This window comes from Jatropha curcas, chromosome 9 (genome assembly GCF_041381405.1).
Source record: "Jatropha curcas cultivar XTBG-Jc1 chromosome 9, XTBG_Jcur_1.0, whole genome shotgun sequence".
NCBI lineage: Eukaryota > Viridiplantae > Streptophyta > Magnoliopsida > Malpighiales > Euphorbiaceae > Jatropha > Jatropha curcas.
The window spans coordinates 2191338-2323819 of NC_143159.1; the positions used below are offsets into that span (position 1 = coordinate 2191338).

General features: G+C 34.6%; 23 protein-coding genes, 2 long non-coding RNA genes, 1 other non-coding gene and 2 pseudogenes across 50 annotated transcripts in view; 15 read left to right on the plus strand and 13 right to left on the minus strand.

The window, feature by feature from the left end:
- LOC105633739 (Pentatricopeptide repeat (PPR) superfamily protein) overlaps window positions 1-5701 on the minus strand; it is a 6282-nt gene extending 581 nt beyond the window's left edge. Inside the window, exons 1-3 of one of the 2 annotated variants that reach the window (XM_020679185.3) lie at window positions 2542-5701; window positions 2320-2463; window positions 1033-1294 (exon numbers count right to left, since the gene is read on the minus strand). In XM_020679185.3, coding sequence (XP_020534844.1) covers window positions 2627-5479 — 2853 coding nt within the window. In that variant the 5' untranslated portion in view covers window positions 5480-5701 and the 3' untranslated portion in view covers window positions 1033-1294; window positions 2320-2463; window positions 2542-2626. Of the gene's footprint in view, window positions 1-637; window positions 1295-2319; window positions 2464-2541 lie in introns of those variants that run through there. The other variant, XM_012216380.4, reaches the window with a different exon arrangement.
- A 1777-nt stretch (window positions 5702-7478) lies between these two features.
- LOC105633738 (putative calcium-binding protein CML41) lies at window positions 7479-8317 on the plus strand. The gene has a single exon (XM_012216379.4). It carries the CDS (start codon window positions 7585-7587, stop codon window positions 8137-8139), a length of 555 nt encoding a protein of 184 aa, XP_012071769.1. The 5' UTR covers window positions 7479-7584; the 3' UTR covers window positions 8140-8317.
- Window positions 8318-9345: 1028 nt separating this feature from the next.
- LOC105633737 (protein LYK5) lies at window positions 9346-11488 on the plus strand. Its single transcript, XM_012216377.4, has one exon. It carries the CDS (start codon window positions 9436-9438, stop codon window positions 11362-11364), a length of 1929 nt encoding a protein of 642 aa, XP_012071767.1. The 5' UTR covers window positions 9346-9435; the 3' UTR covers window positions 11365-11488.
- A 636-nt stretch (window positions 11489-12124) lies between these two features.
- On the minus strand, window positions 12125-18916 carry LOC105633736 (protein DA1). 2 transcript variants are annotated; one of them, XM_089726149.1, is made up of 12 exons: window positions 18421-18916; window positions 17590-17721; window positions 17199-17289; window positions 15800-15977; window positions 15537-15657; window positions 15320-15403; window positions 14618-14737; window positions 14289-14501; window positions 13647-13709; window positions 13417-13535; window positions 12876-12934; window positions 12125-12667 (listed from the first exon to the last, which is right to left on the minus strand). In XM_089726149.1, exons 2-12 carry the CDS (start codon window positions 17701-17703, stop codon window positions 12360-12362), a joined length of 1470 nt encoding a protein of 489 aa, XP_089582275.1. In that variant the 5' UTR covers window positions 17704-17721; window positions 18421-18916; the 3' UTR covers window positions 12125-12359. The 2 variants fall into 2 exon arrangements, with proteins under 2 accessions (XP_089582275.1, XP_012071765.1); XM_012216375.4 differs by having other exon boundaries at window positions 15794-15977; window positions 18421-18915.
- A 1627-nt stretch (window positions 18917-20543) lies between these two features.
- On the minus strand, window positions 20544-23200 carry 5PTASE11 (inositol polyphosphate 5-phosphatase 11). Of its 3 annotated transcripts, none has more exons than XM_020679194.3 (8): window positions 23038-23200; window positions 22799-22934; window positions 22566-22696; window positions 21830-21906; window positions 21594-21719; window positions 21317-21504; window positions 21093-21230; window positions 20544-20951 (listed from the first exon to the last, which is right to left on the minus strand). In XM_020679194.3, exons 1-8 carry the CDS (start codon window positions 23073-23075, stop codon window positions 20763-20765), a joined length of 1023 nt encoding a protein of 340 aa, XP_020534853.1. In that variant the 5' UTR covers window positions 23076-23200; the 3' UTR covers window positions 20544-20762. The 3 variants fall into 3 exon arrangements, 2 of the variants coding, with proteins under 2 accessions (XP_020534853.1, XP_012072004.1); XM_012216614.4 differs by having other exon boundaries at window positions 22799-22937; XR_016322628.1 differs by having other exon boundaries at window positions 20816-20951; window positions 21342-21504; window positions 22799-22937.
- Window positions 23201-24325: 1125 nt separating this feature from the next.
- TRNAE-UUC (transfer RNA glutamic acid (anticodon UUC)) lies at window positions 24326-24400 on the plus strand. Its single transcript has one exon. It is a non-coding gene; the product is annotated as a tRNA-Glu (tRNA).
- On the plus strand, window positions 24385-28880 carry LOC105633734 (F-box/FBD/LRR-repeat protein At1g13570). 5 transcript variants are annotated; one of them, XR_016322647.1, is made up of 6 exons: window positions 24395-24548; window positions 24867-25052; window positions 26393-27235; window positions 27514-27669; window positions 27830-28175; window positions 28657-28880. XR_016322647.1 is itself a non-coding variant. In XM_020679188.3 (5 exons), exons 2-5 carry the CDS (start codon window positions 25050-25052, stop codon window positions 27827-27829), a joined length of 1047 nt encoding a protein of 348 aa, XP_020534847.1. In that variant the 5' UTR covers window positions 24385-24548; window positions 24867-25049; the 3' UTR covers window positions 27830-27972. The 5 variants fall into 5 exon arrangements, 4 of the variants coding, with proteins under 4 accessions (XP_020534847.1, XP_089582327.1, XP_012071763.1 ...); XM_020679188.3 differs by lacking the exon at window positions 28657-28880 and having other exon boundaries at window positions 24385-24548; window positions 27785-27972; XM_089726201.1 differs by lacking the exon at window positions 27830-28175 and having other exon boundaries at window positions 24386-24548.
- Window positions 28881-29989: 1109 nt separating this feature from the next.
- On the plus strand, window positions 29990-33143 carry LOC105633733 (MATE efflux family protein). The gene is made up of 9 exons (XM_012216372.3): window positions 29990-30479; window positions 30569-30764; window positions 31200-31545; window positions 31632-31718; window positions 31833-31889; window positions 31985-32223; window positions 32315-32433; window positions 32521-32607; window positions 32694-33143. Exons 1-9 carry the CDS (start codon window positions 30198-30200, stop codon window positions 32748-32750), a joined length of 1470 nt encoding a protein of 489 aa, XP_012071762.1. The 5' UTR covers window positions 29990-30197; the 3' UTR covers window positions 32751-33143.
- A 974-nt stretch (window positions 33144-34117) lies between these two features.
- Window positions 34118-36521, plus strand: RPS9 (ribosomal protein S9). Its single transcript, XM_012216371.3, has 2 exons — window positions 34118-34564; window positions 36078-36521. The coding sequence occupies exons 1-2, from the start codon at window positions 34232-34234 to the stop codon at window positions 36363-36365; spliced, it is 621 nt and encodes a 206-aa protein (XP_012071761.1). The 5' UTR covers window positions 34118-34231; the 3' UTR covers window positions 36366-36521.
- A 557-nt stretch (window positions 36522-37078) lies between these two features.
- Window positions 37079-41269, plus strand: LOC105633731 (putative E3 ubiquitin-protein ligase ARI2). The gene is made up of 7 exons (XM_012216370.4): window positions 37079-37667; window positions 37960-37992; window positions 38068-38347; window positions 38769-39249; window positions 39780-40340; window positions 40704-40848; window positions 40933-41269. Exons 1-6 carry the CDS (start codon window positions 37527-37529, stop codon window positions 40798-40800), a joined length of 1593 nt encoding a protein of 530 aa, XP_012071760.1. The 5' UTR covers window positions 37079-37526; the 3' UTR covers window positions 40801-40848; window positions 40933-41269.
- A 1079-nt stretch (window positions 41270-42348) lies between these two features.
- Window positions 42349-45771, plus strand: LOC105633730 (DNA-directed RNA polymerase subunit beta (DUF616)). Of its 2 annotated transcripts, none has more exons than XM_089726433.1 (6): window positions 42349-42833; window positions 43294-43511; window positions 43677-43853; window positions 43928-44083; window positions 44667-44949; window positions 45304-45771. In XM_089726433.1, exons 1-6 carry the CDS (start codon window positions 42482-42484, stop codon window positions 45534-45536), a joined length of 1419 nt encoding a protein of 472 aa, XP_089582559.1. In that variant the 5' UTR covers window positions 42349-42481; the 3' UTR covers window positions 45537-45771. The 2 variants fall into 2 exon arrangements, with proteins under 2 accessions (XP_089582559.1, XP_089582558.1); XM_089726432.1 differs by having other exon boundaries at window positions 44667-44942; window positions 45304-45443.
- Window positions 45772-46795: 1024 nt separating this feature from the next.
- LOC105633729 (uncharacterized) lies at window positions 46796-53463 on the plus strand. 13 transcript variants are annotated; one of them, XR_016322412.1, is made up of 6 exons: window positions 46796-49800; window positions 49891-49981; window positions 50205-50354; window positions 50445-50590; window positions 51031-51121; window positions 51242-53463. It is a non-coding gene; the product is annotated as an uncharacterized LOC105633729 (long non-coding RNA). The 13 variants fall into 13 exon arrangements; XR_016322413.1 differs by having other exon boundaries at window positions 46799-46934; window positions 47291-47345; window positions 47476-50354; XR_016322414.1 differs by having other exon boundaries at window positions 46916-46934.
- Window positions 53464-60842: 7379 nt separating this feature from the next.
- On the plus strand, window positions 60843-62873 carry LOC105633727 (Disease resistance-responsive (dirigent-like protein) family protein). The gene has a single exon (XM_012216367.4). The coding sequence runs from the start codon at window positions 61907-61909 to the stop codon at window positions 62456-62458; it is 552 nt and encodes a 183-aa protein (XP_012071757.1). The 5' UTR covers window positions 60843-61906; the 3' UTR covers window positions 62459-62873.
- Window positions 62874-63043: 170 nt separating this feature from the next.
- On the plus strand, window positions 63044-75717 carry LOC105633726 (exocyst complex component SEC3A). Its single transcript, XM_012216366.4, has 25 exons — window positions 63044-63365; window positions 64267-64337; window positions 64937-65017; window positions 65169-65236; window positions 68282-68384; window positions 68501-68646; window positions 68942-69059; window positions 69330-69434; window positions 69929-70030; window positions 70124-70261; window positions 70897-71025; window positions 71108-71188; window positions 71287-71361; window positions 71577-71750; window positions 71838-72015; window positions 72095-72159; window positions 72382-72552; window positions 72638-72717; window positions 72997-73078; window positions 73207-73304; window positions 73417-73525; window positions 73639-73707; window positions 74441-74506; window positions 74583-74672; window positions 75401-75717. Exons 1-25 carry the CDS (start codon window positions 63191-63193, stop codon window positions 75509-75511), a joined length of 2685 nt encoding a protein of 894 aa, XP_012071756.1. The 5' UTR covers window positions 63044-63190; the 3' UTR covers window positions 75512-75717.
- A 1056-nt stretch (window positions 75718-76773) lies between these two features.
- Window positions 76774-78836, plus strand: LOC105633725 (putative E3 ubiquitin-protein ligase ARI7). Its single transcript, XM_020679164.3, has 2 exons — window positions 76774-76923; window positions 77015-78836. The coding sequence occupies exon 2, from the start codon at window positions 77017-77019 to the stop codon at window positions 78634-78636; it is 1620 nt and encodes a 539-aa protein (XP_020534823.1). The 5' UTR covers window positions 76774-76923; window positions 77015-77016; the 3' UTR covers window positions 78637-78836.
- A 206-nt stretch (window positions 78837-79042) lies between these two features.
- LOC105633724 (uncharacterized) lies at window positions 79043-81183 on the minus strand. The gene is made up of 5 exons (XM_012216364.4): window positions 80657-81183; window positions 80408-80485; window positions 79919-80024; window positions 79721-79824; window positions 79043-79643 (listed from the first exon to the last, which is right to left on the minus strand). Exons 1-5 carry the CDS (start codon window positions 81005-81007, stop codon window positions 79431-79433), a joined length of 852 nt encoding a protein of 283 aa, XP_012071754.1. The 5' UTR covers window positions 81008-81183; the 3' UTR covers window positions 79043-79430.
- Window positions 81184-82201: 1018 nt separating this feature from the next.
- LOC105633723 (tRNA-processing ribonuclease BN) lies at window positions 82202-84805 on the minus strand. The gene is made up of 5 exons (XM_012216363.4): window positions 84593-84805; window positions 84438-84468; window positions 83791-84171; window positions 82704-83044; window positions 82202-82621 (listed from the first exon to the last, which is right to left on the minus strand). Exons 1-5 carry the CDS (start codon window positions 84671-84673, stop codon window positions 82403-82405), a joined length of 1053 nt encoding a protein of 350 aa, XP_012071753.1. The 5' UTR covers window positions 84674-84805; the 3' UTR covers window positions 82202-82402.
- A 4124-nt stretch (window positions 84806-88929) lies between these two features.
- Window positions 88930-91576, plus strand: LOC149493429 (uncharacterized). The gene is made up of 2 exons (XR_016322449.1): window positions 88930-89506; window positions 91215-91576. It is a non-coding gene; the product is annotated as an uncharacterized LOC149493429 (long non-coding RNA).
- A 1303-nt stretch (window positions 91577-92879) lies between these two features.
- Window positions 92880-94906, plus strand: AOS (allene oxide synthase). Its single transcript, XM_012216362.4, has one exon. The coding sequence runs from the start codon at window positions 93070-93072 to the stop codon at window positions 94648-94650; it is 1581 nt and encodes a 526-aa protein (XP_012071752.1). The 5' UTR covers window positions 92880-93069; the 3' UTR covers window positions 94651-94906.
- Window positions 94907-96027: 1121 nt separating this feature from the next.
- LOC105633913 (wall-associated receptor kinase-like 14) lies at window positions 96028-99757 on the minus strand. The gene is made up of 3 exons (XM_012216613.4): window positions 98707-99757; window positions 97498-97569; window positions 96028-97390 (listed from the first exon to the last, which is right to left on the minus strand). The coding sequence occupies exons 1-3, from the start codon at window positions 99413-99415 to the stop codon at window positions 96126-96128; spliced, it is 2046 nt and encodes a 681-aa protein (XP_012072003.1). The 5' UTR covers window positions 99416-99757; the 3' UTR covers window positions 96028-96125.
- A 6402-nt stretch (window positions 99758-106159) lies between these two features.
- LOC105633721 (protein JINGUBANG) lies at window positions 106160-108045 on the plus strand. Of its 2 annotated transcripts, none has more exons than XM_012216359.4 (2): window positions 106160-107713; window positions 107801-108045. In XM_012216359.4, exon 1 carries the CDS (start codon window positions 106276-106278, stop codon window positions 107668-107670), a length of 1395 nt encoding a protein of 464 aa, XP_012071749.1. In that variant the 5' UTR covers window positions 106160-106275; the 3' UTR covers window positions 107671-107713; window positions 107801-108045. The 2 variants fall into 2 exon arrangements, with proteins under 2 accessions (XP_012071749.1, XP_012071750.1); XM_012216360.4 differs by having other exon boundaries at window positions 107806-108045.
- Window positions 108046-108555: 510 nt separating this feature from the next.
- LOC105633720 (inactive protein kinase SELMODRAFT_444075) lies at window positions 108556-113312 on the minus strand. Of its 2 annotated transcripts, none has more exons than XM_012216358.4 (8): window positions 112928-113312; window positions 112703-112836; window positions 111805-111899; window positions 110338-111380; window positions 110033-110193; window positions 109611-109687; window positions 109083-109407; window positions 108556-108966 (listed from the first exon to the last, which is right to left on the minus strand). In XM_012216358.4, exons 1-8 carry the CDS (start codon window positions 113112-113114, stop codon window positions 108823-108825), a joined length of 2166 nt encoding a protein of 721 aa, XP_012071748.1. In that variant the 5' UTR covers window positions 113115-113312; the 3' UTR covers window positions 108556-108822. The 2 variants fall into 2 exon arrangements, with proteins under 2 accessions (XP_012071748.1, XP_020534864.1); XM_020679205.3 differs by lacking the exon at window positions 112928-113312 and adding an exon at window positions 112120-112346 and having other exon boundaries at window positions 112703-112837.
- A 1811-nt stretch (window positions 113313-115123) lies between these two features.
- Window positions 115124-116984, minus strand: LOC105633912 (strychnine-10-hydroxylase). Its single transcript, XM_012216611.2, has 2 exons — window positions 116028-116984; window positions 115124-115863 (listed from the first exon to the last, which is right to left on the minus strand). The coding sequence occupies exons 1-2, from the start codon at window positions 116982-116984 to the stop codon at window positions 115240-115242; spliced, it is 1581 nt and encodes a 526-aa protein (XP_012072001.1). The 3' UTR covers window positions 115124-115239.
- Window positions 116985-117580: 596 nt separating this feature from the next.
- LOC105633911 (strychnine-10-hydroxylase pseudogene) lies at window positions 117581-119237 on the minus strand (annotated as a pseudogene).
- Window positions 119238-119757: 520 nt separating this feature from the next.
- Window positions 119758-121524, minus strand: LOC149493430 (strychnine-10-hydroxylase-like). Its single transcript, XM_089726119.1, has 2 exons — window positions 120557-121524; window positions 119758-120417 (listed from the first exon to the last, which is right to left on the minus strand). The coding sequence occupies exons 1-2, from the start codon at window positions 121522-121524 to the stop codon at window positions 119796-119798; spliced, it is 1590 nt and encodes a 529-aa protein (XP_089582245.1). The 3' UTR covers window positions 119758-119795.
- A 1951-nt stretch (window positions 121525-123475) lies between these two features.
- On the minus strand, window positions 123476-126045 carry LOC105633719 (strychnine-10-hydroxylase-like; annotated as a pseudogene). The gene is made up of 2 exons (XR_016322397.1): window positions 124797-126045; window positions 123476-124218 (listed from the first exon to the last, which is right to left on the minus strand). The product of XR_016322397.1 is annotated as a strychnine-10-hydroxylase-like (transcript).
- A 3202-nt stretch (window positions 126046-129247) lies between these two features.
- LOC149493431 (cytochrome P450 CYP82D47-like) lies at window positions 129248-131425 on the minus strand. The gene is made up of 2 exons (XM_089725641.1): window positions 130391-131425; window positions 129248-129947 (listed from the first exon to the last, which is right to left on the minus strand). Exons 1-2 carry the CDS (start codon window positions 131360-131362, stop codon window positions 129327-129329), a joined length of 1593 nt encoding a protein of 530 aa, XP_089581767.1. The 5' UTR covers window positions 131363-131425; the 3' UTR covers window positions 129248-129326.
- Window positions 131426-132274: 849 nt separating this feature from the next.
- Window positions 132275-132482, minus strand: part of LOC119369997 (demethylepipodophyllotoxin synthase-like) — a 3747-nt gene continuing 3539 nt past the window's right edge. The window contains exon 2 of the mRNA XM_089725634.1: window positions 132275-132482. This exon is cut by the window's right edge and continues 577 nt beyond it. Within this exon, the coding sequence (XP_089581760.1) occupies window positions 132439-132482 (44 nt within the window). The 3' untranslated portion in view covers window positions 132275-132438.

The following is a 132482-nucleotide window of genomic DNA, read 5'->3' on the forward strand; positions in this document are numbered from 1 at the left end:
CTGAAATTGACAGCATATAATCTAATTTTCTATTGAAAGTCTGCTTATAATAATTTCTCTATTATGATTTATGTCTTAAAAAACTGGCTGCTTATGTCAATTAGAAAAGTAAACTATTTGGTACACCATCAACGCCCACAAAATAACTAAACTATATCCATCTACAGCGTAATGGAAGGTAATCATGACCGAGTCTTGCTGACAATTATGATTCCATACAGATGGCAAGAGTTGTAACTTAAAACTGTAACTTAAAGAACTGACTTACAGATAACTAAATGGATAAAGCTTCATTTCCTGTGTATTCTTTTTTTCACTTGATTTTTGGGTCCCTGTATATCTCATAATTCAAGTTTATCAAGTGATTAACTACTTTATTCTGGAATGAACATAACCATACAGAAGGTTTTGCTTAGTAAAAACAAAATCCAAATGCTCATGGGAGCTATTAAACATCAGGTATCGTGCTCAGATGAGTGATGAGTAAGCTGTTTAAGCTTATGTCACCCAAATTTATTATCTAGTAGGGCTTTCAGGTGCAGAATTTGTTATAGTCCATTGCTAATTCATATTTCACAAAAGTGGCATTCTTTCATTGAATAAGTGTTTATTCAAGTTATGAACTTGCTAAGGGAAATTTCAATACCAGAAAGAAATTTTTATTTGCACAATAAAGTATTTACTGGTGTTCTAATGTACCTAGAGCCTCAAGGCCACAATCAAATTTGTTCAACTAAACTAAAGTCTGTACATAGCCAATAAGTTACAAAAGGTAGACAGCTGATGTATACATGGGCCATAGAACTAGAACAAATACTTGTGTGGAGACTTCAAATGGAAAAGGGACCAAATAGATAAAAAAAAAAAAAAAAAAAAAAACTCCCAGCCACAAGTGTGATACAAAATAGGAAGTCGGTGGAAGTAGCAATTCAACAGAACATTCTGATGCATATTTCTTTGCCTCAAACCATAATTTCCATTTAATTTTTCATACAAAAAATCATTTTGAATATTGGACTTCTAGGAAGTTACCTGGTTAGCATGCTTGCTGAGACCCATCATCATCTCGCCAAGACTACAATTTGTCATAGCTGTCATCCTAGTAGCAGGCATTTTCTGGGCAGTCATGCAGATGACAGTGGATCAACATTTGATGTGCTGTGGTGCAAGTCCACTCCCCACTCTCCAGGTATGGGTCTTCGGAAGCAGTGGAAGTCCCAAATTTCCCCAATGTCGATCAACCAGTACATGTTCACGTGATGTAAGCGGGTTTCTTATTTTGTCAATCAAGACCCTGCAATGAGAGTTGGAGGAAATTAGGGCAATCCTCTGTAGATGACAAATTAAAGCATGGAATAAAGTTTACATGCATGAATTGGTGGTGTTGTGACCAGTGGCTGAAGGAAAGAGCTCTATCCACCCCACACCCCACACCCCAAGAGACCTGGAAAAGAAGAACATAAACTACCAATAATACTTTGCCCATCCTAAGTTCAATTTCTGGCTCTGCCACATGTTGTGACCAACATGCGGCATACATCAGTGACATGGCTTACTGCTACTCACAGCACAGACCCCGAACATTTAAACTCACAACTTAAAAAGACAAAAACCAGTGTTTCTTGTTCTTTTTGACAATTTTGGAGGGGCAAAATTCCTCTTCTTAAGACTGGCTTAGGGAGAAGGGATTTTCAGCTATAGAAACAAAAAGGCTACTTACTATGCGATAGGAGCTTGCGCGTGGGCCCAAGCTCTATAGGAAAAAAAATAGCATAGGCATCGCTGCGGCTTTCAACTCATCACAATGCAATTTTGGTATAGACTGATTCCAAAATTCCTACTAACATGCAGAAATGGACTTTAAAAGACAAAATTGAACTTCTTTCATATCCCAATTATCATTTTAAAGAAGGTATCAATAACCAGTAGGGTTTTGTAAGAGAAATTTTGTCTCCAGCCTATTGCACTGAATTGCCTGTTGGGCGTGTTCTTTTGGTATTTCTTCGAGAAATAATGTGACCATGGATTGGCTTCATCATGCTTGATACATTGCCATGTATAATATGCATACTTTTAACCAGGGAAAAAGGACAATATTTTGATTCATTCTATATGTAAATTTGAAGGTTAAACATGTATAATATGCATACTTTTAACCAGGGAAAAAGGACAATATTTTGATTCGTTCTATATGTAAATTTGAAGGTTAAACTAGTAGCACCTTCACTTAACAGCAAATACCCTTAATGCCAAAAAACAAGGAAAACTATATTTCTTATGGGCAATTATGCAACTAAGAGAAAGGAAATGAATTCTTACACAATAATTACAGTCTGCAATTTGACCTCAAGGGTTCAGTCTCTCAGTTCCAAATATATGCTCCAGTGCAATTACACCAGTACATTGAGAAATGATGAGAACACCATGAAACTAAAAGCCAAGATGAAACTGACCAATCGCATCCTGCACCATGGAGATAAAATTCACCAGCATAATTATGCAGACAAAAGACAACATGTATGGAAATATCATATATATTACCTGGGATTCTCAAGGGGCTGTAATAAAAGATAATTTTGACCAAACAGAGCAACCTTCAGCAAATTCTCACATTGCTGAACATTCATCAACACGCTCCTTCAGACATAATACATGCATCCAGCATTTCTCTAGAAATTGAGAACAATGATAACTCCATTTGTTTAGGAGAAATCACACCAGAAGATGGAAAGGTCACATCCATCATATTATGCAGCCTAGTCATCTTCTTTATGTTTCCACCTTTAATATAACCATCAACTAACTTGAAAATTGTCGCCAGATTTTGATCTGCAAACATCTCTGTCATCTCATCTAAAAGTGTAATAGATTTTTCCATATCTCCTTGTTTACAAAAACAATTAATCAAAGTAGAATAGGTAATAATAGAAGGAGAGATTCCTTCTTTTATCATCTTACTTTTCAAATCCAAGGCTTCTCTGGTGTTACCATTTTTACAGTATCCATCAATCAATGTATTGTATGTAATAACATTTGGAGTTAGTCCCTTCAAGTGAAGTTTATTGAACAGCCTATGTGCTCGATCCAGATTTCCCAATTTGCATAGACCGTTTATTAGAGCATTATATGTAATTATGTTTGGAGCAAGGCCCCTCTCCATCATCTCATTCCGCAAATTGAAAGCTTCATTCACATTACCTGCAGCTGAACAGCCATGAATCAGCGTGCAGTATGTAAAATTATCTGGACTAAAACCTCTTAGCAACAAACTTGAGAAAAATCTCCTTGCATCATCAATCTTCCCAGACTTGCAAAGCCCCGCAATAGCTATATTGTACACAACACTGTTGGGCAGAGAAAAACTTTTAGCACTTTCATCAAGAGTGTCTGCAATTTTCTGACTCTCAAGATGTCTGCCATCAACCTTGTGAAAGCTGTCAAAACATTCATTATCAAGAAAAACATCGAAACCCACCATCTTCTGCAACAACATATTTGCTTCATCTATCCTACCAAGTCGATAAAGGCTACTGACAATTTTGCTGCAAATAATTATATTGGGAACAAATCCCTCTTCAATCATATCAAAATATGCACTAAAAGCTTTATCCAGTCTCCCTTCATCACACCAGCCAGCAATAAGGGTTCCGTAAGTGATGATGTTAGGAGATAATCCCTTCGTGCACATCTCGGATAGAAGATCTGTCATCTTAATTGTTTTCTTTGACTTAAAAAGTCCACCAATAAGAGAATTATACAATTCAATAGAAGGAGAAATTGCTTCTTTTTCCATCTTCTCTTTAACTTTAAAAGCTTCTTCAACATCTCCAAGTTTACAATACCCATCACTCATTGTTCTATATGTTACTCCGTCAGGTTTACAGCCCAGTTCCTTCATCCTGTTAAAGGTCTCCTCTGCTGCAACCATTTTCTCCATCTTACAGAACCCATTAATCATTATATTGAAAGCATATGTACTTCTCCCAAAACCCCTAGCTAAAATATCATTCCACAGAGCCAAAGCCCTTGAAAAATCTCCCATCTTGAAGAGCCCATCAAGTAAAGTACAATAACTGACCTCATCAAGAGCCACACCTCTCTTTAAAATTAAATGCCAAAGGTGCACAGCATCCTCAAAGGCACCCACATGACATAAGCCCTTAAGAAGAGTATTATAAGTTACAACAGTAGGTTCAATTCCATCCTGAAGCATGATATTGTAAACATTGAAGGCCTTATTGGTAACACCTTCTCTACAGTATCCATCCACGATAGTACTATAACTATAAGAATCTGGCTTTAAGTCCCATTTCCCCATATCTGTTAATAACCTTTCTGCCTCGCAAACTTGACCATTTTTACAATACCCATTCATCAATGAGTTGCAAATAAATAAATTCATCTTCAATCCTGTGTTCAACATCTCATCTCGATACCTAATAGCATCAGTCATTTTTCCTACTTGACAGTAACCGTTAATCAATATGCCATAAGTATATTCATCCACTACCACGTTCTTCTCTTTCTCCATTTTACGGAGCACCTTCTCTGCTTCCTCTAACTTGAACAGTCTACAATAACCTTTAATCAACAGCGTAAACGTAACCTTTGTTCTCAAAATCCCTCGCTTATCCATCAATCTCAGGACCTCTTTGGCTCTGTCCATATCTCCGACGCTAACACACCCATTAATCAAGCTATTATAAGTCACCACATTCATTTCAAAACCCAAATTTTCCATTTCCTTAACAAACTCCACAGCTCTGTCTACCCTTCCCTCCTTACAATACGCGTTAACCATAATTGCACTAGTAAAAACATCAGGTACGATTCCTAGCCTATTCATTTGTTCATAAACAAGCACTGCAGTGTAACTTTGACCTCTTCGAACCAAACTACTCAGCAAACTATTGCAAGATCGCAAGCTGGGCACTCGACCGTACTTTCCCATATTATCAAACACATGGAGCGCACTCTTTGTCATTCCCTTCTCAGCATATACTTTTAATACCATATCAAAAACCAAAGGCGAAAATGAAAACTCCTTGTAAACCCTAACAAGCTCATCCCAAACGAGAAATGAAGAGTAGTTATTCTTACAAAGACTAACCAATTCGTTTAAATAGGTTCTGGTCTCATCATACAGTCGAGCCCGAGACAAAATGTGAACAAGCTTACAGTACGACTTAATGTTGGGTCGAAAATTGGGTTGCTGCGACGCCAATTTGAAGAAATTCAAGCAGGCATTAGGATTTAGTTTGAGTTTAAGAAAAACAGAATCAAGAAGATCATCGGAGAAAACGAAATTAAGGTCGCTGAGGGCATGATAGCGACCAAGGATGAGAAGGCGGGAGATCCGGTCGATGAGTTCGGGGCGGGTCAGCTTTGATTCGTGGCGGGGTTTCCAGTGCAGCGATTTTTGTGGACCGAGGCGCGAGAGGAGGATAGGAGAACAGGGGAATAGAGAGTACCTGAGCATTGGAAGAGATTTCAAGAGATACCATCATAGCATCGGAACTCCAGACAGCTACTCTCGGATCAGAGATTGCAGACTTTAAGGAGTTGTAGGCTTGGATTGGAGCTTGTTAATGACAATGTCCACTCCTAAGAGCATCAGCACGAACGTAGCTGCAGAAACTGATATATAAAAAACGACTTCACGCGAAATGTCGTTTTGAAATGAACTGGAAAGACCAGCGGAGTCGTTTTTTTTCCTCGTACGCTGCTTTTGAACGTGGGCAAACGGCAAAGTTGAGATTGGAAAAGACCATGAAATGTGCAAAAGCATAAAACCCACGTCCATGGACGCCCAAGGCCCAGCATTTCAAACACTTTACTCGCTTTCAAAGTTCAGAATATTGCCCAACAGAGAAGTTTTTTTTGGCCAGCAATTCAAAACACATGAGCCTACTGTTTGAAGAGCAATTTTTTTTTTTCTTTTTGTTAAAGAGAAAACACTCATCGTTAAGGGTGACCATATTACGGTTTCAGGAACTGGAACCGTCGATTCGAACCGATCCCGAACCGTAGCCGGAACCGGTGGGAACCGAAACCGGAACTAGAGATTTCCGGTTCGGTTCAGGTTCCAGATTTGTGGAACCGCAAACCGGCGGTTCCACAAAACCGATCGGAATCGGATTGGAACCGCCGATTCTCCGGTCGGTTAGAACCGCCGGTTCGAACCGGCAGTTCTAGCCGTTAGAAACTGTCAGTTTTTTTTGTTTTTTTTCAAATTTTGTTGTAAAATCTCTAAACCCCAAGAGGATACGTAGGCAACTTAATTTTTTTTAAAAAAAAAAAATTAAGTTGAAGCCCCTTTTTTTTAAATTATGTTCAAACTTTTTAAACAAAAAATAAATTCAGTTGAAGAATTTTTTTTAAAAAAATAATTAAGTTAAAGTCTTTAAAAAAATAAATTTAATTGAACCATTTTTTAATTTTTTAGGTGTATTTTTTTTACAAATAACTTTTACAAATTTATTAAATTTTGAAAACCGGTCTTCAAAATTTAAAATTTAAAATTATGCGATTTGTTAGAAAACCGATCGGAATCGTCGATTTTGACACCGTATCGGAATCGGAACCGAAACCGGAAATTTTCGGTTCGGTTCCGGTTCCAATTTTTTTAAACCGAAACTGTCGGTTCCGGCACTGTGGCCACCCCTACTCATTGTGTTAACTCAAGGAATAAAAATCCAACGGATATCGGAAAATTTGATTCCAAATGGGTAAAATGATAGGCAGCTTGTAATAGAGTATGAGCTCCTACATTTCAATTCCTTCTAACCCACCTGATAGAAATATTCTGTCTCTCTAAAATAAAAGTTTTATAATCCATAACAATAAGGGTTTCAAGAGTACACCTAATTAAAGTTAATAATAATATCAAGTATCACTGTATCAATAAACCCATAGTTTGGTTAGAAGAAGCATATGAATAAAATAAGTCAAAGTACCAATGAACAATATTTCTAAATGAAGTTTATTTTAACTTTGAGGTTGAAAAACTAAAATAGCTATCGTTAAAAGTAATATACTCAAATACCATTTCAGAGCCGACTCTAAAAATATACTATGTGAAAACTAATAATTAATTAATTAATTAATGAAAGAAGTCAAATTATACACGTTTCTGTTGATACAATTTGTCATTTATTGTCCCAGTTCTCCATTAAATTAAGGGTATATTAGCTGCCTTACATTTACATATACTATAGATAAGGTGTCCTTTTCTCGTAAAACTGGACCCAATTCTTGGATTTAATAGTCTTGTGAGCATTATTGCACGTAGGAGGCATCATCAAAAACAAAAACTAGAAATTCGTTCTAAAGAAGCAAAAGTAAAGAAATGCACTCTGTACAGAAAAAATCAATGTCTTCAATTTAGAGGAAACCGTACCCATGAAGCTACCAAGAAACTTGTCAAACGGTCTCTATTTGTCTATTACCCCACTCGGGCAACTTCGTTGCACCTCTCTTTTTTGCCTTTAATCTCAAGCTGTCACTCAACTTTTCCTCTGCATGTAGCATATATATGTAGCTATCCGGCATTTTTCATTCTTGTACAAAAACAAACTCAATTTCATGGCAACTGCCATTGTATCCAAATCCTCTAAATGGCTACCCAGAACCCCAAGTTTTAAGCTAATAACAAGTTCTCTCCCTCGCATTATCTCATCAAAGTCCAAAACTTCTTCTAAATCCAGACCCTCTAAACAAGATGAGGAGCTTCAAATCGTTTTTCGCTACTTCGATAAAGATGGAGATGGAAAAATTTCAAGCGAAGAACTTGGCGCTTATTTCACCTCCATTGGTGAGCCTATGTCAAATGCTAATGTTCAAAGGGTGATTAAAGATTTCGACACCGACGGCGATGACTTACTGGAGTTTGGCGATTTTTATCGACTGGTGGAAGGAGACAAAATTACCGATCGCGATGATGATCTTAGAATAGCTTTTGAGGTGTTTGAGGGAGATAATAAAGGTGGTGGATGTATCACTCCGAGAGGGTTGCAACAGGCGTTTAACCGTTTAGGAGATTCAAAGTCTCTTGAAGAATGTGCTGCTATGATTAGAGTATTTGACCTTGATGGCAATGGAGTTCTTGATTTTCATGAATTCTACAAAATGATGACCTGATTACTTACTTTTGCTTTTTGTTTTTGGTTTCTTGTCTGTGTATATATTTTCTCCTAGAGTTGTTGCAGTTTTATTATGCCTTGTAAACATATCCTGTGTGTACCTAGTAATTAGCCGTTATTTCTTGTCTTTTTATGTATGGCTATTCCTGTATATATTTGTTCCTTTCTCGTGTAAACTTTTACACTGAAAACCTTTTTTTTTTTTTTTTTTTTTTTTTTGTTTTATTACGTTTTATATTATCTGTTAAAAATCATACCTTCTATTAGATTATAATAAGAAATCACAAAAAATTAAAGATTAATTTATCTTATTTGACAACGAACAAATTTTTTTACTTGCAAGACTAATTTATTCTCCCAATATCATTGAGAATATTTGCATTGTTTGAAATTTAATTGATGAAATTCTAATATTTATTTCTAAAAAAATTAAATAATTTGCGCACACAAAACAGGAGCAATTGCAGGTTAATGGCTTAAAAACACAAAATAAATCGGACCAAAAAAAAAACAGAGAGAAATCCAATAGGATATTCGTCGAGATTCTTCGTGGCCCTTCGAGCTGTCGATCGATGATAAGTAAGCCAAAAGACTGTTTATAACCAAACGACGTCGGTTTTGCTAACAAATAGATTTTCACTGCAACGTTTGACTAATTCTCACCAGGAAGGAACATTACGACCAATTCTGCCTTGTGCTGAAACTTCGTTCAATCAGACAGACAACTATGGGCCCAGATTTTGGACTAGGTGCACTGGTTTTTCGACCCTCAAATGGGTTGCGATAATTTTGTCTACATCAAATATTCAATCCGCATCTTTTTCAATAGATGGGGTATATTCAGGTGCTACAAAGTATAATATGGTCAATTCGACAATATAGTCTAGTATGCAATAAAGCATCAGACCTGCGGTTCTACGTAGCCAACTTCAAACAAAACATAAATCACGGGCCAGCAAAAATATGGATTTGATTAATCATAAAAGAATCTTCTCTTGTCACCATAATTATAGTATTATATTAACACTATAACTGGGTCAAATCAAGATTACTATTTTTTTTTTTTTTTTAATCTTCATAATTAATTAATGCAGCTAGCGATTGCCGCTTGGACAGGAATTTCGCGGAAGGACCTGATTTTTCGGGACAATAAGTCAATGTAACAGTTTAATATTTGCAGGTTTTTATAATCCTTAAACGCGTTTAGTTTGCTAACACCATTTTCATTATCATTTCAAATCCTAATCTTCTTATCTACCCATCATTCCATTTTTGTTTAACAAATCCATCCACCATGCATCAATTCTTGCTTTGCTTTCTCATGCTCTGCTTATTCACTTCTTTCACTTCTGCTCAACAAAACTACTCAGAAAATTCTGCACTAGACTGCAGTAGCAGTGATGAGACAGGACCATCTCCTGCATTTCTCTACACTTGCAATGGCCAATACAGATCTTGTGAGGCCTTTCTTATATTCAAAACTCAACCTTCTTATAACTCGGTTCCTGCCATCTCATCACTTGCATCTGCGAACCAGGAAGAATTAGCAAGAATCAATAATGTCACAAGACTATCGAAGTTCCCTACCAACCAAGAGGTAATAGTTCCTGTATATTGTTCTTGTTTAGACCAATACTATCAGGCCAACACTACAATTCATGTCTCAAGTGATTATCGGACTTATCATGTCATAGCAAACCAAGTTTATGAGGGATTGTCTACCTGTGCTTCTCTTAAAAAAGCAAATACATATGGTGAATTTGATTTGGGGCTTGGTCTGGAACTGCAAGTCCCGCTCCGATGTGCTTGTCCTACTGGAAGGCAAATTAAGAGTGGTATAAATTATTTACTTACTTATCCTATTAGCTCTGGTGATTACATTGCCATCATTGCAAAAAGATTCAATGTAAGTGCAACGGCTATAATAGATGCAAATGGTTTGGAAGAAAGTTCAATCCTTTATGAAGGCACAACAATTCTAATACCTCTAGCCACTAAACCTACAAGTTCTCAGACCCTAATTCATAAAGACCCGCCTGATATTTCACCTACTTTGGCTGCTACTCCTGGAAATAGAAAATCCAAGAGAAAAATTTATGAATGGATCGGGATTGCAGCAGCTTGTTCTTTCCTATTCCTCAGTATACTTTTAGCCATTCTCATATATATTTATAAAAAGAGAGCAAATAAATCTAGTGAGATCAGGCGTGAAATAAAACAGGTATTGCCAGAAGATCTTCGTGTTGAGATTGCAAGTGTTGAGCAAGTTCTGAAGGTTTTTGGACTTAAGGAAGTAAAGAAAGCAACTGAAAATTTCAGTTCGAAGAACAGAATAAAAGGTTCTGTGTACTGGGGGCAGTTTGGTGGAGAGATTTTAGCTGTTAAGAAGATGAGTGGAGATGTGTCTAAAGAAGTGAAGATTTTGAAGAGGATAAACCACTTCAATTTGATTAAGCTTCAAGGTGTTTGTGAAAATCTAGGTTGTTTCTATCTTGTTTTTGAATATATGAAAAATGGTTCATTACAAGAGTGGCTCTCAGATAAAAGATTTCAAGATATTGGAAGCTGGAGTAAGAGGATTCAGATTGCTTTAGATGTTGCTAATGGTCTTTACTATCTTCATAGCTTTACAGAACCTGCCTGTGTGCACAAGGACATCAACAGCAGCAACATTTTACTAGACAGCAATTTAAGGGCCAAGATTGCGAATTTCAGTCTTGCTAGAGCTGCAGCAAGGGGAACAACAGATGCTGCCTTAACAAAACATGTTGTGGGAACTAGAGGTTACATGGCGCCTGAGTACGTTCAGGCAGGGCAGATTACTCCCAAGATTGATGTCTATGCTTTTGGCATTGTGCTTCTGGAACTCGTAACGGGAAAAGATGCAGTTTTTATACAGGATGGAAGGGAAAATTTGCTTTCAACAGCAATAATTTCTATCATGGAGAAGGAAAATGCAGAAGCTGAGCTGGCTTCATTCATTGATCCTAGTTTCAGTGTAAGTCATGAAATAAAACTGGCTCTACACCTGGCTAGAGTAAGCTTAGCCTGCTTGACAAATGACCCAGCAAGGAGACCAGGCATGAGGGAAGTAGCATCGACTCTGTTGAAAATTCAGGTTGAATTTGAGAAATCAGAACCACTGAAAGTTGACTCTATTAATGTAGCAGTCCCAAAATGGCTTTCGTCAGTGGGTGATTGTAGAGCTGATATTTCAAAGTAGTCAGTATTTGTAAATATTTCAAAAACCAAAACTCAGACTTTCGATGCTCTTGTCAGTGGATATTCACCAATTATTAACAATTCTTCCTCTTATCTCACAGAAAAAGTCATAAAGGAGGGCTTAAAATCTTGTCAAGAAATCTCTCCATCTCAAAAATATATATATATAGCCAGAACATCCAATTAGGTCACTCTGGTCAGACCAATTATTATGATGAAAACACTTCAGATAAGTAGCCAAAAAAAAAAAGTGATCATAAAACAGAACCAATTAATAGCACCAAGTACATTTCATAAATTAACAAGAAGCTTAACAACCTACAAGACAAACAAAATAATGAATCATTGCTCGTGATTTTCACATTTTCTCAGCATTTTTTCAGCAGCAACGGTTAAGAAAATCCTTAATGTTTTTTTTTTCCCAAAAAAAGTCTCTCATAAACAAGCGGTGCACCATCAAAAAACAGTAATAAGCGCTTCTTTGGTTGCGTTAAAAACAGGACGAGAAAATAAAAGCTGACCTCAAGAGTTTGCTCTCCCGGTTCTGGGGTTAGGTTTTCCTCACAGTCAAGACAAAGAACTAGTGAGCCTGAGACGAGAGCTTCTGTTTTGTCGCGGCTGAAACGCTTGTCGTTTCGATTAACGAACCTAATTCCATGCCCACAGATACACAAAACGCTCGGTTTGTTCTTAGTTTTCAAGAATTCGGGATGGCTCAGTTGGCAGGGTTTGTTAATCTATATTAGAATGAGGACAGAAACTGAAATAAAAGAATGAATAATATCTTTCATTATACAATAAAATTTACAAAAAAATAGCTATTGAATGGCATCATAGCCACGAGACCAGAAACAAATTAGAACTGCAAACTATTCTCTAAAAGTCAACTCCTATGTGCAGTGTGCTTTGGTCTTGATATCATATTAGAAAAGACCAAAGCTTTTTTAACCGTGTAAATGAAGAAAAGTCGTGGTAAACAATTCAAGACTCGGGAATTCAATATGGAAATCCCCCCGTCATTCGAATATGATCAAGTGTCCTTTGAAGGCCATATTTTTGCACTGCTCGGTGACCGATTCTGAATCCATCTCCATATATTGGAGAAGTGTCCGATTCAATCTGATGCTTGAAAAATTCCCCGAGCTTCCTCTCAAACGGAGATCTTGTGCCCTGTCTTGAAGCTTGGTAAGAAGAGGATGATGCAGCACTGCTGCTTGAACCAGGCGTGAGTTGTGTTTCTAACCACATGTGTGCAAGCACCTGACAGATACCCTCTTCAACATCTTGACTGAGATGTTGGAAACCTTGCAGAAAAAAATAATATATCAGCACCTCCAGCGAAGGAGACTCCAGAGGCACAGTCAAAAATACATTCCAGGAACAAAATTATTTGGTTTTATCTCCCATTTGTGTTTCTCAGATTGCCCTTGATTTAAGGAGGCACTGCTCGATATTATGACTTGAATGGTAAGAAAATAAACTGATCTTATGAATCACAGAATAAAAATGCACCTTTAAGTCGCATCCATGCGTGCATCATCTCGTGAGCCAGGATTGACCCAGTAAGCAACCTGCATGAAAAGAGATTTCCAGCCATGCATCAAACATATAGCCAGCGATATATCCAATATTATACAGTAAACATCCAAATCTGCCACCAAATATGCAAGAAAGAGAATCTTTCTCAACCTTCCTCACACACCACACAAGAAGATATTTTCTATGCTTCCTCAATTCTATAGTTAATATTCAGGGGATACAACAATATGCCCTGGAAGTCATTACATAATACTTGGTAGTAAAAGTTGTCATTCTTCTATTCCCAAAAAGTTGTATGTTTGGGCCAGTTTAAGAATAAGAGCTCCAATAATATTCAGTATGAACTACTTTCATTTCATCTTCATTTGCTTTTCCTTCTTGCAGGTTTTTCTTACAAGCAATAAATTACTTACAGTTCAAAAGAACAACTACTATATGTTTTTATTTCAATGATCTTTTTTCTTGACTACACCCTCTAGTAAAAGTATGAAAGCAAAGAGAACTAAAGACTTACCTTGGGAGGCCAAACAAAATGAGAATTGCAGTCACCTCACAACGGCGTGTCAATTTGTAAGGCTCTGTTACCATGCCTGTGGCTCGGTTTCCTGCCCCAAACCTAGGCCGTCTTAGTACCTGGTAATTTAAAACCATGGTAATATAAATTTCTGGCCAAAAAGCAATATCTGAGCAAGATTCAACCAGTCCAGCACAAAATGTAAAATGAAGCAATCAAAAGTCTCTTACCCTGCTGACTGTTTGTTCCTCAGAAAGGCAAAGTCCTCTTGTTTCTGGCATGTGATAATGGCCCTGTCCGATAAAGAATTTTTAAAACCTAATAACAAGAGGTTTTTAAAAGCAAACCAAGAGCTGTTGCTTTCAAATAAACCATTTTACTCAAAAGTATGGACAGAGAGATCCCATTTTCTCCACATGTTCAATAATGCTGAACATGATAACTCTCTGCCGATTTAGACAGCCAATTGCATTTTCATTTCCTTTTTTCTAAAAAAAAAAAAAGAGATATCATATTACTGCCAACAGGGTTCACGCTGCAGAAATTCCTGTAGTGCAGTGGATGTCCACCAACCTCATTGCAGCAAATGTTTTTATGAGTTTTGTCATGATATCATCAAATATTGTTTGATTTGTAGAATATATGTAAAAGGTAGATATCTGAAGAAAGTCATGATTTGGAGCAAAAAATCATAATTCACTCAAAATTCTGTAATTTTTCCTAGTTAACTAAGAATGGTAGGCATTCAAGTGCTCAAACAGGTAGTTGATGCAAATGGCCACAGGTTTTTGGTCAATATCTAATAACCCACTTATGAACAAGGAAATCTTTTCTCTAACCATATAAGATGTTCTCAACAGATATTGACTTACATTCTTTTCCCCCTCTCTGGCTTCATTTAGTGCTTGTCTCTCAACCAAGAGCAAAGGGACAAACTGCTCTACTCTCATATTCAGACTTTCAAAAAATTCTTGTATATCAAGATAAAGGGGCTGGCATTGATTGGTTTCCATGACTGCAGAGTCCAGACACTCTAGGCAGAGCTTCCGACCATCATTAAGCGCAACATATCCTGTGTCTCGTGGCTGCATGCGTTGAGAAGATATATTACAACTTTTTGTTAGGAAACCAGATTACCAAGATTTTCCCGGGAAGCTTTCAAGAGAATGTCCATGTTTGCAAAAGCAATCATTTAACTAACCTCCATTCGTTCACAGCTGCAGCACCGAGGAGTACTATCCTGTTCATGAGATGGGCAGTATTTCTGGATCCAAAAGGGATGCGCCCTATATTCAATGAGACCAGCAGGGTTTGTTGGTATCTGTCAAAGGATATATAATCAAAAGAAGCAAACAACTGAACATGAGTGATATAGTTGAACTTAGAATAAAGGGAAAATAACAAGTCTTTATTTCCAATTCAGAAACATGTCATTTCATAGCAAAGTTTAATAATGACGTCAAAGATGGCCCCTCCAATCTATAATCTCTCTCTCTCCCCCTCTCCTTCTGGAGCAAGTTTGGTAGCACAATCTGGAGTACCATGTACAAAGTTCAACACATGAAATAACATTTAAAAGCTCAAGGAATCAACCATTCCCATAAGCTCTGTTTGGGTCCGAAAGGAAGGGGAAAATGCAATAATGACCGATTATGCATGGATAAGGTATACTTCAGGAAGATTACATAAGCTGGCAGTTGGCATTTACCAGCGAGTAGTTATAAATTTTTGGATGTCAATTCTATTAAAGTTTTACTATTTGAATCAAAATATAACTTCTGTACATTATTTTATATGGTTGCTAATTTAAAAGACCATTCTTTTTGAAACTTAAGCAAAAAAAGACAAATGATATAAGATTAGAATCAACAAAAGATTTTCTGTTTGCAGGAGAGACACTTACAAAGTACTTGCAAACATCACATTTTGGATGGTACCGCTCCTTGTAGCAAGATTTATGATAACGGTAATTCCCAGACATAGAGAACTACAGGACAAGATAGATATAAAGTTAGACACTCCACTCGACTGAAACAATGATTCTAGTAAAACAGCACATTGGAAAGAATCAACCATAAACCAAGTTATATTGACAGCATAATTAGGAGTACAGTTTGCACCTCATAGTCAGAAATGGGTTGGTTGCAGGCATGGCACCGGAAACATTCTGGATGCCAAAATGCATTGAGGCAGTTTAGAAATCTTCCATGACCAATTTCAGTGTTGCAACCAGCACAAATCCTAGCCAAATAAATTTGATAGTTTCAAAAAACCAAATTAACAAGCATTCATCAATAACATTGACAAACAAATTAAAAATAGCGTAGGACAACAACAAATGGAGGAAAAAAAAAATCAGCAAATACAACTGAGATACCTATACCCCATTGGAAAGTGGACTGGGATGGGTTGATATACATTTCCTTGATATGCATTGCCATTCCCATGATATGAAATGCCATTTCCATTTCCATATCCATGTCGCGGAGGAGATTCAACATTCAAGCTCTCTTGTATAGCTCTAGCAAGCAGTTCATCTTCTTCCAGTTGAGTCTCATTATCTATCCAGTAATTGAGAAGCTTAATAGTTGTAATTCCAATTGTAGCACATTATTGTGAGATACATATATTTGCAAAATAATAAATAATTTAATATAAAGGCACAGAAAAGACAACAATTTTACAACAAATAATTAGGTAAAATCATTCAAAAGACCTGGAAAGAAATAGATCAATTGCTTGGCATATTGAAGAACCAATGTAACTTATTGCATAAAAGGAAGTTAGGAAATGAAAACCAAACAAAATGCATAATGATAACATGAGTATCACTACTATTTTTTTTCTAAAATTTCGGGCATGAATATTTATTTGTGCCTCTTTTGAATGTCTATTGCTTTCGCGTTATGTTCCAATTGTGCACACAATTGCAAAACTAAGCTTGCAATAATCCGCCTATATTGTTTAAAAGAGGAAAAAAAAAAGTTAAGACATAATAATCATTTATATCAATAAAAGACTGATGTTAATAAATGTACTAAAGCTCTAGCATTTTTATCACAAACCCCATAGCAATACAGCTGCTGCGCATATTTACTACTGAAGAGACACTATAAAAGTATTAATTTGTAATTCCACATTTTAAGACATATATTAAGGAAATGCTATAGCCAATGGATCTTAATTTGAAAAGGAGCTAATCACCGAAGCAATGCCATGTGCAACATTAAGTCAATCATTATCTGAACAATTGCATAAAAAAGCCAGATGCGCATTATATTATGCACATTTCCATAAGGAATGTTTGCCAACTATTGTATTTTCAATAAAGAAAAAGTACCACGCAAGGTCAACCTAGTACCAAATGGATACAAATCATCACTGCATCAGCATTATCATTACCAAACCACATACTATTTCTTTGATACTGACAAAAATAATCTAGAATGTGAAGTAAAGATTTGAAAAATAACATAGTAGCATACCAAAGATGCAGTCTTTTAAGCACAACGCCAAGCAGCAAAACCCACTGGCTAGTATGAATGATAGTATCTCCTAACCAGTGCAGTTACCAATAAGATTCCCCCCCCCCCCCCCCCCCCCCCATATCAGTAATTATATTTTGTTTTTCTGAGAGTCACAAGAAAAACTATAATGTCAAATAAAGGTTTTGGAAACACGTGTGCACAAACTGATGCAATGTTTCAAGAAAAATGCAATATATATATACCTAGACTCCTAGAGCATACATAAGAACATCATTCAACAGCCACATGACTTACCAACCACACATTTTGTATTTTGATTTTCATCTAAAAGGGACTCTGCAATAGCACGATTGAAATCTTCATTCTCTTGCTCTGACCAGGCAACCTACATTCGAAATCCAAACCAAGCAAAAAAAAAAAAAAAGTTTCAAGAGTAAATTAGGAGTCATTTAACTGAGAAAGATGCTCTTAATACGGGTGTCACAGTTAAACTTTTTCAATAGCAAGGGAAGCATTATTTGATGCATCTCCTAAACTTTGTCAGCTGATTTCTAAAATGTTTGAGATTTAACAAACTGCACAAATGACATAACTCAGAGCATGATCCAAGAACCTTACAATCTAACCAAAAACACAAAAGAAAATATAAAAGGTCTAATGGCAAAGAAGTGGCATTGGTGCATACCCCGGAAGTAGAAGATGTATAATAATTTGGATCCTCTCCATAATTCCCATGATAATGGCCTTCCGAAATATTATGGCCAGAGCCTTTAAAAATTTTGCTAAGCCATTTGCTCATGGTTGATGAAGTTCTTGCCTGAAAATAAGCCATTCATATAATTATGCCAGGCAAAGTGATACAGGGAGCTGTAGTATTTCTTTTTCATGTTATATGCGAGAGTGATTAATAATTCATGAGGAGGAGGAAAGAATGTGTTCTTATGAGAAAATAAATAAAAGCATAAATTCCTAAGCAGCTTCCAATTCAAAATGATAGTTTGGAAACTCAATGCACATTGTAGATGATAGAATTAAGGAGAAAGTCATGCAATTTGCTAAAAAGAAAAAAGAAAAGAACGGAGCTGGACACGGAAGCAATCCGCAAATAAACGATTAGGCATCTAATTGGGCCTGCAATCCAGTTATTGTTTTATATGTTATAAGCAAAACTTCAATTTTCCAATGCTAGGATAGCTAAGTCTACAACTCTATTGCATGTCTCTAACAACCGTTGGAACACACGAATATATGCTGTAGCAAGCAAAACCAAGCATTGTTGAGCCCAGAATGTTTCAGCCACAAACTGTGTCTGCTGAACTGAATATCAGAACTTATAACTAGCTCTAGTCAAAAAAAAAAAAAAAAAAAAAAAAAAGCTCTAGTCAATATAACAAAATGAAAGATTCTCCCAGCTGAACGCGGCGATCAAAGTTACGACATATCACATTCTGATTTCAGATTTCAGAGAGAGAGAAAAATAAAAGGAAAGAAACGAATAGCGGGAGGAGTAACTCACCTATAACAAATCAAGAGCAAATCAAGAACAAGCTGCAGAATTGATGGAAGCAGCGAAGACCCAGCTCAGATTAGATCCCTATCAGCTCAAAAAGCAACAGAATTTACAATTTTTTTTTGCCACCACCATTAATCTTTTTCACAATCTTTGGTTTGTAAATGAACAACCTTTGCTATTCAATCCAACACAGAATCAGAAAAATGGTCCCGTCCAAAAACGAATGAGATTAGAGATGGACGCGTAAGAGAGACAGTAACAAGAAACGCAAGACAAATACGCTAAGAATGTAGGTAGGAGTGCTTGAATTGTACGCAAAATTCAAAGTCAAATTTGGACAAATAAATGTAAAAAGATTAAAATTAACAAATTAATGATATAAACCAAAAAGGGTTTGACAAAGGATCATCAAAACCCAATTTGGTTGGGCAGGCATGTGGGGTCCCCTGTAACACTTCTAGGAGAAGAACCCAAAGAAGGTTCTCTCGGCGAGCGAGGATTATAAATTTTTCTCCCTCCCTTTTTAATTTGTTAAAGTAATGTAGTAGTTGGCTTTCGATTGATTAAGTTGAGGCGCGTCGCACGCACGGGGGTCTTAAAGCCTCAATTAAAGGTACAAAAAAACATAGGAAAAAGGTTTTATTTTTAAGAATTTAGCATAAGAAAAAGTGAGACAGTGATGAAATGTCAAAGGAAAATATTAGAATGGGACAATTATAGATTCCATCCCATTGTTAGCCCTAAATTATTGGGAATTAACAACTTTTAAGCGTGTGATAATATTTTTTTTTTTTTTGGATCAAAGCATGATAAAGTCTAATCTTTTAGTATATATACCGTTTATATTTAATACATGATTATTATTTAATTAGTAATTTAATGATAAGATTTTCATCCCTCAAATATATGTATTTTTCATAAAGTTTAATGTTTAAATTCATATCTATTTTTTTCTCTGTATCCTAAATTAAAGAAAAATATTTAAATTATATATGTAAATACCCACGAGTCGAATTATGAGCCTGATATGGTGAATATTGCTTGGAAATGGCAACAAGTATGGTATCTACCAAAATTGTATTGTTATTATTATTTTTTTGTTTAGTATTTAATTGTAAAGTTCGTATCAATAATTTTATTATTTGTATTCATTTTGAATTTCTTTAAAATCTAGATCTTATTATTTGTATTGTTTCAAACACAGCATGCTCGAAGTTACTTAATTTGGTTATGTTTAATTATTAATCTACTAAAAACATTTTATAATTTAAAAAAATAATTTATATTATTGTAAAATTAGTAATAAAAACATAAATATTCATATTCTATTTTATTAAAACATTTTGAATTCTAATTAGTGACACTATATATTTTTTTATTTTATATTTAATTAATTACTTATGTTAACAGATTTAATTAGTATGAAATTTATTAAATTCACACCTACTTGCATTTAAAAAAAAAAACCCATATCAATTTCGAATTTATTTATAAATGCTCAAATTTTATATAATTGAGTACAATACAATATTCAGTATTCTTCAATGAAATTATAAATTAAAAAGAAGCGAGAATGAGGTTCAAATCCAGAAAGGATCTTTATTTTAACTATTAGGTTGAGACTTTATTGATTTGTATGCACACAAGTAGAAATAAAACAAAACAATACAATATCACTTTTTTTCCTTGTATTAAAATGTCAAATTGGCACTATATATATATATATATATATGCTTTTTCAAATTAAATTAAATATTTTCAATACTATTTTTTGTGATCATAATGCATTAAAAATTAAAATGATTCCAAATTAGTTAATTACTGAAAATTATAAATAAAGTCAGGAAAAAATACAGATAAAAAAAAAATCTTTTTCCTGTTTTTTGAGTAAACGGAAACTGTAATACAGTTATCGGATTTTGATTCAGAAAACGATTTAGCAGTTGGTAACACGCTTATAGTTTGACCAAAACTTGAGATTGATAAAATAAACTTAAATTAGATTTATAAGAACACGTGTGAAAAGTTTGACAAAAATGTCAAACTTGCAGATATGCCAAAATTAGATTGTACAATCGGACAACTCCTAAATAGTTTTCAACGTATATAATATAATTAGACGAAACTCAAGTTGAAAGGAATTTAATGAAGCTTTTTCTAACAGGAAATGATTTTTAAAAACACTGCCTCATATTTACATTAAAATGTAATATTCACCTCAGATCATAAATTTCCAATCATCTATTTTTTCTTTTTTACATAACCTGGAATATATATATAAGGGAAAATTTTGATTGCCAAAATAATATAGTTCCTTTCTTCTTCTTCTTCTTCTTTTTTCCCCCTCAAATTACTGGGTTTCCATGAACGGATGCTTCTTGTTCTCTAACTTTTAAGCAGAGGTGAGCTTTTACTGGTTTGTGATCTGAGCTATGAATACTGTCAACTGATTCGTAGCAATGTAAGCTTGCATCAATTTTGTCCACATCTTCTATCTTGAACAATATCCGATCTGTCCATGATGGGACTCGCACCTGTATATGCAAAATTATATATCTATAATATATATAACTATAGGAAAATAAATTTAGGTCTCATGGTATTCCTGTTCCATATAATAAATATAGCTGTATCAGGGAGACAAAGCTACAAGAATGAATGATGTCTGTAATTACCTTGTGACTTGTATCGTAATCGCTGCTTCCAAGATTGTACTTGTACGTTGGTTTAAATGTTAATATCCCCTCGTAAAATCCATTGAAGATTTGTCCTCTTTCTGCTTCTTGTAACAGCTGATCTTTGCTGGTGAGTGGCTGTAATTAACATGATCATTGTTACAGAGGAAAAATAAACTCTAATAGTAATAGAGAAATGCATTTTATTTGTTAGTTAAACTCACTGTGAGAAGGTCTTTCTGAATTAACCTTCTTACTGGATATGTATCGATCCCTTGAATTCTATAGTTGAGATCTCCCATCCATATGGTGATTTGTGCAGGTCTTGCATAAGGGTTCCAGTCTTTGGAGAAAAGGTTGTGTGTTATGAGTCTGAACTGCGAATTTCGCTCCTCCACGTTGCGAGCATGAGCTGCATGCATACAAATGATTAATTAATTACTCTTTAGATAATCATTTTTAAGGGAAAAAATGAGAATTATGAGTTAAAATATGATTTACCAGAAAGATGACAGGAGATGAACACCATTCTAATTCCTTTATAGTTGATGTAAATTGCTACAGCCCCTTTGGTTCTCCTAATTAATCCTCCAAGCCCTCCAACCGAATGCTTATCCACTTTCAATTCTATAAACCAGAATTTCATTTTTCAGTATAAATTACATTTTCACTAAAAAAAAATTAATGTAAGAAATCATATGTAAGGTGTAGATTATGTTTTACATATATATACTCGCCTTTGACTAATAAATCTGAGCTCACTGCTGTGAATACAAACAGCTGAAGAGATTGCATTATGGCTTTTCCTTGCAGTCTTCATCTCCAAATAAAAATATAAGACAACAAAATAATTAAGTTAACAGTGGTTTTATCAACATAACACGTAATTCATATCAATAATGGATTATTTATATTATTGATGGTCAAATATTGCTATTTTTACCTTTAGAAAATATTTTTCCAAAAATTATTTTTTATGGTTTGGTTACAATATAAAAAATTAGTTAAACAAAATATTAAATATTTTGTTGACTAATTTCTTAAGCACTCAAATAATAGAAAATCCAACTAGTTATTTTCTAGAAATAAATGGAAAATATTAATTAAAATCTAAAAAGAAAGTTTGACTCATAGAGCCTTATGTATTAAAAGTCTAATATTACCTTTTTTTTTTTTTTTTCAAAACATTCTTATTTAACAAGCGGATAAGATATATTTTCAAAATTTGAAATGATTTATCATATATATACAAAAATTTAAACATGTCCAGATATATACTAAAATAATTAAAAATAGTTTTTATTTTTATTTTTATTTTTATTTTTTTTTATGTAGGTAAGTGTTATCCATTTTGTAAGGCTTCTTTTGGTTAGTCTTCAGAGGTTAACTTTTGCTATATATAATTGTAGAACAAGAATTAATTAATTGATTAAGAACTCTTCAGACGAAGGGGAAAGATAGCTAATTCCTTACCTATGGGTATCCAGAAGAACTGCTTGCAACAGTCGTGCAATATTCTTTCGAGGTACCTCTTGCAAACCTACAACAAGTAGATCAAATTTCCGGTTGCTACCAATCAGCTCCACCAAATCTTTATAAGACACCTATTTGAAACATATAAAAAATTACCACCTACTTACTGTAAGATTAATATATAATAATCAAAATTAACGAAAACAAGGGAATATATGCAAGGTTTTCTCTACCTTCCCGTTCATGTTCCAGGTCACTAAGCAAATGCAGATATCAGAATTTCTGGAGAAATCGCAGAGACTATTCACTTTCACGCTCTTTATTCCTTCATGAGTACGGAACTCCATTTGCTCTCTCAGGAATTGAGATCTTCTAAAGAAAAATGTAAAACTTAAACAAAATCCAAATTCCATTCTCTCTTTAATTCATTAATTTCCTTATAGCAATACATAAGTAAACGATATGTACGTACCTTTTAGCTGCAGGAAGAGTTGCATTGCAATTTCCCATTATTTAATTGCTAAATCAAGCACAGGATCAGGCCATGCAGTGTTTTGATAGAAAGGTAGAGAGAGAAAGACAGATTGCTCGTTTGACCTGGCGACGTTGAGATTTTATATTGAAACGGAGATATTGAGCTTTTGGCGGTGAAGAAGTTATGGGAAAAAAAAAAAAAAAATCAAAGTCAAAAGAATACGAGTATTTACAAACTTTTCCTTCCTTACTCTTCAAAATGATTTGTATCTAAATTGATAACCAAATTTCCAATTGGTAGGTGGGGCATTATTGACAATACAAACAAGTTAAATCCAACTTGAAAAGGACCACATTTTTCCACCTCATCGTAACCAATTATACAATTATAAACGACAAACGACACCCACCCATGATATCGTATTACTTGCAAGTTGAAGCTGTATCACTAAAATTAATTTCAGGCATCAAAAATGTCAAACGAGTTCTGAAACTTAGCAAAGTGGTTTCAAATTAAACATTAACCTGGAGAGATCTGTTATTTAGTTCCTGGTATGCATGAAATGTGTGCTATGTGTAATCCGATTGTGGTTTTTCCTTCATAAATGATTTTTGGATCAAATTGGTAAAAAGAACACAGAAAAATCAAAACGTCTACGTGTTTTCTTCCCCCCAGTCCCAATATCGGAAGTACCATATTGTCAGCAAGATGTACAAGGTTTTTGTTGTCCAATTTTAATACTTGCATCGGATGAATGAATGTTTGTGTGTCTATATATATATATGAAACACATGCGAGAGTTATGATTGCTATCCAACCATGATAGACAAGAGTGTGATAATCTAGCAAGAAGTCTCCGCTCTTGAATTTAACTGCGATGAATGAATGTTGAACTTAGTATGAAGGTTATATAATATATATTTATTTTTTCTATTAATTAGTTTCAATTCACAAAAACATTTTTAGTATTTTTAAATCAAAATTTATTAATTTTATTGAGCTTTTTTTAGAGTATGCTTTACATTAAAGTTCAATTAATATTTAGAAAACAATATTTTAGACGCCCTAAAAATAAGGTTGAGGTGATGTTTAATTGTTTTAAAATTTTTTTTTAAGATATTACTTTATGACTAGTCGTAAAACCCATCACAATTCACTAGCCATTCGTACAAGAAATCTAGTAAGAGAAACGCTAGAACAATATAAACTCTCATGCCGTGTTTTGTTACGCTACAGTATTCAATAAATTATAATATAAAAGAATTTTGACAAAGTTTACCACCAATCCATTGTCGTCTAGTCCGGTTTAGGATACCTGGCTTTCACCCAGGCGACCCGGGTTCAAATCCCGGCAATGGAATTAAATTTTTTGTTTCCTCCCATTTTCTCTCCCGGGCCAGAATTGAATGACATACGCGGTCTGTACCATCCCATGCTCTCAGTTTTTTGCTCTTTTCTGCTTCGGTTGATTATTGCGTTTCGTCACTTCTTCGATTCTTCCTCTTCAGGTAAAATGTGAAACGAAAAACCCCTTTGAAACAGTTTTGTTAGATCTGATAGCTCCGTTGTCCGTACGCAATCTGATTACGTTTCTTTTTACCCTAAACAAACCAGTTGAATTTGTCTCTTCTTTAGTGATGTCGGCGCCCGTTTTTTAAGTTTGAATTCTCTCTTCCAACACTGTAATACAATTCTCAAAAACTGCTCCCCCATTTTTTGCCTTGTGAATTTTTCGTTAATGTTTGATTATTTATTTTATTTTATTTGCCATTTGTTTGGTATTCTGGATAGCCATTGCAACAGTTAATTAATTGTTATGTTGATAGGATTATTAATTTCTTAGAAGTTACTTCAAGCTGCTTACTCATAATTCCCGGAATTTGGACGTTAAGATTACAATACGTAGCAATAATCTTGCTTTGCTTGGTGAATTAGATTTTGAGCCATACTATTAACTCAAGCAAGAAGCTCGTGATGGTTTGGCAATCTCTGTGGGAAAATCGAATAAGATGGTGAGTTACACTTTTTCTTGTTTTTTATTTTTCCCCTTTTGTTTGGCTTACTCATGCTGATGCTTTTTTCAAGAATGTGGCGTACTTGTTTCTTAGCATGCTGATGCTTTTTGGTGATCGTAGTTGTATTTCTAACTCTTTTTGTGCAATAACATTAATCTGTTTAATTCAATGGATATTTGTTTTATATGCATTAAGCAATGACATAAAACTGTAGGCATAATGGAAATGGTTCACTAATTTGTGTGTCGAAGGTGGGGAGGTTCTTCTTGTACCTTGCAGAATAATAGTCCATTAGTTAACTTGGCTGAACCTCCATTCAGCTTTATCTGCTTTTAGATTATCCCCCAGTTTTGCAATGTCTATCAAAAGTTGGGATATATTTATGCAATAGATGATTTTTCAGAGTCTTTTTTTTGCACTTCATTACTGGATACCTGTTCTGCTGGAGCTTGTCCATATTGCTTGCATGCTCATTCTTCTCAGAAATTGTACTTTCACAACTCTAGCTTTGTTAAGATTACTGTTTGAATTGCAATTTCAACTGTAATATAACATGTTTTTGTGTTGCCAAGTTTTGCATCCTTTGATTTTGAATTCTATTTGAAGCGGTCAAAGAAAACAAATTAATGATAGGATTGCATAAACCATGTGATATTCACGGCAGTAGATATTAATTTTTCTCAATATGCATTCAGTCACTAGTATCTTTATTGAGGACTTGGTGGGATTGTACATACAGTTATTGATTATTGTGTGCATGTGTTCGTGAATGTGATGATCCTCCTGCCGATACGACATTTGGTAACTTCAAATATATTTCATGTTGCATGGGGATGCTGCCTTTATGTTTGAATATCTGACCATAACAGATTGAGCTAGTGCCACTGGATGACTAGATCAGCATTTCCTAATCTACTTATCTACCACTATCCATGGCACTTATTTATGTATTGTATTGTATATGTTGGTTCGAATAATATATGCCTCTGTAACTATTCCAGCATCCAAAGCGATATGCCTGATAGCTTTCTGAGAAACTCTAGTTCTGTATTTATTTTCTCTTTGCTCCTAAGATTGATGAAGGGACTAAGAATTGGAGAGAATCTTTTGATTGCTTATCAGAATATTGTCTTGGTGAAGTGTGAATCATGAATGATAATCTTTTACCCATTCTAATATACACTTCTCTCGTGATTCACTAAATGGCATTTCTTTCCTTTACTGTTAATGTTTATTGGTTTCACGTTTTTCTTGGCAATTATACAGGCAACAAATAACCTTGTTCTCCATAATCTGTGTATATGATAACCGAGTTTTTTCCACCTTGAATATGTCAGAAGCACAGAGAACCACCCAAATTTCCTTGCTTAGAGACGGAGATAGACAGAATCAGCAGCTTACCCGGGCATGTTTTGGACCAAATTTTATCTCAGTTGTCAATTAGAGATGCAGTGAGAACTAGTGCTTTATCTAGGAAGTGGAGGTATAAATGGGCTAAAATTCCACATCTTGTGTTTGATAATCAGTGTGTCCCAAATCCCTCTCAAGATCAAGCTCTCATCAAGAATAAACTTGTCAACATTGTTGACCATGTCCTCTTACTTCATAATGGTCCAATACACAAGTTCAAACTCTCTCACCGAGATCTTCTCGGTGTCAGTGACATTGATCGATGGATTCTTCATTTATCAAGAAGTTCTCTCAAAGAATTCATACTTGAAATATGGAAGGGCCAACGCTACAAAGTGCCATCTTCTTTATTCTCTTTTGAACATCTGATTCATTTGGAGCTGTTTAATTGTTTGCTAAAACCTCCTTTAACATTCAAAGGCTTCCGGAATTTGAAGAGCCTTGACCTTCAGCACATTACTCTGACCCAGCACGTGTTTGAAAATCTAATTCTTAGCTGCCCTCTGCTTGAGAGGTTGACGTTGATGAACTTTGATGGTTTCACTCACCTTAACATCAATGCTCCAAATCTTCAATTTTTCGATGTTGGAGGCGTTTATGATGACGTTAGTTTTGAAAATACTAGTCATTTAACTCTAGTTTCTATTGGCTTGTATGTGAATGTCAAAAATGACCGAAATGTGGTTCATGGGAATTCCAGTAAGCTGCTCAGGTTCTTTGCTAACCTGCCTCACATCCAAAGGCTTGAGGTTCAGAGTTACTTTCTGAAGGTAATGGTTATTCTAACATCATTCATGGAAAATTTCCCTGGAAGTATTAATAGTTTATGAGGATATATGTAGGAGTAGAAATACATAAAACAGCACATCTTTGGATATGCAGTTGGTTCTCACTACCTTGTTGCAGAAATGGCACTTTTTAGATCTCATTTTTCAGTATTTATATCATTGCCTTTATTTACGTCCACTGCAGCGATTCATGTTTTAGTGGACTTCTGCACGCCACCTGGTATTTATTTGAGATTTATGGTGTCTTTTATTTGCTCCAGTATTTGTCTATTGGCAACGTGCCAGGCAGATTGCCAAAACCATGCATTGATCTGAATTACCTTTCTATACGCATAAATTTCAATGATATAGAGGAGAATTCAGCTGCCTTGTGCCTTTTAAGAAGTTCCCCTAATTTGCAGGAGCTGGAGATGCTGGTAAGATTCTTTTATGTACTTGCGTGAAATGTTAGCTGGATCTATAGTTTGATAGTAGCCTTTTATTTTTCCCCTCCAATTTATTGCCTGCATTAATATCTTAGCTGTGAACTAGATATGGAGGAATTTGGAACTTTCTAATGTATCAGAGCTCATGTAGGCTCGCCCGGAGGAACAGACTTCTATGGTTCCAATAGCTAACTTTTGGGAAGATGACCATTGGAACAGCTTATTTGGCCAATTACGACTTGTGAGAATTGTTGGCATTTCTGGTGTCCGATCTGAACTTGATTTCATTAACTTTATGCTTTCCAACTCTCCTGTTCTTGAGAGAATGACTGTTAAACCGGCTTCCAGTGATGGGGGATGGGAGTTGTTAAAAGAGTTGCTGCGTTTCCGGCGAGCCTCTGTCCGAGCAGAAATCATTTATCTTGATCCATAACTACGGTTATATAATTTGGCAGCCATTGACATAATGCATTACATGTAAAAAGAAATGTGAATTTGTGAGTATACATAACGCATTATGTCACTAAGGTCAGTTTGCTATTTTCTATTTGAGTATAAATGGCCTTGGCCTTGTATAACAAACAAGCCTCAGCAGTATTAACCGAATTTCATTTTGCTTAGATGAATAATTATCAATTAAGTTTGTTTCTTTTCACTTCTTTCTAGAGCCTGAGAAATTTTCACGGGTTATTTGGCTTCTCTCACTTCCATCTCTTTCCCTTCACCTTTCAAGTTTCAATGTTTCTTGTCACAATAGGCAATATTTATGCCATGTCCATGCAAATTTTCTTTTTTTAAATATGATGGCTCTATGTTTGTCTGTACGTCATATATTGTGGTTTATAATTAGTTTGACAGTCGGTTACAATAGCACAATGAAAAATGTTGGGTACAAATCTAGATTCATGCGAACCTTTTCTTTTATTTAAACAAAAGGTATGAATAAGACCAAGCAGGTAACTATTGCTTATGTTGCAGAAAAGGAGATGGTAGCCGCAAAATCAGAAAAAGGATAGTTGGAGCGGAGCTGATTTTAACATCGGGCAGGCCATTAATAATTGAAGATTAAAAAGAACATTAAGGGAAGTTTGGTCCAGTTGATAGAAATTTCATCAATTGCTCTATTAATTACTATCTGATCTTATATTTATGTTATACTTGAATTCTATCGGGTTTTATAAAACTAATTATTTTTAGAACTATTTATTCTTCAAATTAATATTTTTATGTGAATATCTTACTAATTTACAATTATTTAATAATAATAATAATAATAATCAAATATTGTTATAAAAAAGTTAATGAAATTTATACAATACATTGAATCAAAAATAATATATTCAATTTTAAAAAAATAAAAAGATATGATATGCGATAATAATATATTTATTAACCACTACTAAAATTTTATCAAGACAATCTCTATCTCTATTCGAGCCATAAATCAAATGCGTGTAAATATAATTTTTGACGTTAATTCACCTACCATTCGTGTTAAATCCTAGCTGAAATTTTGACGGATATGTTTGGAAATTTGCTCACGCAGCTTAATTTGTATGGACTATGCTGTTCTCTTTCAGCAAAACCATCCTGGTATACGTATACCTATAACCTTAAAAACCTTAAAATATACACTGAAAGGGACTGTCACGAGTCACGAGTCACGACGCCGGTATACCTATAACCCCTTCGGGGCTAAGTGCAATTCCAGTAGAGAAAGTAGATCATCCCATTTTTTTTTTTTTTTCTCAAAGAAAGTAAATTCCTTGGATACGGGAAAGAAAGTTGCATTTTTCTAATTAAGTATAATAAATTTATTATATTATTTAAATTCACTTAAATTTATAATATGAATATTACTGTAATTTTCTAGTTTGAGAGTAATTTATTTCCTAAGAAATTGATTTACATACGAATACAAATTATAATTCTGAGAAATATAATTTCTAGAAAATCAGCATTTTGGACCAATGGAGGCTAAGATGGAGTTAAAAACCAAAAAAAGGTAAAAGTAAAAAAGTAAGTATTTGTTTTACATTTTTTAGAGGAAAAAGTCGGCCAAATAAAAATTTTTGAATTTTCATTGATCACATTAAATCGCTGCATTCTTTTTAAAAATCATTTAAAAATTGATATTATTATTAACTAGATAAAATTGAATATATGGAAGACAAGAGTAAAATTGATACTAGTCGTAATGAGTACAAGAGATGAGAGGGTCGTGACTTCTAGCTCGGAAACTGACAAGTTACTTTAGAACCAGAATTTCAAACTTATCTATATGATAGGTGAACCGAATAATTTATGTATTAACAACAAACCTTCATTCATTTGTCATCAACGTCGTCCACAAATAACTGTAACAACCTTTCAAGAAAGTTTGCTGCTGATTTAGTCTTGGCTCTATTTACCTACCCGGTAATCCAAGAACGACAGATCATTAATCATTTAACTTAAAGCCTCCCTCAGTCTCTACCACTTGAATACTTGATTCAGGGAACCAAATCTTTTTGTAGTAAATGTCTAATATCTATAGCACAGAAGCCGTGGCCATGGAAACTCCACTTCTTGATAACCATAACAATGGCGATCAAGAACACAAGCCTGTAAGCACTATTAAAGAGTTTGGAGAAGAGTCAAAAAGGCTATGGAAGCTCGCTGGCCCTGCTATTTTCACTGCTATATGTCAATATTCGCTTGGCGCACTTACTCAAACTTTTGCAGGCCTTGTCGGTGAGGTTGAACTAGCCGCCGTCTCCGTTGAGAATTCCGTTATTGCTGGTCTTGCCTTTGGGGTTATGGTCAGTCTTCTTCTTCTTTTCTTTTTCTAATTACTCTTTTGTTTAAAAATTAAAATTAAGTAAACTAATTTCTGTGTTGAATGGTGCAGTTGGGAATGGGAAGTGCATTGGAGACACTGTGTGGGCAAGCATATGGTGCGGGCAAGCTGAGAATGTTGGGTATATACATGCAGAGATCATGGGTCATTTTGTTGACTACTGCATGCTTATTGGTTCCTGTTTATGTTTGGTCTCCTCCTATTCTAGAGCTCATTGGAGAGACTACAGAAATCTCTAATGCTGCAGGTCACTATTCTTTCCTTTCTTCTTCTTCATCTTCTTCTTCTTCTTTTTTGTTTTTACGACATAATTTTTCTTTTACTCTTGTTGACTAGTTGAACCTTTGGCTTATCTATTGAAAGAAAAAAAAACAAAAAAAGAAGACCCTCATTGGTCAAAATCAAAACCTTATCTCAAAGTATGAGTGGTAATTGAATTATCTAAGAGCTACAAGATTGCAAATTTAAATCTTAATCAAAACCTGATTAGAGAAAACAACAAGATTAGAACTAAACAGCAATAGTATTTATTTATTCTATTTCTTAAGAGATTTTTTTTTTTTTTTTTTTAATATTGAAGAACTGAAATTAATCTTAAAGGTCACATCCAAGCCTACTTTATGTTTACTTATACAGAATCAGAATGCTTAGTGCTTACTCCTGAATGGGGCATTTGTCACAGGGAAATTTGCTTTGTGGATGCTTCCACAACTGTTCGCTTATGCAATGAACTTTCCAATTCAAAAATTCTTGCAATCACAGAGGAAAGTGTTTGTAATGGCATGGGTATCAGCTGTAGTACTTGTTTTGCACGCAATTTTCAGCTGGTTACTGATTCTGAAGCTTGGATGGGGCTTAACTGGAGCAGCTATTACTCTCAACACTTCATGGTGGCTCATAGTTATAGGGCAATTATTATACATTTTCATTACCAAATCAGATGGCGCTTGGAGTGGATTCTCATGGCTTGCATTTTCTGACTTGTGGGGTTTTGTCAAGCTTTCTTTGGCATCTGCTATTATGTTATGGTAAAATATAAAATTTCTTTTTTCCTCTTCAAATTTTCTTTTTTCCACTGATACTGATGATCTTATTGTACAAAATTGAATTGCAGCTTGGAGTTTTGGTATTTGATGATACTAGTGGTTGTAACGGGTCGTTTGCCTAATCCTCTCATACCAGTTGATGCCATTTCTATCTGGTAATTGCCTTCTTTTCTCTATTCTCGATAATGAATTGCTTTATAAATTGGCTGTATGTTCATAAAGATGATTACTTTAATCAAATTTTTGTTTCTACATATATATATTTGCAGTATGAACATACAAGGATGGGATGCAATGATTGCACTTGGATTCAATGCTGCTATAAGGTGATGTGTCTTCATACTAGAATTTTGTTCTGCACATTATTAGCTAGCAACTGGATACATATTATGAAAAGCTCATTCTTGTTTTTATCTTACAGTGTGAGAGTATCAAATGAACTTGGAGCTGGAAATTCTCGGCTGGCGAAATTCTCTGTGATAGTAGTTTCTGTGACATCCATATCAATAGGAGTTGTTTGTATGGCTGTGGTTTATGCAACAAGAGATTATTTCCCTTACCTCTTCACTACAAGTGATGCTGTTGCTAAAGAAACTACTAAACTTGCTGTCTTACTAGGAGTTACCGTACTTCTAAACAGCCTTCAGCCTGTCTTATCAGGTAAGCATCAAAAACCTGATCAGAAATTTCATAAATGACCATGTAAAATGTTAATTTTTTCTTTTCTCCCTATTTGTTAAATTTCCTTAAGGCGTTGCTGTTGGAGCTGGATGGCAAGCACTTGTCGCATACATCAATATTGCTTGTTACTACATTGTTGGATTGCCGGCGGGCATCGTCTTGGGTTTCACATTTTCTTTTGGCGTTGTGGTAAACTATATATGTGCTCTGCAACTTCAATTATAATTTCTTCAACAAAAGGATATGCAGATTCATTTCTGATTTTCTGGGTTGCAGGGTATTTGGTCAGGGATGATTGGAGGAATTTGTTTGCAGACAATAATCTTGATTGTAGTCACTTCAATAACTAACTGGAAAAGAGAAGTCAGTTCATCTACTCTTTCTGCATTTCTCATTCCTTCTAAAATTTTCTTGTTTATTCTTCCTTCTAAAATTTCTTGTTTATGCAGGCTGAAGAAGCAGAGAGCCGTGTGAAGAAATGGGGAGGATCAGCTGGAGAGCATTGATCTGAACAGAAAGTTACAAAATTTCAGAAGATTAAGGATGGTGATTGTTGCTCTTGCGGAGAAGGTGGGAGGCTAACAAATCATGTGTTAACTCGTTCAAGTTAGCAGAAATGAATTCTTAGATTGTAGCTATAAATTTTTCTTTCTACACTGTTTGCACCAATCAAGAATCTTGATGTAGTGAGATGGCTCTAATTAAGTGTATCGCCTCAGCTGAAGTAACATCTGCAGCTTTGTAATTCAGAAATTGTGATACATCAATTTTGTTGTTTGCAATAACGGATTTATGTTTCTTTTTATTTATTAGATTGTATCCTTTTGTTAAGTAGAACCAATAGGTGTTAAACCCCTTCTAATTTCATATCTGAAATGGTGTTTATTTTTTATTTTCAATAGGTGTCGTTTTGACTTTTCATTTTAGCATTGCCGTTTTTGTTTTCTCTAAACGCTATGGATCTTTTTCATTTATGACTTTTGTATGGTTGTTAATTTCATTTTTCTCCTCAACAAGAATTTTTTTTTTTTTCTCATTTGCTAAAATTTTCAACATTTTTTTTGATTAATTGTCAGTTATTATTTTATTTTTAAAATGTCATTTGCTCGCAGAGATCAAAAGCAATAAATGAATTCTTGAAATTGAATTAATCTCAGTCTCTTGAATAGAAAATAATGATAATAATACAATCAAATCAAGAGCAATTTTATAACTTTTTAAGTACAATAAAAAACAATTTTTATTGGAGAAATTGTATTTTATTTCTTCAAATTGATAAAAATTAAATAAACTATTTAATTCAAATTAGGTTAAGAGCATGATAAAATTTTATATTTTGCTCTTTTTTTTAAGTCAAAGCTATCATAAATGTTTTATAACTTTTCTCTTTATTATTCAAAACTAATTGTTCATGGATCACACACTTTATTAGTTTTAATTACTTTCTTTTTTTATCGATCATTATATAATTTTATTGTATTTTTTCACTAATATTTTTAAATATTTCAAAAATTTTACTTTTGAATTTAATTATTGTATATTAGAATTATTAAAAATATTTTTCATATAATTACTGGGCAAAAAATTAATTGCCATTAAATGAAAATATTGAATAATATTATAAACATTTATTTTAATAGGAATAATCAAAACCAAATGAAATTCCATGTTATAATTTTATTAAAATCTAAAATTTTATAAAATTAATTGATATCAAATGAATTCAAATACATATTTGCAATGTTCGTAGAAATAAATTTCAACTTTCTCTCCTATGACATTGTAATTATATCTTTTTTCTTCTCAAACGTGGTCGTTTCCTTCCATAATACGACACCGATTCGACACAGGCATTGTAATCAACCTGCCAAACGTTATCCCCTTAGACCGGTTCCTCACCCGCTCAAAATCCTCCTTCTACATCAGTTTCTGTCACTGAACTCTATACTCTTTCGCAAAGGAAGAGTTCAAAGAAAATCAAATTAAAATGTCAATCTCAATCTCCTCCCTCACCTCATCCTTGTCTTCGCTTTCATTCTCATCACAAATTTCGCAAAAACCAAACAGTTTCTCATTTCCACAATCGAAATCCCTTTCCCTCTCCCTCTATTCGAGACCTGTTCGTCTTCGTGTATTGGCCACCGTTGCCTCTCCCGTCGAATCCGAAACTCAAGACTTGAAGAAATTAGTTAAATCAAGGCTCCCCGGTGGATTCGCCGCCCAAACTATCATCGGCACGGGCCGCCGTAAATGCGCCATTGCTAGAGTGGTTCTTCAAGAAGGCACAGGCAAAGTTATCATCAACTACCGTGACGCGAAGGTCTGCTCTGCTCTCTCTATCGCTGCCTGCTTTAAGTTGTTTAATTTGTTTGATTTGCTATAGGGATGTCGGAACGACTACAGTGTTTAATTTGTTTGGATTACTTGATCCATATTTCATCTGTCTATTTCCCTGGACATTGCAAATCCTAACCATAGATTTGTGGATTATGGTTAGGAAGCACACTTTTTTAGTACAGAAACATATATCTTTTCCTGCTTCTGTAGTGCTTTGGAATAATGAACTCAAAGGCATTTCTTTGGTATTCTTTTATGAGAAGAAATCAAGAAGACATTGCTAGACGATAGTTTTAACTCTACAATTTTATGACTTTGTATAGGTGTTTTTCTACGGGAAATTATAGTTTTAACTCTATAATTTGATGACTTTGGGTAGGTAATTTCTGTCCATAGCTACAATCTGCGTTAGGATGGTTTTAGTCCTTTTCAATGTCGTATATTTATGATCTGTTGTGATCACAGGTTTGTTAATTACATGCTGTTTTGAAATCTTCTAAGCATGTACCATCAATTTTCTTTCAATTAGGAGAGCTCTTTAGTCATCCATACATCAGAACATGTTGTAGTACTTTTCCCTTCTTTACCATTTTGTATTTGTATATATACAGCATAATATTCCTCATGCTGTTCAAAATTAGTGCTCTGCTGATAACAAGGTCAACTGTTCAAGCTTAGAGGAAACAGGTTCCAATATTTTATTGTGTTATGGGATTCATATCCTGGTGGGCTTAAGTTCAGAAATTTTGCATGGATTTTTATGTTACAGTATATTGTGTGTTTTCAAACATGCTTGGATAAAGAGGGGAGGAAATGGTTAATCTTTCTGATTCTGATAGATTCACTTTGTAGTTACCAAATATTTATCTGCCTTGGCTGTCTGGTGTCTATTTTTCTTTCGTACATTATATGATTTATGTTGGCCTATTTGTTTAACAATTATACTCTACACTATGCCCTGGTAGAAAATTGTGGACTATTTAAATATGATGTTCCTAACCTGATACACTTTCTAGGCATCATAATTTATGAATGTTGAATCGTTGATTGTTGTTAATGTATAATTTTTTTCAAATGATTGCTTGTTTCCTTAATGACTTGTGCATTTGTCAAATTTTATTTATAGATTTTTAGAAACATCTGTGTGGAAAATTTGCATGTTCTATAAGTATATTTGTTGTCCTTACAGCTCTCCTGGTGCACGGAATAGTTACCTTATCTCTTGATTAAGTTTGCTTTGGGTTTATATTCCCAACTTCCTTTGCGCACTTGAATGACCGGTCCCTTTTATGCTCTTACATATAGTACCATAGACAATAAACCTTCTCCAGCTGATATAGACGAGGAGAAATCTATGGCTCAACTCTGACTGGCACCTGTTGTGGCATGACCATAAATGATGCCTCATTTGGGTTCCTATGAATATACCTAAGAAGCTCTTTCTGTGTCCTAATGTTTATATATTCCGAGTAATTGGGTTTTTGGATACTGTGCAGGAATATCTTCAAGGGAATCCTTTATGGCTTCAATATGTTAAAGTCCCATTGGTAACTTTGGGGTATGAGAATAGCTATGATGTATTTGTCAAAGCTCATGGTGGTGGCCTCTCAGGTCAGGCACAGGCAATCTCCCTTGGCATTGCCCGTGCATTGCTGAAGGTGAGTGAGAGCCACAGATCCCCTTTGAGAAAGGAAGGGCTTCTCACCAGGGACTCGAGAATTGTTGAGAGGAAGAAGGTTGGTCTGAAGAAAGCTCGCAAGGCACCCCAGTTTTCTAAACGTTGAGTTGCAATTCACGGTTATATGTCTATTATAGGCTTTTGTTTATATACATTCTTTTTCGTTGTGCATGTAAGCAAATCATGTTACTGTTTTTGGGTTCAGAAATTTTGTACTTTGAACGCTAGTGGAATGTTGAAAAACTTTTGCTATTTGATTTTATTGGCACCAATTCTTCGCCTGGAAGGCAAAGACTAATCACGTTGTTTGGGGGTCCAGACCGATGGTTAACAGGTTTGATTTAAGACGAGGTATATTCTACGCCAGTGAAGAGGATAAACAGTAATGATTTTCAGCCATTAGATATGGTTTACAACCGAACCTAAAACGACGTCTAACTTTCAACCTTATTTTGAGGTTACGTTGAAGGACAAAGCTCAACCAGTGTACTAGTGGTTCAATGGCTCTCTAGAGTTCAGACTGTAATCACTGTCAGAGTTTCAATTTCCCAATAAAAATGAAACATCTTATAGAGGTTTAATGATCCACCAAGACTTTTTAGACCCTTGTACGACTTTGTCTTGGACTCTAAACTAACTGACGAAAGCAAAAAGTGCGAAGTTCTGGATAATTTATGTATTTAATTTTTAACAGTAAGTAATAAAATATTTTGAGAATTGAAATTTAAAGGCGTGTACGCAAATATGTCAATTGGTAGCTTTTGACCTCCAACGCTTTAAACCCACGTAGCTTTTGGTATACAAGTCACGCTATTTCGTAGTATATGAATATAGCAACTAAACCAAACAAATTACAAAAGCAAAGTCGACTAGTTTGATTATGGCAGCCAACCGGCAAAATTTCCTCAAATATAAATTGATTAAAATACATTACAAAAACATAGGTCAGTCGCAGTAACAGCCCAGCAGCGTTACAAATAACGGAACCACCAAACCATGAGGAGCTCGAAACTTAGAAGAAATCTTTCGCCGTCAAATTTTTGATCAAGAAGAAAGGGTTCTGTTCCGTTAACGGGAAAGTCGTTTTTCTACTGTAGATAATACATCAACAAAGAAGCTAAAACCAAACCCAATTCAATCTACCATTGACGTGATCATCACCAAAACAGGGTTTTTCTTTCGTTTTTATTCAATCTTTACCCAGAAAATTGATCTCTGTTTCTTCTTTCCTTAATTAAATGCATGTATAGTCCAAAAAAAAGGCTAAATGGGGGATTATGTGAGTAGCGACGATGATTATTATCAAGATTACCAGGAGTATTATAATGATGATGAAGAAGATTCTGTAGATGAGTTTCCAGTCGACAGTGACGTAGTGGCAGCCAACACGAGCAGTCCCTCTTCTAAGGTAAGGATTTTGGTTTCAGAATCTTTTTGCGGTAACTTTTGTTTCAGGATTTTGGTGTCTTTCCCTCTAATAATTTATTAGTCAAAGAATTGCACATGTGAATACATGTATACGACAAATTGGGCAGGTTGATTTTTGAGGATTGATTAACTTCAACTGTTCAATTCCCAGAATTTTCACAATGTAATAAGTGTAGCACAGGATTTTCATGTTGTAATTGGATTTTTCTTTTATGATCATTATTCCTGGTTTTCAGTTTCAGATAACGCTTCTTCAATTTGTTTCTTTGCAGGTGATCACTAAAGAATCTCTCTTGGCTGCACAGGTGACATGCCTACCATTACTAGTTGTTAGTTTAATAGTAATGGTATTGTTTACAGTAATATGTTTAATTTTGCAGAGGGAGGACATTCGCAAAGTAATGGACTTGCTGTCACTGCAGGAGCATCAGGCTCGGAGTTTGCTCATCCATCATCGTTGGGACATTGATAGGTTGCTTCAGTCTCTAATAGAGATTGGGAAAGATAAATTGTATGCTGAAGCTGGAGTGACAATCATGGATCACGATGGCCTAATCATCTCCCAGTCACCATCTGTAGTCCAGTGCACTATTTGCTTTGATGATGTATGTGCTACTGAGGTGACTGCCATGGACTGTGGTCACTTCTTCTGCAACAGCTGTAAGTACACTGCTAGAATTGGTCTGCTTAACAAGTTAACAAAATAAAGCTTCAAGTCCTTACTGTTTGATGGTAGGCAGAACAGTAAATTGCACTCTAAGATCATTTCAATGGATTACATTTTGAGTTTTCTTACCAAATCTGTACAAATATTTGTAAACAAAATAGCAAATGTTGATAAAAAAATTATTAATGGGATTCATAATGAAGTATAATCACTGAACAATTACCTTTCCTGGCGCAAGATAAAGATGTAGGAGACTTTTGTTATCATCTTCGCTCAGTTTTCAGTATAGATTTTTCCAAGTCCTGAACTATCGTATAGCTTTGTTTCTCATGTTTTATATGTGCAGATGTTTTCTATGTTTTATATTAGCTTTCTGATGCCTGAAAAAATATGATTTTTTCACATGCTCTTTAGGTTGGATTCAGCATTTTATTGTGAAGATAAATGATGGCCAGAGTAGACGCATTAGGTGCATGGCGCCCAAGTGCAATGCGGTGTGTGATGATGCAAAAATTAGATATTTACTTAGCGTGGAATATTCTAGCCTTGCAGAAAAATTTGATCGATTTCTTTTTGAATCCTATATTGAGGATAATAAAAGAGTTAAATGGTGCCCTAGTGTTCCACATTGTGGAAATGCTATAAGAGTTGAGGATGATGAACCTTGTGAGGTTGAATGTGCATGTGGTAAACAATTTTGTTTTAGTTGCTTGTCTGAAGCACATTCACCTTGTTCATGCATAATGTGGGAACTCTGGTCCAAGAAATGCCGGGATGAATCGGAGACAGTTAATTGGATTACAGTCCATACAAAACCTTGCCCAAAATGTCACAAGCTAGTTGAAAAGAATGGAGGATGCAACCTAGTATGCTGTGTTTGTGGACAAGCATTTTGGTGAGAATTTTTGTCTCCTGCCTCCTTTCTCCTTTCTCCTTTCTATTGCTTCTTCTTTTTCTTCTTTTATTATTGGTAGGATTATTATGGGATGTGGGAGGTGCATTAATTATTTTTGCTGAAATGCATTGAGCTTCCATCCTCTTGCCTTAATCTCAATGGATTCTACCCAAGAGGCAAGGCTGAGAATGTGATTTAATGGGTAGACTGCGGCGGTTGGTTTGACCTGCTAATGTTATTTCCACCAATTTCACATTGTGGAATTATCTGATGAGAACCTGGAGAATGACTTTATTTTGAACCTATTTTATTGCTTTATGAAACCATTGAGAGAAATGGCTAATATAGATAACTTATATTATGAAACGGTTGACTAGGTACGTTCTTGTGCTGGCAATAGAGGTAACTTTTATTAGGCCTCTGTCCTTTGGCTACTTTTAGTTGGGGATAGAATCATGCTCTTCTAGTCCTTACTAGTTCTTTAGGTCATTTAATGATATGTTTTTTAATTACTTGTCCTCTTTGTGCAGTTGGCTATGTGGTGGTGCCACTGGTAGGGAGCATACTTGGACAAGTATAGTTAATCACAGTTGTGGACGATACAAAGAAGACCAGGTGAAGAAAACTGCATGTGCAAAAAGAGATCTGGAGCGTTATATTCACTACCATAACAGATATAAGGCACATTTAGATTCCTTGAAGCTTGAATCTGAACTTAAGGAAAACTTAAGGAGAAAGATACTGGCACTAGAAGAGTTGGAATCCAGATCTAAAGCTTCCAGTTTAGATTTTAGTTGGTTAATGAATGGACTATACATACTCTTTGGATCAAGGCGGATTCTTTCAGTTACCTATCCATTTGCATATTATGTGTTTGGCAATGACTTGCTCAAAGATGAGATGACAGGTGAGGAAAAGGAAATGAGAAAAAACTTGTTTGAGAACCAACAGCAGCTGTTTGAGAGAAATGTTGAGAAGCTCTCCTTGTTTCTACAAGAGCAATTTGACCAGTATAATGAGGATGAAATTTTGGATTTAAGAATGAGGATCATTGCGGTTTCAGTATCCACTGATAATCTCTGCCGAAATTTGTAAGTTCTTTATAAAATTTTGAATGGTATCATATCCAGAACAACTTTAGCCGGTTTGAGCAGAATTTGCACTAGATGCAATTCAAACCCATTATAATTAATGCACAATAACAACTAAGTCTTTAATCACAAACTAGCTAGGATCGGTTATATGAATCCTTTATTATTATAATATAATTGTGAAATGAGGTAACTCTTGGTTCTATTGTGCAATTTGTGTTGAGTGAAATGGGAGGAGCGACCCAGTAAATAGAATTCCAAAACAAACTGCCTTGACACAATTGTATTAAGAATCTTGTAATTCTTTCTTCATTTATGCCTAGTGGTCCACATCTCTTATGTGAACCTATTGATCTTATGCAGATATGACTGTATCGAGAATGATCTGTTGGGTTCCCTAAAATGGACAGTTCATAAGATAGCTCCTTACAAGTCAAGAGGTGTTTTCAGAAGCTCTTAACTTTGGGCACAAGCGCTGTGCTGATATGGCATAACAGTGGCATAAATGGTATGCATTCAAAAATCCTTTCTTTTGTTCCACCACTTAAATTTAGTTTCATCAAATTTTTTTTTTTCCTGTAATTTGGAACAGTATCTTCCTTCTAAGAAGATTATCGACACCGGCTTAAAACTGCTGACACATGTAAATATACAATGATTACGGAGCTCCATCGAGCTTCTAGGAGTTCGATTTGTGGTGGGTTTTCGGTGCTCGGAAGATATGCTAGGAGAACTCTTAGAGATAGCTGCATTATTTTTGGTGTGATGAATGATTAATATAGCGATTATCAACGGCTTTTTTAGGGGCACAACTTGATTCTGGCTTTTCATTTACCGTTGCCATAAGCATTTACTTCGCTATTATCCTGTCCCCATCTCATTTTTTTTTTTTAAATAAAGAAAATAGCGGGTATTATTTATTTGTTTTATTTATTATTTCTATTTCTAAGAAGTCTATACGAGTGATTCATACCAATATGGATGATTTATGTAGGATTTATTAGAAATTTGTGGGTATTCTGAGCTATTTACCTAGATCGGATCTATATAAATTTTCTCAGGAAAACTCACTTAGGCAAGAATTTTCCATATTCAATAATTAATAGCATTTAGTTGGATTAAATTAAATTAAATCAAATCAAATCATTTCTAACTGAATGTATTAAAGATTTTTAAATAAAAGCTGAACTGAATTAAACTATATATAGAATAAAATCAAATTAAATTGATTTAATTTAGTTTGGTTTTAGTTGTTAAAATTGGATTAGATGAATTGAATTATGCATAAAATCAAATTAAATTGATTCAATTTAATTTGTTTTTAACTATTAAAATGGATTAAAAAGCTGATTTTGAACTTATTTTTTGAATTTAATAAAAAGTGAATCAAACAGAAACAGAGAATCTATTTTGTCTATTAAAAATTGAAGGTGAACCGATAATTGTAAGTTTTTGTTTGCATTTCTTTTTCTCTATTGCACAATTAGTCTATTCTCAGATTTGAACCATTCTCTTTCAAAGGATGATTGGTGAAATTTTAAGGGTGATTATTTTTTATGTTGTGGTTTAGATTGATGAAATTTGAGTAATAGAATTTAAATATTTAATGAATTATTATATTTTTTTTGTTTGATTAAGAAAAAAATATATTAAAATCGATTCAACTTATTGAATTAATAAGTATCATAACACAGGTAGAATATCTCAATTTTACCGTTATATATTAAAGAAAAATTTTAACTTTTTCTCGAAAATTAAAAAATTTTTAATTTTAAAATATGAATATGGATGATGAAATAAAATGTGCTCTTAATCAATAAGATGAAATTAATTAGATTATCACTAATTAGGGTTGTTTTTCTCCAAAATTGTAAAATTATTATTTAAAAGTTTAACTGTTGAAATAAAATTATTTAATTATTTAAAAGTGAGCATTGTCATCCAAAAACTTAAAAAAAAAAAAAAAAGAAAAGAAAAGAATTGGAATTAACAAAAAGAAAAACCAGAAAACATAAAATAGGTAACCAACACTAACGAATTCTTTACTATTGACTGTTGCAAATCCGCAGAGTGCTACCTTCAAAACCCTAATTCCCCAAAATTCCAATTTCGAGATTCATACTGCAATCAAGTGTTTCTCAATGTCGTCTTCCACGTTCAACAACAGTATTTCGATTACCGTGTCGGACGAGGAATCTGATGAACTCGGTCGGATGCGTGTCCGAGTCCGTAGAAAGCGTAAGAAACACCAGGGGCATCGAATCAAGAACGACTTGGGTCAGCGTGTACTCAGGATTCTCTTGAAATATTGGATGGTTTTGATTTTCCTTCCTGCAGCTGGGTTACTGGTGTTCGAAGCCTCGAGAATTGGCAAAAAACCGAGTTTGTATTCGAATTCGGTACACCATGGAACGACGATTCCTGATCTGAAAATCAACCAGGGGACCGGTGAATCTAAGATCAAAGAGAATTTGGATCGGCTTGATCCACCACGTAAGTAATTATTCTAAAATTATTGTCTAATATATACTTTATTTTCTAAGATATGTTTGCATCTACTTTACTGCTATTCCTCCACAATCATTGGAATTGATTGGTTATATTTGTTTTTGTTTATTATTTTTCGTAATGACTGTTTATGAAGTGATTTCTCTAATTTGTATTTGGCTAGGTTCTCGAGTCATTAGATGTTTAGTTAAGTTCAGTTAAGTTCGTTGAGCTTTTGATGTTTGGTTAGCATGGCAACTCTTCTTGATGTCAAGACGATGATGGCGATGATTCTTACATCTTTGTTTGAGTTTGAAGTTTGAGAAGTGCTAACTATTAAAGATTACTGGGAGAGTCAGGAATTCAATTTAAGCGTAGATTATGATGTCTTTTGGTAATCTGCGATGTAGCAGATATGAAAATGAAAAACCTTTAATATGTGACGCACATTTGTGGATGGTATCAGGTTGCTTGAAGCTACTACCTCATGAAGAACTTCAACATCTAGATATTCCCATTCATGATGAATTCAGTAGTCCTGTTAAAAATGTGACATACATATCAGAGAAAGATCCACAACATGGAGGGGGGAATAGTACCCTTTCTCGCCTGCGTGCAGAGGGTACAAGATTTAATTTATTTACTGGAGACCAAACATTTGACCAGAGAGAGAGGAGTTTTAAGGTTATAAGCTGCATCTTCACATCATTTAGCTGATTTAGGATGAATTAGAGAATTATATTGTTTAATATTAGTATGCAACAAAGGGATGCGACAAATTCTCTGACATTAAACTTTTTATTAATCCTTTGGTTCTTGCTTATATTTTGTGGAAACTGTGGCTTTCAGGTGAATCAAACAGCTGAAATACATTGTGGTTTTTACAGTGAAAATGGAGGGTTTAAGATTTCTGACAAGGACAAAAATTACATGCAAACCTGCATGGTTGTGGTGTCTACTTGTGCCTTTGGTGGCGGGGATGACCTTTACCAACCCATTGGAATGTCAGAAACATCACTTCAAAAGGTTAGCTTTGGGGTTGCTGAAATCTTCATTGCTTAGACGTTAGCACTACATGTACTTTTGCTCCATTCTTGCAGGTTTGCTATGTTGCATTTTGGGATGAAATCACTCTAGCAGCTCAAGAATCAAGGGGGCGGAGAATCAATGAGGACCATTTCATTGGGAAATGGCGGATTGTGGTTGTGAGGGATCTTCCATTTACAGACCAAAGGTTAAATGGTAAAATCCCAAAGGTATTAATTAATACACTAAAGTTATTTTGTATAAACACGTATCACAATGTGTAATGCTTGTGCTTGAATTGTTGCACATAATTCCGCCCTTTCTTCTTCTAACTGTTTGTTACATTTGATTTCCTCTATGGTTTATTTATGGTTGTCACATGTCTATTGGCGTCTCACACAGTTTTGACTTACTGCATATGAATCTGGTCCTGTGAATCTACAAAACCAATGAAGTCAATATAATGTTTAATCAACTTAAAGTTGGGAGTAATGAGAGAAATAATCAGCTGGCCATCTTGTAATCATGTGCCTCAATTTACCTAAAATCATCTTGTGTTCTTTTCTAATCATTTGATATTTGGGAACTTTCAGGTATGATTTCTTTCATGGAATTTTGTAGTTGTTTATGGTTACTGGCTGCAGTGTTAGGAAGATTGTCTTTTCATATTTGTTAATTTTGAGAGCCCTTTAATCAATTCTGCTTGCAATGTTCTGAGATGGTATACTTAGAAGCCCAGTAAATTTCTGTCTTTTGGTGTTTTGCTGAACGAATGGTTTTTTGAGGCTTCATGTACATTTCTGCTGCTTTCAGATGTTGGCGCATCGTCTCTTTTCTTATGCCAAGTACTCCATTTGGGTAGATTCAAAATCCCAATTTAGAAGAGATCCTTTAGGTGTTCTGGAAGCCCTTCTTTGGCGTTCAAATTATGTATTAGCAATTTCTCAACATGGAGCTCGCAGCAGTGTGTATGAGGAGGCTACGGCCGTTGTGAAGAAACACAAAGCCACCCCAGAAGAAGTTGAGGTGCAGCTGACTCAATACAGACAGGATGGCTTGCCTGAAGATAAGAGATTTAATGGAAAGAAAGTTAAGTGTCTCTTCCTTTGATATTATCATGAGCAATGTTGGCGTTGATAACAAAATCTCCTATAATGATCTAAGTCCAAAGTAACCCTCGAACAAACACTGAACACATTCTTTATTATTTAATTTAAATCTCATGCAGCAGCTATAATTCAGTAATTGACTGAAAATTTGCTCTAATGGGAGAGACTTGATTATTAGAAAGACATGGGACGCTGACTGAAAAGTGCAAATCTCGACAAGAAATGCATGATTTACATTATAAAACCACATTTGCTTTGACAGTTTGCTAGTATCTTCTCGTAATATTCTTTTTGATGTTTTATTGTTGATGCTGTTACCAACAAATTAATAATTTCTGCAGCTTTAAATGAAGCTTCAGTCATTGTGAGGGAGCATACACCGTTAACTAATCTGTTTATGTGCCTATGGTTTAACGAAGTGGTTCGCTTCACTTCTCGGGATCAATTGAGTTTCCCTTATGTACTCTGGCGGTTGAAATTGCTGAAGGACATCAATGTTTTCCCTGTCTGCATCCGAAAAGATCTAGTTAACAGTATGGGCCACATAGGCAAGGCTAAGCCATTGACTAGTTGACGCTGTGGTGCTGCATTCACTGTTCCACATTCTTGATTGCTCAAATTGTGGCTAGCAGACAGGCTGTGTTGTTGGATGAATTATATACAGAATGGGAAATTTTCCCTTATTGCTGTGGTCATCATGTAAATGACTAGAGAGGAGATTTTTGTATGTTCATAATCCAGTTAGAAATTTGAATTTTGAAATCTTGTTACATTTTCGTGGCCAAAGTATTATGTTATGTTCTGGAAAATTACTAGCTAATTTTTCTTATTTTTTGATATATATATATATTGAAATAAAACGTCACATCAATTACGAATACAAAGAAAATAAACATTCTGGGGTAGAATCTCATTCAACACGATAAGAGACTAGCATGTTGATAGGGTGCTCTTGCTAGAGTGTGAGCATCGAACGCGGAAATGGACTATTTTTTATATATACAGTGATCTTGTTTATATGTGTTAATCTAAACCAACATAATTCAATAAGCTGCATAGCTTAATATCCGCCGCAAGTAACCTAGCACAAAAAAACTATAAATTCTACTTCACAAAACATCCAATTCATAACAATTCAAAACCCTAAACTAAAATCATTACATAAAACTTTATTCTTTGAATTATTTTTCCCTTTCTTTGGATGCCATTGCAGGGTTTAAATTAGAGCATCTCCAATATAAATATAAATTTATTGATATGTTAAAAGACTCAAAAAAAACATTGTTCACCGTGCTTTCTATTTTTAGAAGGTCTTTTAAAAATATTAATATTTATTACTCTTTAATAATTGATTACATATTAAATTATAGAACTATAAAAGAGAGAATGGAATAAACTTTAAAACAGAGAATTTTTTAAAATTCATTATTTATAAATAGAAATTCAATCACCTTATCACTTTTAAATCTTATTTCACATGAAACATAGCATCACAGACACTCTTATCCCCACGTTAAAGAAAACCACGAGCATCTCGATTTTAGATGGGTCAAGGAGAAACTTGCGGCTTTTTGGGTTTAACATCGAGATAGACCAATACCATTGGGCCACAGAGCCACAACGGTAACGAGCTACAAGATAATTTTTTCCCACCAACCGACAATGTGATAAACACGTGTCCTATCATTATCTGTCGCCAACCTGGCATCCATTATTATTTTTAGCTTCCAATGCGTACATGTCAAGCTAAAGCAACGCTCCACCGCCTCTGAATATAGAAAACAGATCCGCAAGGAACCGACTTTATGATACGAATAAATCATAGCCATCCACGTTAGCAATCACAATTTAATCTTAGCCTTCTATCTCGTGCATATCTTTCTATAAATAAGACGTCTACGAAACCGGTTTCGATCGTCTTGGCTTTGGGAATGGATCCAGGCGATGGGTAATTTTGTTCCTCTTCTCGTGTGTAGGCTTCCATGATACGAACTTCTTCGTTGTTTTTCTTTCGTCTCTGCTTTTGTGATTTGCGATCTGTGTTATTATGTGAAATTGGTTCCTTTATTTGATCAAAGCTTTCATATCATCTCACATGTGATATGATGTCGGTGCGTGTATGATTGGTTTTTGGATTTCAGTTTTGGAATTTTCACGGATTGAATTAGCTTGGGCCTTTTTGATGCGAAAGGCAACAGTTGGTTTGACTGATATTTTTCATACCTGATTTTTGTTGAAGATTTGCTGCCTGAGGATTTGTCTGTATTTTGATTTTATTGGATCGTCAAATTCATGGTAGAATTCTTGCCGTTGTTGTTGTGGTGTTAGGATTTGAAGAAGAAGAACTGAAGCATGGCGTTGTTGATGCGAAAGGCAACAATTGGTTTGACTGATATTTTTCATACCTGATTTTTGTTGAAGATTTTTCTGCCTGAGGCTTTGTCTTTATTTTTATTTTATTGGATCGTCAATTTCACGGTAGAATTCTTGCCGTTGTTGTTTTGTGGTGTTAGGATTTGAAGAACTACTGAAGCTTGGCTTTTGAAGTCTTTAAGTTATGAGATCAGGGTCCCTAATTTGGTCTTCTGTGATCAGTTGGGAAGTATACTTACAATATTGAGCTTTTTGCCAATTGCTTGAGTGGTGCCTATGACGATAGATTGATGAGTTTCCATCATAATTAATAATTTGGGTTTTGCTTACATTTGTCTGTCTTTCAAGTGATCGTGAAGGACTTTTCTGGAAGTGCCTTAAGTTATTTGATAATATTTTTCTACCGAAACATGGAGTTTGAGCCCTGGATTTTCTGTTTTCCAGGTTCCTAAAAGATTGACAGACTTTCCACATGGACCAAGATTGATCCATATTTTTCTTTGATAAGCAATACTCTGCTCCTAAATCACCGAGTTTTGCTGGATATTAATTCCCGCAAGTGTAAAGTGTTGACTGTTAACCGTGTTTTTGTCGCCAGGGTTAGTTGGAGCGTCGAAACGTTGATTTGGATATTAGCCTTAGTGGTAGAAGGGAGTTTTCTATGTCCTTGTATTAAGTTTGCGTTTTTGCGGTTGATCTTCTGTTACGTGTTGCTCTTTTCATATTCCTAAACTGGCTTTTTTTTTTTTTTTTTTTGTGCTGCTACACTGCCTGCAGATTGGTATATATTTGGATTGTTTGGTTGGTCCATCTTCTGGATGCGGCTTTGGGATCTCAAGTTCAATTTCCATTCTTGTTCTGGAATTATTCTTTATAGTTTATCAATACTTTCTTCAAATTAGACTGAAATGAAAGTTCGCTTTCTTGTTTCCTCAGGGCTTGTTTCTGTCTTCTGTTGGAGATGGATAGTAAGCTTGAATAAGGGATTTTCTTAGTGGTAGAAAGGAGTTTTCTATGTCCTTGCATTATGTTGGCGTTTTTGCGGTTGAGCTTCTGTTGCGTGTTTCTCTTTTCATATTCCTGAACTGGCTTTTCATTTGCTGTTTCACTGCCTGCAGATTTGTTTACAGTGGATTGTTTGGTTGGCCTAACATCAGAAAGCGGCTATGGGATTTCAATCTTTTCGTGTTCAATTTCTGTTTCTTGTTCTTGAATTATTCGTTGATACTTAAAAATACTTCCTTCGCAAGTTGGACTGAAATGGAAGTTTGTTTTCTTGTTTATTCAGGGCTTGTTTCTGTCTTCTGTTGGAGATGGATTGTAAGCTTGAATAAGGGGGTTTTTTGGGATGTTCAATGAGTAACATTTATTTATGTTATTATACATCTTTAGTGTAGCGGTAGATTCTGAGTCTAGCTGTGTGGTTTTTTTCAGGATTCTATGTATTGTCTGAAGAAGTTGATATATAGATCTATCAGTAAGGCAAACGGTGAACAGGGAGTCTTCTTCCCCCCTTAATTAGAGCGATTATGGTTTCTAGGGAATGATAGTAGAATCTGAAATGGATTTACTGATGTCTTCCCAGGGATCCACCGACTAAAGATGTGACTGATCTAAGAGTCTTGTGAGAGGATATCGTTTAATTTATATAGAAACGCTTATTTACTCTTTTGTTTTCCATTCGTTTCCGAACTCTATTCTGAAATGTAAGCCTTGTTGGATGATGTTTTTCCAGGATCATTTGTGAATGGAGAAATTTATGGTCTCTGCATGGATCAAGAGCAGGAAGTGTTTTATTTTATATTATGATTCCACTTTTGATTATGGATAAAATGATTTAGTACTCTTGAAAAATGGAGTCTCATTGTGTGGTTTGTTACTTGCAGATGAGTTGATTATATTTTTCTCAGTTTTGTGTCTCTAAGTGAACTTTTTGGTTTCTTCATTATTGTTACTTAGCGCGGTTCTTGTTCCCAACATCCATGGTTAATCTTTCAACTTTGTGGGAGTTGAAATCAATTGTGGAGATTTGGTTATGCTCCTTTTGCAACTTTTGGGATATAAGCTCTCGACTGATGGAGATTTCTTGAAACTTATATCCATAATCTTTCCTTTTCATGTCCTTCCTGCATGTTTATGATCTCTGAGCATAGATGGTGTGATTTTTACAGGATTCATTGGTCGCGGAGAAGTGTGTCCCGGTGAAGTGTAGGAATGATTTACGCTCTCTCTTTCTATGTTCGAATATTTTAAAATTCCTGAGTCACTAGCACTTGAGTCTGAATTTGTATGTTTGCAGGTCTCTTGGGTCTCACTTGTATTTGAAGTATGTGTATTAACATCAATGAGGGAGTGTATTTCTTTTTGCTGCCCTGAATTCTTTTTATTTCCTCTATTGGACAGTTATCTGAGTTCTTATTGTCTCCTTCATCAGGTCTATGACTATTGTTTTTGTTATGGAGGGAGTATGATCTTATTGTCTTTTCATTCTGCTCTTGAACTTTTCAGACAGATCTTATAAGAAGCTGAATTGCAACTATATTATGTGCTTTCAGGATTTTCTGAGAAATATGTGGTGGGCTGTCATGGGTCAGAAGTGATTTTCTTTTGTATGGAGCTAGGGGTTCAGTGCTACTGGTTTCTTTGGTGGTTATCTACTTTTTGTTACCCTTTCATTTCTGTCGGTGTTTTCTGATCATCAATTTGGTTACTAATTGTAGTGTTTACATAATAATTTGATCATTTGGAAGATTCACATGGACAAATATGAATAATGTTTAAACAGTTTCTTCTTGGACCTGATTCTGGTGGTTCTTTATGCGTGGGTAGCTTGAGATGTTAAATCGATGTAATTTTTAATTGGCTTCAGGATACGAGATTCAGCTGTGTATCTATTTTTCATGGTTCTTTCAACTCTTTTTGGTTGACATCGGTATGAATTAAACTAAATCTGGAGGGTTCTATCTTGTCTTAAGGTTTTGTTTCTGTCTTCTGTTGGAGATGTGGTCTGAGTTTGAACGTAAGGGGGTTTTTTTTGTATCTCAATCAACTTGCAGTTTTTATTTTTTTAATAATGGTAAATCCTGAGTTTGGCAGTGTTGATTTCCAGGATCCAATTATCTTTTTGGGGCATGTGAAGAGAATAATGTTACGATTAAGTCATCATCAAAGAGTCATCAGGGCAGTTCTTTTTCAGCCATGTTCAATACATTGTGCTTCTCCAGCTTTTGGAAAGTGTTACTACATTCTGAGCTGGTATATCATCTGTGATTTGTGAAAATTTTACTCGAGGCTTGCTTTCTTCTGAGGGGTTGTTTTTCTTCTGTTGAGAATGTGAAGTAAAAGCTAACGGGCCATTCTTTTTCAAGTAATGGTAAAAAGTTTATGATTTTAATTGATGGCATCTAGAAGTATAACTTCTGTTTAGTGAAATCCATGAGGCGTCTGATTTAATAGTTATGAAGACCAATGCCAATGTTCCTTTTGCTATCTTGGTTGCTCATTTTAGATGGCTGAGTTAGGTATAGAAAAACTTCAGCTTTTTGTTCTGGATTCGAGCTGGTGACATTGTGGGTTGGGACTTCAGTTTCAGGAGGGAGTAATGTGCAATAACTTTCACATTATTTTTGTCCCAATCTTTTTTTTTTTTTTTTTGGGGTGTTGATTATATTTCTCCAATATTTCATTTTTGTCAGTCTCTCTTCCTGAGGTTTGACTGTTGTGCTGGACATACGAGTTGGATAATGAATGGACAAATGGTTATAATTCCTAGTCTTGCGAAAGAGAGTGAGTTGGTTCTTTGAACATGCTTTTCCATTTCATTTTAATGTTCTTCCCCTTTGGTTCTGTTCTGTTGTTGATAGTTTTTCTTGAATTGACACTCATGGTAATTTGATATCTCTGCAGCTACTTGCATTTGTTCCATTTCAATGTTTGGTGTCTGCAGCTATTGTTGTCTAGTTTTTGGCCTATTTCTGATTCCTGGTCTGTTCACTGGATCTTCCTCATGTGTTATGCTTAGTTCGAGATGGTGATGGCAAGGTTGTGTGCAGTTCACATTTGATATGGAATAAGGCAGTTGGTTGTATGCAAGTGGTTCCCTCTTACCATGAGAGGGCCTTAGTGGGTCTGGTGGGGGTGTAAATGGTCAGGAACATGTTGTGTTGTGGGAAAAGGACCAGGCAGGCTGGCATGTTGACATTCTCGCCCTTTGTTTTATGAGGAATTGTATTTTGAGTGTTCAGCGAAACTTGGCTTGATGCATGTCTTTCTTTGTTTCATTTGTGAGACTGGTTCCATTGAAGGGGCTCGGTATGAATTTGTCAGTGTTCTGGTTATCTATGGTTTCTGCTGTTTCGAGCAAGAGCTTGAAAGTGTTTTAAACATTATCGTAATTATGATCTGCCACATGGCATTCTTTGGTGTACCACTCAATCTCGTTAGAGGTTTGTATTCTGTTTTTTACAGTGGGTCCTCTGTTTAATTTATTGGTGGTCTTGTTTGGGTGGAATTCTTCTGAATTGTCTGTATTTTGAGTGTTCAGCGAAACTTGGCTTGATGCATGTCTTTCTTTGTTTCATTTGTGAGACTGGTTCCATTGAAGGGGCTCGGTATGAATTTGTCAGTGTTCTGGTTATCTATGGTTTCTGCTGTTTCGAGCAAGAGCTTGAAAGTGTTTTAAACATTATCGTAATTATGATCTGCCACATGGCATTCTTTGGTGTACCACTCAATCTCGTTAGAGGTTTGTATTCTGTTTTTTACAGTGGGTCCTCTGTTTAATTTATTGGTGGTCTTGTTTGGGTGGAATTCTTCTGAATTGTATGTTAGCTGTTTGTTATTAGATACAACTTAATGAGTAAATTATTAAGTATTAGTTGTTTACTACATGGCTGTTATAGTTAGTAAATTATTAATGAGTAAATTATTAAGTATTAGATGTTTATTAGATGGTTGTTAAATAGTTATTTATAATTACTAGATTATTAATGAGTAATTTATTAACCTTATTTATAAATGTAAATTAAAATTTTTAAGTTATTTTTTAGAGTAAAATAAATTATTTGTGAATGTTATTTTTCTGGAGTAAATTATGTATAAATGTAAGTTAAATGTTTATAAGTAATTATTTATTTATAATTGCTAAATTATTAATGAGTAAATTATTAACCTTATTTATAAATATAAATTAATGTTTATATATGTAAGTTATTATATGTTTATTAACTGCAGTCTGACTTTCATTGTCACAATTAGTGAAATATTTATTTTATAAGTATTAATATTTTATTAATATGAATTATTTGTCACTGAAACTGTCTTCCGAGTATTTATTTTAGTAACAAATCAATTTTACTGGTTGTAAAAGCTAGTCTAATCTGTTGTCGTTGACCATCACTACTGATTATATCTGAATTAACAAAAGCCGTTGTGTTAGCTATCTACTGATTTGAAAATTTTTTGATTTCCGTTGCTAATTATAGTTGTCAGACATCTGATGAAATTATATGGTAAAAGTTCAAGGGTCCCTGCTTTGTGTTTCTTATATGCGATTTCTGCTGTTGACTGTAGTGGGGTTTTCTGCTTATATGGTCTTGAGTGTTTGAGTTTTTGTCTTGTTTTGCGTGTCATTTTGTTTGTATGCATGTAACTCCGCCTGTGTGGCTTAAGAGCACAGCCGGTCCCAAGCCCGGATTGAAAGGAGGAGGGCTGCAATTTTATATTGATGCTTTTCTCTGCATCAAGTTTACTTTTCAGTTGATGCCTATCTCTGATACTTACGGATGTATTAATTCTATGGAGCTTGTAGCTGGATGGTGGTTAGCCTTTCTTGTCAGGTGCACTGGGGACTGGTCTTTGTCTTCTGTATTGAGACGACAGGGTTAAGTGGTTGTGTATCATTAGGGTTCTACTGTATTTTCCGTATCAAAATCTGGTTAAATTTGTTGCTATCTATTTGGAGGACACACTGTTTGATGTGAATGAAGGTGGGAAGTGATCTCTGTAATGCAAAGAGTCGAGCGAGAAAGTTGTCACAACTGCCCACTTCTTTCTTGAATAATTTTTTTATATTTTATCTACAATTTTAGTAACTTATTTTAATATTAAATTCGCAATTTTAACGTGCACTTTTTATCAAAATTACTTTTTTAAATATGATTTTAAATTAATTTATATGTTAGATGGTAGTAACAATTATAATAATTAAGATAATTGATATTATGCCCTAATCATTTTTTTCTCATTAAGTTCAGGGATATTTTGCCTAATCATATACTAACAACGATTGGGAGGAAATTAATCTATGCGGTGTGAGAATCCATTTGAATTGAAAATCTTGGATTGGATTGAATAAACACGAATCACGATATTAAAAAATTACACCAACTAATTGCACTGAAATACTATGGTCTAATCACGACAGGACAATACTTACATTGTTACCGTTCTAAAGGAATTGATCTTGTGGAAAAATCAAATCGAATTGATCCATCAGAGCATTTATTTGATTTTGTTTTTCGATATGATGACGAATTTTTCTTTGCAAGAAACACGTTTTTTGGTTTTATTGGATATTGTCACAAAATTTAAAGATTTAATTAAATTTTAACAAAATTTAGACGCTTTCCTTTCTCAAATATCTATAAAGTACATGAAAACTATGTTTGTAATAATTTTTAGAGTTGCAAGTATAAAATGATTCATAAATTGAATAAGTTATGCATCATTTTAAGTTAAATAACTTATTAACATAATTAAGTAAAGATTGGAGTGTTTATATTGGATGATGTGCTTTAGTTTTGCTATATCGGTCATCTTACATTCGATATATCTTATTGATATTATGTTTATTTTATGTATTTTTATTATCTCATTTGAATTGGGGAGTCGTGTACAAAAATTTTTCTTTCAATTTGAAAATAGATTCCATGAATTTTTAAGATGTTACTCAAACATAATAATTAATTTTTTATTTTAAAAATAAATTAAAAATTAAAATCTCTTATCTTAAATGAATTAAGTTGAAATTAATGTAAAGATAGTAGGATTAAAGAAAATGTAAATAAAGAGAAAACCATGAACATCTCAATTTCAGATGGGCCCAAGAGAGGCGTGGGCTTTTTGGGAATATGTGAACATAACAACTGAATAAACCATTAAGGCCCACAGAGCCATTACGGTAACGTTCAACCAATTGGCTGCGGCAACGTTATAAACGCGTGGTCAATATTTATCTAGAGATAACCAATCTGGCATTTGATTAGTTTTACTTTTTAGTTTTCGTTTTTCAAGCCTCATCCAAAAACGCGTACTTATCAAGCTACCGTTTCTGACTGAATGTAGAAACCGCGTACATAAGACACCGACTTTATTGTACAAATAAAGCATAGCCGTCCACGTTAGCAATCACAATTTAATCTCAGCCTTCGATCCCCTGCCCACCTTTGTATATATGGGACCTCTACTGCACCAATTGATTTGTCTCGGTTCTGAGTTTTGGGATTGGTGAACCGAGCCGATCGGTAGTGTCGTTCCTCTTCTTGTGTTTAGGCTTCATCATACGAATTTCTTAGTTGTTCGGTCTTATCTCTGCCTTTGCGATCTGCGATCTGTATTAGAATGTCATATTTTGTTATCTTTGTTTCGTTTCTTTGATCTAGTTTTCATATCATCTTATATGCGTCATGATATCGGCTTCTGTATGATTTGGTTTATGGATTTCAGTTTTGAAATTTGGTGATTGAATTGGCTCGGGCGTTGTTGATGCGAAGGCAACAGTTGGTTTGACTGATCCTTTTGATACTAGCTTTTTGTTGAAGATTTGTCTGCCTGAGGCTTTGTTTCTTTTTTGATTTATTGGATCGTCAATTTGATGGTAGAATACCTGCTATGGTTGTTTTTTGGTGTTAGGTTTTGAATAAGCGGAAACGAAGCAGGTTTTTGAAGTCCAAGTTACGGAATCAGGGTCACTTTTTTGGTCTTCTGTAATTGGTTGGGAGGTATACTGAACTTTTTGTGTTTTTTTGGGTTTTCTATGACGATGCTCCGTCCTCTTTTATGAGGTGAAGATTGATGCGTTTTCCATCATGATCAGTAATTTGAATTTTTCTTCTTCATTCCAGATAATGAAATAGTATGGGTTTTGAGTATCTTTCAAGTGATTCTGATTATAAAAAACTTTGTTTCATTGCCTCATATTATTTGGTAAATTATTGATACTGAGAAACTTAAAGAGTGTGAGCTGAAGTGTCTGTTTTCCAGGATCTCATGCATCGGTGTTTCAGGGTTTGTACATGCACCAAGATGGATATATTTTTTTTTTTTTTGCTGTGTAGAAAGGATGATATGGTCTCGTATTGGTCTTAGTAGTAAAAGGAAGAGTATTTTACATCCTTGTATCAAGTTGCATTTTTGTGGTTGATTTTCTGTTATGTGCTTTTTTCATGTTCTTTAACTGGCTTTTTGTTTCTTGCTTAACGTCCTGCAGATTCGTTCATAAAGGAATTATCTGGTTGGTCTAGCATCTGGAAGTGGCTCTCAATCCTTTCTTTTTCAATCTTTATTGTTGTGCTTAATCAATTATTAATAGCTGTATCAATAGTCTTTTTGTAAATTGAACTGAAAAATGGAAGTTTGCTTTCTTATTTCTTCAGGGGTTGGCTTATGTCTTATGTTGGAGATATGTAGTAAGCTTGAATAAGGGGTGCTCTTGGATTTTAGTTAGCAATATTTATTTTTCTCCCCAATTTTTTAGAATAGTGGTAGAGCCTGATTATATTTGTGTGATTTTCCAGGATTCTATCTGTTGTCCAAAAAAAAGTAGATATATATATCTATCCGTAGCGCAAACACTGAACAGGGAGTTCTGTTTATCCCTTATTAGAATTTATTTAAACCTTACTTCAGAACAAAATGGAGTTGATGCTGTTTTTCCAGGATCGTCTGTGCATTGAGAAATTCATGGTCTCCGCATGGAACAAGATCAATTTGGGGAATCTTTCATTCAATTGGTTAATGTTCTTTTTTTGATGATGTGATACATTAGCGGTTGTTATTTGGAGACGAATTGAGTGATGCTATGTATTCTTCTCAGCTGTGTGTCAAGGAGGAAACCTTCTGTGCGGTGATTCTTGAGTTATTTATTTATTTATTTTTGTTTGTTCATTATTACACTAGCAACAGATCTTTCCAGTATCCATAAATTGTAGGGAATGGTTTCGTCTAAACTATCTTTGGAACCTTGTGAATAGGAATCAAAAGTGGAGATTTAGATGTTTGTTCTGCAACTCTTGTGGGGCTATGCTCTAGCTGTTTATAGAGTAGTTTTCTTGGACATTTGCCAGTAATTGATGTTTTGTATGCTTCCAGTTATTTGCCTGCTCTGAGCATGGGTGGTGTGATTTTTCCAGGTTTCAACCAGTGCAGGAGAAATATAGGGAATGAATTTATTTAGTAACGCTCTCAGTGGTTTTATCTCATGCTGTGGGGACGAGCTGGCAGAGGGATAAGGAAGCTACCTACCCCTTTTGGTGTTCCTATGATACAATTTTTCAACATTCTAAGTTGATGGTTCAAGAATTTTAAATTGAGTTTTTGCAGGGATTTATACCATTTTTGTTTTGAAGAATGTGTTTTCACGTCACTCAGAATTTGAATCGTCCTTTTCAATGCATGCCTTGCTCTGATGTACAGTGGAATTGTACTGCGTCCCCAGAGGCCTAAGAGACTGGTATTTTTTATGGAGGAGTACTTTTTGCTCTTAAATTTTTAGTTAATGGGAATAATCTGCTGAATTTCAACTGTACTCTGTTACATGCTCTACTGGTTTTCTGGGGGTCATTTTGTTTTTGTTATCCCTTTAAGTACAGATCTATATCTAATATGGTGAAGTCTCGTCAAGGAGATCATCGAGTGCTAAATATAACATTGAGGCTTTACATGGACCAATACTAAAGTGTGGTTTTTGCGTGGGAAGCTTAGGATATTAGTTAATTGATGTGTGTTAACTTTGGGACCTTTGGATCGGCTTTTGGGTTGAGAAGGGAGTTCCTTTTGCATTCTTTCTTGTCAAGTTGTATTTTGTGGGTCTTGATCTGAATCGTGTTCTCTTTTTCATGTTTTTTTTTTTTTAAATTTTTTTTGTAGAGATTCCCTTTTGAATTGAACTAAAGCTAGAGGCTTGCTTTCTTGTTTTCTCCGGGTGGTTACTGTTTTCTGTTGAAGATGTGAAGATGTTTTCTTGCGGTTCTGGGACCTGTATCCGGCTTTTGGGTTGAGAAAGGAGTTCCCTTTGTATTTGTTCTTGTCAAGTTGGTATTTTGTGGGTGTTGATCTGAAGTGTGTTTTTCCTTTTCATGATTTTTTTTTTCATTCTCTTTGTTTTGTGGGTCAGTTTTGCACTTGTTGAAGATGTGGACTGAGCTTAAACAGAAGGGGTTTTGCACCTTATCAATAATGTAATTAATGTTTTTCATTTTCTAGATAATGGTGAATCCTGAGCATGGTAGTGTACTTTTCCAGGATTCATTTTCTCTTGGGGTCGTGTGGAGAATAATGTCAGCAAAGAGTTGAACAGGGAGTTTGTTTCCAGTCCTGTTATTACATTATTGTTTTTCAGTTTCTAGATAATGGTGAATCCTGAGCATGGTAGTGTACTTTTCCAGGATTCATTTTCTCTTGGGGTCGTGTGGAGAATAATGTCAGCAAAGAGTTGAACAGGGAGTTTGTTTCCAGTCCTGTTATTTATAACATATTATTCTCTAGCTTTTGGGAGGTGGCAGTACATTCTGAACTGGTATGGTTTAATGTATTTTAAGGGTTAGATGGACCAAAGACTGTCCAATTGGTGTTGCCTTTGCCATACCTCTCTCAGAGCTTTATATCTTAACAACTTCTTTCGTTCTTTCTTTTTTTGTTTTATTCAATTTATAATTTTATATTCATGTCCCATCAAATTTTACTTGAGGCTTGCTTTCTTGTTTTCTCAGGGTGGTTACTTTCTTCTGTTGAAGATGTGAAATAATCTTAAACAAGGGGTTATCTTTGATCTTGATCAATAATATAATTTAAAACTTTTATACTTAATGGGTATTGATAAATTTCCCAAGCATGGTGATATTTTCTAGGATGCAATTTTCTTTTTTTCTGGAGACGTATCAGGAATGGTTCGTTTCTGCGAGATATGGCATCAGGGAGTTCTTTTCAATTCATGTTGCAAAACTCTCGAATCACTAGAAGTTAAAACGTGTAGAGCTCTGAGCTGGTTTTATGTGTTTCTAGGGGTTCAGCAGCGCAAAAATTGATTTCAAGTTTTATTTGCCTTTATGCTATACCTTTCTCATGATCAGGGAGTTCTTTTCAATTCATATTCCAAAAATTTATGATTCACTAGTATTTGGAAGTACAGAGTTAGAACCTGAGCTGGTTTGCTGTATTTACAGGGGCTTGTTTCCGTCTTTTGTTAAAGATGTGTGCTGAGCTTGAACAAGAGGGGTTTGTTTGATCAGGGAGGTTAAGTTGTGTTAAGTTACTATTCTTTATCTTTTGGGAAGTGATAATACATTATGAGCTTGTTAGTTTGATGTGTTTCCAGGCGTCGAATGGACCAATGGTTGTTTAATGGGAGTTGCTTTTGCTTTATGCCCCTCAGATTTGTGCTGATCCTTTCTTTTTTCTGTTTTTTGTGATTTTCTACTAGTTTTAGTTTGCAATTTTACAACCTGCCCTGTTTCTTCAGGGTGGTAACTTTCGTCGTCTGTTGAAGGTGTCAGCAAAGTGTGACCAGGGAGGTCTATACTTCTTTTCAAGTCATGTTGCAAGAAGTTTATGATTCACTAACATTTAACACGTAAAACTAGAGCCTGAGCTGGTTTGATGTATTTCCAGGGGTTCTGCGAGGAGAAGATTGAGTTCTGGGGTTATTTGCCTTGTCATAAATTTTTCAATATTTTATTGATCTGTTACTATGTCCATCTCTCTCTTTTTTCCTTCTCACCTTGGTGTGGCTATAATTTCAATCGATATGTGGATTCTATTATTGTCGTCCCAAGCTTTTTGTTTTTGCAGTGATCAACACTCCCTCAATCTTGCAGAACTCAATGTGAGTTAGTTTTAAGCTTTGATCACTTCACTTGACTTTTCCATTTCATTTTCTGCGTTCTCCTGTGGTTTTCCTTGCTGAATATGATAAAAACTGTTTTATCTTTTTTTTTTTCAAGAAGATTATACTGTTTTATCTTATTCAATATCTGCAGCTATCTGCAATTCTGTTCTGTCTATTCAAGTTAATGCAGCTATCAGTAATATGCGTTGTTTTGTTATTTGGTATCTCCCGCTAGTGTTGGCTAGAAATTGGACAGCATTTGAGTTACTGGCTTATGCACTTGGATTTTCCAATGTTGTGTAATGGTCGAATCAGCATGAGGAAAGACAATTACATTTTGGAGAGTCAGATTGTTAGAGACGACTGTTAACTTGTTTCTTTCAAAAGGAGCTGTGCTGATTTTGCTGATATGGTGTCAAAATAGAATGGTGTCTGTTTTTCTTCTTTTGTTGTCTGGTTGGTTCCGTTAAAATTTGGTCAGTGTTTTACTTAGGTATAGAAAATTCACTTTGGTGGCTTGTTGATCAATATGAGCTTGGAAGGTTTCCTTCTAGGAATATTGTTTTGTTTCCTTAAAAGAATGATGTATGGCAAGCAAACGTAATCCATTGGTGTGATGAGGCTGAGTCGAGTTATCTTCTTTTGTTTTAATGCTGTGGATCAAAATCGAGTTCATGATTGGTGTTGATTTCTTCCATTGATCTGTTAATGAGGTTGGCAATCTGAGGTTTGTCTAGGGCTTTATCGGGCTTGGGTGCGTGGAAGTGGCTTTTTTTTTTCCTGCTTAAATTCCTTGTTTTGGATATTATGTTATCTAATATGGATTTATTATCAGTACAAATCATTATTTTTATTGAAATGAATTGTATAATTAACATTTATTATTATTAAGGCTTAATTAGTATACTTGTGAATATTGAGATATTCTAACACAAAAGTATTCAGTATCATTGCGAATTATTTGTTATTAAACTAAATATTTCATAATAATAATATTAACTCACTAACAAATTACTAAAATATATATATATATAAATAAATAAATATACACTGCAATTGATTTGAATATTTATTAATTTTTGTACATTAGCTTTAAACATTTTATTAATTATTTTAATTTAATAATTATCTTCTACTAATTTTAAATTTAAATTATTGTTGATATGTAATAAATTTCTGTCATTTCTAATTATTATTGTTTTTATTTTGAAGATTTTCGGTTATAGTTATGTATTCATTGGTTATTTTTTAAATATGTATTATTTTATGCCATTTCTGCTTTGGGTTGTGGTTGAATTGCAAAGACAATATTTGGATTGTTTGCTCACGCCCTTGCAAGTCATGTTTGTCCTGTTTTATCAGTGCTTACGTGCGAGGTTAGATTTTTCCTGTTTTATCAGTGTGTTTTTGTTTGTGTGCATGTAACTCCGCCTGTGTGGAATCACATAGCCGGTCCCAAGCCCGGACAAAGGAGGAGGGTTGCAATTGGAAGTGCACTTATTATTGTTGTTGGGTTTAGTGGTGCTTCTTTATATTTGTGGGTTTACTGTGGGTGTTGGATATTTTCCTGTCGTAGAAGGCGCAGGACATTCCAGCTTGGCAGAAGAAGTTTTGTCAAGCTGTCTGTTCTTTTAAATTTACTGTTGTTTTTCTGATGGTAATGAAGCGTGTAAAAGGTATGCTTTTTTAGTCTTGGCCTTGATATTTGGTCAAAGGAAGGAAGCTAAAACTGCGGGGCAAGTTGAAAGAAAGTCGGACGCAGCGGTGGAGGGCACAGAATGTAACTGTTGAAATTGTGGTGTTTGTATTTGAAGTTCGGTTAATTATTTGGTTTAGTTATTGTATTTTTTGGTTAATTTTGCTACTGTATTTGTTTTTAAAGGTTGATAATGTTATCGTTTCAGAGAAGAAAAGATGATGTTATTGTATTATGTGTTTTCCTAATCTGGTTAATTTTAACTACTGTTCCGAGTTTGTTTGGCATTCCTTTAAACAATGCCATGCCAGGGGGAAAAAAAAAGAAGAAGAAAAAAAAGTCAAATGGTGCTAGATTTTGGTAGTAGGTTGCCAAATGCTGAATTTTTTTGGTTTATATCAAACGATCATGCAATGGATTTGGAAAGAACTCTTGAAATTATACATCGTCAATTTTACTGACAATGAATTTTATTGTTGATATGGGTTTAATGTTCAGTCTCTTCCTCAAAAACATATATAAAGACAAAGTAAAAAGGAAAAACTATACGTGTATAAAGCCAACTGTACTGGGTTTATCCAACACGATATGCAAATTCAATTCGAGTGAATGCCATTGGCTATTCATTATGACATTGATGGAGTTGGTAAAATCCTATTCTTAACTGCATGCTGGTTTAGGAACGGCTAATGTATTAGGTGGCTTAAACCAAATACGAAATAATACTCTTTAAGAACCAAAATCCGAAGACAAACATAACATAATTCCGTACATGATGCGGTGCAGGATCGTATTCTGTGTTGCAGTTTTCTTAGCGATTCTGTTAGTAATTCTCCTATCCTTCTTATCTCCATCTCCAATACCTCATAAAAGTTCATCCAGGTCTTGGTTTGCTTTGTCACTTTACATTCAACAACCTCAAATTCCGAGCTCTAATGTTCATCCAGCCGCGCAATCCAATCCTGGGGCGTTTATTTTCCATCGGATCCTTACAGAAGGACCTGAGAACACTTCACGGACCATTGGAAAGGCTCAGGGCTTCATAATTCCTATTCAACATTTTGCAGATTCCGCATTTAATATTATTCATCTTACCTTCGATACACCTCGTTACTCTGGTACGCTGAGCGCGCAGGCCAAACATATTGCACATAAAGATAGAGAAGAACTTGAAGTGGTTGGAGGAACTGGTTACTTCGCTTTTGCTCGCGGGCTTGCTGTTTTTACACAGACTGATGGATTGTTAACCTCTGATGTAGATGCTGCTTATCAAATAAAGCTTCAGCTTAGATTTCCTGATCGTTCTCAAACAATTCCGGTATAAAGCAGCGCTTTTAATTGTTTGATTTCATTGTTGGAAATAATTTTAAATTGTCAACTGAGATTTTCCACTCCAGTTATGTTGCATGGTTGGATGATAGAAATATAGAGTTTGATTGCTTGAATTTTCATGTACCATTCGTCTCATAAAATAAAGATGAGAATTTGCATATAAACAAACAAAAACAAAAGGACAATAGGTAAAGATTTTGTACAACTTAGTATTAAAATGTACGTAGAACCTGACAATATACTTAAAAAAAAAAAAAAAAAAAAAGAAGTTAACTCGAGACTCAGCCCTTGGATATATCTTTACAACATCAAGGGTCAGTGATCCATGTGGAAATATCCATCAGATTATCAGATACGTCAGAGTCAAGTTCTTTCCCTTCGACTTATTCCAAGGGGCCCATACCAGCCCAGGAAGCTATAGACCAAGTAATAAAAAGGATCCCCTTGAACAGACGGTGTTAGGCCGAAAACCCGACCCGAAATACATTTTTAGGGACACATAACGAAATCATCCAAATAAGAAAATTGATAAATGAATTATGAATTAAAACTAAACTAACACACCCCGTGCCATGTTTGAACTGAAATTAAGATAACAAATAAACACTACAAAATTAGACACGCTTGCTGATCTCTCCCTCCTTCCCCTTTTTCTTTCTCTGTCTCTCCCAATCTTTCGATCTCTCACCCCTGAGCGAGCTAAGCGAGTGAAAGGAAACGAGAAATGGCGAAATCAAGTGCCGACGATGAGGAGCTCAGGAGGGCCTGCGAGGCAGCAATCGAAGGCACCAAGCAGAAGATCGTGATGTCGATCCGTGTTGCCAAGAGCCGAGGGATCTGGGGAAAATCCGGCAAATTGGGTCGCCAAATGGCCAAGCCTAGGGTTCTTGCTATCTCTAGTACGCCAATTTATTTTTCCCGTTTTTGCTCTTCTTTCGCATTCCTGCTTGCACAGAATTAATTTTCCTGATTTCTTTCTCCTTGAATTGTGGTTTTGTTGTTGTATCAATCGAATATAGAGCTCATACATTGGGTCACTTCTATATACTCTTAGAAATGTAGCTGGGACTCGGTGTTGATATCGACTAAATTCATAATCTGAACTTTAATTAAATGGATGGTATGTATGTCTGGTAATGGTCCCTTCAGTCAAATTTTGTATTGTGCCAATTTCTAAATGCCTGATTTTGACAGAGTACACCTTGACCTTGTTAATGAGCTTGCTTCATTGCGTTTTAGTGTTTTCACTGTTTGCTTGGATACCTAAATGGTTAAATTTACAAGAAAAACAATGTCATTCAGAAACCTGAACGAGCTGCAATATGTCATGTTATCTTCGTATTCTTGGATTCAAAAGATGACCTTCGATTTTATGATGCAATTTCTTGGTTCCAATATTATTTGGCTTAGCTGCAAAAACAATTCCTTGTGGTAATTGTTATTTTGTGGAGCAAAAGTGTTTATTGATATGCTAGTTCTAGCACTCCTATTGTTGGGCTTTAGGGAAGTTTTTAGCACTCCACATGGAGAATTTGACGTGCTTTGTTATAAATTTCATTTTTGAAGTTGAATTTCTGAGGGCCTATTTGTTCGTTGGTCTGTTGTACCTTATCATTGCTTGGAATTTCCTGTCTGACTGCCTTTTACGGAAAACTATGAGCCTAGAATTAGACTAAGATATTGAATAGATCAGATGCTGTATTATTGATAATTCTCTTCTTTGATCAACAAAATCACAAAAATATTTTGACATCATATTGCATTATTTGGCTGTGTCAGTGACAGTATTTGGTTTTGCAGCAAAAGCCAAGGCTACACGAACTAAAGCATTTCTCCGAGTCTTAAAGTATTCCACTGGAGGAGTCCTTGAGGTAAATTTCATTTGGCCAAAGAATTTGCAAGTAGAAAAAAAAAAGGTTCCACTGAAGAAGTAGCCACTACATATTCTCAGACACCTCGCCTTGCCCTTAAAAGCTAGCTATCTTGTGTAGGCCTTAATCACAAATTTAGGGCCTCTGGCACAAATTGAGACACATAGGTCTTGTCGGAGGCAAAGTTTTAGCCTTAGGTTTTTCCTTCTTCCCTAAGGTATTTGATTTCGGATCTTCATCATGCTAATGCCCACAGTGGGATGTATACTTTTAGTTTAGCTCAAGTGGTAAAGAGTGGATGATCCTGATAAAAAAAAATGTATTTAAATGTAATTTTACAATTAAATTGTGAAGTGGAAATAAGTTTGTTTATGGCCTATGTTGCAAACTGATAAAATGTTTCCCTCGTTGCCTGTTAAGCTTGCTCAATTACATTTTTCATTTGAAGGATTTATCTTTTTTTTTTTTTGGGAGAGAAATACAAAGTCTCCAAATTGAGCCACAGATCTAAGGGCAGAAACTCATTTTTCCGTGATGGGTAATGATATATCTTTGTTTTCCTAAAGGTATTGTTTTAAGATCTTTTATGTATCTTGCAGCCTGCAAAGTTATACAAGCTGAAGCATCTTTCTAAGGTGGAGGTTGTAGCTAATGATCCTAGTGGCTGTACATTTACCCTGGTAATGCCTTTTTACTGTTTCCTTGAAAAAGCTTTATGATGCATGTGGTTGAGTAAATAAACAATTTAATAAATAAGGAAAAAAATCTGCTTGAAAATTCTTAAATGTCCTGCTCTATTCCTTGATCAGCCGCTTCTTACTGAACTTACAGGGTTTTGATAACCTTCGAAGCCAGACCGTCACTCCGCCTCAGTGGACTATGCGCAACGTTGATGATAGGTAAGCATTTTTGGCAATTTTCCACTTTTCAATATTGGGTAAAGAATGGTTTGTCACACCTTACCCTACTGTAAGACATGGCATGTCGCCCGTAATATAATTAATAAGCACTTAATTCTTATAAATGCTTACTAAGTATACTACAAGGGACTTAATCCTTTTAATTCCTTCATTTTTATATCTTGTAGCAAAATAATTTAGTTATTAAATATATATAACTTCTTTTGGTAGATATTAATCTCAATATAATTTCTTAAACATATTATAAAAAAAAACATAAAATAAAATGGTTCCATAACCCATAAGTCCATGGATGATTTAATTACATATTGGAGTCCTGTTCAAATCTTAGATACATAATAGAAATTAATTACTTTAATAGACTATAAATTTTCAAATTCATACAATCATAATTTACATGAATCTGCTCAAATATACATAAATGATCTGTTAATGTTTAATACATCATACATATTCCAAAAGAAGTCAAATATACAATAGCTACATCAGTAGCATACTATCTACATCAAATAAAAATGATCCTCTCTTGGTTCTTTTTCCTTTCCTTTACTTGCGATAGTACAAAAGCAACTATCGCTAAGCATATGGCTTAGTGGTGTACTAATAAAAATAATAAGGAATGACAATTCATAAATCCACCATGGTAAAGAAAATAAGAAACAAAATAAATCAATACCATTTAAATCATCAATTCATAATATAGTCTTTACAGCTTTTATAGAGTCAATTCTGAGGGCCATCAGTGTCTAATGTGCACATCTAGACCTGCTATCTACAACCTCAATCTGTGATATGATTTCAACAGAAGAGGGAGCAATCTACAACCTCAACATGGAGGGAGAATTTCATATCAATCATATATCATCTAGTGATGATATCCATGTTCAATCGATCGTAATATCAACTTCAACAAATGAAATGATATTCGGGGTAATAACCGTATCTATATCAGCTGTAAGACTTTTAAACCATTCCATTTATGTACTAATATCAAAATCACAATGGACAACATTTCATTTCACAACCACTGCTAAAAACATTCAATCACGGCCACCCCTCATACTACAGATATCAATTGGCCAATGTCCTCCTCTTTCACAGTATAAGAATCATAAAATTCATTTACAAATATCATTCGGTCGTATGCTTTCAAAATAATCTTTTTCCTCTTTAAAAACTTATGAATATAATTATAATTCATAAAGCAAATCCATTGAAAATATTTTGCAAAATCAATTTCATTTTGTTTAAATAAAAGTAGGAAAGGAATAATATACACTAACCTGAACTAGATGGCTCCCCTAGCCCTTTTCCTCTAGTAATCACCCTCTCCTCAACTCCCTTTCTCTCAGCAGCTGTAGCATGATATTAATACTCACATTAAGATCATACTACACAATGTACACACATGCACTTCTATAAGAATGTAAATTAAGCATTAGAATGTAGTCTCATGCTTTTTCTTTCATTTTCACTATACTTGTCCAAGTGTTATATGATCTGAGTTTAAGCATGAAACACTTCATATCCAACACTTAACCACATCCTAGACACAAAATACTAACAATGAAAACAATAGAAGTGAATAGCATGCTAAATTCGTTCAAGGTTTATGAAATGCAGAATTTCAGCATTTGAGTAGCTGGCATTGCGTTGACTATATCTTGAATTCCCCATATTCAATTGCCCTGAAATTTTGACAGCATGTTCCAAACATCTTAGGGTACTGTTATGGAAAATTTCATAATTTTTAAAGCTCATTTGCATTTTTAAATGACATAATTATAGAATCTGAAGTTCAGTTTTTCTCATGCTGAGCATCCTGCAGTGATTTACTTATAACTCCATTTCCTTTTATCCAATGGCCTTTAAATTTTAACACGACCTACCCAACATCTCAGCGTATCTCCATATCAAATTTCATAAATTTTGGAGTTCATTTGCTTAGTCAAATAGGTCAATTACAGAAGCTGAATGTCAGGCAGCATAACTGTAACATGTCCAACAATGATAAGTTTATTTAAGTATTCTCAACTCACTTCCAGCACAAATTCATGCAATCCAACTCTTCTATTACTGAAATAACATCATAATATAAGATATAGCAGAGTCCATAGTTCATAGAATATCAAAACCAAACTCAAAATTATCCATCTTGGTGACTTATGCAACTTAGACTTTGAATTCATGCATAACTACTTTCAATCATCTTAAATCACCTTAAATCACTTCTCATCACTTCATCTTCACCAAATCAGATTACACAAACAAGCACCTCACTTCAAAGTTCATGGAATTCAAAAAGTAATCCATAGAAATGAAGGAGGAAGTGAAAATAACTAACCTTTTCTTAAGAATTACTTGAAAATTCTTTGATTTTCACCTTCTTTTTGCTTGGTTTTGACTCAAAACCCTCCTCCTCTCTTCTTGAACGGTTTGGCCTGCAACAATGAGTGAAGTGTCGTGGTTCTTTCCTCTTCTTCAATAAAATTATATAATAAACTTTATTAAAAATTCCTTCCATGTCCTTTAAATGCAAATTGCACTATAATCCTCCCTTTTGTTTTCCCTTCATCCTTTGGCACTCTAATCTTTTTAATCATTTTACTTTAGTCCTATTAGGTATAAACCAAGTGTATTTAATATTCTAAACTCCACTTGGTAAAAATCGTACGGAAATTACCGTTTTTCAGGCTTTTCAGGTAAAATCGTGCTTTACCGAGAAGTCATTCATCTTTCAACTCATTTTTGATTTCCTTTAAGCTTTCACATGGATTTGTAAAGATCAATTAATGTTTCATTTACTTAATATTAATATCCTCAATCTATAATGTTTCCCATTATTTTAAGTTTTCCTTTTATTCGGATAACCGAATTCATCGAAAAAGCTAAAATAGAAAGAACTACAAAATTGAGGATATTACATGGTTAGTGGAAGATCTATCTGCCAAATTCTTGTTTTTCTTGCATTTAATTTACTAAGGACTACTATTTTACATTCTTTTATTTCAATTGCTCCTGTAGGAACCGCCTTATATTTTGCATCTTAAACATCTGCAAAGATGTACTTGGCCGTCTTCCCAAATTAGTTGGACTAGATGTTGTGGAGATGGCACTTTGGGCTAAGGTACATGCGATGATCTTGTACTTTACCATCTTCGTTCAAGTATCATTGCTCTTAGGAAGTACTTTTTATGAGTTATTTGTTACTTTCTAACAATTACTTTTACTCTTTTGATGTAGGATCATACACCTGCAGTTTCTAAGCAAAGAAATCTACAAGATGGGCCTGTTGCAGCTGCAGTGGCAGAAGGTGATTTGAAAGTGAGCGTTGAAAGGGAACTTGTTTCCCAAGCTGAGGAAGAGGACATGGAGGCCCTTCTTGATACGTATGTTCTTTTTCCTTTATTGTGAGGTTGGCATCTTTAGGTTTCACAATTATCCTCTTCAATCTCGCCATTTATCAACCGGACCATTATCATTGAGAAGTATGACAAGTGCTGGTTGTGGAACAGTTTGTCCTACTTTTGGCACTTGTTCATTGCTTAATCTGGTGTTTTTTATTTATTATTTATTTTTCAGCTCTTTTGTCAAAGACAGCTTCTATCTTACTGAATGACATCTTTTCTTTTATTATGAGTCTGTGTTATTACTGCTCTAATATTTTAATACAATTGTGTGCAGTTATGTCATGGGTATTGGGGAAGCAGAGGCATTTTCTGAAAGGTTGAAGCGTGAACTTCTTGCTCTTGAAGCTGCAAATGTGCATGCTATCTTAGAAAGTGAACCTCTGATAGAAGAGGTATTTATAGTGCAATCATGTGATGGGTTTTAACTTTTCCTTTAGTACCATAACTTTATGTATGAGTTCACTAATTCTTTTTTAAGGCTGAGTTTTGGCATAAATTTATATGCATTGTAGATTTTCCTTCTACCTTGTTGACTTATTTTAATATTTGGCAGCTTCTTTCATTGGTGGTATTCTATATCACTGCTTATGATTATTGCTTGTGGATTCATGTAATATAGAAAACTCTTGTCATCCATTATTGCTGCTTGTTGGGTTTTTTAGGTGCTGCAAGGGCTTGAGGCTGCAACAATATGTGTCGATGATATGGATGAATGGTTAGGCATCTTCAATGTGAAACTCAGACACATGAGAGAAGATATTGAGTCGGTAAACACATGCTTGCACAAATTGTATTTATGTATAGTTCTTGTGGAATTGTGATGTCATGCTGGTTCTTGCTTGAATATGCATACTAGTTTTTCTAGTTGCAGGCTTTCATATATGTAGGTGTTGTTAAGAACCCCCCCCCCCCCCCCCCCCCTTATTTTGCTTGTTAAATTCTTTTGAACCATTACCCTCATGTATCGCGTTTCATCTTCTTCTTTTATTTGTTTATTTAGTTATTTTTTTATTTAAGGTGGAAAACCAGCTCTTTTCCTGCCTCTATCAAATTTACAATTGTGTGCTGTTCTTTATAAAATAGCTAGTTGGGGAAATTATTCAATTTGTCATGCTAGTGGCTTGTGGCCACAATGTATACACCAAACTACGTGGTTGATTCTGCCTCTAAATCAACTAGCACACATTGGATGTGTACATATGTTGAGTTAAATTATAATGTTTATGATTAACTATATACTTATTGCCTTGATGTTATCCAGATAGAAACCAGAAATAATAAGTTGGAGATGCAGTCTGTTAATAACAAAGCACTCATTGAAGAGCTTGATAAGCTTGTTGAACGTTTGCATATTCCTTCTGAAGTATGTTATTCCTTCAATTTTCTGTCTTCAGATTATTTAAGTCTACATTTTCAAGCCTCTTCATCATCTAACATTTTCTTTGATTGGCTGCAGTATGCAGCATGCCTAACAGGAGGTTCATTTGATGAAGCACGCATGCTTCAGAATATTGAAGCATGTGAATGGTTAACTGGCGCTTTAAATGGTCTTCAAGTACCTAATCTGGATCCAACATATGCAAACATGCATGCTGTATGTAGTCTACCTCTTTTATATTTTATTTTAATTTATTTTTTAGGAATCAACCTGACTTTGGGGCTATTGCTAAATTTCTGGCCCTACAGCAAGTGGCAACATTGTTCTTCATGCCACTATGAACCTAAGAACACAAATTCATGGACCGTATTTTGTTGCATTAAGTTTTATGGATTAATCTCGTGAAATGAATGTTTCTGTTGAGCTATATTATGAGTCTATAATTTATAGCTTGCACGGATATATAGGATGGGTTTGTAGCTGGTTTTGCCATTTCCATTCCTATTCTGTTAAGTATCAGAATAGCTGTTGGAAAAACATGCAGGATAGGTGCAGGGTGGGGTTTGGTATCCCTTTTTATGTCATTTAAAAATCATATCTTTCTGTCAGTAAATGCTATATGTATATATCTATTAACTTTTGCATACTATTTGTCAATTTTTGAGAAAATATAATGATTTCAAGTAGTTTATTCTGTTATTTTCAAAGACAACACACACACACACACACACATACTAAAGGCAGCAAAATTGAGTTGAGCAAGGGCTAAACAAATCTTTTCCTGAGATTGCTATCTCTATGAATATAAATTGTGGCGTCGTCTGTCTAATGTACTGACTGACATTTTACAGGTCAAAGAGAAGCGAGCAGAACTTCAAATATTAAAAGCTACATTTGTTAGGAGAGCTTCTGAGTTCTTAAGAAACTACTTTGCTAGTTTGGTGGATTTCATGATAAGTGACAAGAGTTACTTTTCACAGGTATATTTTATATCTGTTGTTTTCATCTTCAATGCGATTAATAATATTGGGGTTAGTAACTTTGAGTATCACATATGCACAGCGGGGACAGTTGAAGAGGCCTGATCATGCAGATTTACGGTACAAATGCAGAACGTATGCTCGCCTTCTCCAACATTTAAAGGTTAATGTGCTAAACCTTTGCCATAATTCTAAAGAGTTTATAGGTCTGGATCTCTTATTTCCCCTTTTCTGAACTATTTTTTACCTTTTTACTAACAGAGTCTTGACAAGAACTGCTTGGGGCCTTTAAGGAAAGCATATTGTAGCTCCCTTAACTTGCTTCTTCGTCGAGAGGTTAGGCAATAGACTCCTTTTACTGGATAAGAATGAAGTTACTCTTCTTAACTATTTAAGCATGCATTTGAAGTTTTTATCATGTACTCGACTGAAAGACGGGTTCTTTAGGATCTGAATACTTGCACTTGGAAGCATATTCTTTCCATAGAGTTTTCTTGTTAGCATGGCTTATCAAATTTATGGTTTTGGAAATTTTTTGTATTCATTTACAGGCTCGTGAGTTTGCTAATGAGCTTCGTGCTAGTACAAAAGCATCAAGAAATCCAACTGTCTGGCTTGAAGCTTCCTCAGGTTCCAATCAAAATGCAAATACTGCAGATACATCATCAGTTTCTGATGCTTATGCCAAAATGTTGACAATTTTTATCCCACTCCTAGTGGATGAGGTTGTAATTATCTACAGAAATTGTTGAATTGCTACTGTTATTGCCTTTTGTATTAATAATTTATTTTTTCCATGGTTCACCCTGTAGAGTTCTTTTTTTGCACACTTCATGTGCTTTGAAGTTCCTGCCCTTGTTCCTCCTGGAGGTCTTGCTAATGGTAATAAAGGAGGAAGTTATAATGGTGAGGAGGAGGAGGAGGACGACGACGATGATGATTTGGGTATAATGGACATTGACGAGAATGACAACAAATCTGGCAATTCAAGTTTGTGTTGTGACTTTTATTGTGAAGCTTGCCCACTGCTAGACTGCAAAGAATTTAGCGTAATTACTTTATTTTGTAGGTAAAAATGCAGCAGATCTGGCAGCACTAAATGAGTCTCTTCAGGATTTGCTTGATGGAATCCAAGTAATCTACATCTTATGCTGTTTCTTATATGGATAAAATTACATAAAATTCTCACAGTTTTGTTTGGTATGAGTCGGTACTGTTTGGACATCATCTTGTCTAGGGTATTGTACTGTTCAGTAGTAGCAATAGGCTCTACTGGTGATTTGAATAGCAAATTTGTCAATTACTTCAAAATTCTTGGTTTTGACTTGTAGAAGTTCTCCATTTAATGAATTTTAGGAAGATTTTTATGCTGTTGTTGATTGGGCATATAAGATCGATCCTCTTCGGTGCATATCAATGCATGGGATTACAGAGAAGTATCTTTCTGGTCAAAAAGCTGATGCTGCAGGATTTGTGCGTCTCTTACTTGGTGACCTGGAGTCAAGAATCTCTATGCAGTTCAGCCGTGTATGTTTCAGCTCCGAAAAGCAATGATTTGTGGAAGCACATATTTCAATATTACCTTGTGTTTACCAAGTCATTTGCGTTGCAGTTTGTTGATGAAGCTTGCCATCAGATTGAAAGAAATGAGCGTAATGTGCGACAGATGGGGGTTTTATCTTATATACCAAGGTAATTGAGATCCAAATTCTGTCCATTCAGGAAAACTCAAATATTTTCCTTTTCGAAATATGAAGTAATATGAATAATATATGTCCTTGAATCAATTTATCATAAATGAACTGATGCAAATAATTTTGATGCTTCTGGGGTGATTTAGAAGACTGGCATATTTAAAAGTGAGACATTTCGAAATAGACCCAAATAGTTCTGTATTTTATAGATGACTTACCTATATGTCATTTAAATTTTGATTCTACATCATATAAAGATGGTCTCATTACTGTATAGGTTTGCTACTCTTGCAACTCGTATGGAACAGTACATTCAGGGACAATCTAGGGATTTGGTTGATCAGGCTTATACAAAATTTGTAAGTGATCTTTTTGAGCACATGTTCCTAATCTTATTTTGTGCAGTTACAGTCTGTTGTGCAAAGTCAGAATCATGTACTCTGCCTCATTTCGGGTACAATTTTACATGGTGAATTTTGTGGAACAGGTTAGCATAATGTTTGTAACATTGGAGAAAATTGCACAAACAGATCCAAAATATGCCGATATTTTTCTTTTGGAGAACTATGCAGCTTTTCAAAACAGGTAATTGTTTTCTTTTTATTTTTTGTTTTGTGCAAATTTCAGGTTATTCAACTTTTTTTCCCCTTTTCTTTTTGGTCAATTACATCTGCTGATTAAAAGCAGTTGCTTGCAGCTTGTATGACCTAGCCAATGTTGTTCCCACTTTAGCCAAATTTTATCATCAGGCGAGTGAAGCCTATGAGCAAGCTTGTGTTCGTCATATCAGCATGATCATTTATTATGTAAGAAATCCTTATTCTTCTAATGTCTTTCCTGCATTTGATTTGTGAATTCGATTACATTTGTGATCATTCATTTTTTTTCAATGGTGTCTGTCCTTGTTTCCCCTTTCTAGCAATTTGAACGGCTTTTCCAGTTTGCCCGCAGAATCGAGGATTTGATGTACACAATTACACCAGAAGAGGTTAGTATTTTGGACATTACATGTTATCCATAGTTAATAATTTATATCTGTAACCATCATACTGAAATTCTGCATGAAAATGCTTTTCCTATTTTTTACATTATTAACTTTAATATGGAGAATTCAGGTGGTTAAATATCAAGAGTATTTTACTTCTAAGAATTTTGTTTGGCAAGTAATGGAGTTTGGTGAATATATCTCCTGCAACTCTTTTGGGCGAGAAGTGAAATAGCTGTACATTTCTTTTGAACATGCTTCGTGGAAGTTGGAATATGAACCAAATCATTGTTTCTTTTGGAGTTGTTCTATTTATCTTCATGTTTGAGTGCATTTGTCATTCTTATTATCAGTGAGATGTTCCCACTTTTTCCTTATTCACATACTAAAGGTACACTTGCCACCAGCACACAATTAGCTTATCTGTGAATGGATTGTATTTTAGAGTAGTTTCAATAAGGTGAGTAATAAAATTTTATGATAGCAAAACAAATTTCCAATCAAAATTCAAAGAAATTTCCAATTGGGTTTTCTTTTAGGTTGTCTAGAATTGAAGGTGTTTATTCAATTTTCTGAACAGTAATAAGAAGAAGCATGAATTTATGATTCTAGATGTTTTCTTTTTGGCAGTCAAAGTTTTTCTTATCTTATAATGAGACTTATGTGCTATGCCACCTTTGAACATTGATGTGCAATGCTTCACTGATCAACTCTTGATTCTGAATTTTTGTTTCAGATTCCTTTCCAGCTTGGATTGTCAAAAATGGATCTACGGAAGATGTTGAAGGCTAGTTTATCTGGGGTAAGTCCCTTAATGACCCCAAAACGTGTTGCCCCTAGTCCAAAGGAAGTGTTGTAATTAATTGGCTTATCGGCAGGTTGACAAGTCTATCAGTGCAATGTATAAGAAGTTGCAAAAGAACTTAACTTCGGAGGAATTGCTACCTTCTTTATGGGATAAATGCAAGGTATGTTCCCATGTTAGACTTCATTACTGAATGATTTCTCAAAGCCAATCAGCATTACAACTAATGGGTTTTCTTTTCTATGAACAAAGAATTAACTAAATTGCCAGTAAAAGTGGTTTTAGGAAGCTCTTGATGGGCTGGTTAAAACACTTATGATCAGTGAGGGGAGGACCCTTCTATGAATTGAAGTCTTGTAACCATAAAGGAAATGCATTTCTACAGTGATATAAGATAGTTGTCCCACAGTCTCTAGTCTGCCGTAGGACATCTGGCAATTGGTTCCTAGGAAGCCTCTGATATGAAAATAATGCTTCTCTGCACTTTTATGTTTGTCAAGAATGGAACTCAATATATAATAATGGAAAAATGTGAAAAGTCGTGTGAATGGCAGCTCAGAAGTTATTGGAACTTGGAAGTTCTAAATGTTCGGGTATCAGTATGGAAAAACATGCCAGTTATGTCACTTAGCTGGTTTTTGTACAAACTCCATGACATGAAGGGCTTAACGGTTCACATTGAAATTGAGCCTTTTCATAGTTATATTCTGATGGGTTAAGTGAATGATTTCGCTTAACTTGTTTTACTTCTGAAGGTTTGCTTTCTAATATAATTGTAGCTTTTCTTATGCTGTTAAGGATTAATTGCTGGATTTTTTTGGTAGACCATTCATAAAGTCAGAAATGCATTTTGTTGAAATTACTTACATCTACATTCTGATGACTTGACAGAAGGAGTTTTTGGACAAGTATGACAGTTTTGTCCAACTTGTTGCAAAGATCTATCCCAACGAAACAATACCCTCTGCAACTGAAATGAGAGATCTTCTGGCGACCATGTAAAACTTTGTAAAGAGAGTTATGTTGTATAATTCCTAGACGTTTTCTTCATTGTAGAGCATCATCACCCTCATGTAATTATTCTTTTTTGTTTGGTCAAAAAATTTTCCCTATTATTGATTCATTGGACTGACTGACTATCAGTGGTTGAATTGCATTGTGTGGAACTTGCTAATCATAATAATAATCTACGAGTCAAATTTTGTTTATCATGTTGTGTCTAATTTCTAATTTTGTCTTTATTAATATCCTTGTCTCTTTAAATACAACATCAGTCGATTTCAACACATTAATAATATCTGATGATTGCAGTTTTAGTATTTATTTAATTTAATGATCAGCTGGGGTGACTTAAATTTAAAGTATATTAACTGCCAGCAGTTTAGTCATATGTAGCAGTTATTTGATATTTGCTTTCCTGTTGTTATTTACTACTGATTTTCTTTCGCAAAGTAATTCTTATCTATAAGTGTACTTTCTGCGTCACCATCACCGCGACGGAGAAACTTTCCTTGACATTTTTTGTTTGGGAAGAAAAGTAAATGGCGGCCAGGAACTAGGAGAATTGTCTATTTGCAAGGAAGGAAATAACATTCGATGCGATTAATTTATCAAAATGAAAATTTTCTTTTTAATTAACTAACATAAAAATATATATATATATATATATCTTTTGATTTACCAAGTCAATGCGGGTATAAATTGACCCGTGCCCGTTATGATTGGACTTGAGGTTTTGGAAGATACGGGTCCAGTTTAGTTTGACAATTATTTGCCTCTTTCTCGATATGTTTTCTGTATTAGCAGGCTATTGGCTGGTGAACGAAGAAGTCCCTTGCATTTAAAAATAAATAATAAAAACTTATCAAAATAATAATAATAATTTTAAAACAAATAGTGAGTCTACCTTATATTAATGTAGTAACCATGATATCTTATTCGATTAGGAATCCAAGAAGGTTAATCTCCTATTCAGAAATTAAATCAATTATTATATAAAAGGTCTAATGATCTCAAGCATTCCTATTATTTCTTTAGTACATATTTTAAGTGATATTGCAAGTCATTCCATTATATTCCCTTATTTCTATAAACAAGCTTTCCTATTATTATTATTATATTCCATTAAAGGTTCTCTCCATTATTATAATTATATAAAATAAAAAAATAAAAGATTAAACTCTAAAGAGAGAGAGAGAGAGAAAAGAAAAAGAAAAAGAAAGGAAAAAAGCACTTAAGAAAAATGTCGTCAATCCAACTTGGAAAAATCCAACTTTAATATTGGCGCAAGTCATACGCAAGTAAATGTAAAATAATATTTTCCATATTTTTACATTTTAAAAATAGACTATTTTTTCTCAGCGTACTTGCGAACCAGTTGCCCAGGCACTAGGATCATTTAACTTACCTTACCAGTTAAGACTTCTTCTTCTCATCCTTCCTCTTCTGTTGCTACTTTTTAGGTTTTCCTCATTTGTTTTTAATTTTAACGACTTCCTCTATCAGCCATGTACAGTTCTCAGACGGAGACTTCCGTTGACTGCTACAGCGATGGCTTTGATGGTGCTTATTACGACGACGCTATTAGCTCCGATGATTTCTTCTTGAATTCAACAAATTTCGAAAACGATGTTGATGATTCCAAAAACACTGTCATTAAGCCAAAAAAATACAGGATCCTCAGAGAATACGATATACGTCAGCGCATGGATGATGATATCACTCGACTTTCTTTAGTCCTTTCTTTACCAAAACCAGAGGCAAGTATTTTACTCTGTTACTTCAATTGGTCTGTCTCTAAAGTCCTTGAAGCTTGGTTTTCTGATGAATCTGCAGTCCGTGAAAAAGTAGGCTTGCTCGATAAAGGAATTTTGTTTCCTGATAAAATTTTCTCTGTCTGTGGGATTTGTTTCGAGTCCTTCTCTAATGATATGATAATCACTGCTGCTTGTGGCCATCCTTATTGTAATCATTGTTGGTCTAGTTATATTAGCACTTCTATTACCAATGATGGTTTTAGGTGTTTGATGTTGAGATGTCCTGAGCCGTCTTGTACTGTTGCTGTCAGTCCGCGCATGATTGATTCACTAGTGTCCATAGATGATAAGAGAAAGTATGCTCAGTGCCTTATTAGATCTTATGTTGAAGAAAAGAAGAAAATGAAGTGGTGTCCTGGTAGAGATTGTGGTTTTGCTATTGAGATTTTTGATGGGAATACAAGTTTTGATGTTACTTGTGACTGTTTTACTAGTTTTTGCTGGAATTGTAGTGAGGAAAGTCACCGTCCTGTGGATTGTGAGACTGTTAAAAAATGGATTTTGAAGAATAACTCAGAGTCTGAAAATGTGAACTATATACTAACTTATTGCAAGCCTTGTCCTAATTGCAAGCGACCAATTGAAAAGAATGAAGGGTGTATGCATATGACATGTAGGGTCTGTAGACACAGCTTTTGCTGGTTGTGTCTTTCTTCGTATGACAATCATAGACAATGCAATGGATATACAGATAACTTGGACAGGAAAAAAGAAATGGCAAGGCAATCTTTGGAGAAATATACACATTATTTCGAAAGATGGGATGCTAATCGACGGTCAAAGTTGAAAGTATTTGCAGATTTTCAACATATTAAGGATGTGAAATTCAAAAAGCTTAGTCAGATACACAGTATACCTGAAGTTAATCTTGATTTTATAACAAAGGCATGGTTACAGGTAGTTGAATGTAGGCGAGTGCTTGAATGGAGCTATGCATATGGATATTATTTGCCTGACGATGAGGTTGTTAAGAAACAGTTTTTTGAGTACTTGCAAGGAGAAGCGGAGTTTGGACTAGAAAAGCTGCATAATTGTGCAGAGAAAGAACTGGAACAGTTTCTTGATTCTGATAGCTCGTCAATGGATTTTAGAAAATTCCGGACAATGCTAGTTGGACTGACAGTTGTGACTGGAAATTACTTTGAGAAGCTAGTAAGAGCATTGGAGAATGGCCTATCTGATGTTGTCTCTGATGGGGCTAGCAGTTCAAGGGATAAAGTAGAAGATTATTGGCTCTGTGATTGTTGCAGTTATGCCAATCCTGGGACTGTCTTAGAATGCCGGATGTGTGTCTCGATGGATGAAGATTAAGTTTACAGATAGAGAATCTTCAGCTAATTGTGACAATTGTTGGGTGAAATGCTCTGAACTCTCATCATATTGCTGTATAATTTAGGAATAACTTTTGCCTTTCTTTTACTATTTGGTATATGTATTTATGCAGGTATAGTCAGTGTTGACTGCAAATTAGTACATCCCTTCACAACAGTAAATTAGTAATCTTTCTTTCAGGGTTGGCATTGCATATTATGTCTAATGTTAAAGGGAAAATTAGTTAATGTCTGTTAAAAGGTAAAACCTAATATTTTCTTTCCTTTTATTGGCATCAGGGGAAAACAAGAAGGTGGCTTTTGAATTTTGATTGTTCATATGCTTTACAGTATTTGGATTAATGTAAAAATTTAATATTCGGAAAAAGCAAATGAGGCCAGGCTACTTGATGTCTTAACCTGTTTGATTCATGAACCCAACAGGAGTCATTATCTAGTTTAGCTATACAGAATTCGCTGAGCCCAATGAGAACAAATTGGCCCAACCATTACAGAAGCAAATAGAAAGAAACAAACTAAAAACTGTAGGACTTGTGGAGGGTTAGAGGTATGCCCTGTCTTTCTTCTTCTTCTTCTTCTTCTTCTTCTTCTTCTTATTAATACAAAAGGAGAAAATTAGAGACTTTAAAATCAGATCTCTAAATGTATAAACCTCATTCTTATGGGTCGCTTCTTGATTATGTTGTATAAGTATGAAGCAGAATATACAAAAAGAATGTTTGACCATCAAAAGAATTAATGAAGGTTTCTTTGGCCCTTTAGCTATCTGCCATCTCACGCAACACCGACATAAAGTTTAGAAAGAAGGAATGTAGAAGCTGAGGAAACCAGAATAGCTCCAGCAAAACAGGCAAGATCCAAACTAGTAACCAGAGGTGTATTCTTGAATTTCTCCAACAATCCTACTTGTAGTATCATTAAAACGGCATGCCCAATTTTAGATTTGGCTTGTGAAACGGACTCCACTTGCACCCATGTTGGAAGAGACTGAAAAACAGAAACAAACAGATAAATTTCTATTACTATTTATATGTTTATGATATAAATCTATAACGAAATCTAACCTTCAAAAAGTTTGATCCTGGCAGCGATGGCCCTTTGTCTTTAACAAAGATGGTATACAGCCCAACACCAAAAATAACCATGGCTGTCCCTACCAAAAACATGTCTGCAAAGAGTAATAAAAGTCACCATAGTTCAGTATACACACATATATGGTAGCAAAAGAATACATCGAAGCATGTAGACAGTAGATGGTATACCTATGGCTTCTATGAGTAAATGCAGCAAGTGTGCTTGATCTGAATCTGAACTGTGAGATAAAGTACTGAAATACTGAAAATATGACTCTACAATTATAAAGCAACCCTGCATTATAATGTGAAAATTGTCTTTGTCAGTATCTAACAAATAAAAGGGTGTACATCAAACAATGTCAGCTGAAAAATTAAATAACTAAAAATATGGATGAAAAAAGAAAAATGAAATATATTTTGGCAATTTATAAATTTGATGCATAAATAAAACAAAATAAAATCTTTTTTTTTTTTTTTGTTTTTTTGTTGGGCATCAATGGAAATATTAAAAAGAAAACTTAAAAATTATTTATTTTTGCAATTGGTGCATTATAGTGCAAGTTGCATGTAACAGCAACCAATGAAACGAAAGCAAACAAAATACAATTCTTAGTCTCCAGATTTTTTTTTTTTTTTTTTTTGTCCTCAATTTTCCATATGATAATAATAATTTACCTCCACGAAACACAAAATCGAACTAAGCAAAGATCCCGCCACCGCAAATAAAATAAAGAATCGGCAATCAATTATAGCCTGCAAAATGCAAAAGACAAGAAAATAAGCATAATTAAGCTGCTTAATTTCGGATTATTAACTATAAATCAAATCTCATATAAACTTATTCTAACATATTATAATTTATAGCTCAAGATCACCAGCAAACGATTAACATATGAAAAAGTTGAATCAAAAAGATGAACGAACCTTTTCAATAAGCGTCTGGACCTGTAATTTCCAAGGCTTTCGTTTAACAACTGGCCTGAAAACTTTAAAGAAAGCAGTACCAACAGCTGCAAGCAAAGAAGCAAGATCTATTATTCCCTCATCAGCCCGTGGCTCTGCAATGATAAAGCTCTGCGTAATGGCCGCGGATGCTTTCAAACAAGGTGTCGCTGATTTCCTTTTATTATCACCATCTCCTGAAACTATCTTCTCTCCGCCTAAGCCTGCAGATCTACCAATGCATTTCATTGCAGTTATAGAAGAGGAAGTTGAGCCAGGAGGAGGCACCTGTTGCAGAGGCTTACAAGAACGTAACAATCTTACAGTGGCCATAATTACTAATTTAGCTTTTGGTTTCTTTCTTGTTCTTAATAGTTTGGTCTCTGTTTAGTTTGCCTTATGGAGTTTTTGGGTAGTTGTTTAGTGGCTCCTGGTAGTTTTATAGAGACAGTGTGAAGAAGGGAAGATTCTCAGCATATTAGCCATCCAATAGCCAAGACAAGAGGCGTTATTTATTTCACTCTTTCCGCTTTTTTTTTTTTTTTTTTTTTTTTTTTTTTTGGAGAGGCGGGTTTGGTTTCGATTTGTTGAAATGTTGACCTCACGTGACTTTTTAAAGTTCCAGTTTCGGACAACGTGTGGGGCCAAAAGCGTTGTGAGATGGACACGTGTAGAGGCGTATCTTTTCAGGGTTTTCTACTGGTTATTGGTTAATAGTATTCCTCTGTATTCCAACTGCCGGCTTGGAAGAATAGTAGAATATTTTGTTTGGTTGCGTTCTACGCGAAGCACATAAACACCTTTGACTGCGTCGAGGAGAAGACTAATAGTAGTCTGACGCACATGGAAAAATGGATAGTCTTGTGTTTCGGCTTTCGTTCTCTACCGTTCACTGGCTTCTTTGGCACTTAGTATCCCAATTTCTTGTGATCCTAACATCAGCTTGCAATGACCAGGAAATGTCAAGGCTCGGACGGTGTATATTGAATAGAAGAACAATCCGCATACCTCCTTGCAACTTCCCCTTGAAAAGAAAACAATTGTAAGGAATGGATGCCTTGTGATGCTTATTATGTCAACTTCCAGACGGTCCTGCAGTACAATGCGAAGGTTAAGTAATTTAGGATCCAAAACCCGACACGCATCTCCATATTAACCCTCCAAATTGTTAATAATGTAATAGTTGATCAACGTGGGAAAAGTCAGATCGAACAGTAAAATCCTATATGGAAATAAACGGATGAGAATGAATCTCTATAAAATTAGATTCCTTAGAACTACCAAGTTCAAGAGTTAACACCATTTAATTGGACAGTCCCTTCACGGATCAGGACACAAAATTCAGAAGCTTCAAGAGTTTTGCTGCAAGTATGATCATTTGATCTATTAGCAAACGGAGATAAGACATCAGTTTGATGATTCTCAATTGATTAATACTCCTTTTATAATACTCGCAAATCATAGAGCAGGGAATTTTCTATAGTTTCATATTTAATATCTATATAAAACCACATCCATCTTTAAGAGTTTTTGGAGAAACGAATCAGAAAGCAAGTATTTTATAAACCAGTTTAGGGTACCCTATTGCATTTTGATGTTTGATCTACAAAATTTAGTTAACTAGCACAGGCATTTCATGGGACTATTTAACTTGGGTTGGGCGGATATTAAATGAGGATGAAACACAACTACTGGACATAGAAAATCTATACAATAACCATTAAATCATCAATAGTTCTCAGCTACGGGTCTTGAAGGAAAGAGCCTTAAAATAAAGGTCAGTAATGACCAGAGGGAAACCACACCGAGGAATTGGAAGGTCACTATCATAACAATTAAGGCATTGTTTCTATCCAACAACTGTGCAGATTCAGGAAGGCCCCTCATGGAGAACATCAATTTCTCGACGAAATGAGCAGCTTTGGTTAATTGATATATCCTATAAACCTGCCAAACCAATTCAAATCATCAAAACAAAAATTCTAGCTTGGCTTCATAATAACAAATAGCAATTGTGTAAGTCCAATACCTCGAATATAATAGGGACTAGAGGCCAGCAAGACGACCCACGCTGATCCAGACGAATCTCAAAAACACGTTGTGCTAGGCAGCCAACTAAGAAGGGAAAGACAGAAACCAATGCAGGGAGGCCAAGCGCTGGCCAGGTTGCATACACAACAAGAAGAGGTGCTAAGACCTTAAGCCCCATGGCAAAGAAGGCAGACGTCAAGTACCCTCTAAGGCCTGTAATGAGGCCCCACCTCTTTGAACTAAATTGTAAATACGGCCTCTGAATTCGATCAGTAACAGCTAGGAATATTGTAAGACCGATATAAAACATGGCCTCAAAAGATAATGACGCCACAATTTCTGCACAAAATTTAACATGAATAAGTTTATGGATTTCTTTTGCCAATTTGCTTATACACACAATTGTCCTATCAAAAGATGAAAGAAACAAGAAATTGACACAACCCCCCCACCCCCCCGCGGGGGCCACCCTCAAAGCCCTTAACGAGATGGCAAAATGCAACTTTCTTCTTATGCACATCATCTGCCAATCACACACACACAAAAACAAAAGAAAGAAAGAAAGAAAAAGAGAAAGATTACTAACTGTTGAAATAATCACAAAGTTATGTAGCATAAATGAACATTACTTTAAAAAGGTGAAAATTGATAAATGCATCATCCTCTAACATAACTTCTAAATTTACTGGCTATGTATTAATATGAGAAATTTTTAACTCATTATTTGATCTCATGGCATGATGCGGGTAACTTCCAACAGAAATATTTTTGGAAGCTACATTTTGACAAGAAACTTTTCTAAGTCCATTCGTGCAGGTACTTCCAGACTAGTGTCTTCAAAGAGCACAAACAAGATACAACTGAAATTTGGAAGCTGAACTAACTCAGGCAGACAACAGTATATTAAAAATTGAATCGATTTAATGCACAGTCAAATTTGTAAGCAAGAACGATCTGCAGATTCTTCCATGAGAAGTTAACATATAGGCAATTCACCAAGTATTTCATGCGTCTTCTCTAATGCTTAATCTAAAAGAAGGGGGGAGGGGGTTAAGGAGGTTTTAAGAATTGAGTATGAGAAGTACCTACAAGAACCTCATCCTTGAGAAAAGCTTCAATTGCATTTGCAAGGAAGAACTGAGGAACAATCAGTGATGCTATTAATGCAACTGGTCCCAAAACCCAAAGAAGTGATCCTTTATCTTCATTGAAAGGAGCTGACACTAGTTTCCCTTCTTCAACCGATTGGTAAGTCAACCCACAGAAGGAAACAGAGCCTGATTTACCTCGAAATGCCTCCAACCCATGAAAACTAGCAGCAGGCACGCCAGAATCTTCTTTACCCATAAGGTTCAAATTTGTGTTTGTGCTAGAATTAGAACTAGATGCATGTATGATAACTCCTCTTTTCAAGCTTGTCAATGAAAAACCCTTAAATGCACTACCGAAACTAGGCTTCAGACATGCTGAGAAAGAGCAAGCCACTAGTTAAAGGAGCAAATGTTATGCACACAAAATACAAGGTATAAATATATTCAAAAATGTAAAATCTTGATTTAATGTAATTTAAATTTATAAATTATCTATCCAAAACGGAAACATAAACTGGACAACGTAGACGTTAATAAAATGAAGATAAAGTAAGTTCCCTTGCTTTTTATGCAGGTTCTAATAGAGTGTGGATGTGATAACATAAATTGCCACCAAAACGATATTCAAAATCAAAACGTACCTTTCGTGGTGCTTCCAAGCTTCACAGAAACCTAAAATTTATAAATTGAACCAGAAACAGAGAGAATGAGATGAATGAAGATTATTCTGGGAGACTAAAGCAAGATATGACAATTAAAATTCAATCGAGGCTTGATTTTATAGAAATGTGCTTACAATTTGATGACAGAAGGGATGGTAAGCTGATAATCTGAGTTTTGGAGCGATAAACCCACAACAAACTGATTGGAGTTCCATTTTTCTGGGAGGGATTTAGGGTTTAAGGTACTAATAGTCGCTGAAGCTTCTGCGTTTTGAATTACTTCTTGGTTCTTCAAATTGAAGTCTTAAACCCTAGATCTTAAACCTCTGCGCCGAGTCACTGAAGAGGTTCATATCATGATTCACGGTGTCCAATAGTAAACCTCCAGTTGGACCGTCCTATAGAACCCACGTTACCATTATGGCAAGAGCCCAGGCCCAATAATACTTTTCCAATGTGGGTTACAGAGTTCAATGGCCTATTCAACTGCTGGACCCGTGTTTAATCGGGAAGCATTAACATTCAGGTAAAATCTATTATTATTATTATTATTATTAGTGATTCTATTTGGTGAAACTAATACCTAGATGTTCTCCACTATTCAAGAACTTAGCTAAAATGAGTTTTTCTATAAATTTTGTTTTGCTAATTTACGAAATTCACTTTAAAATTGTGTTTATTTTTGATAAAATTAAATTTATAGAATTGAGGTAAATATTTTATAATATTTTTAAATATAAATATATGAAATTCATTTTTTTCATATTAGATGTTGATAGGGAAGATTCATACTTTCTTTTGAAGGTAAAGAAAGAAAATTTATACTTGAGTCTATATTACACTTCGATATATACTTATCGACAGTTTCAAATCATGAACCTATCATTTAGTTCGACAATGTTAAAATCCTTTTTTATATTTATAAGTGTCTTAGATCAATTTACATACATAAAAAAAAAAAAAATCCTCTCCTTCCACAATATTTCTTTTTTGAAAACAAATATATAAATGATTGCTAGAGTGTTTCTTAACTAATAAATCACTAGTTCAAGAACTGAATACACATTTTCTAATCCAAATTCTTTACAAAAAAAAAAAAAAATGGAATATTGCTTTTGACACACAATTTTCATATAAGAAATGATAGTATTTTTGTCTCCATGTATGCTAAAATTAGAATAAAATGAATAAAATATACATCTTTCAATCTAATTTTTCACGCTATACATGAGCACCCATAAGATTTATTGTAGTTGGTTATCCAGCTGTGAAACTTTTGTTGTGTAATGCAGGATATCAAATTTTAAATCATGAATACGTGTATACATAAATAAACGAATCTGAAATTGGATTAACAGCACCCTCATGGAACCAATTTAATGTTTATCACATTGTTCTTCTTAGTTTCGTCGGACCAAAAATGATTAATAATACTGTATAAGTATTAGTTTTAAAATCTTAATTTCTTATCACAGACCTATCATTGAAATAAATAAGACACTAATAAAGCTTTAAAACACTCTAAGCACGTGCGCTAAAATTGTGCGTTGCTAAAATCCATTGCCGGCCCAATAAGAGAAGGTTAAAAAATAAATAGTAATGATAATAATAATCATCAAGTGGCGGATCGCCATCAAGCGTCAGATTTGTCTTGTTCTTATTGCAATTATATGCTACTGTACATGACTCTGAACGACCCCACCTGGGAACTTGCAATTCTCTTCATCTCATTATCCTGAAATAAAAAAATAAAATCATTTATTTACTATTGTTCGGAAAAAATACAATTTGAAACATAATGGGATAACTTTTTCATTTTTGGACAATATGACTGTGAATTATTATAGTAGTGATATTAATAAGAAATCAGAAATATCTTCATAGGATAATTGAGGTACATCATTGTAATTATGTCCCCACCCCATCCTTCTGTTTCGCATGATAACAAGAAACCATTGACGTATTATGACATGAGCAACAAATTATGATACTGTGTGATTTTTCTTTTTTTATAGAAAGTATAGATACTGCCAATAAATTATATTTATATTTACAGTGAAATTACAGGCTATAAGGTAAATTCAAATTGTTTCAGTTTTTTGTTAACAAGTACATTATGCTTAACTATTGGTGGTAAAAGAAATAAAAAAAGATGAAACAGGAAAACAGAAAAAAGAAGGTAAACGTGGGAGATGCTTAATTTGGAAAACGGAATGGTCGGTAAGTTGCAAGTTTGAAATTTCAAAGAGTAGCCGTGTTCTTCTTTTTTTTTCCTCTAATAAAACGCGAATACATCGGCACGTAATGCCGAGTTTTGCCCAAACAATACGAGGCCCATAAGCAAAATTTCAACTGACAGCTACAGTGCATATCCACCGTCTCCCCTCCTCTCCTCTCCTCTCCTCTCCTCTCCGTCCGTTTAACCATCTCTAGGCCGTACACATTTTGCACGAGCCAAATTGTAGGACCCCAGAACTATAAACGTCATCAGCCAGGGCCAATCGTCATCAGCCAGGTTGGAGCAATAATTTTTCGGTAATTTAAAACAAGTTCACGTGCGAGAAAAAAATATCGTTTTTTACTTTTTTTTTTAATTTTAAATAGTGTGGTCCTTATAATTTTAAAGTTAAATTAATTTTTTCTTTCCTAATCCACTTTTATTAATTTAATGTACTGCACATAATGTTATTATCTCTCAATTGCTACGGAGTAAAATAGATATTTTATAAATTAATTTTTATACAATTTAAACTATTAATTACATTCTTTAATATATTCATCGAGCTAAAAATAAGATTTATTTCGAAACTGCAAGAGTATGTTATATTTAAATAAAAAATTATTAGTTATATTATCCCTTCTCATAAATAAATAAATTTCTGTTTTTGGAGCGCTTTCCTCGCACGTGAGCAAATGGTATTTTATGAATTGTCATCGAAAACGTTGAAAAGGATATGATTTTCGATAATGAAAAATAAATAAAATAATAGCAAGATTCGCAACTTACTGTAGGGACCACTCGAGTATGGTTTTATGCATATAATTTTATGCACATGTATAATTCTATAAACTAAACTTAATTACGTGAGTAGAAAAATTAGCCTTCGCTAAATTTAAAAATGAAAATTGAAGAGTTTCATATAAAGTCGATGAAGACATAATCATTTTTCTCTCTTAAATGTACGGTTTAGTTTTAGATTATGAATATTTGCAAATCGAAAACCATTAAATATAATTATGTTTCTAAAATATTACTATCTTTATTCCATAATATTCGTCACATTTAGAATTTCATGTCTTTTAAAAAATTATTAAATTTGTATAAATTATAATAGATTATTGAATAAATTTTGACAATATCACCCTTAATTTAATATTAATCTCTAAGAAAATCATTAAATTGAAATAATAATTATTAGTCATACACAAAGGGTAAATATGAAAAAAAATATTTATTATTCTTTAAAACCGCAAATGTAATAAGTATTTTAGAACAAATTAGACAAATATTTTAGAACAAACTATTTTCTCAAATCTGACAAGTATTATGGAACAGAGACAGTATTAAAAAAAGGATAAAAAAATTAATTTGATGTTCTAATTAAATATTATTAAATTTAAGTGAATCATGAAAGTAAATACCTCTTCAAAAAAGTAAATACCTCATTTTTCTTTTTAACCCAAATTATCACCATAGTTTCTTTTTTTAGAAAAAAAGTAATAAACATAATTTTCTATTTTATTCATATTTAATATGCAAATTTTATCAAAAAAACATTACCATCATCATTGATAAAATCTAAAAAAAAAAACAAAGTATTCCATCTATTCATAAATACTTTTAATGTTTTTATAGTAATTAAGTAAGTAAATTTATTCTTATAAATTATAACAAAATATTAATTAATTTTATTAAGTCACCTTAAGTAAGTGAAACACCCTGAATTTTTATTTTCGAAACATTTGAACTTTTATTAAATCAAAAATTTGAATTTTTGACGGTATGGGCCGTAAATAGTGAACAATTTTAATTTGAGTTCAAGTTTTGCAAATTGGGCCCAAGCCCAAAAATAATGTCGAAAACTTTGAATCGAGAACAGTTAAATTCTCGAGTAATAAAATGAAATTCCAGCAATTAATCTAGTATGTATATATATAAATTAATTTTCCTAAAAATCAAATTTGATTACTAACTATATTTTTATTTTTATTTTATTTAGTTAATGGAGGAAATGTTATGAAACCTAATTAAAAATAATTAAAATAAATTGAACCGGACCCGAAACGCAAATTGATTTTTCGAAAACCACACGAATAATCCGAAAACCAAGAGAAAAACCTGCAAACCGAGCAAGAATCGAGCCAAATCGTTGAATTTGATCAAACCGGTTCGAATCGAACCGGAATGACCTAGAAACCGACATACCTTTCTTTTCTTTCTTTTCTTTCCCTTCCTTTCCTCCTTCTTCTTCCTCGCGCGACAGCACCCTCTCCTTTGCTCCACTGCGTTCTCCGTCGACGGGCCACGGAATCCGGCAACCAAGCCCTTTATCTTCATCTTCTCGACAAGAGGAGCTCACTGGTGGTCTTGTTTCGTCGAATGGAGGTCGAGATCGAAGGAGGCAGCAACTCAGCGTCGCGCGTTGAAGATCCGGCGATCCACGCCGTTTGCGACGGCTGCAGCTTGAAGGAACAGCGTCGATCGACTCCTCTCCTCCCCATGAACATTTTCCCTCCACCAATGTGTGATTTTGCTTGAATTTTGAGGAACCACCATGGACGGCGGCTTGAAGGTGGCTGTGGAGCTCGATCCGGCCAAACGAGCCACTGGCTCAATAAATTGATAGCAGATTTGGATTCCTCACAAAAATTGGAGTCGGGTGGTGGTGACCTTGCAATTTTCTGGGCGGTTTAACTTTTCCGGCCACCGTGCACGGCGGCAGCAGCGGCGGTCCGGTTACCGGCCGGCGACACTCCGGCGAGGCCCCGAGAGACAGAATGCTCCTCTCTTCGCGCTGATCGTGGAATCGTCGCCCGATTCTCAATTGGTACGTTCTAAGACCAGTTTCTTTATCTTCGGTATAAATTATAAACTTAATAAATATTAGTTAATTAAATTGAATTTGGGTAAATAATCAAACAAATAAAATTTTGTTAAGAAGCAATTGGTATAACATCGATGTAAGCTAAGTTAGGAATTTGGATAAATATTGTTAGGAGAAGTTATAAATTAAGACTTAGACGATGGATGGTTTTAGAATGGAACTATTAAGTGTATACATATGTGAGTTTGACTAGAAATTCGGTTCTAGTAATGGTATGAAGAAAGAAAGACATGTGTAGATTATAGATGATTTATGACATTGATTAGTTAATGTGTAATATATAATTTTGGTATCGAAAAACTCCGAATTTAGTTAATGATTATTGAATACATAAGCTATAGTTTTATATGATTGTTAAGGGTCTATATTAGATAGTTTAACTAGTAACTTGTGGAGGTTAAGCAAATAGCTATTTTTCATTTATTTGCTTATTTATTCATTTACTTAATGTTATATAGTAAGTTAAAGTTTGACATTGACAATTAAATATTGATGCGAATGTTTTGGATGGAGGAAGGGGAATAAATCTGTTTAATTGCCCGATGGATGGGCTGTGTGTATTGATTGAATGATACTTAGTGTTGTTGGGATATTTAAACAGGTTGATAGTCCCATTTTTAGGGGAGGTGCTGCCGAAATTTCGGTAGAACTTTAGACTGATTTTAATTGATAACATAACAAATAAGTTTAATTAGATAATTTTTACAATTCGATACATAATAAATAAAGTGCTTTAACTACCATATCATTATCATTGTCTATTATGATTATTATTATTATTATTATTATTATTATTATTATTATTATTATTATTATTTTATCGTTGTTGTTATTGTTAAGATTATTTGTTTAATTATTTAATTGCATTTGAGAATGGATGTTTAATTGTGCATTGCATTACAATGTTCAGCTGATCCATATGTCTGCATCTAATTGAAATGCTTGATTAATTGTGTTGTGTTATTGCTGTGCTTTGTTTGTGTGGAATTGGGATGAAGTGGGTCACCATGGGTTTGTGAGACTGTTTCTGTTATACGGATCCTGATTCTGATTTCTGTTATATTCTGATTCTGTTATATGGATCCTGATTCTGTTTCTGTTAGCCGGGTAAATGGGAGATCGGCGCCCCCGTGTGCACCTACTGTTACCGTTACTGTTAACCACAGGTTGGCTTCTTTATTGGGCGCACCTGATAATCTAGATTTGATCGCAGCCCGCAGGGTGGCCTCCTGTTGTGAGCGCCTGATGATCTAGATTTGATGGAGACGACCGGGTTGCCTCCTGTTGGTATGAAAAAAAAAAAAAGAAAAGAGAGGATAGAAAAACAACGAGAGGGCTGGTCAAGTGAGGATTAGACCGGTCGGCCAGTATGGGGGATCGGCTCCCTGGTGCACATGTGAGAGGATGAGCCATGTGGGAGGACGGCTCATCGGGGGTTCGGTGACTCCACTGACTAATTTCCACGTGATGTGATTATTTGAAGGTGAAATTGTTTGTGAGTGCTGGTGACATGCCATTTGTGTGACTGGCTGCGTGAGCATATAACTAGTCGGATGACTAGATTGATATGTTTACACATTTGTGTGACTGTGTGTGTTGTGTAATAATTATTACTCTTTAGAAAACTCACATGTCTTGTTTAATTTTTCAGGAAGTAAGTTTCTCTTTAATTCGATTTAGGTTACGTTTCTTCGACGCAGGGCACTAAAGAAATTTTCCCTAGTTCCATAATTATTTTACTATGTAACTGTATGTAAAAAAAAAAAAAAAAAAAAAAAAAAAAAAAAAAAGGCTATGTATGTCAAACAGTTAGTGACTCCGCAGTTGTAGAATTTACTTACATTTAGTCGTGTATTATCGTAGACGAAATGATTCTGTGAGCCTATACTAGAAATGTGATGTATTGTAAATTGGCCCGAACTGTGGAATTTTGTAGAAGATAAATTTGGGCCGAGATGTAATAAAATCTTGAGGTTTATTTTTTTGTAATTTGGGCTGAATATTTGAAATTTATATTGAGATAGCAAATTTTAGTATTTCAGGCTTACTACGGGCCTCGGGGGTCTTAAGCTTACCTGGGCCCTAGTGCCGGTCCGGCCCACGGAAACGGGTCGTGACAGTAAGAGAGGAGATGTTATATGATTTTGAAAAATTATAAAAATAATTATTAAATTTAATATAAATAAGGGTAAAATTGAAAAAAAAATTAATTACTCATTAATATTCTAAAAAAAAAGATATTTGCAGAGAAAACACAGGCTCTAAAACAATAGTTATTTATAGATAAAAAAGTAATTATTATTGTCACCTATATTATTATAATTTCACAACTTTGAATATGAATATTAATATTTAATGTAAGGTTATCTGTGCAAAAGATAAATTAGGTATATCATTATAGCATAGGAGGAACAAAAGGGAAAGTGAGTATAACAAACAGTACACACTTTACATATTGTGTATATTATACTTTTATCATTAAAATTAATAGAATACTAGATTAGAATTATTATTATTATTATTGATATTTATTATATATTTTATTTTATCAATTTAAATTCAAATATATTAATGTGATATATGACAGGCAAAATTAAGCCCCACAAAATATGACAGTAAGTCAGTAACTCTTAAATATGGCTCAACTGTCCGTCCTATAAATTCTTCTCGTGTTTTCTACTATCAGACAATCTTAAAAATATGGGTCAACTTTGACATTCATTGATGAAAATCCATACAAGGAATATTAATTGCAAAATTGTCAGGAGTATTAAAAGTTTGACTGATTTTAATACCCATTTCCAAAAAAAAAAAAAATAATAATAATAATAATAACAGAGTCATCTTATGCTTTTATTTTTATTTTTTATAAATTTATAAAAAAGATATGTTATTTTTCAAATTTACTCAAACATATTATTAACAGAAAATTATATTTAATTGATTCATTTCGATATCATTTGATCAGTATTTTAAAAAATTATCACCAATCAATTTAGTAAGAGAAAAATGCTTATAAGAATAAATTACTAAATAAATACTTTTTTGTGCCCCCAAACAGTTAATTTGACTCAAAATTATAAAATCAAATTGAAACATAAGCAGTTTTATTTAATTTTTATTACAAATTGAAGGCATTCGATTAGACGGAATCGAGTTAGCTCAGTTTTGCTCGAATAGTTCAACCAAATGCTCGCCCTTATGTTTTAGGAAACAAATTTTAATACGGACACGGACGTGTCACGTGGGAACAGAAGCAAGAGGCGACAAGTCTCAAAATGGTGATTTTCCTTCAACCCAACCCAATCACCACGAGTAATTCAAAAAGCATGCCTTTCACGGTTCTTCTCATGGACTGGACTCTTGTGTTTTCCACCACGATAAATAGACAGAGACCGTGGCTCTCCACTGGCACGCTCACAGCTCCGTTCTCCTTTCTATTTAATCAAAAGTTAAAAAATATCTCAGAGCCATTTAGGACTTGACCCTATTCCCACATAACCAGCATGTCTTCCTCTTCTTTGCCTTCTTTTTCCCTTCAATCACAATTACAGTCACTGAAAAACTCGTCTCAGCAGCTCTCCACTCGCCGACGATCCTCCGTTGCTCCTATCTCCGCCTCTGTATCTGAAAAACCATCCGTAACTAACTCACCTGTTACTGTTTCACCGACTGAATCCACCAAACTTCCGCTTCGCAAAATCCCCGGAGACTATGGCCTTCCTTTTATTGGTCCCATCAAAGATCGACAGGATTATTTCTATAATCAAGGCAAAGAGGAGTTTTTTAAGTCCAGGGCCCAAAAGTACCAGTCAACTGTGTTCAGAGTCAATATGCCACCAGGTCCTTTCATCGCTTCTAATCCACGCGTTGTGGTTGTGCTTGATGGCAAGAGCTTTCCCGTTCTTTTTGATGTAACGAAGGTCGAAAAGAAAGACCTTTTTACTGGTACTTTCATGCCCTCCACAGACCTCACTGGCGGCTACCGAATTCTCTCCTATCTCGATCCGTCTGAGACTAAGCACACTCAACTCAAGAACCTCTTGTTCTATCTTTTGAAGTCTCGCCGGGATTACGTAATCCCTGAGTTCAGTTCTACCTATAACAAACTGTTCGACGGTTTAGAGAAGGATCTAGCATCAAAAGGCAAAATCGCTTTCAATGATCCTGGCGAAGAAGCTGCTTTTAGCTTTTTGGGTCGGTGTTATTTTGGTGTAGATCCCGTCGATACAAAAGTTGGGACTGATGGACCTAGTCTGATTGCCAAATGGGTACTGTTTCAGCTAGCTCCCATACTTACCCTTGGCCTTCCGGCTTTTCTCGAAGAGCCCCTCATCCACACCTTCCGTCTTCCGGCTTTTCTCATCAAGAAAGACTACCAGAAACTGTATGACTACTTCTACTCCTCCGCCGGATCTGTGCTCGAGGAGGCCGAGAAGATGGGCATCTCAAAAGACGAAGCCTGTCACAATATTCTTTTCGCTACTTGCTTCAATACCTTCGGTGGTATGAAAATCTTCTTCCCCAACATACTCAAGTGGATTGGGCGTGCTGGAGTCAAACTTCACACACAATTAGCCGAAGAGATCAGATCAGTCCTAAAATCCAACGGTGGAAAAATCACTATGGCTGCTCTGGAGCAAATGCCATTGATGAAATCTGCAGTCTACGAAGCATTCCGTATCGAACCGCCGGTACCCGCCCAGTACGGGAAAGCAAAACGTGACTTGATTATTGAAAGCCACGACGCGGCGTTTGAAGTCAAAAAAGGCGAAATGATATTTGGATTCCAACCTTTTGCGACGAAAGATCCAAAAATATTCGATCGACCGGAAGAATACGTGCCGGACCGGTTCATTGGCGAAGGAGAAAAGTTGTTGCAGCACGTGCTTTGGTCAAATGGACCGGAGACTGAACAACCAACGGTCGGAAACAAACAGTGCGCAGGTAAAGACTTCGTTGTATTTATATCAAGACTTTTCGTGGTGGAATTATTTCGACGGTATGATTCGTTTGAGATCGAAGTTTCGTCATCAACGTTGGGATCTTCCATCACGATTACGTCGCTAAAAAGAGCAAGTTTTTAGGGTGCAGGGGGAAAAAAATAATTTGGTTATTGAGTTGCTATACTGAAAAATAAAATTATGGAGGTTGGTGGTGTGATAATGTAATAATGGCTCCAAAAAAAAAGTTTGAAAGGTGACGTGGGAGTGGTGGAGGTTCAGTGGCTTGTTAGCTTTTTCATTATTTTAAGATATGGAATCTTGTGTTTTTTAATCAGAAATATAAATGCTCATCACATTTTTATTTTGCAAATAAAAATTGTTGTTTGTTTGGCGACAAGTATAACTTCATTCTCCTTTATCAGAGCTGTTCAAATTAAAGCATCCATGACTTGGTTCAAACTATTTCTCTTTAACTAAATAAATAATTAAATATTATTCTATTAGCGAAATATTCAAAATAAGAAACACCTTCCCTGGTTACATAACTCTATAAAAATTATGGACAAACATTTTCCTTTCTTAAATATAATATAATATATATATTTATGTGCATGTTACAACTTTGGCTCGACCTCATTCACGATTTCACTTCCGAGGATATAAGGATAAAAAACAGTCAGCTATGCGCCTTAGACGGATGCGATGCATTTTCTTTTTTAAATTTATCGGAGGTTTTTATAGGTCGAAATAACGCTGTGAGTTATACAATAGGAGTAACCCTCTCTTTAATTCATTAAATTAGTTTGATGATTGTGCATCTATTTTTAATTCCTTACCATATCAATAATTAATATTTTCTATATTTATATATACGTTATATACCAAAATCTATATATACATATTAAAATTCAACCTGAAACAAATAAAATGTTTAAAAGTTAGTTCTCTTTATTTAGTATTATACTTTTCCTTTCTCTGTTAGAAAGTTTTGAATAATAATAATAATAATTAAAGATCGAAAAAAATGCATACACTCATCATATAATTATCACTCATCTTAATCCCTGTCCGTAGAAATGATAATGCGATATCCTTAGAAAGACCGTGAGCTTATCTACATTAAATACAAACAAAAATAGTCCGATTTCTTTGGATTGATTATTAGAAAAAGTCATTATAATCAATTATTATTTTTATAATTTCATATTTAACCTTACTTTTGAATATTTCCAAACTAAACTGTAAGGTTATTAAACTTTTATTTATCTTGCCTTCCTCTTAAACATAAAAAGGACTTCCTTACGGCCCATACGCGCAGTGCATGGACAAGCTAATGGCCCATGCCTCAGTGGGGATGCATAGCCCAGCCTGCTCTGTATTGAACAAGTACTGTCTTTTCTCTAACAGATCTTGAAAAAGTAATTGTGTTTTTGTATACTGGTACCTGGCTCTGAAATCAAATTGAGGATGATTGTATTTTTCTAAATAATTTGTACAAATATTATTAGGCAACTCAACTGCTAAAAATGTAAAATGTTAATCTCAAAATTGATGTTGATAATATTCACAGAGAAATGAAATTAATTAACCATCATCAACAAAAGCACTTCAAATCACTAAATTGCATTATATATCAAGCTTCTTGATGAAGGTGAGCTGTGTTCACTTAACCATAGATCTTGAACAGAAACAGGTGAACTATCCTTTGCCCATTCTTTCTCACTAATGGCCTCTGTAGTTAAACCTCTACTTTCCAATTCATCTTTATTCTTCTCAGTCAAGCTCAAAGCCTTCTCACTGATGTTGGATGAAGAAGAGCAGCAAGATTCATTTGATGAAGCTGTGTAATTCGTTTCCTCTGACTGCGCCCATCTACTTATCCTTATTTGATCTAATTCAGCTGCAACTTCTATCATTGAAGGCCTCACGTCTCTATCGAACGCCAGGCATCTAAATGCTACTTCTGCTACTTTGTATACAGAAGAAAGAGTCCAGTTATCGTTATGGACATCAAGAAATGGATCTATAATCTCCTCTAATTTCCCCTTTCCAATTCTATCAGTTGCAAGAGCAGCTAAATTCACATCATTTGTGGGCCTGTTAAAATCAACCACTTTCAAGCCTGTTATTATCTCGACAAGAACTACCCCGAAACTATAAACATCGCTTTTATCTGAAAGATGAAAATTCTGATGATATTGAGGGTCAAGGTAGCCTGGAGTGCCTTGCGGAGCGGTTGAGATGTGAGATATTTCAGTCCTGCCTAGTCTTGAAAGACCAAAATCTGCAACTTTTGACCGGTAATTATAGTCTAGAAGAATGTTGCTTGACTTTATATCTCTATGGTATATTGGAGGGTCAATAGCAGAATGAAGATAAGCTATAGCTTGAGCAGTTTCAGTAGCAATAGTGAGACGAATTGGCCAGGCAAGTCCTTCGCCTTTCTCTCTTTGTAAATGCTGACACAATGTCCCATTAGGCATGAATTCGTATACAAGAATTTGTTCACCATTTTCTATAGAACAACCTAAGAGCCTAACTAAATTTGGATGATTGACCGACGAAATGAGCTTGATTTCATTCAACACTTGCGTAGTGCTGTCAGTATCTCTAGGTTTGATCCTTTTAATAGCAACCCATAAATCATTATGAAGTTTACCAGCATAAACAGTTCCATAAGCTCCAGTTCCAAGCCTTTGATTCTCAGAAAAACTATTTGTAGCTTTCTCTATTTCTTTGTAGTGATAGATAGGAATGTCAATTCCTGTAGCTTCAGATAACTGGAGTTTTCTTAAACCTTTGGCTTTTGAGGTGGACCGTCTTCGGATGAAACAGCATACCAGACCCATAGCCATTAAAGAACCTGCTGCTGCACTGATTCCTGATAAAAGAGAATATACATAACTAGGTTTACGATTGCAATTCATATTGTGTATGTTTTAATTCATGTTGATTGGCCTGATGGTGTAGGAATTTAACTAGACATACCTCCGATCAAAATGGCAAGTCCAGCAGCACCTCCGCATTTACCAGACAAATAATTTACTACACCGCAAGAGGCTGTTCAAATTGTAAGACGCAAGAAAAAAAAAAAAGTGAGATAATTTGTTCAAGAGCGTGTGGTGTTTAGTGTAATTTGTCACCCTTCTTATTAAACAGGTTAAAGATTGACTTGATATTCATTAAAACCTAAAATAAAATTTTCTGAAATTTTAAATTTTTAACGTCTTTCTGAAATGTGAATTCACTTTTTACCTCGCATCAACTAATATGTTTGACGAAACCTAGCTAGCTACCTAACCTCAGGTAGTAGATTTCTCAATGCTTAGACATTGCTTCCTCCATACAATTGTTGTTTTCAAGTTGACCTTCGTGCCTCACTCAGACCATGAAAGTCAAATCATTATGATGATGTTCACCCTATTTTGCGTCTAAAAATTAAGATCCTATGCCTTGACCCTAAGCTGCTACTTTGTCTGCATATTAATGCTATTTTCTCTTGTTTTCTATAAATTTTAAATAATTAATCTCCTATGTTAATTTATTAAAAATTTTTTTGAGTATTATGAGAAATGATTTGAATCTGATCATATTGTCAGGTTATATATGTATTACTACTAAGTTATATCTTGCTACACTCTAATTTATTAATTTTGATTATATTATGCTAATTTAATAATCTCCTACGACAATTTGGATAAAGAAAAAAAAAAACTAAGGCCCCCTAGGAAACGTGTTGGGTTAGAATAGCCATGATAGTATATTGATTAATAATTAATTTAGTGGCCGTTATGGTTGCTTATCTCAATTGATTATTAGGAAGTTGATCAATAATATTGAGGTAACTTACCAAGTAAGTTAGCTTGGTTTGATTCCGGAATCAATAATTGGGCAGTCCCATAGGAAATAGAGTGGTACCCATATGCTTTTAGGACTCAATCCCTCCTCTAATAGGGCCACTAAACAGTATGTCTAGCCCCAGAAAAGGGACGGTTCCTTTCTAAAAAGGGACTGAACATCTGCGATCATTTTGCAAACTGTCCTAACATATTAGTATTACTATGTTAGTGTTTAATTAGCCTAGGAAAGATTTGATAATTAATATTTCAGTTTTCTGTAAAGGGACAAAAAAAAAAAAGAGTAGATTGCTTAATTTTTCTTTTTTTTTTTTATCATCTTTGCAAGTAATTAACTAACCTTGCCGGCATCCGGCACCAGCAGCATATCCATCACCGTCGAATCCATCTTTGCACTGACACTGATAACCCATTAGTCCTCGATGAGGAGTCTTAAATCTGTTACAATCGGCATGATCAGAACAATGGCAATCGCCAAGAAGCCACCACCCTAGCTCCATCATCTGAACGTCCAAAGACACAGAACCTTCAAGAGGCGCCGATGATATCGATGATAAAAGATTCCGGCACTGGTTAAGCTGAGTATCATTTCGGTGAAAGAAACCATCTGGAGTAAGATCAAAAAGGCAACTCATCTTGCTATTATTTGAACATTTAAGTGACTCGAAATGAGTCTCCACGCTCATGGCAGGTATATTACATGGTAAGAGCGTGGAGGAGGAGCAGTTGTGTAATAGAATTGCGTTAGTTGATTTGGGAGCGAAGTTTCTAGTAAACAGACTTTTAAAGGCTTGGATTGAACGGTTGCAATTGGGCTCGAGATTGATTCTTATTTTCTCTTGGGTTACCTTTTGAACAGGAAATTGCTGATTGATAAGAATTTGTCCTTCTGGACTACAATTCAAATGGATAGGGCAATCGGAAGAGAATCCAAAAGGGTAAGGAAATTGTTGGCCACCGCATGTCTGGTTGCAGGCTTGAGTAGTGATTAGTGAAAGAATAAAGATGGATGACAATAACAGAACCTTTTCCTTTAAAAGCCTCGTCATTTTAATTTTCAGGTGGTATAGGCCAAACTGAACCAACAAGAACAATTAATATAAAGAAAATTGAAGAAGGGTTGAGTATAGTAAGGGGACAGACTTCAACGGTTCTACGCCAAGAAATTTCCTTTTTCTGTGTTCAGAATAGAAGAAATAAAAGAATCATCAATTCTGAAATTTTGTGCTGACTGTGATCAAGTAAACAAGACAACTCGGAATGGGCAAGAAGTGAAAGTGATATATGAATCTGCTTATGAGGAGAGACAGTGAAAGTGAAGCACTCAGCTTCTTCTTTTCACACTGCTTTTGTCTTCTATTTCATACTTCTGTTGATGATATTGGTTTTTATTTTTCTGTTAATCAAATGAAATGACCATCGCATCCTTCAAATGGATATTGCTCCGTTACCAATATATATATATATATATATATATATATATATATATATATTGCTTTGACCCTTTTTCGCAGCTTCATGTACCTATGAAATGAGTAGCATTTGATATACTCTCAATCTACATATTTTCTTAATGTCTATCTAAAAGGTTAAATATTAATTACAGAAACAAATAAAGTTCCCTTCTAACTTTTAAGAATGGATACTGGATTCTTGTATTGCGCAAATTGTTTGATTTAATCTTTCCAACAGGTAAATGAAATAAATTCTCTCTTTTATTAAATTTGACAATTTTTGAAATTAAAAAAAAAAGATTGAATCACTTTAATTCAAAAAAAAAAATTCAATTATCTTTTAATTAATGCTCAATTAATTGGGACAAAAATAGCACAAATATATATATATATATATAACAACTCAGGATTTGACTCTCCATGTCATAGGATTAGTTGAGCTGATTTTGACTAATAGATAATTTTTTATAAAATCAGAATGAAAATTAATAATTGAAATAATTACATATTCAATAAATTAAGTAGCCTATATGTATCCCTAGCACCTAACTCGACTTCAATTTCCTCTCCATTATCTTAATATATATGTATTTATTGTTTTTCTTGCAGGAATTCAACATTCAATGGCATCACTTCTTCAGGCAACAAATGATGACGAACACCATTTGGAAATTATTAAAGTATATTTGAAAAAGCTAAAAGAAAATAACCATTTAATCCTTTTAATTATATCCTTATTTGAACGTAATTATGATATATGTTGGATAGGAATTCGATGATTTCAACTCTTAGTCACAAGAGCAATAGTAACAGGTATTAAGGGTCCCTTCCCTTGTAATTATGGTGATGTCATTATAAGATAAGTATTGTCAGTCGTTAGATATGAAAATTAATATTTAATTACTAGTGCTCCCGCCATACTAATTTAGGGAGTATTACAATATTTTTATAACATAGAAGGTCCAAAATTACTCTTCCTCGCTATAACCTGAAATTAAGGGGAGACCGGCAGCTCTCGACGCTCGAAAAGCGCAATATATTGTCTATACCTGTAAACTACAGGACAAGGAAAGATTTTGTCTCTTGTATCACTTGAGGAATCCTTTCAAATTGAAACAAATAGGAGTCGTCTTTGATCCATAAAATGGAGGCAAATAGACTTTTTGACCAAAATAGCATAAAAAGAGGCAAAAATATATGATTAGCAATTCCATATGATATGAGTTTTGAGCTTTGAGTGCAAATATGGAGTTTTTTTGTATTGATTTTTATTTTATCACATTCTTATCAATAATGCATTATGTTAATCTCATTTGACTGCCTCTAGAAACAGGGCAAGATACCACCACAAAGTACGTTCAAATGTCAAATAATTATAATGAGAATTTTAAAAAGAATAATAAATGTCTCATTTTATAATATAAATATAACTTGGATGATCTTCCAAACAATCTTAGCATTTTAATTTTATTTTATGATTATTTACTTCTATAAATGATTTCTTCAAAAAAAAAAAAAAAGGAATGGGACCAAATCCATGTTAAAACTATGCAAGGGCAAGTCTGGTGGCCCAAGTATCTTGTGTTGACAAAAATGGCACCATCAAGTTGCAAGACCCAAAAACAGAAAAGGAAACAAAAAAAATGATTAGTGGGTATTCACGCTTGAGCACTTCGTTGGCTCCTCAAAAACGCAAAGTGATAATCATTTTTACACCGAAAGTAGCAGTGAAACCAAAGCTAAATGATTAAGCCATCCTCTTTTCAATCCAACTATTTTCTTTCAGGACAGTTTTAGCATTCAGATACCATTATTTATTGTCTATCTCCTCGCCCTATTTCTGTATGTGGGTCATAAGATAACTAACCAAGACAAGCCCTGAACTCAGATACTGTAAACTAACCAAGTTAGTGTTTCATTGACTGATGTTCTTTAAACTTTCTCATTCAAAATGAGAGAATAGTGAAGAAATATAACAACTTCATCAGTTTCTGAGCATTTGGCTTCTTTCAAAGGAATATTTTTTTCATCTATTGCTTAGTAGCGCTACTTTTGTTTCTTCAAAGTTTACGCATTTATTATTTGCAGTTAAAAAGTAAATCTCTCATAGCCACTACCAAAAATCAAAAAGCAATGTCATGAGTGTAAACACATTAAAAATATGTAACAAAAAGCAAAGCAAAAAGTATAAACACATTAAAAAGTATAGCATTATGTTTAATTAATTGATCTTTTTAATATTATTCTGCACAGTACAGTAATAGACAATCTGCTCTTATCCCCTTTAAATTCTTTCAATGAAAAAAAAAAAAAAAAAAAGAAGAAACTATAAACTCTGCGCTTAATTATTCCTATCAGACATAAATATAGCACAACACCCCCGAAGAAAGATTCTTTGGGTCTGTCCGAGGCCCAATGGGCCTCAAACAATTCTTTTGTTTTTTACTCCAATAGAATCAGCAGTTGCCCTGTACATGTCTTTGCTGCTGTGCTGAATCCTGATCCTGAAGCATTTCTCTCTGCATGTTATAGAGTAGAGAATCAAGGTGCAGCAAAAGCATCATCAACCCACCGGATAGAGATGTTATCGGTTTTGGAGGAAACTGGGGGGCCAAATAAACGTTGAAGTGTAGCTCGGACCTTGTTGTGGCGCTTACGTTGTCGGATCCGCCGCAGAACCATCTCTTTATCCAGCGTTTCATTACGGTGAGCGGGTTTTAAGTAGACATGGCTAGTCACCGCATTTAAGTTTTCTGCATCCTCTTGGTCTTCCGTGCAAGTATCGTTGGTGCTGTTGTTCTCTGCTTCTGATAGAGTGGGTTGGGTTTTCCACACCAAGAAAGACATTACTAAAGATTGCTTGGTAGCTATGCAGTTGATAAAGAATTAAATATGGATAAAAGGAGTAAGTGAAGTGAAGGTGCGGTACTGATTTTAGCTATTTATAGAGGAGGGGAAGGAGGTTGATCTGGGGAATGTTATGGATTTCTTATAAGGATTTGGTCGGTGGCAGTGATGGGTTCGAGGTGGTCTGAGGGAAACAGGGTTGAATCAGGAAGCAGAATCCATGGTTTCGTCTTGAAGAAGTCGGTTGCAGGCATCTTGTTTATTTATTTTTAAATTTTAATTATCATATGGATGGCTTATCCTCAGTTTGATTTTCGTTTTTATATTTGGTAAGGAATAATAATAATAATAATAATAATAATAATAATACTAGTAGTAGTAGCAGTATAGTTTATTTATAAGAAAGTGGTCGGAACTAGATTCGCAGGAAGACTTGGTTGCTGTCTTTATTCTCTCTTCTAGATAGGGAGAACTTGTAACTTGTCAGGGTACAGAAATTGGGCCTTGGGCCCGTTCAGAAATTTAACTTAAATACTGGTCCATTATCGGAACCTTTTACCCTTTTCCTGCGACTGCATGAGTACATTTCTATTTCTCCACAATTCTATGGAACTTATTTTTCCATGATCGTATGTATTTAGCTATATGGATTTATGCTTTGAAAGTTATGTTCCTGTTTACTAGATTGAATAAATATATCCTAATTGTGTTTTACAAGTTTTGATTATTGAGTCTAAAATATATTTGTCTATATTGATTGCTTGAACTATTATTTCTAATAACATTGAAAATTAATTTGACGACTTTTAGAAATGGCTCAATTTGCTGTTAAGTATGAAATTAACTTGCTTAAATCCGGTCTATGAATTCATTTTTTTTTTTTAATGAGGATATTTTTTATCGTATATTAAATAAAAAATAAAATATGAATAATTTTTAAAAAATTTCTATTTTCGTTAGTTTAACTCAGATTATAAAACTATTAATAATTACTTGGATTTTTTCACTGAATTTTTCTAAAAATAATTGATTAACATAATGTACAAATTGAGGATATGTTTACCCCCATTAAGATTGATCTTGCACTTCTTTTTATAATGATGTTATAAATTTTCCTTGTTAAAAAAAAAAAAAAAAAAAAAGGAGGTAACGTGTCCAATTAAGTTGCAATAAATAGAGACTAAAAAAAGAACAAATCAGTACCAACAGTATTCCTTGTTTTCAAGCAATCATACTCTTACTTTGCTATATTTGGACTTCAGTGTGCACTAGCTAGCCAGGCCAGCAGTTACGTTTGCTGGACACGTGGAAAAGTATTATTGGTCTCTTACAAGGTCCTGAATATTTTATAAGTTGAAAAGTACCAGGTGTCAATATCACAGGTACATAATGAAAGAACCAATCATCTTCTGCCAAAGAAAGGAAAATTTAGAAAATGGCAATCCTTTGAATGTGTCTGTTACACAGGTCTTCTCGGGACCCGAGTCACACGTGTCCGGTCGCCATTGGCTGATTTTGGGGCTTTCTATGCGCAAACCAACAACAAGTTTCCTATTTAGCGGATTCATTGAATATTTTAGGGTAAGCAACAACCGTAATTGTCTGAATATGATATTCGCACATCGATGGTAGTTGAAACAATAACGTCGTAAACAACTACTGTTCTTTCCAAATCCAGTTACAGTCCATTAATTCAAAGTTGCGTTTTAACAATTTCAAGAGAAAAGCTGAGAAGGGCCTTTCTTTCTTTCTGTTTTTTCCTGTAAATAGATAAATTATTGCAATTGAGTGGATTAAGAAAGTGAATATACCTTGTTATCTTCTTTATTATTGAAAAATTCTGATAGGCTAAACACATCATAATAATGCCTTTTTTTTATAAGTTCTTATATATTTCCAATATACAAAAACCTAATTTTAATTTATTAGTATTTATTTTTGATAAAAACAGATTATTAATTTATTCCGAGTAAATCTAATAATCAAGCAACTAGTTAAGACCGAGCATCATTCATATTCGTTTGAATAAATTAACGCTTTGTCAAATAATCATTAAAAGTCATTAATTACCAAGATTCTCACTCGATATTCATAATTAAATTTTTTGCTTTAAATATACATAATGTGTTACAATTCAAAGATGTATTATAAACATTTGTATAAAAACCTAGAAAGGGCATTCGATTAATACACAAACTGGAATCTTGATATTTATTTACAATTTTCTGACTTTTCCTCTATCAATTATTTAGTGGAGTTGAAGGGGATTATAAATATTGAAGTAAAAATTTATATGATGATTATATATTTTTTTTTATTGTTTTTCAAATCAATTATACGTGGGATTAATGTTCTTGCACCGGACTAGATTGACTTTCCATAGTTGCTGAAAAGCATATACCTTTCGGGGGGCACATAGGCTTGGTAAGTAATGGCATAAAAAAAAAAAGCACAGGAGCGTCCATTAATTATTTAGTTTGGAGAGTGCGTTTGCAGCTTTGTTAAAAAACAAAAACACAATATGCAAATTTGAAAAAGCAAAAAGGTTTTCCATTTAGTTTCATTTTGGTAAAAATAGTACATGATTTTATGCCACCCACTCCCCTCTTTTTCCCCTCCAATATTTCAATTTTCAATGATAAATAGCTGTGTAATTTTTACATGAATTAATCATATATTTTGTTGCATTGGCACTATTTTAAATGCATTACCCTATAAATTAACTTACATTTTATAAATATTATTCCACAATTCCTGTCACTAAGATCATCATCTAATGGTTTAACGCAAAAGTTTTCTTCTTAACCCAAAAAAAAAAAAAAAAGAAAATGCATGCAGATTCGTAGTGTCCATTTGCCTGTGGTGGGTGTACTAGATTTAGCTTTGTTGCAGGGTGATATCACTAAACCTATAGTATGCAAGCAATTTTCCTTTTTCCATAATAATCCAACAATAGTAGAATTTTCTTAGCTTCATAATTAAGTAATTTCTTTTCTCAGCATGGTAGATTTATAATTCTGTTTTTCTAATTAATTTCCAACATTTGAAAAATGGATTGCTCCAAATTTAGCTTCTGAAATCGTTATTAAACATAAAATTACAGAGTGTGATTAGACCATAACATCAGTGGTGTGTCTTTCTCCCGCAATTCTATAGTTCGATTGCTGGTTTTAGACTCTTGGCTTCCATTTTGGAAAATAATAATAATAATAATAAAAATTATTAATTACAGTACAATTTAATGAAAATACTCTTACATTAATTAAAACACTAGGGTGAAAAACTCGTCAAAAAATAGCAATTAAAGCAACAACCACAAAATTAAAACAACCTAATCAAACCAACACGCATGTTATTATTAGTATCTCTGTCTCTAGACGCAATACTAACGTCATAGTCGAACACGTGTCGGAATCTGAGAAATCGAGAATTGAATGACCGTTGGTTTTGCAGCTATTTATTTGTATAATCTCTGTGTCCTCTCCCGCCTTTAATTACTTTGTTTTCTGTATCCTTTTCTTTAACTTCCATAATCTCCTCTGTTTTCTCCAATCACCTTTCAATTTCTTGTCTGCCTTCAAACTTGGTCGTCGTGTGTGTGAATTGAAATGAGAGACGGAGGAGGAGGAGATTGCACTAAATTCGTTAACACAGGGAGCAGCATGCCGAGATCCAAATTGAATAGCATTGCTCATTCAGATCCAAATATGTCTTCCACGTTTCATGATGATGATTTCAATGTCCGTAACAGCAGCGCTTCCGCCAATGCCCCTGGCTTTTTCGACCAGAATCGGTTGAGCTGCGAAGGCTCTCCTATGACCATGTCACCATGGAATAATACAACTCCTTATAACAAAGCTCAATGGACTCCTTTTGAGGAAAATGCTCCTCAAAATGGATTAATTGGCTCTCTCGTTCGCGAAGAAGGTCATATTTATTCTTTGGCTGCAACTAAGGATCTTCTTTATACAGGTTCTGATAGCAAGAACATTCGTGTTTGGAAGAATCTCAAAGAATTTTCTGGATTTAAATCAAGCAGTGGATTGGTCAAAGCAATTATTATTGCTGGAGAAAAGATTTTTACTGGTCATCAAGACGGTAAGATTCGTGTCTGGAAAGTTTCTCCGAAGAATCCAAGCGTACATAAACGCTCTGGAACTTTACCAACTCTAAAGGATATATTCAAGAGCTCTATCAAACCAAGCAATTACGTCCAAGTTCGAAACCACCGTACTGCTCTCTGGATCAAACATTCTGATGCAGTTTCATGCTTGAGCTTTAATGAAGACAATACTCTTTTGTACTCTGCTTCTTGGGACCGTACCTTCAAAGTGTGGAGAGTCTCAGATTCCAAATGCCTTGAATCTGTTAGCGCTCATGACGATGCCGTTAACTCTGTGGTTGCTAGTAGTGAAGCTATGGTGTTTACAGGCTCAGCTGATGGAACTGTAAAAGTGTGGAAAAGAGAACAGCAGGGTAAAAACACCAAGCATAATATGGTTCAAACGTTACTTAAACAAGAGTGTGCGGTTACAGCTCTGGCCGTGAATCCCTCCAATACGGTTTTGTACTGTGGTTCCAGTGATGGAGTGGTCAATTTCTGGGAGCGCGAAAAGCAATTGTCTCACGGTGGTGTTTTGAAGGGACACAAGCTTGCTGTTCTGTGCCTCGATTCTGCAGGGAGTTTGGTGTTCAGCGGATCAGCAGATAAAACCATCTGCGTGTGGAGGAGGGATGGTAACATCCACACGTGTCTGTCGGTGCTGACTGGGCACACTGGGCCCGTTAAATGTTTGGCGGTGGAGGAGGATCGTGAGCAATCAAAGCCTGGCGATCAACGATGGGTTGTGTACAGTGGAAGCTTGGACAAGTCTGTGAAGGTTTGGAGTGTGTCTGAGTTGGCACCTGATGCTAATCAGATGGCCGCGATGCAACAGTCTTATCAACAGATGCCTGATGGAGAATCTGCGCCGTCCGATGGAAGCAGCAAAGCTGCGAAGTGATGCTCTCAACGCCGTTGGATGATTTTAATGCCAAAGAGAACTGGTAATACCACGTTTCTCTTAAAAATAAATTCTCTAAATACCAATATTATAATTGGTTAATGACACGTGGTGGGTTTTGTTGATGCAGAGCAGGTGATTTGCCCAGCTGAAAAGAGGGGGAAACAGGATTTTTGTATATTCCCGTGGATTTTGTGTGGCTAATATTTAATTCGCTTGACTACTGCGATTGTAAATTTACGAGCTAAGTTTTTTTTTTTTTTTTTTTCCCCTAATTGTGTTTTTGTTTTCCTTTTGTAATTCCATTCCAACTGAGAGATCTTCAGGTGGGAATGTAATGCAAAGTGATCTAATAAAAATTCTATGCATTTTCAATATATAATGAGCTTGCAATGAAATTTTATGTTCTTCTATTTACATTTTGAAAAATTGTATCAAGTTGTTGAAAAAACTATCCATTTACTTGCCAACCTGGTCGGGGCCGAAAGTTTTTGGAGTTTGTTTTTGAAGCAAAGGACAGTAATTGAACATGCGAGGCACGATAAATCTTGGAGGATTGGCAAGACAAAACACACATAATAAATCTTTAAAATTCACGAAGGAAATTTAATTCTAGCACATTACAGATATCAAATCCATATTTAAAAAAGTTGTCCCGAGTGACACCAGGTGTTAAGATAATGTAAAAGACACAGAAGTGGTAGGGTTCCTTGCACTTGTGAAGAATGTGACTTGAGAAGAAAAATCAAAATCCAGAGACAATTCCATGCATGGATTACGCTCTCCCGCTAGAAGTTGGGTGGTGGATACAGTGCGCAAGAATGATGTCTTATTGCTATTGGTTCAGATAGAAACATGGTCACCATCAAAATCATGTAATATTAGTGGCAGAAGCATAAAAGAGCAGTACTTTTTTTCCATTGACGTACACTTCCTTTTATTGTTCATTAGCAGTGAAGAATAATTGAGCTACAAACATGCAAGTAATTCTTACTTGACATAATGCTATATAACTTCTATAAGAACTGATGATGGTGATGATGATGATAACAGAAGAAATTACATCGAATAAGAAGGAAAATCACGTGAAACTGATAATCTGGAATACACCTACAATGGTAGGCATGTGACAGTTCTTGCAGAATCAAAGTTCTAGTGAGAGAGCTTACGAGAATGGCTCGTTTTATCTTCTCTTGGTAAGCTCAGACCGCGCAAATGACCACTTCTACTACCAAGTGAATTCAAGTCCATGCCCAATGGAATTGCCAAATCTCCTCCTTCAAGTAGTCTAAGGACCTGGCGATTATAGATTACTTTCAGTCCTCAATTCAAAAAATGGCTTAGGAAACAGTTACAAATGTTATATATGTGTGTGAGAAAATCTATCAAAATAAGGGGGGAAGTTATCAAACCTTTGACATTGCAGGTCTGGAATCTGGATCTGGATGGAGGCAGAAATAAGCTGCTCGTCCCATAGCCTGTAGTTGATAGGCGAAGTCATGGACTTGCTCACCAGCCAAGCATGGATCAAGCAATTGGTAAATTTTGGCAAAGACATGGCTTGGCTCAAGCGCAGCTAGGGGGTGGAACCAGTCAGATAAGAAGTGTCTTCCCTCATAAAAATGTAGATTACTAATTCTTTGGCCTGTCATGAGTTCTAATAAAACTACTCCAAATGCATACACATCAACTTTCTGTGTTATTTTTCTACCATCAACGTATTCTGGTGCAAGGTATCTGATTTGGACAATTCACAAAATTTGACAGTTAAATTCAGCTGAATTTAATTGAATGGATCTCCTAACATGCATTTAAGATTTAAAAGTTTTGGATGAGCATGTCTGTTAAAGCTTATTGGACATAAATAACAGAAGGTTAAAAATGCTAAAAAGAAGATTAAATAGAACTGGTCACAATAAGAAACTAGGATAGTTAAGTACCCTGAAGATCCAATTGCTCGCTCCTCTGCATTGATATTCCACTCAGAATGCCACCTAGCAAGCCCAAAATCAGCAACCTATAAACAACAGAATAATAGAGGAATATAGATTCTCCATCAGTATTCAGTCATAGAACAATTATGATAGTCGATTTTCATGATGATAATGAGTCCGCCATATAATACCAGTGAGTGTAAAGAGATTGATGTTATTTGGCATTCAAAACAGATTAACTTTGAAATAAGATTCTACATTTAAAAAGAAAATATCATCAATTTAGTATTCATTGTTCTTGGTCTAGCACCTAAAACAGCACAGTGTGAAATTTAGAAATTATCTAAAAAGCACGTGTAGCACATTAGAAGACGAAATTTAAAGTTCATGCTTCTTTAGGAAAAAAGTTTCAGAATTATGTAGTGTACCAGAGGTTCAAAATCATGTGTTACAAGGATATTGTTGGGCTTCATGTCTCTATGTACTATACAACCAACTCTACAATCTTCATGAAGATATCTTAAGCCTCTCGCTGTCCCAATTGCTATTTTAATCCGTGAATGCCAATCTAGAGGTGCTTTTCTGTTTCCTGTCAATCACAGTCAAAATGATAGTCCATCTACTGATCCAAATTTAGGAACCAGAATTACTAAATAGAAATAGAAGATATGGAGCAAACCAAAGAGTACTTATACATAATTCTTTATGTAAAGAAAAGAGAACATGGGATTACCGTGCAAATGGAAGTCTAAGGACCGATTGCATATGTATTCATAGACCAATATTCTCTTCTTGCCATCAATACAGAACCCAATCAACAACACAACATTCCTGTGTTGTGCGCAACTCAATACCTTCACTTCCCTGCAGAAATCAGCATCTGCTTGAGAACCACCAGACTTCAATAGCTTCACTGCAATCACCTGACCATCCCTTAATACCCCTCTGTAAACATTGCCAAAACCTCCTTCTGCTAAGAAATTTATATCTGAGAACCCTTCTGTAGCTTCCTCGAGCTCCTTGTAAGAAAATTGTCTTGGAGGTTTTCCGAAAAACGGTGCCTTGTGTTGACAAAATGAGCATAAAGGAGGGGGCACCGAGGATGTTCTACCTAAAGGAACTGCATTTCTTATGTTTCTTGCAGTGTAGTCCTTTTGATGACTCTGAGTGAGCCCATTTCTACTATCCCTAGAATCTTGATCGTATTGCACAAATTTATCAAGTAGAGTTCTAGAAGATTGGGGAGTACTCTTGGAAGTATTTATGTAGTTCCTTGTATGGGTCATAGTGATCTTTTCCTCAATAAAGTGGTTTTGAGGAATCTCAAGTACACTCTTGTGATCACTAGTTGTAGATAATGTTGGGTTTGTTGACAGAGTGACAAGCCTACCATCTGAATGAAGATCTCTAATTGAGTCATCAGGGTCATCTTGATTATCTGCTGGTGCATGTTTTCCTCTATCCATGCCTTCAAAAAGTGGATTTTGTTCATAGAAAAGGAAAAGTGGTGTCGTCGAGTCACAACTCGATAATGAACCTTCTCTGGTTCTCGAGTAGGAAGTACTTGTCTCCTCAGGGCTGCTTACTGGAGTAGAATGCTTCATCCTGTGTCCTCCAAAATTCTCATCAGGTGAAGAGGCAGCTGAATAGTATGGGGTTTGGATTTCATCCGAGCATCCTAAATTAAGCCTGAGGACTTTTGCTTGTGAACCTTTCATCACCACAATGTTACAGCGAAGCTCCTCTATGCAATGCCTCAGCTCTTGCTTTAATTTTCTGTTTCAGCACAATAATGCATGGGCATCAAATACTCCTGAACGTCAACATTTTTTTCCCATTATGTTGTGAGAAAAGAAAGCTTAGAGGTCCTCTAATTAATGTTGATCCAAGAGTTTCCATGATCATTAATTAACACCAGCAATCAGGCATAAATATTGCAAGTAACAAAATTGGAACTCACTATGCACTCGTGCAAGAATTAAGTTCATTAACATCACTGATTTATTTGTCTTTAGGTAATCTTAAAATGATAACTCATATTAACTGTCTTAGCATAAATCCAATAAATTAGTCATTTGATTAGTTCCTTGGCATGCATGTTAGGGAAAAGGAAAGGTACAAATCAAGGGAAAGAAACAGTATGATCAAATCAATTATTATATCAATAGCTCAGAAATAATACTTTTTTATGTATAATTACTTGTCCAGTACAACCCAGTTGGCCCCGATGTGCTTTGCCTCAGCTGCAACAACTCTGCCAGATGTACCTGACACCACCTTAATTCTCACTCCCACCTACAATCAAAAGACAATAATAGCTACTCAAAGAGTGATGATTATGAATGAATTATTGAAACACTGGGACCAGCACATGAGGCTCAAATCAAACGTGCCTATCAAAATCGCTATTATGGATGCTAACCAGTTTTAACCAATTGAGATCTTTCTTCTTTCTACTACATCTAACAACGATGTCAACCATTTAACTCTAAATAAGTGAGCAGAGAAACATTACCATAGGAACGAGTAACATTTCTCTGGTTACTTCCAAACATACTTATAAAATGTATCAAGTTTTAGTAGCTTCTCGCTTATTTCGGACCGTAGTTTTCAATTCCCACATAAAAATTGGGCTCTGAGCCCAATCGCACCACAAGATTCTCGGAGCCCTAATTGATCTTCAAACAAGCAAATATCAGAAGAGCACATGCCTTTCCTATCATGGACTCAACTTGTTTGTACCTGGAAGCAGGCCATCAAAGCCAGTTTTAGTTTTAGGCAAAAGTTATGAGCAGAACTAATAGTTGACACTTGACAGTCCGATCTCTTGGTGCAAGATCACTCGACAAAACTCTTTCCTGTTTGGATCTAGGAACCTCCAAACTATTGATACGTCAAACATTTGCTAGAAACAGCTTAGTTAGTGTACTAATTTTTCCCCTTACTGTTAGTCTACTACCACCAGGAAACACTGTAACATGAGTATTTTCAATTTTAACAAGCGAAAAAGGAATTTTCACAGGTTGACATTTGACAAGACAGAGTATACATATCAAATATCGACCTGAGGTTGGGCAAATGCGTAAATTGGAGCTTACTTCAACTTGGTTATGAAACTGAAGCACCATCTGAGAACAAGACTCGGAGATTTCAGAAGCGCGATCAAGTAACATTTCCCTTTGACTGCTTCCACAATCTCCTGTCAACCTCGGAAACTTCCAGAATCTCCTACCTAAATAACACATATTACATACATCAATCAGCAATTTATGAAAAGTAGTAAAAATTTTGAGCGTAATCAGCCGTTTAAATTGCAGAATTACCGGTTTTGGAGTTAGAAAGGACAGCGAGTAAGGTTATGCAGTCACCGGGATGGACAACGTGAGTCAGCGACCAAGCTAGTGCAGTCTTGGAAATTACTTTCTCCGCTTTAACGGCAACCACCACTTTATCCGCCGCTGCATAAGCGGAGCGTTGGCTAGAGCGGGGTTCAATTTTTCCCGGAAACATAGGGTCGTCAGAAGCCAGTTTCCTCCTTGCCGGGAAAATTAGGAATCTGCAATTTGACTATGAATATTGTCTCTCCTATGTTACTAAATGGGATCGCGTGCACATGGCTGATTTATTAAGCAATTTAAATGGAAGGGCAACTTTGGAATTCAATGTCATGGTTTATTGACAAGTGTAAGTGAGTAGCGAATTGAGAAGGTATTATTTTTTCTTTTAATTCAGAGCTCATAAAACAATCGGGGAGACTATTAAAGTAATTTAAAATCTATACCATTTTGAATGTCTATTTTAAAAAATATATATCTTTTTTTGCAATAGCAAAAACTCACTTGAAATTTTTACTGTATTCAAATTGACAATCCCAAAATTTTGACTTGCAGGATCCGATATTTAAATTCTACCAAACGAATTATTGATATAATGAAGAAAGGGCCATGTTGTGTGTGAGCGTGACGGTGGGGTGGACCAATTATTTTCCTTATGACGGCAAAGCAAGCTTATGCAACTGTCGATAGACAGGATTTTAATGGGAAAGCGCTGTCTTCCCTCGTGGGTGCTTCTCTTGGCTAACGCTATTGGAATTTTTTTTTTTTTTTCTCACTTCACGATTCAAAAATAACCAACAGGAAGTGCCCAAGGCCTCAAAATGAGAGGGTGATTTTAAGTACGTAGACGTAGACACTGATGTATGAAAACGAATCGGACGGTTGAGATCTCGCGAAGAGGACCAACTCATATGTGTGCCCTCTTAAGTCTTATCATGGGTGCGTATGAGAGAAGGTGTGCCAATGGCAAGTCGCACAAAAAACCATGTGAGTGTAGTAATGATCTAAATCGAGTCATCGTTCTGCCCATTCTTGGACCACTTGAGTTCTGATATATAAGTTGTCGATCGTGTCTGCCCATGGCTGCTCTTATGTTTACTAAGCTGCCTTCCCAAATCCTAACTACATAGTTAGGGTTTAAATATGGAATTTTCTTGTCTAATACATCTCTGCCACCAAATAACTTGCCAGATCTATTTATATATATAACAGGTTTTTTTTTTTTTTTTTTCTTTTGATTTACGCCCTGAGACTGAGATGATACACAGTTATGGTGAAAATTCCAGGTTTTAAACTCCGATAGAGTTTGCTTTCCCCGATACAACTCCTCGTAAGATTGGTTTAAGTTGCATTGAAAGGGTCAACACACAAAAAGCAAGCAACTAATTATCCAGCGATCCAATAAGCTTTTGTTTACAATTACCAAGTCTTGCGTACATCAACCACGCGGCACGTGCTTGAGAGGTCCACGTCTAGTTAAGTTTTCGATATATATTAACTAGTTTTATCATTTTTGGATCAATTCTTCTGATATCACTGAAATTAGGACGTTTCACTGGTGAGACTGTAAAGCTGATCGTAATCGTTCCATTCAATTATTATCGATTTTCTTTCTTTTCGGCAGTGACGAGATATGCAAGCCCTAAAAGTTGTTCTTTTTCGCATAATTTATACAACTCTTTTAAAGCAGTTCACAGTTCTGAGCTTCGATTCTCTAACATGTTCGATCATGTGCAGCTAATGATTGGAGAGAAGCTCAAGTCAGGTGCGCCAATGAGGACGGTAAGGGTTAAAGTTAATCATGGACCCGCCATGGGCCCTTGGCCCAGAATCTCAATTGCAACAGTGTTTGAACAAGGCTTGTTAGGCATTGCCGTGGCCTGCAGCTACTTGGAGCAGATGATTTTTGGGGCAAAGATATTGGATATGGATCGATTCACTATTTGGTTACTTAAAACTGATTTCCCAAAATCTGATTTTAAGAGAAGTTGGAAAAGGCAGCTTTGGACATTGATCTCAGAAGAAGAAAACTGTGAGAGTAATAAGTCTAAAATATCAAAATAAAAACCAAAATCGTTCTGGAAAAAGAAATTAAAAGGGAATTATCGAAGCCAGATTTTTTTTTAGGAAGAGAAATTAAAATATGAAAACGAAAATCCTAACCCATGTCAGGATTACATGCAATCAACATTTTTTATTAATTTATTTGTTTGGTTTTAGTTCCTAACATTTCGAAATGGATAAAAATACAAATTACAACTGGTAACGTGTGACTTCCACCATAAAATTGATTAATTAATCTATGAATAGAGATGAGGGGGCAAGCGAGGATGCATAAGGATTTCGAGTGGAGTAGCTCTAAGGTTGGTTAATCCAATGTTCTCCGTCATATCAACTGGCTCATTCGATGGCGTTTCAATATCAAAACTATGCAGCAAGTTAGCTAGTGTTAGCTGCATAACTTGTAGCCCAAATGAAATTCCAGGACACCTCCTTCTGCCACTTCCAAATGGAATGAATTCAAAATTTTGGCCTCTCACATCAAAATCCTTATGGCTAGTAAGAAACCTTTCTGGTCGAAACTCAAAAGGATTTTCCCATACTCGCGGATCGTGGTGAATTTTCCATATATTGATGACAAGTTTTGTGCCTGCTGGAATATCATATCCACCTACTGTGCAATCTTCTGTAGACTCATGTGGCAAAGAAAGTGGCCCAGCCGGGTATAATCGTAACGTTTCTTTTAGGATGGCTTGTAGGTATTCCAAATTCTTTATATCTGATTCTTGTATTTGCCTTTCTCTACCAACATGCATGTCCAATTCATCTTGCGCCTTCTTTAGGGCATTAGGGTTATTAACTAGTAAAGAAAGAGCCCAGTTCAATGTGACTGCTGTTGTATCTGAAGCCACTAAGATTAAAGACTGTAATATGAAAGCATAATTAGAGATAATTGCAACGTGAAGACTTTAAGTGTTTGTCTTCTAATTTAGGAAATTAGGGTTCCAAATCCTAAGAACTCAAGGACAAATAAAATGCAAGAAAAAGGTACTAATTTGTCTTTAGGATAGAAACAATTAATGCTTACCAGGCTTACGGCCTTGTTGATAGGATCCGAATGTGGACCTTGAGCAACTTGTGTGTGATCAAGAATGTTTAGCATCAGACCCATGAAATGTTCCTCTCCTTGCTTAAAACCAGAAGCTCTCTTCTTCTTATGCTCCTTCAGCCAACCTTCAGCAACAAGGTCTAGTTCTTTTGCAGTCTTGATCATGGCCTTCTCAAATCCACCAATATCAAACCACCTCAAAAATGGAATCGCATCAGCCGCCACAAACTTCCCTATCAAATCAAAAAGATCCCTCAACCCTTGTTTCCATATTTTACTCTCTCCTCCTCCTTCTGTAGTCACATATCCAACAGATTTCCCAACTATTATCTCACAAATCAAATTTAATGTCATGTCACCGAACCATCTAACCATCTCCACCAACACTTTATTTTGACTATTTTTGTTTTTATCCCAAAACTTGTATAACTCTTTTAAAAATGTCCTTACCTCCGATTCTCGCACACGGCTTTGCGTCTGGATTCGTTGGTTAGAGAGAAGCTCTAATATTGCTATTTTGCGCATCTGACGCCAATATGGGCCATAAGGGCTGAAGGGCAGCATGGCACGATTGTAACCCACAAGTACACTGGCAAGAGTTTTTGGACGAGTGGCGAAAACTTGATCGTTGGTTGTTAGACACTGTTTGGCCATTTCCCAATTGCTTACTACCAAAGTTGGATGCATGCCCAGTTTGATTTTGAAGATAGGTCCCATTTTATCAGCCATTTTACCCAATATTATATGAAGTGGTTTTGACCCTCTAAAGAGATGGAGGTGGCCAATCAAAGGCCATGCACCTCCAGCTTCTGGTACTTTACGTTCTCTCTTCGTGCTTGATGAGTTTCTTGATTGAAGGTAGTAGACCGATAAGAGAAAGGATAATATAGTAGCCAATATTGTTGCAGGGAATGAAAGGATATAGAAAATAGCCATAGTACTAGCTAGGCTATTGTATTGTTATTTGGATAGTTGTATTTTAATGCATAGAAATTGCAGAGATGCAATGCCCTAGCTGTGCTTGTGAGGTGCTGTTATATAGAAAGATGGGCAAATTGATTGACGTATACAAAAAATCCAATGATTTGATTTGTTAGTCTGTTATATTCAAGCCATTTATTAATGGCAAAGATATATTATTTTATAGTTTAGTATTTTTCAATCTGGTTGTAGTGTTTGTACTAATCGTTTTTACTGGTAAATTAATGTTTTTTACTTTTCTATATTATATAATATTATTATTTTTAAAAAATCTAATTTTAATCACCGTAATTTATTATTGCTTTTTCTAATTTTTTGATAATGAATTCATTTAATTTAATAAATGAATAACTTTAATCACATTTTATAACCAAATATTCATCGGAACTACTTCCGAGGCTCTTGAATTATTTGATTATCCACCCACCTATGTTAATAATTCTAGCATTATTCGTTGATAAAACTATTGACAGAAGTAAAGTCATGCTATTGATGGAGTTTCCGCCAACCCTAAACTTTAAACTCTAACCTCTGAACCCTAAATCCTATGCTCAAAACATCATTCCGATGCTCTCTGTTATATCAATGGGCTCATTTTTTGGGCTTGCAAAATCAAGCCCATGTAGCAACGTAGCCAATGTTAATTGCAGTGCTTGAAGAGCAAAATTGACACCGGGACACATTCTTCTTCCGCTGCTAGACGGTATATATTCTCGACCTCTAACACCAAAATCTTCGTGAGTGGTCAAAAATCTTTCCGGTTGAAATCAGAAAGGTTTGACCATACAGGTGGATCGCGCTGAATTTTCCAAATTGTAATGAGTCTTGTGCCAGAGGGATATGGTAATCGCCTACGGTGCAATCCTCCATGAACTCGTGTGGCACAGCAAGGGGTCCAGGAGGGTATAAACGCAGCGATTTCCTTTATAATAGCATTGAGGTAAACCAAAGTATTGATGTCAGATTCATCTCCTAGTCTTTCCTTACCGACATAGATGTCCAACTCTTGTTGGGCCTTCTTTAAGACATCAGGGTTATTGATTAGCAGAGACAGAGCCCATGTCAGAGTCACTGCGGTGCTGTCTGAAGCTGCTAGCGTAAGAGCCTGCAATTAACAATGTCTCTCATTTTGTCCATATATTCATCAGAATATATATATATATATATATATTCTGATGAATATTAAAAAAAAGAAATTCTAAAAATTAAAGCAATCAAATTGATTAGAACAGATTAAGAAAATACCATGCATGCAGCTTTGTTAATGGTATCAGAATCTCGACCTAAAGCCACTTGTACATCATCGTCAATAATATTAAGCATGAGATCCATGAAATCCTCTTCTTCATACTTAAAACCTGAAGCTTTCTTCTCTTTGTGCTCATTTAGCCACTCTTCAAACACGTTGTCTAATTCTTTCGCAGTTTTATTCATGGCCTTTTCGTGTCCGCCAATATGGAACCAACGCAAAAACGGTACCGCATCAGCTGCGATGAACATGCCCGACAAATCAAAGAAATCCCTCATTGCTCCTTTCCATCTTTCTTCTTCTTGATTTACAGTCATATATGCTACAGATTTCCCAACAATCATCCGTAAAATCAGGTTTATGGATATATCTCCAAACCATCTCTTCATCTCCACCAACACCTTATCATTTGAGCTAATTTTGTTCTCGTCCCAGAACTTGTGCAGCTCTTTTAAAGCTATTTTCACTACCGATTTGTTGTACATGTCTTAGCAACTCGAGTCGGTGGTTAGAGAGAAGCTCAAGCGTGGCTATCTTGCGCATTTCACGCCAGTAGGTGCCGTATGGGCTAAAGCCAAACATTGAAAGATCATTTGCCAAATGCTCCGTGGTGAGAATTTTTGGACTGGTAGCAAACGCTTTGTCGTTTGTGGTAAGACATTCTTTGGCAATTTCCCAGTTGCTAACTACCAAATTTCGATGTACACCCATCTCTTGATTGTGAAGATGGGACCATATTTGTCAGCCATGTCGCCCAATACAAAGTGGGGCGGTTCAGGCCCTCCAAGGAGGTGGAGATGGCCTATTATAGGCCATGCACCGCCAGCTTTTGGCACTGCCTTCTTCTTAGTCGCTGCAGTTTTTGAGATGCTCCTCGATAGCCAAAAGAATGAGCAGAACATAATCAGGAAGGCCACTGTGGTGGCCATAGCATTTGTCGAAACCAGAGAGTAATCCATTGACAATTATCAGCTAGAGAAGAATGGTGGAACTCTTTGGCCTTCTTCACCCTTTATATATACCTAAATGCCTACTCCTGTACCCATACAATAAATTAATAAATCATTATCAATATTTTTATCCTTTTCTTTACAGTGATAGTAAAAAAATGCTGTTTGATTACTACTAAAATGCGGATTAATTAGCTTAATGTACGGGTAAATATAAGTTCTGCTGAGCTTTTACTGAATTATTGGTGTACTAAGTAATTGCTCCAGTTCAACCATGAGGTGTTTTTGGCATTTTGAAATGGCCTTGTCAATAATTCTGCTATATCTTGAAATTTGTACGTATATTGCTGTACGTACGTACGTACGTATATTTCGACCAACTTCTGCAGTATGATCATAAATATTAAAAACTTCATTCTGTTTCATTAGCGTCGTGAACAGCAAATAAGCATTCTTCTTATTTTTATTCTTTTCCTTTAGGGAAAATAAACGTATTAATATATATACCAACCACTGCAATATTATAAAATACACATTAAAGAAACAAGAAAAGAAGCTTCTTCTGTTTTAGTAGAGGTGAGCAGGAAGACGAGGAGTAAGAAGAACATCAAGAGGAGTGGCTTTGAGGTTGGTTATACCATGGCCCTCAGTCATATCAACTGGTTTCCCTAATGGAGTTTCAATATCAAACGCATGGAGCAGGGTAGCGAGTGACAGGTTCAAAACTTGAAGAGCAAAAGAAGCTCCGGGGCAAATTCTTCTTCCAGTGCTAAATGGGATCAGCTCATAATTTTGACCCTTCACATCAATATCCTTATGGGTCGTAAGAAACCTTTCTGGTTGAAACTCTAAAGGGTTTTCCCATACGCGTGGATCTCTTTGAATTTTCGAAATATGAACAAAAAGTCGTGTGCCTGCTGGAATACGGTAGCCGCCGACAACGCAATATTCAATACATTCCCGTGGCACTGATAATGGCGCTGCAGGATATAACCTTAATGATTCCTTAATGATAGCCTGAAGATATGTTAGATGCTTTATGTCCGAATCCTTCACTTTACTTTCTTTACCAACTTGCATGTCTAATTCATCTTTGGCTTTCTTTAGGACCTCCGGATTATTTAGTAATAAAGACAGAATCCAAGTCAAGGTAGTTTTAGTAGTATCGGAGGCTGCCAAAATTAGGCCTGACACAAGTCAAGAAAACAAGATAGTCAGAACAAAAATAATAGTTTTATACATAATTGAATTTGGTATTATTCATATTTTTTTCAATGGGTTTTATGAAAAAATCAATTTAGAATTTATTTTCAAGAATGTTATTTACCAGGCAAGTAGCTTTGTTGACGGTATCAGCATCTCGATTGGAAATCTGTTTAGAGTCATCAAGAAGGGACAGCATTACATCCATGAAGTCTTCCTCTGAGTTAGCCATACCAGAAGCTCTCTTCTTCTTGTGTTCTTCTAACCATCCTGTCATTACATTGTCTAACACCTTAGTTGTCTTCTGCATCTCCTTTTCAACTCCACCAATATCAAGCCATCTCAGATATGGAAGTGCATCAGACACTGCAAATTTGCCGGATAATTCGAAAAAATCCCTCAAAGCATATCGCCAGTGGCCACTCTCATTAATATCTTCGTCCTTTTTTATATACTCAACATATCTTTTCCCGACAACCATCTTTAATATTCCATTTAAAGATACGTCCCAAAACCATTTTATCATTTCCACCTCAAGTTTATTGTTGCTATTTTTGCTCTTTAACCAACCCTGATATAGCCCTTCTGTGGCTTCCTTCACTTCAGTTTCTCTCACGTGTTTCAGCAACTCAAGCCGACGAACGGAGAGAAGCTCAAGAGTGGCTATTTTGCGCATTTCGCGCCAGTAATCACCGTAAGGGCTTGCACCAAACATGGCATAATCGTAACTCATAACATCCAAGAAAAGAGCTTTAGGACGATAAGCAAATGCTTTGTCATTTGTAGTAAAGCATTCTTTGACCATCTCCCAACTACTTACGATCAAAGCTCGATGCACACCTAGCTTGATTGAATATATTGGTCCAATCTTTTCAGCCATTTTTTCTAGCGTTATGTGTGGTGGTTGCGACCCACCTAGCAGGTGGAGGTGGCCAATAACTGGTAATCTACCGGTGGGTTCTGGCGGCAGTGGTAGTCTAATCTTATTATCACGTGCCTTTTTTGATTTCGTAAATAAAGAGTAGATTAAAGGAACAAAAATGGCAAGTGCCATGAAAACAGTACTCCTTGAGAACAGAGAAAGGAATTCCATGGCTGTTTCTTAAGGGTATATAACTGTATATTAATATTGAAAACGATCAAAGAAGATGAGTAAAAGCTGTTTAGTGAAAGGAGAGGATGATGTTTGTGGTTAAACACTACATAGAAGGGGTATTTATAGTAAGCTAGTTAAAGTCGTAAGGAGACGGCAACTTAGAATTGAAAATAGACCAATTCATGTCATCTCAAACCACCGGAATAAGTGTACAAACTTGAATAAAGATTAGCGCGTTAGGTTCAGGGATGGAAGATAGGGGCGGTTTGCTAATTTGTTTGTGTTATTTGATATATATATTTTTTTTAACTAATACAATTTTTTTGGTAAACTTTTAGTAGCAATTTTAATTACTATTAAATATATAATTATATTTTTTTATATTATCATGTATTTTATATAATCTTTTAATCTTTTTGGTGGTTATGTTACATTTAAAATATTAATTTAAAGTTTATATATGCCTATATCTATATCTATCTATGCTATATATAAAAGTGAGAATAGTATAAGAATAATAGAATTTTCTATCATTTTAATGAAATTTAAAATATTGTAAAGTACCCTGACCAATTAAAAAATTACAGTTTATTAGTTGATTAAATATAATTTATAAAAATTATTTTTTTAGACAATCATGTACGGCCTGATTATCTTTCTACTTATATGAGGAGTATGGGGTCTCGAGTTCGAATCGTCTCAACCACAAGTGTTTTCACCAATTTGATTATTCTGTAGCCGACGATGTTATTTCGGCCTATCAGGCCTCCTGATGAATAAAAAAATTATTTTGTAAATAAATACATATAAATAATTAAGCATTTCAAAATTTTAAGTTTTATTTTTATTAAATTTATTTTTTAATGAATATATATAATAATGAGATATTTTAAAATTTTCTATATTTTATTTATTAAATATTTAATTCTTTTAGAAAATAGATATAAAAAAAGAAAATATTTCTTTTCTTTATGTTTGCATGATATGATTGAAAATTTTTTTAAAAAATAAAATTTCAAATAGAATATATATGATATTTTATTTAGGAGAGAGATAAAAAAAAAGAAAATTTTTTTTATTACATGAGTTACTAATTTGATTGAAGTGTAACCCGCAGTATTATTTCGGCCATCAAGCCTTCTAATGAATCGAAAAAATAAATTTTTAAATAAATACATATATATAATAAGTTGTATAAATAATTAATGTCACTTGAATTTACTAGATAAGATAAAAGAAATCTCAAGATGATTTATTTTAAAATCTTGATATGCTAACTATTCTTTATAAAAGTTTCAAGTAAGCATAAATATACAATTCTTAGAGTCTTTAAGGGTAACATATGGAAAAAAATATAGTTAAACTAATTTAACTAACTATTTTTTTTCAGCAAAGTTAATTTAATTTAATTTATATATATTGTCCAGGAATTAATATATCCAAGCAGCCGATCAACAAACTATTTTTAAACTGAGTAAAGAATACTTCGGACTCGTATAATTTTGAGACAAAAGAATTGAAGGGTTTATGATTAAAAATATGGCTACTTGTAAGGCTGTGGAGATGTATTAAATCTTTCTAAAATCAAAAGATATATTGAATTATCACTAAATTTTACTAAATTCATATTACTTTATTTTTCATTTGTTTTACATTTATTAAAATTTTAAGAGGTTCATTAACAATGTTGCCCATCATAATTAAGCCAAAGGCAATTCAACTTCTTGCTAGTTATTAATACCTAAATCACAATGGAACCCAGTGTGTCCTAGATGAATTTTCTTTCTAATTTTTACATACCATCCACGCATTATTTTTATAAAATGAGTAACAAATATTATTTATTTTGCCGTCTTAATCATGGAATAGAAATTGTATTACAAATAAGAGGCTTCATTATGTTATTTTTATTCATAAAAAACCATATAAACCGAAATAACACATGTGCTACATAACAGTAATAATTCTTTTTTTATTCATAAAAAACCATACAAACCGAAATAACACATGCCCTACATAACAGGAATAGTTCTTCTTTTTAATTAACACATTCACCGTGTTGGTAGAAATTATTGGTACAAATGCAATGGAAGGCGTGGATTGATTAAAACTTCGAGTGGAGTTGCTCTTGGATTTGTCATTCCAATGCTCTCTGATATCAATGGGCCCATCTGTTGGGCTTGCAAAATCAAACCCATGAAGCAATGTAGCTAAAGTCAATTGCAACACATGGAGTGCGAAAGAAACACCAGGACACATTCTTCTTCCACTGCTAAACGGTATTAATTCGAAATTTTGGCCTCTAACGTCAAAATCTTTATGAGTAGTCAAAAATCTTTCTGGTCGAAATTCAGAAGGATACGACCATACACGTGGATCACGTTGAATTTTCCAAATGTTAACCAGAAGTCTTGTGCCTGATGGGATATGGTAACTACCTACAGTACAATCCTCGAAAGACTCGTGAGGCACAGAAAGGGGTCCAGCAGGGTATAAACGCAGCGTTTCCTTTATAATGGCATTGAGGTAAACCAAATTGTTCATATCAGATTCATTCACTCGTCTTTCTTTACCTACATGGATGTCCAACTCTTTTTGAGCCTTCTTTAAGACATTAGGGTTATTGATTAACAAAGAGAGAGCCCATGTCAAGGTCACTGTGGTGGTGTCTGAGGCTGCTACTGTAAGACCCTGCAAAATATATATAACAATGTCATAGCTTGGATTAAAAAATAAAAAGCCTTTACTAGATTTATAACAATATCATAATATGTGATTAAGAGAACTTAAATATTAATCGCAACTGATTAACATTATTGGGCAGCTGTTTTAATGCAACTATTTTTTTTTTTTTTTTTTTTTGAAATTTTGTACAAAAATTCCACATCATACGTCGGTTTTATCAATTGATTTCGAAATTGTGGGAGTGAGTAGCCTTGATAATTAGTTTTTTTAAATTGGATTATTTTTGTCATAAATAGTCAGCGGAAAGAAGTGGAAAAATATATTGGACCTTTTTTTTTTTTTTGAAAAATCAAATCTATTGAACTTATTCATCCCCATTATTTAAATCCTTTTATCATACTCAAACCCTTTCTTCTAATTTTTAATGCAGTATAATCTTAGTTAGGCCAATTTAGAAATGCATTAGAAGGTGATGTGAACTTGTCAAGTATATATACAAAAAAAAAAAAAAAAAAAAAAAAAAAAAAAAAAATCTAAAAATTAAAGCAATCAAATTGGTAGGAATTAAGAGGAGAATTACATACCAGGCTTGTAGCTTTGTTAATGGTATCGGAATCTCGATTTAGAGCGACTTGTACATCGTCATCAATAGTATTAAGCATCACATCCATGAAGTCCTCTTCTCCATGCTTAACACCTGAAGCTTTTTTCTTTTTGTGTTCCTTTAGCCACTCTTCAGCTACAAGGTCTAATTCTTTTGCTGTTTCTTTCATGGCTTTTTCGTGTCCGCCGATATCGAACCAACGCAAAAACGGTACCGCATCAGCTGCGATGAATCTGCCCGACAATTCAAAGAAATCCCTCAATGCTTTTTTCCATCTTTCACTTTCTCCATGACTTGTAGTCATATATCCAACAGATTTCCCAAAAATCATCTTTAAAATCAGGTTTATGGTTATATCTCCAAACCATCTCTTCATCTCCACCAACACCTTATCATTTGAACTAGTTTTGTTCTTGTCCCAGAACTTGTACAGCTCTTTTAAAGCTGTTGTCACCTCCGATTGTCGTACATGTCTGAGCATCTCGAGTCGGTGGTTAGAGAGGAGCTCAAGTGTGGCTATCTTGCGTAGTTGACGCCAGTAGGTGCCGTATGGGCTAAAGCCAAACATGGAACGATCATAGCCCAAAAGCTCCATGGCGAGAATCTTTGGACGATTTGCAAACGCTTTGTCGTTTGTGGTAAGACACTCTTTGGCAATTTCCCAGTTGCTAACTACCAAATTTCGATGCACTCCCATCTTGATTGTGAAGATCGGGCCATATTTGTCAGCCATGTCGCCCAATACTATGTGGGACGGTTCTGGCCCACCAAGGAGGTGAAGGTGGCCTATTAGAGGCCAAGCGCCGCCCGCTTTTGGCGCTGCTTTCTTCTTACTCCTTGCAGTTTTTAAGACGCTCCTTGATATCCAGAAGAAAGAGCAGAGAAAAATCAGGAAGGCCATTACGGTGGCCATAGCGTTTGTCGGAAACGAGAGCAAGTAATCCATTGATAATGTCTAATTGCGAAAGATGGCGTACTGTTGCCTATCATGAACGCCCTAGATTTTATAGGATTGTGCTTGTAGATATTTTTTAGAAATTATTTCTATTTTATGCTTTTTTTTTTAACAAAATTTTATTAAAAAAAAAATGATTTACGGGCAAAGTCATGAAGGCTTTGTTAGACTCACACGTGACAACTTCGGGTCGCACCTGGGGCTGGCCTTGGCCTATCCTATCTAATCACAGACTGAACCATTTTTCCTTCTCCCGCGGTGTTAAAGAATGAATTGGTGACGACGCCTACAATCAATTTTAACCGTAGTCAATCAACATGTGCAATTTATAAGGTGGAAAGTCAAATAATCTCTGCCACGGACATAAATGTGCTAGCTTCTACAATATGATGACGCTATATTATCTCTATTCTATTAATCTTGACATGTTTTTATTTTTTTTTTTCCATTCCATTTGAATGATTAATTAGTTGTTCTAATTTTTACTTTTGTTTGGATATTACAACTAAACTTTATCTTTTTTTTAATTACAAATAATTAATTATAGTCATTTTAGTCAATTTTTTTTAAATTGAGGTAAATCAATTATTTTTTTAATTTTTATGAAAAATAAAAAGGCAAAAAATTTTAAACATTAACATATTTACAGAAGTAAATATTAAATAAGCATTCTTCTTACTACATCATTTCATAATATTTGTTACATTTGATAAAATAATTTATTTCAAAATATTTTTTACATTTATAATTTTAAGGAGTAATAAATTTTTTTTCCATGTTTACCGTTGTATATAACCAATAATTATTTAGCATTTAGATATATGAGTATTAACTTAAAAATAATATAGTTAATTTATTTAATAATTTATTATAATTTACATAAATTTAATAATTTAAAAAAAAAAACGTAAAATTCTAAATGTGATAAGTATTACAAAATAGATATAATATGTTTCTTTTTTTCCTTTCAAAGAAAATAACATATATACAAAAAGACTTACCTGCACAGGTATGAGTCTGCTACACCAAACTTATTAAGATTGTAATAAATGTATTTTTAACCATTTACCGTAAAAAAACAAAACAGTAAATAATTTTTGAAGATAGGTCCCATTTTATCAGCCATTTTACCCAATATCATATGAGGAGGTTTTGACCCTACCAAGAGATGAAGGTGGCCAATCAAAGGCCACGCACCGCCAGCTTCTGGCATTTTGCGCTCTCTCTTCTTGCTTGACGAGTTTCTTGATTGGTGGTAGTACGTAGACCAATAAGAGAAAGGATAATACAGTAGCCACTGTTGTTGCAGGGAATGAAAGGATGTTGTATACTATTTTATTTTTCTTCCAGAAAAAAGACACCAATATTTTTATTATTTATGTTAAATTATCAAAACTAAATTTACGTGATGTATAATTATTGGGTGTAGGGATGATGAACTGATCCATTGAATATCAGAGCGCTGGTGTAATTCGAATGTAGCGGATAAAACCCGATTCGAACAGTGGTGAATCAAATATAAATATTTAAAATAAAATCCGCATAGATATGGATCAGATACGGATATAACATAATCCGATCCACTAAAAAAAATTTTATTTTTTTCTTATATTTCTAAAACTGTTGATTATAATTCTAAATGTACAGTTAACTCTATCCTTCTCTTATTTCTTTCTTTTCCATTTATATATATATATATATATATATATATATATATATATATATATATATATTAAATCATTATCTCCTAACTCTTTCACCATTTTCACAATTTTTTTTTATCTCTACTTTGATCAAAAAAATATAAGTCAAACTTATACGACCACTAACATGATTTTTTTTGCACTTAATAATTATTAAAGTCTTTTCTAATTGTCATAGTATATAATATTTCAATTATTGTATTTTCAAGCACAATAATAATATGAATTTTTATTAAATAATTATTTTTTCTTTTAAACATAATAAAAATGGGATAATATACACTCCAACCCGATCCGCTCCAACATCCGATCCAATCCAAATCCAGATGGAGCGAATATAGATATGAACATATGAATTTTTTCACGGATCGAATATGATTTGCAGAATCCAATCCGAACCCGATCCATGACGATGATCCCTGCTTGGACGTAGATAAATGTTCTTTACGTGGACAAAGTTGTGATGTCGCGGTTGGCGTAATCATTTGTCTTTCATGAAGGAGTCTCCCTTTAGTACTATAGAATTGTCACTTTCATATAGTTGTTCCTCTCCTAACTAGTCGCTAGCAGACGTGTATATATCTCTAATATAAAACCACAATAATAATTAATTATAAGGTAACGAATGTTAATTAATCTATAATAATTAATTACAAAATTCATATTAAGAATAAATTTTTGATTGCAATGAATGTATTTTTAACCATTAACTATATAAAAAAAAAGATAAAACAGTAAATAAATTTTTTTTTTTAAAGAAAATCTTTTTAATTGTATTTGATTTTGATGTACCAAGGTAAGCCTTATCCCATATAAACAGACAACAAACAAAAAAAATGAAATAAAGGAAGAATACAATGAACTTCCGTTTTGGTGATGAGATGTTATAATTGGGTTGCGTAATAATTAACAATCGAGAAAAGTCATCGGCTTCAATTTCAATAGTCTGGGCCTTTGGGGTTACAATTATATATTATATATATATATATAGTTGAAATTATATAAACAATAATGATTACGATTGTGAACTTCACTGATGTAAAATTGTCTTCTTTTTTTTTTAATAATAAAAAAGATAATCGTCTAGATAAAATATATTTCTCCAAATCATAAGCTCCTTTTAAATATTCTTCTGATGTGAAAAAAAAAAAGAAAAAAAAAATTACAATTCCATATCAAAATTCAATAACTCTCTTTGAAATGAACTAAATTCAACAATAGCAACAAAACCATACAATGGTTGAGATTAATTTCATCTGTTAGTAAAACATATTTTATCGTCTTTAAAATTTTGAAAAAAAAAGAAATAATAAAATTAAGGTTTAAACTTCAGAATTTTAGAGTTTAGAGATTTAAAATTTAACATTTACAGTTTAAATTTTAAGTGTTAGGATTTAAGTTTTTTAGATATTATGATTCTTCGAGTTTAAATTTTTACTATTTAATGGCATCTAATGATAAGATATGGTTGTTTGTTAGAATGGCTTTCAATTTTATCTAATTTGCTCGAGGCACAAACAAAATTAAAAATAATTGCACACAAAGGTATAGCATAGTGGTAAGTATATTACAATCTAGCAATAGATTCAGGTTTAAATCCCCTTCTTTAATACTCAAAATAGTTAAGTTTTATATATTCTTTAATTAAGAAATAAATTTTTTCCCTTAATTTTCCAATCTAAATTTAGGATTGAAATCTAAAAAGTGAAGGAAATTTATTAACAACTGGAAAATATAAAATTAAGAAAAAAAAAAAAAAAAAAAAAGAGAAGGTATTGCAAAGGACGACATTTATAAAGTTTCAAACTCACAAGAAAACGTATATCTGAAGCAAATTTGAAAATGATTACAATTAATAAAGATAAGCAGGAAGGCGTGGACAAAGTACCACGTCCAGTTGGGTGGCCTCATTGTTGGTTACGCCAAATCCCTCGACCAAATCAATTTGTTTACCAGACGGCACTGAAATATCGAACGCATGCAACAAGTTGGCTAATGTAAGTTGCATAACTTGAAGCGCAAATGAAACACCAGGGCACATTCTTCTCCCACTTCCAAACGGCATCAGTTCAAAATTCTGACCCTTAACGTCAAAATCCTTGTGAGTCGTGAGAAATCTTTCTGGCCTGAACTCGTAAGGATCTAACCAAATGCGTGGATCGCGATGCATTTTCCAGAGATTAACAAGAAGCCTTGTGCCCTTGGGTATGTCATAACTGCCCACAACGCAGTCTTCCATTGACTCGTGGGGCACTGACAATGGTGCAGCTGGCTCTAGGCGAAGTGTTTCTTTTATGATGGCTTCGATATACACCAATTTCTTCATGTCTGGTTCTTCTATATTCCTTTCTCTGCCAATTTCTGTGTCTAATTCAAGTTGGGCCTTCTTCAGCACCTCGCCATTTTTTAATAAGAAGGAAAGAGCCCATGTCAGTGTAATTTTTGTGGTGTCTGAGGCCGCTAATGTTAGAGCCTGGAAAATAGACGAACCATTAAAAAAAGAAAAAGAACGAAACCAGAACTAGAAATGAATTTATTTGAAAATTTTTTGTAATTACAAAATGGTGTGTAAAATTAAAATATGGGAAATATTTATCTACATCCAGTCAATATATAAACTTATTTATATATTAAACCAATCATAAATAAGGTTTTGGTTTGAATAAGGCATTTCTAATCAATCATAGGAGAAAAATGATAAACTAGTAATATATTTAAAAGAAATGTTTCTAAAAAAAAACAAATGTTATTTTAATGTATCAAATCCTTATCATTTTGTTAAGTGCACTTGAACTCAACCGTGCTTCATCGCTTGAATTGCTTCTTGTGGGTCCACTCATTTCGAATTTGATGATGAAAAAATATTCAAAAATACATTATAGTTAAAAAAAAAAAAAAAAAAAAAAAAAACTGTACCAGACAGGTAGCCTTTTTGATAGTATCAGCATCATGGCACGGAAGCTCCTCTGCTTCATCGAGAATAGAGAGCATCACATCCATGAAGTCTTCCTCGCCTTTCACATTGCATTCGGATGATGATCTTTTGCTCTTGTGCTCATCTAACCAAGATTGGACAAAAACGTCCAGCTCCTTAGCCGTTTTCTTCATAGATTTCTGATATCCTCCAAGATCCAGCCATCTCAAAAACGGCAGCGAATCAGACAGCACGTACTTACCGGACAACTCGAAGAACTTGTTCACTGCCTCTCGCCACTCATCACTATCATTCCCATCTTCTAGCGATGTCATATAATAATTCACATATCGCTTCCCTACTATAATCCTGAAAATCACATTTAAAGTTATGTCTCCAAACCATTGCTTCATCTTTACTGCCACACCTTTATCAGCTTTATTATAATCAATATTCTCCTCCCATAGCTGATATATGCCATTCATAGCAGCTTTTATTTCTGATTCTCTCACGTGCCTGAATGACTGAAGCCGGTGGTTCGACAGTAGCTCAACTGTGGCTATCTTTCGTATCACACGCCAGTATTGGCCATAGGGGCTAAATCCAAACATGGCACTGTTATAACCCATGAGCTCTGCGGCAAGAAAATTCGGACGGTTGGCAAAAGCTTTGTCATTTGTAGTGAAGCATTCCTTAGCCAACTCCCAACTACTTACAACAAGAGATCGATGCACTCCTGTCTTGATACTAAATATGGGACCGTACTTATCAGCCATGTTAGCCAAGATGACATGGGGCTGCTTTGGTCCTCTTAGAAGAGGAAGGTGGCCAAGAACAGGCCATGCACCGTTAGGTCGTGGAGGGAGTAAGTTTTTTTTCTTGGATATTTTTTGTTTCAATATTTTTAATAAACATGAGAAAAATAGGAGAAAGGCGAAAAAGCCAATAGTTGGGAAGCCAGCAAGGAAGTCCATGCTTTTCAGAACTAATTAAGGATAGATAGACAATTAATTATTTATAGGTGAAATAGGAGATAGGCTTTAATGATAATTAGCAACATAATTAGCATTTCATTATTAGATTCTTCTTTGGGGGAACAAGACAGTGGTGGCAGATCTGCTGCTCTATTAAGTAGCATCTCGGTTTTTACTTTAAAGACAATAAATAAGACTGCAATAAACAACTATTCGAACGTCATTAGAAAGGCCTTGTATTATTGCTAATGCAAAAAATATTGTATCACTGTTAGGTTGAAAATGAAATGCTTACATTCATTAGCTATACTATAATATTTAATTATCCAGCTGTCTACTGAATGCTTTCCTGCTCGTGATTATCTGAATTTAGCCGCCTTTTCTACTATAGCATATGTCAATTAAGGTTGTCTAATCTAGGAAAGAGTGTATAAATGACATAATAATATTATATGAAGCAATAATATTATAATTTCCTTTGTCGTCTTCATTCCCAAAAATAATTAAAAAATTTAATTAACTGTGGTATAGTTAGTACTTTCACTTATATAAGCGAGAAGTTTCGGATTTGAGTTTTCTCGATCATAAATATTTTTACCAATTTGGTGAATCAAGAGGAAGGTTATCTATTGTGTAGCTACAGTGTTATTTTGATCTATTGGATCTTCAATGAATTAAAAAAAACAATTAAAAAATATTAATGGCCCATAAGGAAATTGAAACAACATATAACTAATGGAAGTGATAAAGATAAAATATGTGATTATTGAGTTAGGGTTTTTCTTTTCGGAAAGATTGAGTTAGTTGAGCTAGATTCAAAAGTTTTCATTATACTGTAGTAATTATAACAATATTTTCACGGGTTGAATAAGCGGAAGAGGTCTACATCAACATGCAAACTTGACATACAAATTTAGGATTTCAAAGCTTGAAGTTAACCCTTAATAGAGTTTTATCTCAATACCAATCTAAGCATATAAATATGTGTACAGATCAAAATAAACAAAATAAGAATACATTCAAATCCAACATTTCCAAATTGAAATTAAGCATAACAGTTCTGAACTATTTATCATCTAGTTGAGGTTAGCAGCAAGACGTGGAGTAAGAACAACATCCA

What these genes read in the sequence shown, in the direction of transcription:
- LOC149493430 (XM_089726119.1), bottom strand. Translation starts at nt 121,524, where the DNA reads ATGGAATTCCTTTCTCTGTTCTCAAGGAGTACTGTTTTCATGGCACTT. An exon ending in GTCAACAAAGCTACTTGCCT is followed by an intron (nt 120,418 to 120,556) that starts GGTAAATAACAT and finishes TTGACTTGTGTC; the next exon opens with AGGCCTAATTTTGGCAGCCT.
- LOC105633727 (XM_012216367.4), top strand. Translation starts at nt 61,907, where the DNA reads ATGATGCGGTGCAGGATCGTATTCTGTGTTGCAGTTTTCTTAGCGATT.
- LOC105633720 (XM_012216358.4), bottom strand. Translation starts at nt 113,114, where the DNA reads ATGTTTCCGGGAAAAATTGAACCCCGCTCTAGCCAACGCTCCGCTTAT. An exon ending in AGTTTCATAACCAAGTTGAA is followed by an intron (nt 111,900 to 112,702) that starts GTAAGCTCCAAT and finishes TTTTGATTGTAG; the next exon opens with GTGGGAGTGAGAATTAAGGT. An exon ending in AACTGGGTTGTACTGGACAA is followed by an intron (nt 111,381 to 111,804) that starts GTAATTATACAT and finishes GTGCTGAAACAG; the next exon opens with AAAATTAAAGCAAGAGCTGA.
- LOC105633721 (XM_012216359.4), top strand. Translation starts at nt 106,276, where the DNA reads ATGAGAGACGGAGGAGGAGGAGATTGCACTAAATTCGTTAACACAGGG.
- LOC105633736 (XM_012216375.4), bottom strand. Translation starts at nt 17,703, where the DNA reads ATGAGCAAATGGCTTAGCAAAATTTTTAAAGGCTCTGGCCATAATATT. An exon ending in AAATACAAAATGTGTGGTTG is followed by an intron (nt 15,978 to 17,198) that starts GTAAGTCATGTG and finishes ATTACTGGATAG; the next exon opens with ATAATGAGACTCAACTGGAA. An exon ending in AGGAACAAACAGTCAGCAGG is followed by an intron (nt 13,536 to 13,646) that starts GTAAGAGACTTT and finishes TTAAATTACCAG; the next exon opens with GTACTAAGACGGCCTAGGTT.
- LOC105633912 (XM_012216611.2), bottom strand. Translation starts at nt 116,984, where the DNA reads ATGGCTATTTTCTATATCCTTTCATTCCCTGCAACAATATTGGCTACT. An exon ending in TCAACAAGGCCGTAAGCCTG is followed by an intron (nt 115,864 to 116,027) that starts GTAAGCATTAAT and finishes TTCATATTACAG; the next exon opens with TCTTTAATCTTAGTGGCTTC.
- LOC105633726 (XM_012216366.4), top strand. Translation starts at nt 63,191, where the DNA reads ATGGCGAAATCAAGTGCCGACGATGAGGAGCTCAGGAGGGCCTGCGAG. An exon ending in ACTTGCTTCTTCGTCGAGAG is followed by an intron (nt 71,362 to 71,576) that starts GTTAGGCAATAG and finishes ATTCATTTACAG; the next exon opens with GCTCGTGAGTTTGCTAATGA. An exon ending in TCCCACTCCTAGTGGATGAG is followed by an intron (nt 71,751 to 71,837) that starts GTTGTAATTATC and finishes TTCACCCTGTAG; the next exon opens with AGTTCTTTTTTTGCACACTT.
- 5PTASE11 (XM_012216614.4), bottom strand. Translation starts at nt 23,075, where the DNA reads ATGGGAAATTGCAATGCAACTCTTCCTGCAGCTAAAAG. An exon ending in GTTCTTCTGGATACCCATAG is followed by an intron (nt 21,907 to 22,565) that starts GTAAGGAATTAG and finishes TTGGAGATGAAG; the next exon opens with ACTGCAAGGAAAAGCCATAA. An exon ending in TTCAGAAAGACCTTCTCACA is followed by an intron (nt 21,231 to 21,316) that starts GTGAGTTTAACT and finishes TGTTAATTACAG; the next exon opens with CCACTCACCAGCAAAGATCA.
- LOC105633733 (XM_012216372.3), top strand. Translation starts at nt 30,198, where the DNA reads ATGTCTAATATCTATAGCACAGAAGCCGTGGCCATGGAAACTCCACTT. An exon ending in GTTGATGCCATTTCTATCTG is followed by an intron (nt 31,719 to 31,832) that starts GTAATTGCCTTC and finishes ATATATTTGCAG; the next exon opens with TATGAACATACAAGGATGGG. An exon ending in CATTTTCTTTTGGCGTTGTG is followed by an intron (nt 32,434 to 32,520) that starts GTAAACTATATA and finishes TCTGGGTTGCAG; the next exon opens with GGTATTTGGTCAGGGATGAT.
- LOC149493431 (XM_089725641.1), bottom strand. Translation starts at nt 131,362, where the DNA reads ATGGACTTCCTTGCTGGCTTCCCAACTATTGGCTTTTTCGCCTTTCTC. An exon ending in TCAAAAAGGCTACCTGTCTG is followed by an intron (nt 129,948 to 130,390) that starts GTACAGTTTTTT and finishes TCTATTTTCCAG; the next exon opens with GCTCTAACATTAGCGGCCTC.
- RPS9 (XM_012216371.3), top strand. Translation starts at nt 34,232, where the DNA reads ATGTCAATCTCAATCTCCTCCCTCACCTCATCCTTGTCTTCGCTTTCA. An exon ending in TCAACTACCGTGACGCGAAG is followed by an intron (nt 34,565 to 36,077) that starts GTCTGCTCTGCT and finishes GATACTGTGCAG; the next exon opens with GAATATCTTCAAGGGAATCC.
- LOC105633725 (XM_020679164.3), top strand. Translation starts at nt 77,017, where the DNA reads ATGTACAGTTCTCAGACGGAGACTTCCGTTGACTGCTACAGCGATGGC.
- LOC105633731 (XM_012216370.4), top strand. Translation starts at nt 37,527, where the DNA reads ATGGGGGATTATGTGAGTAGCGACGATGATTATTATCAAGATTACCAG. An exon ending in AATCTCTCTTGGCTGCACAG is followed by an intron (nt 37,993 to 38,067) that starts GTGACATGCCTA and finishes TTAATTTTGCAG; the next exon opens with AGGGAGGACATTCGCAAAGT. An exon ending in TCACTTCTTCTGCAACAGCT is followed by an intron (nt 38,348 to 38,768) that starts GTAAGTACACTG and finishes CATGCTCTTTAG; the next exon opens with GTTGGATTCAGCATTTTATT.
- AOS (XM_012216362.4), top strand. Translation starts at nt 93,070, where the DNA reads ATGTCTTCCTCTTCTTTGCCTTCTTTTTCCCTTCAATCACAATTACAG.
- LOC105633737 (XM_012216377.4), top strand. Translation starts at nt 9,436, where the DNA reads ATGCATCAATTCTTGCTTTGCTTTCTCATGCTCTGCTTATTCACTTCT.
- LOC105633723 (XM_012216363.4), bottom strand. Translation starts at nt 84,673, where the DNA reads ATGGAACTCCAATCAGTTTGTTGTGGGTTTATCGCTCCAAAACTCAGA. An exon ending in GCTTGGAAGCACCACGAAAG is followed by an intron (nt 84,172 to 84,437) that starts GTACGTTTTGAT and finishes GCTCTTTCTCAG; the next exon opens with CATGTCTGAAGCCTAGTTTC. An exon ending in CAAGGATGAGGTTCTTGTAG is followed by an intron (nt 83,045 to 83,790) that starts GTACTTCTCATA and finishes AATTTTGTGCAG; the next exon opens with AAATTGTGGCGTCATTATCT.
- LOC105633913 (XM_012216613.4), bottom strand. Translation starts at nt 99,415, where the DNA reads ATGACGAGGCTTTTAAAGGAAAAGGTTCTGTTATTGTCATCCATCTTT. An exon ending in TGGTGCCGGATGCCGGCAAG is followed by an intron (nt 97,570 to 98,706) that starts GTTAGTTAATTA and finishes CAATTTGAACAG; the next exon opens with CCTCTTGCGGTGTAGTAAAT. An exon ending in ACTTGCCATTTTGATCGGAG is followed by an intron (nt 97,391 to 97,497) that starts GTATGTCTAGTT and finishes CTCTTTTATCAG; the next exon opens with GAATCAGTGCAGCAGCAGGT.
- LOC105633730 (XM_089726433.1), top strand. Translation starts at nt 42,482, where the DNA reads ATGTCGTCTTCCACGTTCAACAACAGTATTTCGATTACCGTGTCGGAC. An exon ending in CAGAAACATCACTTCAAAAG is followed by an intron (nt 43,854 to 43,927) that starts GTTAGCTTTGGG and finishes CCATTCTTGCAG; the next exon opens with GTTTGCTATGTTGCATTTTG. An exon ending in TAAATGGTAAAATCCCAAAG is followed by an intron (nt 44,084 to 44,666) that starts GTATTAATTAAT and finishes TGCTGCTTTCAG; the next exon opens with ATGTTGGCGCATCGTCTCTT.
- LOC105633738 (XM_012216379.4), top strand. Translation starts at nt 7,585, where the DNA reads ATGGCAACTGCCATTGTATCCAAATCCTCTAAATGGCTACCCAGAACC.
- LOC105633734 (XM_012216373.3), top strand. An exon ending in TTCAGAGTTACTTTCTGAAG is followed by an intron (nt 27,236 to 27,513) that starts GTAATGGTTATT and finishes TATTTGCTCCAG; the next exon opens with TATTTGTCTATTGGCAACGT. An exon ending in TGCAGGAGCTGGAGATGCTG is followed by an intron (nt 27,670 to 27,829) that starts GTAAGATTCTTT and finishes GAGCTCATGTAG; the next exon opens with GCTCGCCCGGAGGAACAGAC.
- LOC105633724 (XM_012216364.4), bottom strand. Translation starts at nt 81,007, where the DNA reads ATGGCCACTGTAAGATTGTTACGTTCTTGTAAGCCTCTGCAACAGGTG. An exon ending in TTTACTCATAGAAGCCATAG is followed by an intron (nt 79,825 to 79,918) that starts GTATACCATCTA and finishes TACTCTTTGCAG; the next exon opens with ACATGTTTTTGGTAGGGACA. An exon ending in CAGGATCAAACTTTTTGAAG is followed by an intron (nt 79,644 to 79,720) that starts GTTAGATTTCGT and finishes TCTGTTTTTCAG; the next exon opens with TCTCTTCCAACATGGGTGCA.